This window comes from Nothoprocta perdicaria, unplaced genomic scaffold (genome assembly GCF_003342845.1).
Source record: "Nothoprocta perdicaria isolate Ctin4 unplaced genomic scaffold, notPer1 scaffold_201, whole genome shotgun sequence".
NCBI classification, from domain to species: domain Eukaryota; kingdom Metazoa; phylum Chordata; class Aves; order Tinamiformes; family Tinamidae; genus Nothoprocta; species Nothoprocta perdicaria.
Window position 1 is genome coordinate 94886 of NW_020455217.1, and position 117058 is coordinate 211943.

The 117058-nt window shown below is 48.9% G+C and overlaps 5 protein-coding genes and 5 long non-coding RNA genes across 13 annotated transcripts; 8 read left to right on the forward strand and 2 right to left on the reverse strand.

The window, feature by feature from the left end:
- The first annotated feature begins 1503 nt into the window (after window positions 1-1503).
- On the forward strand, window positions 1504-2515 carry LOC112946330. Its single transcript, XR_003249217.1, has 3 exons — window positions 1504-1612; window positions 1933-2020; window positions 2446-2515. It is a non-coding gene; the product is annotated as an uncharacterized LOC112946330 (long non-coding RNA).
- Window positions 2516-8012: 5497 nt separating this feature from the next.
- On the forward strand, window positions 8013-9053 carry LOC112946301. Its single transcript, XR_003249207.1, has 4 exons — window positions 8013-8175; window positions 8482-8605; window positions 8736-8870; window positions 8962-9053. It is a non-coding gene; the product is annotated as an uncharacterized LOC112946301 (long non-coding RNA).
- Window positions 9054-13059: 4006 nt separating this feature from the next.
- Window positions 13060-18394, forward strand: LOC112946297 (laminin subunit gamma-1-like). Its single transcript, XM_026038106.1, has 11 exons — window positions 13060-13097; window positions 13361-13477; window positions 13890-14039; window positions 14716-14931; window positions 15814-15918; window positions 16008-16152; window positions 16261-16475; window positions 16765-16983; window positions 17194-17300; window positions 17771-17924; window positions 18291-18394. The coding sequence occupies exons 3-11, from the start codon at window positions 13955-13957 to the stop codon at window positions 18392-18394; spliced, it is 1350 nt and encodes a 449-aa protein (XP_025893891.1). The 5' UTR covers window positions 13060-13097; window positions 13361-13477; window positions 13890-13954.
- A 3337-nt stretch (window positions 18395-21731) lies between these two features.
- LOC112946302 lies at window positions 21732-22407 on the forward strand. Its single transcript, XR_003249208.1, has 3 exons — window positions 21732-21774; window positions 21954-22100; window positions 22249-22407. It is a non-coding gene; the product is annotated as an uncharacterized LOC112946302 (long non-coding RNA).
- LOC112946321 lies at window positions 22405-35282 on the forward strand. Its single transcript, XM_026038124.1, has 24 exons — window positions 22405-22413; window positions 22930-23098; window positions 23245-23353; window positions 23568-23713; window positions 24093-24218; window positions 24321-24494; window positions 24683-24907; window positions 25427-25553; window positions 25903-26102; window positions 26528-26740; window positions 27657-27802; window positions 28329-28456; window positions 28882-29014; window positions 29346-29478; window positions 29974-30126; window positions 30530-30656; window positions 30834-31045; window positions 31731-31893; window positions 32254-32336; window positions 32788-32948; window positions 33202-33343; window positions 33736-33911; window positions 34251-34388; window positions 34933-35282. Exons 1-24 carry the CDS (start codon window positions 22405-22407, stop codon window positions 35101-35103), a joined length of 3564 nt encoding a protein of 1187 aa, XP_025893909.1. The 3' UTR covers window positions 35104-35282.
- Window positions 35283-35955: 673 nt separating this feature from the next.
- Window positions 35956-37786, forward strand: LOC112946300. The gene is made up of 3 exons (XR_003249206.1): window positions 35956-36028; window positions 36634-36736; window positions 37769-37786. It is a non-coding gene; the product is annotated as an uncharacterized LOC112946300 (long non-coding RNA).
- Window positions 37787-44971: 7185 nt separating this feature from the next.
- ATP12A (ATPase H+/K+ transporting non-gastric alpha2 subunit) lies at window positions 44972-60301 on the reverse strand. Its single transcript, XM_026038125.1, has 23 exons — window positions 60293-60301; window positions 58628-58819; window positions 56886-56945; window positions 56384-56587; window positions 55691-55804; window positions 55390-55524; window positions 54783-54900; window positions 54335-54603; window positions 53990-54188; window positions 53449-53558; window positions 52947-53081; window positions 52480-52672; window positions 52061-52236; window positions 51472-51608; window positions 50635-50785; window positions 48798-48966; window positions 48020-48174; window positions 47704-47827; window positions 47202-47347; window positions 46430-46563; window positions 45614-45715; window positions 45187-45278; window positions 44972-45000 (listed from the first exon to the last, which is right to left on the reverse strand). Exons 1-23 carry the CDS (start codon window positions 60299-60301, stop codon window positions 44972-44974), a joined length of 3153 nt encoding a protein of 1050 aa, XP_025893910.1.
- Window positions 60302-71498: 11197 nt separating this feature from the next.
- SCN3B (sodium voltage-gated channel beta subunit 3) lies at window positions 71499-78134 on the forward strand. 2 transcript variants are annotated; one of them, XM_026038113.1, is made up of 6 exons: window positions 71499-71521; window positions 73795-73961; window positions 74397-74622; window positions 75051-75189; window positions 75834-75930; window positions 76155-78134. In XM_026038113.1, exons 2-5 carry the CDS (start codon window positions 73860-73862, stop codon window positions 75895-75897), a joined length of 531 nt encoding a protein of 176 aa, XP_025893898.1. In that variant the 5' UTR covers window positions 71499-71521; window positions 73795-73859; the 3' UTR covers window positions 75898-75930; window positions 76155-78134. The 2 variants fall into 2 exon arrangements, with proteins under 2 accessions (XP_025893898.1, XP_025893897.1); XM_026038112.1 differs by lacking the exon at window positions 71499-71521 and adding an exon at window positions 72298-72352.
- A 605-nt stretch (window positions 78135-78739) lies between these two features.
- Window positions 78740-107560, reverse strand: GRAMD1B (GRAM domain containing 1B). Of its 3 annotated transcripts, none has more exons than XM_026038110.1 (20): window positions 107536-107560; window positions 103945-104155; window positions 99361-99381; window positions 94850-94934; window positions 93973-94076; window positions 93725-93820; window positions 93229-93309; window positions 91892-92007; window positions 91246-91402; window positions 90766-90955; window positions 90379-90522; window positions 89669-89787; window positions 89397-89539; window positions 88648-88751; window positions 88172-88375; window positions 87881-87971; window positions 87231-87242; window positions 86803-86910; window positions 85062-85179; window positions 78740-78877 (listed from the first exon to the last, which is right to left on the reverse strand). In XM_026038110.1, the coding sequence occupies exons 1-20, from the start codon at window positions 107544-107546 to the stop codon at window positions 78791-78793; spliced, it is 2202 nt and encodes a 733-aa protein (XP_025893895.1). In that variant the 5' UTR covers window positions 107547-107560; the 3' UTR covers window positions 78740-78790. The 3 variants fall into 3 exon arrangements, with proteins under 3 accessions (XP_025893895.1, XP_025893894.1, XP_025893896.1); XM_026038109.1 differs by lacking the exon at window positions 78740-78877 and adding an exon at window positions 79568-84493 and having other exon boundaries at window positions 107536-107556; XM_026038111.1 differs by lacking the exons at window positions 78740-78877; window positions 87231-87242 and adding an exon at window positions 79568-84493 and having other exon boundaries at window positions 107536-107558.
- Window positions 84429-85134, forward strand: LOC112946306. The gene is made up of 3 exons (XR_003249210.1): window positions 84429-84530; window positions 84627-84705; window positions 84872-85134. It is a non-coding gene; the product is annotated as an uncharacterized LOC112946306 (long non-coding RNA).
- Window positions 107561-117058: the final 9498 nt, after the last annotated feature.

Here is a 117058-nt window from a genome sequence, read left to right on the forward strand (position 1 = left end):
GGTGGGGTGGCCACACAGACGTGCAAGATGATGATAAACGTACCTGCAAGCTCCCTGCCCAGCGAGCACCTGCAGCAAGTCATCATCTCACGTTTGAATACCCCTGCTCATCTTTCAGCACYGGGGACTTGGCGTGGGCTGGTGTCCTGGGCTCTCCTTCCTTTCTGCAGCTTGGTGTTCATTGCACTTGGGGCTGCACTGGAAAGCAGTTACCTAGGAGGGATTTGGTTACCTTTGGCTTCAGCAAAGGCCGTGCCAGAAGCTCAAGAAACAGCTGGAGTTTTCTTTTGAATCCCATGGCTCCCATGGCTAATGCTTTGAGTTGGCTGAGTTTGTTCGGGAGCCTAAGGATCTTCCTGACAGGTCAGTGAATAACTTCCTTGCTTTATTCCTCTGTTTCTCCCTTTTTGTTGGTGCTGTTCTTGTTCACTTCGCATAACTTTAAGACTTTAAAGATGACAACTGTTTAACTCATTGTGGTCCTAAGCTGATGAGTGTAGCTGCAGTTTTTTGAACAGCACAACTTTTTGGAGTTCCCAGAACAAGACAGGCAGAGGAAGGAGTGTATGTGCCTTTCACTAGCTAGTCTGAATTTCCTGTGTTTCTGATTAAGAAAGGGAAAAAAAATCAGGTTGGTGATGTTTTCATGTAACAGTAAGAAGCTGCTGCTTTAAATGTGAGACATCAGACTTGTTCTGGAAACCAGAAGAAAAAAAACAGTTGATTTTACAATCGTTATATTAGGAAATCGTAATGATTTTGCAATTATTATTAGGCATGGTATGAAATTTTAAATTAAAAACTCCTTGAGCTCAGGTTTCAGATATCTTATTACTCATGGAGCTGTTTATCACCTTACCCTTATAAAGCTTTCTGTTGATTGACATTAGAAAAGAGGTGGGTAAAATTGCCTTTGCTTTGTAGGTTGGATAATTGATACAGAGAAAGGTGAAGTTTCCTGGTTGAGGTTACACAGCAATACCGCCCCCCCCCCCCACCCCGTTCTTCATATTTTGTCTCTTTCCATCAGATCATGCTGATTGCATTCCATTGAAAACCTTCCAGCAAAAAAAATGTGGCCTCTTGGAAAGGAGATGGAGATGCAAAAGGTTCTTCTCTGCCAGCTTAGTGGTTCATTTTTGTTTGATGAAACATGTGAAATTAGAAGAGGTATCTAAAGGTTACTGGAATTTCCCCCAGAATTTTGTGCTCAGATTATTTACCTAGAAACTTTGTTTAATTGTAACCACCGAAAGTTAAGAGAGAATGAGAGTATGGACAAGGAAATAACATGGTTGACTGATAAATTCAAGAGGTTAATTTTTAATTCTACCTATGGTATGCTCTGTGTGACCAGTTACCTAAGTCGTATTGATTTAACAATCGCAACAAGGAGTTTCCCTCAATATGGAACATAAGACTTTCTCATTCAGCTTCCTTTCTAACAAGACATATTTATGTCACCTTAGGTTTCTTTCTTTGCCTTTCTCACAGGAGTCTCTTCCTTCTCACCTGAGTGCAACATAGACTGCCAGACCCGCTGTCTCATAGACTGCAGGCAGGGACATTACTACGCAGCCGGCAACTGCTTGGAATGTCCGACTGGCTTTTAGTAAGTCTCCTGCCTCCTTTAAATGCGAGGGCATTTGAGCAGTCTAATGTTGAGAAAATTCTGAGAGCYGCCTTGTAATGCAGATGAGGAGGAGGTGCGGCACAAACTGTAGCTCTGGTCCTTGCTAGTTGCGTCTGAGCTGGTCTCAGTAAAACTGGACAGGCTCTGCCATCCTGGGTAGTGCTGAACCAGGGAGCAAAGACCATCAGCTAATCCGGGCTGCATTCTGAGCAAGCCCAACACACCAGGAAGCTGTCAGGAAATGGGATTCTGAAGAAATAGAAAAATTAAACTTTAAAACTTCGTTGTTTCGGATCCAGTTGCCCAGGAGGTCGAGCAGCTCCAAGGAAATGCCCAGTGGGAACAGCCAATGAACTTACTGCTCAAGCAAACATCACAGCCTGCCAGGTAAGCTGAGGGAGGAGGAAGAAAACAAGCAGACAGAAGTAAGACTTTCTACCTCTACTCTATGTCTTTTGAATCRTCTGATTTCAGCCTGCTGCTCAGATTTTGCAGTCTAATTTGAAATTTGTCCAGAAATTCCTCTTGTGTTTCTGGCTCTGACCTGGCTCAGAGAAAGCTGAATGTTTCTGTTCTCTGGGTCTGTCTCTAGGTCAACCCAGAAAGAAGCACGCCCCTGATTAATTATTTACACTGCTGACCATAAGAAGTGTTAGGAACTTTCAAGAACACACAGGCCAGATTTGGAAAGCATTTCAAGGTCCTTTTTTTCCCTAGCATTTGAGCTGGGGATGTGTAGAGTTTTGCTGTTTTAYAGGATTTATGCAAAGCATATGTTCTGTGGATCTCACAGAGCTGTGATCTCACTGCAGGTTTGTCCCAACGGCTACCTCAGCCTGGAGAGTGGGGCTGGGTGCTCTGCCTGTCCGGATGGCTACTCCTGCGATCCCCACCGTGGTGTGAAACAGAGCTGTAGTCCTGGGCATTATTCGCCAGAGGGAGAGTTGGAGTGTCGGGAATGTCCGGAGGGATATGTTTGCCCGGATGGACAGAACAGGCAGGTACAGCACATTATTCTGCCAGGGCCTTCTTGCTGACTGCCAGGGCCCGAATTTGAATATATTGTCAAGAGAGGAGAGCMGGATATGGGCCTTTCTCCAGCAAAAATAATGGTTCTGAGCAGTTCAGTGATAGAGTATATCTGTGAGCTCCCAAAAGTGGCTCTTGTTAGGAGAAGCAGATGTTAGTTCCGCTTCTGAGAGTGTTAGTGCTCAGAAGACCTGCCCCCATTAAAACCCTTGGTGCCTGAGGCACCGTTTTAGCTTCTTGGTATGACAAGAGTCTCTTCTTTTCCTTAGTACTGTTTGGCAGGCCAGGAGCCCAATCCAAGCCGCGCTCGGTGCGTAAGCTGTGCTCGTGGTTCATTCTCAACTGCAGACACTCCAATATGCCAGCCCTGCCCGCCAGGTGAGTGCATTTCATGAGCATCGTATTCTGCAATTAAAACCTGGAACGTAAAGACAACAACCATAGTGACGCTTTGGTCACTATGTTGCTTAATCTGCAGTACTGGAATAGAGAACTCCATATTAACCRCAGAATCTGGAAAGAGTAAGTGAAAATCTCTTGCATAGGTGATCAACAGGTTAAATATTTGCAGTATATTTCATGCTGAAATTCATTATTTCACTGTTGAAATCGGTCACTCCTGTATTCTAATGGGTAGACTGTGCTTGCCCAACATCTGTTCTGTTAGATCTGATGAAATGATCCCGCCCAATTGCAAAGATCTCAGACATTAAGAAGGTGAAATACTGCAGAAGCAGGAGAGGTCTTCAGCTGATCTTCAGATCCCATGATGTTGGAGAAAGAGAATGGGAATAGAGGGAGAGAATATTTAACTGTAATAGTGCTAACTCGAATAAATRTAGCCCTAATATTTAGTCACTTTCCAAAATATGAAAGGTTCTGGGTGTCTCTGATATGTTGCTTTTATATCGAAGTAAGTGACCGGCTGCTCTCTGCTTTTGATTATGTCTGTGTGTCTCCGCTTATATTGCAGAGGGGAGCAATTCATAGCCTTCAGAGCAGATTTGTTGGTACTCCTGAAATGAATATGCACTCGGGTGAAAGAACAGTCAATCATGTAAATGGTAGCCTTCAACAAACAAGAGCTCGCTGAAATGCCATTGAATCTCAAAGACTGTATTCATTCAGATTTAAACAAACCCAGAAAAAATGCCCAAGGTTTTCCATAGCTGCCTTTTCTTGTTTTTACAACTTGACACAGAAGCTTAACATTATCAATATTTTAAGTGTTACTGAGGTGCAAAGCTTTCTTTTCGAGTTTTAATGTGTAAGGTATCGCAGCCTAAAGCAGATGCACATACTGTCCAGTTACCCTGTGCATATTTTTGGCTGATTTCATCAGTCGTGTACCACCTTTCTCCATTACCAGCAGTTGTTCTGGGTTTAGCTGTTACTTTTCAGTACTCAAAGCTTAAATTGCCTCCGAAATGCTGTGTACTGCTCCATTACTCCTATGCCTCTCTATAAATCCTCACACTGTAACTTTTCTGTTTTAGGACACTACTGTCCTCACATTGGCACTGTYGAGCCCCTGCCTTGCCCGCCTGGTTCATGTACCAGTGCCCTGGGGCAGAGCGAGTGCCAAAGGTGCAGTGGAAGCTCTTGCTGCTCGGATGCGGTGGCTCCAATCCGCCAGGAACGTGATCCCTCTGAGTCACCAGGAGTGCCACAATGCCRGCACTGCCCTTCAGGTGAGCTGTGTGCTTTCAGTTCCGTGTATCTCTTGGAAAAGTAAGTGCTCGTCCAGAAGTCAGGTAGAGAGCTCCTACAGACCTCAGCAGACTGGAGCTGTGAAAGGTCTCCCTGGTAGCACCTTACTCTCATGTCCTTAGGTGGTAGGTTAAATGTCACTCTGAAGCAGAGCTCTTGAAATTCTCACTGCTATTCTGAGTGGGAGGGTCAGGATGCTTCCAGATGATACTTTAAGTTGACCAAAAGCTGTCTGACCACCTTGGCTTTGCCTTGAACTTGTGCCTGTAAGCTGCCTTTAATTAGACGGTGTGTTAGCTCGGACTGAGAATCATTCTGACACAATCAGTTATCTGTTTTTTAAAATGGACTTAGTTTGTGTCCAACTAGATGAAAGCTCATTCATGTCTGCCCTCAGGATGCAGTGTTAATGTACCCTGACTTGACTTAGCAAGCACACACTTGTATCCTCCCCACCCCAGCTAGCAAAAGACCCATTACCTCCTTACTCAAAATGTAGTTTGTGACCCACGTGCACTCTTCTTTCCACAGGTCACTTTTGTGCAGAAGCCCCTACAAACCCCCCGTGCCCAACAGGGAGCTTCAAGCCCAGAGAGGGCCTTCGCACACGAAGCAGCAGCTCGTCGTGCTTGCCAGGTCTGTGTGGTAATGTTTGTTTTGCACAAGTGGCGAATAGTTCTTGCTATAAGTCACACTGTGAGTTGGGTGCTTGTGCAGGGRCTTACGGTTATGGTGCTTATTTACTGTCCTGTGGCTAAGGCAATACAGGAGCTCGAGGGAGGCACCTATGGAATGTCCTATGAATCACCAGATATGTGGTGAAACATTCAGTAATTATTAAGATTTCCAGGATAATGGGTACTTGGGTTCTAATTACATGAAATTTTTGGCAAAAAGGGCAATTTTTGAAAGTTCCCATAGTTCCCTGAGATGGCAACTCCCTGCAGGAATGATTCAGCTCTTCTGTGCCTGTGCTCGAAATTGGAGAGCACTAATGCTGTAGTTTTGAGAAATCCAAGTCCTGTGATACYGAGAAGTATGAGCCTTGTATTTACCTATGCCCCGTAGAGTAAATTGTAAGGGGGAAGCAGATTTTTCAGAGAGATGAGAAGAAGTAAATGGGGATAAAACGGAGGGAGAGGAGACCCTTAAACTGGCTTTGCAGCCTAACAGACCATAATCTGCATGTACTACTTCAATCTGTGGGGGGATAAGCATAGATTTTAACAAATCCACATGATTCACRCTGAGAATGCTGCAGGGTTCCTTGCAGCCTGCAAGGGCAGCTCCACGCTGGGGTGCACTTGCAGCCAGCCCAAAAGCATCTGGGAAGCAGCTGGGGTTCAGCCTGGAACTGCTCGTGGGAGCSATACTCTAATTAGCCAGTGTTTTCCCTTCCCATCCCCAATTGCTCTGTTTGCTTTGTGCTGTTAAAAATCCTGACTCAGGAGGACAACAGCTATTCCTGTGCTATATTTGTTTCCTTTTCTCTACATGAAGCATTTGGGAAGGCTTTGAAATGAAATGCACTTTCTGAATGTGGTAACACCGGTAAGGGATTATTGTTTTATTACGTGTTGATCATGCCAGTCCTCTTTTAAATTGGAATTCAAGCATCTTTGCTTTAGCACACAGCATTTTAGAGGTGATCATGGCTGAAATGTTTGCCATTCAAGCAGTATCCATGTGTTTATACTGGATATATCTCCAGTCTGTAAAACCCATTCTTCCTTCTCTGTATTCAGAATACAAATATGGAAACAGCTTAGCTTTTGTAGAAACAACAGGCTCTCTTAAGACTGAGGCCCAGGCGTTCCGGGTATAAAATACACTGGGTTAACCTACGTCAGACTGTGTTTTCAGCCTGAAGTGTTTATTTGTTTCTAATGTATTTTATTTCTCATATTATCAGCTCAGAACACAATCCAGATGGTTTTATTGCTTCCAGGAGCCCCGCTACTGCAGTAACATTCAGCTAGTCCAATACCACCACCTTCTGGCTGGCTTTGCAGTGTATATTGCCATTGTATATGATTCTCTGTCATATATTCTTGTTGCAGATGAAGGCAAAGGGATGAGATTTCGTAGGATTTTCTGGATTTTTTAGTAGTTTTTGCTCCCTTTGAGACCTTAAATGTCTCTTTTCTCTTTAGGCATTGGGTTGTGTTTGAAGTGCCCTGCTGGGTATTTCTGCCCGGCTGGAGCGAGYTACCCAGTGCCATGTCCACCAGGAACATACAACCCTCTCCAAGGACAGGATGAAGGCGCTGACTGCAGAGCTTGCCTTGCGGGGACAGCTTGTACTCAGTCTGGCTTAGCCCAGCCCGACTCGGAGTGCATGCCAGGGTAAGCTGCAGTTGTTTTCTGCACTTCTTTTTAGGGCTGTGTATTTTGCCTCCATTGCTTTGATTTTTTGGGAGGGGGGAAGTGTCAGAGGGCACCATCTGGAGCGTCAAGATTTTATTAACAGTTTCTGGTATAACTTAAACTGTTTTGCTAGAGGAATTTTCTTAAACACAGCAGGCACCACAGCCTGCTATTACCACCGAATAGCTAGTAAGAAATATGAAGCCCTGACAAACATTCCACAATTGTGAGCAATTCAGCCTGCCTTGAAAACCCATTTTTATTTTGGTGAAAAGTGTGCAACAAAACCAGTCCATTCTGTGTTTCAATACTCCTGTATTCCGAAGGTCACTTAAGTTGCTGTCAGACCTAGGATTCAGTGCTTCAGCTTTCTGCAGCAGCAGGATTCATCCTAGTATTTTGGGAGGGCGTGGAGTTTGATTCCCCTTTGCATCAATGCGTTTGCCCGAGCCAGTCTGGTGCTTCTTTAGGTATGTGTGCCCAGTGGGGTCATCGAGCCCTCATTCTCCAAGCAATGCCTGCCCTCCAGGAACAGTGGGCAATCAGCTCAACCTCTTTGATAAGTCTCAGTGTGAAATATGCCCTGCTGGATTTGCCTGTGTGAGAGGTAGGTGTCCTTCTGATGTCCATAGCGGGTGTGCTACCTATTAGGTCATAGAGCTTCTCTTAACATTTCTCTTGGTGTTTTCAGGAACAGGAGGAAGACAGAAGCCTCCGGCTCCCTGCCCAGTTGGTCACTACTGCCCGCCGGGCACAAAGCATCCAATGCAGCACAAGTGTGGCCCGGGCACCTGGAGCAATAGGACAGGCCTGGCTTCCGAAGAGGAGTGTTTGCCATGTCCTGCAGGCTGGTTTTGTGTGGGAGGAGCTCGGGTGCCTTCGGGGAGGTGCAGCTCAGGGCATTACTGTCCCCAGGGTAGGCAACTTTTCTCAGAAATGGGGACATTTTATTTATTTCTCTTTAGAAAATTTGTGCACTCTCATGAATGCATGTTGTGACTTAATTGGTGTATGTTACACTGAAGTAATTCAGCAAGGAGGTGGGTAGCAAATGGTTGTGATTTTCTTTACTTGCAGAGGATTAAAATGCAAAATCAAGTGTCTGGTGTAAACATTTGCACTATCTTGTAAGTGGTGACCTTTTCATTATTTCACGTTCCTGCTGTAGAATGGACTAGTGTAAATATTTATTGGCAATGAAGAACAGGGGGTATTTCTCCCTTCGGTCTTTGAGGCTCTTGTTAGAATCAGGATGGTTTTCTCATCTTTTTTTTTTTTTTTTTTTTCTTGGAAGGTACATGGAGGGGCACCCAGCACCCATGCCCTGCAGGAACATACAGTACCAGGTTGGGAAATGTCAGGGTGGAAGACTGTACTGCCTGCCCTGCAGGGACTTTCTGCACCAGTGGGACCTCCAAGCCAGTTCTGTGCCCAGTGTAAGTACAGTACATGTGCTGCAGTGGTTGTTCATTTGGGGCCTGCATGAGCACAAAAGATACCGTTTCTGTGTGGCATTTCAGAGCACTTCTCATTACAAGATGCACCTTTCAGCATCAGAAGTATTTGCAAAAAAGGCTTCATTTCTGGGTGTTCCAGACAAGCTTTCTCTGAATCACTTGGCTCCAGAAATGGTGCATTTCCTCTACCCAAAAGTCTATCTGTGCAAGCCAGATACATTCTCCTGTTCTTTGTCATTTTGCTCTCCTTATTGACTCTCCCTTCTGTTCTCCTGCCACTTGCAGAGGAACCTATCGTACGGCTCGTGGTGCAAAGCTGGCTGCAGAGTGTCTGCTTTGTCCTGGAGGGTATTACTGCCCTGAGCTTGGCACTGTTTCTCCTCGAGCATGTGGTGCTGGCAACTTCTCAGTAAGTAGCAACAATTTCATTATGCAGCCGTGGGGTCTGAGAGTTGGCAAAACACGTGCAAAGTGTATTCACTTGCCCTGTAAGCAGTAATATCCGACATCTGCCACGTCTTTCTGCATTCTTTCTCTAGGGCCGTGGTCAGTCTGTTTGTAGGGACTGTCCAGAGGGAACATTCTGCAATGAGACAGGCCTTGCTGAACCCAGGGTGTGTCCCAAAGGGCATTTTTGCTTGCCTGGAAGTTCCCTGCCTCTCCCATGTCCCGTGGTAAGAATTGAATGTTTTCCATGTCCATAATTCTCAGCAGGCTTCCAGTCCCCTSGTAGAAATGATTCATTGATTCTCTGTGTTTGTGCAGGGAACTTACGCCGATGTAGCTGGGGCAGGTTCCTGCAAGCCCTGCCCAGCAGGCATGTACTGCAGCATGGCTGGGCTGACTGAGCCAGAAGGACATTGCCAGCCAGGGCATTACTGTGTTCAGGGCTCCAGCAGCTCCTCACCTGTGAGTGCTGAACATTTTGCATAGCACCAGACACTTAAGCACTGAAAGAGCATTCATAAACTCTGTTCACCATCTTTGCTTTAGGTGGGACTTCCATTTGGAGATTTTTGCCCGCCAGGGCATTACTGTCCTACTGGCACAACACAGCCAAAAGAGATGCCTTGTCCTGCTGGCACCTGGAATGAACAGAGAGGAGGCCAGGATGCCTCTTGGTGTCTGCCTTGTGCTCCTGGGTTTTTCTGTAATATGTCAGGCCAAGATGCTCCTGTTGGGCTTTGTGCACGAGGTGAGACAAAGCCGGAACTCTTTTAGACGCTCAGAAATGCAGCATTGTCTTTTTCTCCTGCTCAGGCTTTTCTCTCTCCGTACATTTCTGTAACAAATTTTGCTGAGAAAAAAAACTCAAATGTTTTCCTCTTTCAGGCTACTACTGCACAGGAAGGGCAAAGACAGCAAAGCCTGAGGATGGCGTCACCGGAGGTATCTGTCCTCGAGGACATTTCTGCCCTCCAGGCTCAGCAGCACCTTCTCCCTGCCCTACTGGAGAATACAGCAATACAACAGGTCAGAAACTAGATCATTCCAGCTTCAGTCTGAAATATCTTGGGATATTTGCACTGRAGTATGTGTACTCTGTGTGCAGAAAGCTAGGGAGCAGTTTAGCAGATTTCCTTGTTGCCAATCCTACATGCCATCTAACGGCGGGATGTGGAGGTTGGCAGGACTCCTGAGCTCCTGCAATGGAATTGAGAAGCTGAGTCAAAGGCAGCTTGCTGTTTCAACTCTTTCTGCTTTAAGTGCACAGACAGGCAGAGAGAATTTGCACAAATAGTATTTTTGTTTCCGTCCTTTTTGTTTTAATTCTTAAATTTCCTTCACAGGTCAAGACAAATGCTTTCCTTGTCCTGCTGGGTTTCACTGTCCAAACGGGCTAAGACGCCGCTGTCCTCCTGGTTTCTATTGCCCTCGGAAAACTGGAAATGATTTTCATCCTTGTCCACCTGGGACTTACAACCCTTCCCATGGACTCGGCCAGGCCGAGAGATGTCAGCAGTGCCCTGCAGGTAAGGAAGTAACTGAGAACTGTGGTGATATAGGTGAAGCAGTGGGTGAGAGGGTGATCCCTGTGCATTATCTCTTCTTTCTTATTCCACCGATGCAGGTTTTACCTCTCAGTTTGGATTGCAATGCTGGTTTATCCCAGTTGGTTTGATGTTGATAGTTAGACTCACAGTGTCTTATCTCCTAAGCAATGCATGCAGTACCTCAGCTCTCATATTTCTGCTGCCAGGAGAATGTTATTCTTTTCCTCTGTGGCCTTCCAGGAATGTTCTGTGGAGACTGGGGATTATCCTCTCCAAGTGGCCCCTGCTGGCCAGGATTCTTCTGCACAGCAGGTATTGAATGTAACATTCAGCAGGGAGAAAAAGGAGTGGAAAAAAAGATGAAGCTCTGGCCTTGAGAAGTTGTGGTGCTGTAGTGTTTTGTTTTTTAATCATGGAGTTATCAGAGGAATTTAACTTTATTTTGAAGTAAATTTCTATCCTTGTGGCTTATTGAGGAAGGTTGTCAAATGGCAGCCAACTGCAGGAACCAAAATGCAAGAGACTCATGCGCCCAGACACACAAGCACATATTTAAGTCTCTGGTTTTGACTGTTTGGATTTCGCAGTTCATCCCTCCTCGGGAGAGATTACTTTCAAGTCTKTAACAATTTCTGTGCTCCTTGGAAGGCTGTTATTGTGAATGTTTTATTGAGATCAAGTCCAAATCCAGGATCTTTGGATGCAGTCCAGTTCAAAGGAAATGCTAACAGCAAACTCCCTGTGTTGTTTACCCCTCTAAGGCGAGGATAACTCACATCAAAAACAGGAAGTCTTTTTGTTCCCAGCTTTCCATTTGCCAAGGAGCACATAAACCCAGAGACTGCTCTGAAACAGAGCACTCAGCTCTGGGCTGGTTGTTATTCAGGTCCGTGCCTCGCAGGGTGGATGGCAGCCCTTAACCTCGGGACTACTCCCAGTATTCTCACATAAGCAAAGTAGCTTCTGTATGTGYGGCCCCCTTCAACAACCAGCTGATTCCAGGTTTAGCACAGGGAATGGGTATTAGGGATCAGGATCTTTGAGTCCTTGCTAAAGGAAAAGTAAGTAAGAAAAGTAAATCCTTGCTTTAAAAGAAAAAAAAAAGATGACAAAATATCTAAATGATTCTAGTCCCCTATGGAAATTGCTCTATAGTCATGAGGTACAGATTGGTCTGTAGGAACCTGTGTCACTGAGGATTCCCTTGGTCTGTCTTTCTGATGTAGGAGCAAGTGTCCCAAATCCTAACGGAGTCACAAACATGAGCGCTGGTGGCCCCTGCCCCCCTGGACACTTTTGCCCAGCTGGCACAAGTGTGCCACAGCCGTGTCCTGCGGGCACTTACTCACACAGGTGAGCTCCTTGCTTCTGCTGTGCTAGTGCCTTAACTGCCTTTTCTTACTGTTTTCTCCCTCTCTTCCACAACTGCTTAGTACCTTCCTTCCCTGGGTGTGCAGTTCTTTAGCAAGAGGGTGCAGCTCAGTAAGGTTCACAAGGCATGTTTCTGYCTTGATCATAAAAGCCTTAGGGTTTTCACTTGGCAAGAAGGGTAGGTGTTAAGGGTCTACCTGTGGAACACAGAAAGCTGCTTTTGTTTCTCTGCAGGCTGAATGTGTGGCAGGACTCCAGCTGCACCGTGTGCCCACCTGGCTCTTACTGCAGCTCTGCTGGCCTCACGGCACCCTCTGGACCCTGCTCAGCTGGGTACTACTGCCTGTCYGGAGCAACCTCACCCTCTCCAGCCGGTGGGTTGCTTTGGGTAGACATCAATTTCTTGATATTTACACCATTTGTTGTGTCATGCATCCTCTTGATCCCTCTTCTGGTATCCCAAGAGGCCATAACCAGGAAGAGATGCTCATCAGCGTGGTCATAGCAATTCTCTTTTTTGACTCTGTTGTTTACTTTCTGTGTTTTAGGTGCATGGGAGAAAGGAGGCCCTTGCCCTGTGAGCCATTTTTGTCCAGAAGGCACCAGCTTTCCCCTACCCTGCCTTGCAGGGACGTACAACAATCTCAGCAGACAAGCTGCATGCTTCCCTTGCGCTGCAGGCTACTACTGCCCAGAAAATGCCACCAGCTACACCACAAATCCTTGCCCAGCTGGCTTCTATTGCCCCAAAGGTGAGTTGGACTCAGGGATAATTTGAGCAGGATTTATGAGAGCCAGGACGAAATGTCCGTATTTTAAAGACAGGATTTTTCTTCCTTGTGTGAAGGAAAGCTTTAAATAATGATCTGGTGCCTTGTAGAAAAGGAGCCCATTTTTTTTTTTTTTTTTAGTCTGTAGACATGGGTTTTAACCAGAGACTGGCAAGCTAAGCAGAGCTTGGCTTGCAGGGCAAGCTGTGCGCTATGGAATTCAGATAAACTGGYAGTGATAATATTAAGTGATAGTGCAGGATTAATAGCCAGGAGAGTATTTACAGTTCATGAAAGATTCTTGCTCTCTATATTTGAAAGGAACCAAGTTTGCTACTGAATTTCCCTGTCCTCGAGGCTACTATAACCCAGATCCCATGACACAGAGCTTGGATAGCTGCTTGCCCTGTCCTCCTGGGCACTACTGTGGGAAGGAGAACTTGACAGATGTGTCAGGCAAATGTGATGCAGGTGAGTTTGAATCTGCTTTGCTTCTGTATTGCACAGCACCATCCCTTCAGATTCATTCAGAATAACTCAGGTTCTGTGGTTGTCRGAGCTTTTCAGTCCTCTTTTGTCTTCTCAGGCTGGTTCTGTGTCTCAGCTGCTTGGACCTCACAGCCTTTCGATCTGGATAACTACACCAATGCTAACTGCCTCTGCCCAGCCACTGCCACTGGAGGGAAGTGCCTAGCTGGTTTCTATTGCCCCAGAGGAAGCCCAGAGCCTCTTCCCTGCCCCCCTGGGCTTTACTGCAATGCCTCAGGTTAGTACTTGCCTTTGGAGAGCAGGAGTGGTAGGGGTGATGTGTTTGAAGGGGAGTTGAAATGAAGCAATTTGGGGAACAAATACTTAACTCAAAAACACGTTAGAAGACCTTCATTCAAGTATTTACCTGCACTAGCGAGGAAGAGAGCTCAGGTGTTGCCTTGTGATGTTAGCTCAGGGTAAAATCACAAGTGGTTGATTTTCCTGCTCTTCTCYCCCTGTCTTGGTGCTTTAGGTGTCGTTAACCTCTCTGTTCTCCAGGTCTGTCTGTTCCCAGTGGGCAATGTACTGCTGGGTTTTACTGCCAAGGTGGTGCAGCTGTCCCTCAACCAATTGATGGCACAACTGGGAATATCTGCCCAGTGGGGACTTATTGCCGTGAGTATTAAGGGTCAACCAGAAGCAAAAATAGTAGTCATATAATACCTGATATATTGCTGGGTGRTTTTGGCAGTGTAGCAGCTAGCTCACTAGAGTCTGGCCAGACTAGAGTCTGGATTCCCAGATTCTTCCTTTAGTCTTCCTCTTGGCCTATTCACTGACAGTAGTAAGTGACTTTTTTCATCTCAGTGCCCAAGTTGTCTGCCTTTAAAGTGTAATTAGCTTCACTTCTCTTTTGTTTTGCAAAATGGAGTTGTTAATGTGGGTCCTCTGCAGTACAGCACCGCATGATCTGTGAATGAAAAATAAGAGTTCACCAATGCTGTTTCCATGGCATTCTCTGCTTAACCCAACTTTTGAGCAGTCTCTAGGAAGTTCATTTCTCTCTGTCTTGCTTCCGTTCTCACAGCTGCAGGATCAGCAGTACCTGAGCCCTGCCCAGCTGGCACCTTTTCTAGCGTGCCAGGGCAGAGGATGCTTTCCGAGTGCCAGCCTTGCCCCTCTGGCTTTTTCTGCAAGACACCTGGCCTCAGTGCCCCCACTGGAGAGTGTGGGGAAGGTAAGTYGTGATGAAACTGCCTGCAAGGCTGGGGGGCACACCCTCCCAGTGATACATGTGTGTGGGACAAGATGAAAGTAAATGGCTGGCTGTGAATCACTGCTGCAAAGTGGAAAAGCCAAAGAGGGGTCCATTTACCAATSGGGAGTAGTGACAGGATCAGAGAGCTTCTGAGGCACAGAAAACCGTCAGAGAGCTTCTGAGGTATAGGCGACCAGAAAATGGGAGTTATATTTTTCACAATATCCAGGGTTTATCCTGTGTGCCCTTCCTATAAGAGATGCTGCTCATGCATTTTCCTGAGGGTGAAAGCCTTGAGACTTTTGGTACCTTTGTTCCCATTGTGGGAGATTTGTGTGAAGAGGCTATGTGGAAACAGAAATGCTAAAGCATTTCTGAAAATTCTGAAAAAAATCTGAAAAAAAAAAAAAAAAGGTAAAACAGAGGCAGGTGAAAATTCTGATGTTCAGGGGTTGTTCTGGTTGTTCTGGAAAGAATCAGGGCAAATCTGAAACAAATTCTGTGTGCCTAGGGATTGTTCTTGATTCCTAATACCAGAAGGTATTCGTGTGCTTGAGGCTACCTGTTAGGAATTCTCTCTGTTAATGAGAAGTAGCTCAGTAACTAGAATCTCTCAATGACTAATTTAGCTTTTTTTCCTCTCTCTCCACTGCAGGCTATTACTGTGACAGCCAGCAAGAACCAGTCATTGATTTTACCCTTTACCCCTGCCCACAAGGTTTTTACTGCCCACCAGGGACCCACCGYAGCACTCAGTACAGCTGCCCTGCAGGAACCTTTGGACCAAGGCAGAAACTGAAAACTGTCAAGGAATGTCAAAGATGCCCAGCAGGAAAATATTGTGAGCTCTCTGGACTTGCTGCTCCAACAGGTACCTTGCTGTTTTTCTGAGAATATTTACCACACTGCTAGAGAGTAATGTTGTTCACTGATAGCTACTGCCAAGGACGGAAGTTAGGACTTCTGAGTTCTGATCTCAGTTAAGGTGAACTGACTCATTTTACTCCTCAAGAGCTTCTGCAGAAGAACAAAAATTTCTTCTAATCAGAAATGGTTGAATGGGTGGGAGTGAGACCACAGAAACATTAATCTAGGAAAGTATATCTTTGAAAACCTTTCAGATGGGGAGTTTTTCAGTGTTAAATCTGTTCAGCATCCTTTTCAGAATTAGTTTGTTGTTTCAACCTAGTTCCCGAGGAATTCATCCTTCCACATAATAGATGCATGTGTGACTAGGCTCAGCAGAGAGGGTAAATTACTCATCACCAACCGATCTCCCTCTGGTTTGGTCAGGATTGTCTTTTTTCAGTCAGTACTGATGATTTTTCATTTCTTATTGTCCTGTAGATAAAGACCCAAATTCAGCAAAGTCCTTTAAAATATGTTTATTGTTTAGCAAAGCATTTGAGCAACTTAGGACTTCACTGAAGAATATGTTAACTACATGCCTAAAGCGAAGCAGGTGCTGAAGTACTTGCCCAGTACAGAGGCAATGCTGACTCTGAGCCAGCCAAGGCACTTTCATCTCTAGGAACTGTTCTTTTGGCTTCTGCCACCCACACTCTATTCCTTATGATCAGGAGCAACTCTTCCACTGAAATATTGATGACCATTATGTTGTTGATCTGTGGACTGGCAGAGACTYTGCATAGGATTGCAAGTGATTATATTTCAGTCTGTATTCTGGAATTTGCATTTATATGCCTATTATTTTATTGTGGTTATGTATTTACTATTTCTTTTTGTTATCTAGGAGACTGTGCTGGGGGATTCTGGTGCAAAAGTGGTGCCCAAGTAAGAAACCCCCAAGATGGAGAATCGGGACTGCCGTGTCCTCCTGGTTATTACTGTCCTGAAGGTACGGTGTCTTGCTAAGTGTAATTTTTTCTTAATTCATGTCAAGCATGAGATGAGATTTGCTCACTGTGGCGCAATTGACACTGCCAGGTGCCCCACTTCCCGTACAGTGCCCTCCTGGCACTTGGTCTGGCAGTGAAGGTGGTAGGAATTTGCAGGAGTGCCAGCCTTGCCCTGGCGGGCATTTCTGCAACGGCTCTGGACTCACTGCTCCCTCAGGACACTGCAGCCCAGGGTGAGTAGAGGAGTGAAAGAAACGCTGTGCTTTATGTGGAGAGAACTGCTCGACAACAAGTAGAAATGTTGAAATAAGAATAATATGTTCCTCTACTCGCTACTGCAGGTATTACTGTGTCACTAGGGCCCACACCCCAACACCCACTGATGGCGTCTCAGGAGCTCCATGTCCCATTGGACACTTCTGCCCTCTTGGATCCAGGAGTCCAGCTCCATGTCCCCCTGGCTCCTACATGCTGCAGGACCGTGGAGAGGAGTGCCTTGCTTGCCCAGAGGGTGAATACTGTGTCCCTGGTGAGAAGCCTAAGCCATGTCCCCAGGGTGAGTTGAGGATCAGAAACACTTTGGTGCCTCACTCCTTCTAGATTTTCCRAATAATTTCTTGAAACCTCAGCATATGGGAGACCATTATGGCTTGTGAGTTCAGCAACAACTCATTCCTCTCTGAACTCCTTCAGAGTCATACTTAGTCCACACAGCTCAGGCTACTGACTGTACAGAGGCTATAAAGCTTCATGAATCCAGTCACCAAGATAATGATTGGTAATTCTTTGTCTCTGAAGCTTTTTATCCCATCATTAATGTTTTAAATACAAATTTGTTCTTTCAGGTTTCTACTGCCCTAGAGGAACAGGTTTAAACTGGCAGCCCTGCCCACCAGGTACTTACAGCCCTGAGCAAGGACAGGGAAGCAGAACCAGCTGCAGGGCTTGTGATGGAGGCAAGTTCTGCCAGTATCCCAATGCAACTGCTGTGACTGGCGAGTGCTGGGAAGGGTACTATTGTGCTCAAGGATCGTACAAGCCTAATCCGGATGCTGTGATACCAGGTGCCACTTCTCTTTTGCTAATGCAGTGTTAGTGRTTATCACTGGTGTTTCAGTGATAGCACCAGGTGTGTAAGAAGCTGTTTCTGTGAGCAATCTGTAGGGAAATCACTCACGGCATGAGTAAACAATAGCTATTAACAGCCCAGTTTAAGCAATGAATGCTTTCACTTTTTCATACTGCTTTTGATTAACTGTGATTCTCTCTTTTAGGCCAAGCGGGTCCCTGTCCTGCAGGCCATTACTGTCCCCGAGGCGCTTCTGTCCCCACACCCTGTCCTGTGGGAACTTTCAGCACAAGAAGCGGGTTGAGCTCCGAGGTGGGATGAACTTGGGCAATTCTTTGCAGTAGCTTTCTTTGGGTAGTTATGTACTCTGCAGTTGTGTGGGATGGTGTTGTCACTGCCCTAAGATGAAAGAAAAGATCGAGTCCAAAGGCAGAGTGGATGAGAGACAACYCATCCAATTATGGATGTCCAGCCAGTTTGTGTAGATGTAAGGAAGCTGCTTAGATTCTTGACAGCTTCAGAGAGCAGGTCATCATGTTCTTGAGCAAATATTGAATCTAGGTTAGCTGCATTGCCTATTACAGATGCATCTGCATTTACTGTAGAAGTTGCTTGAGATGCTTAGTTTCAACTTAAGGTATTTTGATTTTGGTTATCTTAAGCTAGGTAAGAGAAATCCGTGTCTGGTCATGACCAAGATCAGCAGAGGTACCACTGGCCTGTTAGTGGTGGAGCCAGTCCTGAAGTYGACCTCAGTTTGTTATCTCCTTGGTTTATCATAGACTGAGTGCTCCCCGTGTCTTCCTGGTCATTACTGTGATGCTGCTGGCCTTCTGGCCCCTACCGGACAGTGTGAAGAGGGATCCTATTGCACACTGGGATCCATTCTTCCCAAAATCCTGGTTGCAGACAAGACTGGAGGCCCCTGTCCCAGAGGTAGGCTATTACACACAATTASCAAATTATCCTTTGCTGTGAATGATGATTAAAACTCCCAGCAGACTTCAGGCAGCTCTGAGATATTTTGGCTTTTGAAATTTGTGAGTGCCTCGGGRAGCTGCAGTGTAGTTTATTTTAGGACGCATGGAAGTGTCAAATAAAATCGTCATCCTGCCCTGGCCCTGGAAGTACTGCTGATTCTGATCTGTTCTTTCTTTTTCAGGGCATTTCTGTCCCAGGGGCACAGCTCTTCCAGTGCCTTGTCCAGCAGGGTCATACAACCCTTCACAAAGGCAAGCCAGCTGCCTGCCCTGTGCTAAAGGGTAAGACTGAGGCCGTGAGCTTACTGTTGTGTGGGTTCAGGACTGCTGGAAGCGCTGGTTCTCTTTGCAACAGGTGGCCATAGTCCTAGYGAAGGCAAAGTGGGCCGGGTGTATCACCTGCTGCTGAGTCTGGCTTTTCCTTAGGGAGTTCATCTCCAATTACTAGCCAGAGTTGGCCTTGATTAACTTCTGTGAGTTGATGAATCACAGTGTGGATATGTTATGACTCAAGTTGAAGAAAATTATGTCTCTGTGGCTTTTGCAATTACACCATCAATTTGGCATATGAGGAAACAACTGAGAGAATGCACTAATACACAGGAGTACTTCTCATTTGTGGTCAATAGAGAACGGTGCAGTAGCACCCTTAAACTAGTTGTTCCCACCATTGAGTCATCCTTGTTCAAGTATTCATGAACAGAACATTGCTAGAAAATCTAAATTTGCTTTTATCCCTATTTTATTCTCTCTGTGGACCAGGTTCTTCTGCCCAGAAAATTCCTCTTCCTTTTTGGAAAACGAATGTCCAGCTGGCCACTACTGTCCGGCTGGTACTGCTTCTGCAACTCAGTTCCCGTGTCCTAAAGGGACTTACAACCCACAGACTAGAAGCAGCCTCATGTCTCACTGTATCCTTTGTGATCCAGGTAAGCAGCAAATAAATATATGTTAAGGTGGTGGTAGGACAAACCATGAAAACGACTTTCAAATGGTTTCGAGCTTCAGTGGTGGAGTTTGCTCTGCTGAGAAGATAGAAAGAGACTGCCCTAGAGTTCATTAAATATGTTCTCAGCAAAAAAATGTTGATTTTTTTTTTCTTTTTTTCTTCCCTGAATCATGGTAATGGATCCTTTTACACATCGCTGTCAGTGATTCACTCTTCCATTGACCTTCTGTGACAGTGCTCTCGGTGACTTTGCTTTTCTGTTTGTTTTAGGCATGTATTGCTCAGCACCAGGTCTGTCACAGCCGTCTGGATTCTGTCATTCAGGTTATCACTGCACCAACGGAGCCACCAGCCCAGCCCCCTTCAGACACAGGGTGAGTGACTGGGGGACAAGGGCTGAAACTACTATAACATCATAATTTCTGGTGTTGTTGTTCCRTGTACCTTTGCTATGCCTGGGGTTGCCTCTACCCATTCCTACAGCTCTTCACCTGCCTGATTGCTAAGGGATTCCGTGCAGGTCTGCMTTTCAGGAGTTTGCCCCAGAGCAGCTTCCAAGGGCTGGCCGTGCCGCRGCAGCTGGTGTTGCCAGTGCTCTCTTTATGCCAATTGGGGGACTTCAGTTGGTTTCAGTGGCAGCAGACATGGAGKGGTCAGCCCTTTCTGTCACCTCTCTCGTGTCTCTAGTAGTAGTTGTCAAATCTTGTTTCCATAACAATTTTTCTTTCCATTTATTTTTCTTACACAGGTGGAGTCTGCTGACCTTGGTCTGCCTGGGAATGATATTTGTCCTGCGGGGCATTTCTGCCCCACCGGTACAGGGTATCCCATCCCCTGTCCTGCTGGATCCTTCTCTGCTTCCCTGGGCCTGGAGGCAGAAGAACAGTGCCAGCCATGCCCGGCTGGGCGCTACTGCAGTGAGGCAGGGCTGTCCAGCGTGGCGCAGACATCGCCCTGCAATGCTGGGTATGGTGGGATGGGCACTCGCCCCCTCTTCCTGGGAAAATGCGGCTGCCAGGGCTTCACTGGGAGTATAGCAGAGCTGTTCAAACTCCAGAATACACTTAGCCTGAATATCTTGTGCCTTGTGTGCAAATATGTATACACAAGATAAACTGCAAAGACTTTGTTCCCACCCCTTGAGGTCAGCTGTAGAGTGTCTGCTTGCTACTGTCGATGGACAATTCAGAACCATTCCTTTGGTATCTGTATTTGCCTCACATTCTTTCCCAGTCTTATACATATATTCCTCTGTTATTTTTTGCATAGGTTTAGTTTATTATCCATTATTCAGCCTATAATCACACTTGCTGAGAGTATGACTGGGTATCTTTTTTTTCTTTCTGTGTTTTATCTCTTCTCCCACGAGGTGGTGCAAAAGCAAATGACAAGGAAGTATATCAGGCCTGCATGATGCAAACAGACAAGTGCTCTTAGCAATATTTGTCCAGCTCATGAGTCTGCCTAGCAGCAAGAGGCTACCCAAGTTCATTTTATTTCATCTGTCAAAGAGAAGCTTAGAGGTGATTTCATTGTAGTCTAAAAGGCCTTTGTGGGGAAAGATTTCTGATAGCAGATGGCTCTTGAATCTTGTAGAGAAAATCACAGTGAAATTTCAGTGCAGCTAGAAGATGAAGCTAACCCCAAAATAGAATTAAGGAGTGTATTTGGAATGCGTAAGATAATTGCCCTCTGTAATAATTTCGTAGGAATAAAAAGGATTTGTCACATGTTAGTCAAATTTTAGGCCTCCTTAGATATTGACTTAACTCTAGAAGGATGCTGTGATGTGGCCACAACAGTATTAGGTAAAGATTTCTAGCCTGAGSTATAAAGGATATTACATGATTGTAAATGACCCTTGTCTCCTAAAGTCTGTGAAGCCCTTTCCCAGCAGGGTACAACTTGTGCTTTGAGCAAACCGTCTTTCAGTGTCCCTCCCATGTAGCATCCATTCCTCTAGTCTGCTGTTCAGCCAAATAGGTCTTGCTTGCAGGGAGACAAATACTGACAGGCAACTTTGCTGTTCTTTTCTTTAATGCTACTCCTTTTGCTTCCAGTCATTTCACCCGTAAGTGTTCTGAATTATTTCTTCCTCAGAAACAGTATTTTTTGAATCCTTGTGTAGAGCATACAGTGATCATGCCTCTCATTTTCTTTTTGCTTAGCTTTTATCTACAGAGATACTAGTTTTTATGTTTCCTCATATTTGCTTACTGTGAGAGTGTTGGGAAGGCAGTAAAGAGAAGAGTCGGTGGGGATTAGGTGGCATTAAAGCAGAGCTATATAAAAGCCTGGGGATAAAGGGAGACTAAGCAAAGACAGCAAGTCTGAGAACTTGGACTCTGTGCTTTGAAGTTTAAAAATATATATATCCTTCATTTTAAAAGGCTTTTTATTCCAGAATAAGAACACTTTCCAGGCAGCTCTGGGCAGGGGGGATTGCCAAGGTTTTGAGGTGGGCAGTTGCAGAGAGAGAAGGGGGGGGGGAAAAACCCACGCACAGAACTAAAATGGCATTGTAAAAGACATGTTTCCTAATGTGCTGATCCCTGTTCTTGGGTAGTGCCTCCTGCATCTGTTCTCTTTGAGCAGGGCTGTGAGGCCATTGTTTCAGGTCTGGATTCTCTACACAGGTTTGTTTGCCTGGAAGGAAACTCTGCTCCCTGCCCCTTGGACAGAATTCATGGCTACAGATGTCCCAGTGGCTTCTACTGTCCTGCTGGCACTGGGCTAGAGCTGCCCTGTGAGCCTGGCAYGTACAGCCCCATGCCTGGGGCAAGCGCCTGCCTGCCGTGCCCAGCTGGAAACACCTGCAGCAGTGCGGCCACCGTGAAGCCCCTCCGCTGCCCCAGAGGTGAGAAACTTGTATGAGCAAAACCCCTGGCTCAGGATGGGAGGTCTCACGGGCCAGAGCCGCTGCAGTGAGTATTACAGGGAATAGCACATTTGCTCTTGGTTTGAGCAAGCTCGACATTCCTACCTCTTCCTCCTCCTGTTGTGAGCTGTGTGTGATGCACTTCTTTCAATGTACAGGCTACTATTGCCCACTTCGGACTGCTGCCCCACTACCATGCCCGGAGGGCACACTGAACACCTTGGAGGGGGCACTGTCCCCCACTGCCTGCAAGCTGTGCCCCGTGGGGAGATACTGCAGGGGAGATGCTAACTGGGAAGCTGATGGTGAGTTTGGTTAATAAGGGTCCACCCACAACAGAGGGGTTGGAGATTTCTGGACTGAAGGAGGAAGGAAGTATTAAAAATAGCAAGCAGAGATGGCAAAGGCCTCTCTGCTGTACCCTGTCGTACTCTCTCTGTTGTCACGTGGCAGGTCTGTGCTCACCTGGGTACTACTGTGAAGGAGGATCCACTGATGCYGTTCCACGTAGGACACCTGCGTTCCCACTCAGTGGGCCCTGCCCACTCGGGCACTATTGCCCYGAGGGCACTCATGGCCCCATTGCCTGCCCAGCAGGCACCCTGAACAATGCCACAGGTGAGTGACTCTCCTGTGGTTTTCTCCTGTGCTTTCCAGTGACAAGGGACTTTATTATTTCTGGTTACTGTGAGAGGATGYCCTTGCTCTCTGAAGGGAATTTATTTAGTTTTCAAACACTGTTTTCTGGTGTCCTGCCCAGGTGGTGCCTCCCCAGAGAGCTGCGTGCCATGCTATCCTGGCTCTTTCTGTGCCAGCACTGGTTTGAGTTCTCCAACAGGCCCTTGTGCTGAGGGCTTCTACTGCCCAGCAAACTTCAGCTCCTTCAGCCCCACAGCGTTCGTCTGCCCTAAGGTACAACTTAGTGACAGGCTGTGAAATAAGTACTTTTTAGCACTGGCTAGTAGGTGTTCATTTTCCACTGCTCAAAGTGTCACACAGCCTGAATCAGTTATTGATTACATCCATGTGAGATGTTGCCCCAGGCTTTGGTATTGCTGGGATTTGGCTTGCACGCAGGCTCTGAGAGTGCCAGCAGGTGCATGCAATCCCATTCCTTCTCCGTGTCATCCCTAGGGTCACTTCTGCCGTTCGGGTGCAGCCCAGCCCGTGCCCTGCCCTGCTGGGGAATACCAGCCGACAAGGGGCTCTGCGTCCTGCATTCCGTGTCGAAGAGGATTTTACTGCCAGGAAGCAGTGGCAGGAGACCCCAAGCGCTGCCCACCTCATGCCTACTGTCCTGCAGGTATTGCTGAGATTGGCAATGAGTCAACACAGCTCAGTGCTGCCTTGTTCTTTGGGATCATTTGTTACTCTCAGACATAGTTCTGAAGTCTTGTTAGATCACAGTGATCTTTCTGGGAGTTATTTTCTCTTCTATCTCCCTTTCAGGCACCCAGATTCCTCACCCTTGTCCAGAAGGCACCTTCACTCCTTCAAATATGACTGGTCTGTGGAGTGAGAGGGACTGCTTGACTTGCTTACCTGGCCACTACTGCAGGTAATGGTTCACTTCAGTCTAGCATTTTTTCTTTTGTGTTTTAAGCTCAGGTCCAATGGAAAATCCTACACAATTTTGTCTGAAGCAGTTTGCCCATGTGCACRAATTTTTACTGTCTCATTCCAAGCGATCTGTGTGTTTCTATAAGTGGAAAACATTTTATTTGACTTACCTGTGTAAGAAACGCTTGTTCCTTGCGTTGTGTGTGCTGCAGGCGCGGGCGGCTGGAGGGAACGTGTGCTGCCGGCTACTTCTGCCTCGCTGGGAGCTCTCAGGCTACTCCACAGGGCCACGTGTTTTCCTGGCGCTTCYTGTCCGAGTGCCGCTGGGGGAAGCTCTGTGCTGGGCTCTGTCCTGCAGGTCAGTGAGAATCTCGGCAATTTGTAAAGCATAGAAGAGTGAGTGGCTTTTAGGCCAGCTGGAGTGAGCAGCTGTTATCTTGCCTCGTTTGTTGTGACCCTGCTTTGAAGAAGCTGGTGTTGTTCAGGAGCTTCTTCTATTTTTATATCTACCGAAGATATGTAGCTGGTCAAAAATGCCACCTTGAATTTGTAATGCCAGACCAGGAAAGTCTTGGCTTGCCAAAAGACAGGCTTGTCTTTTGGCTGTGCACGTTCACAGCAGCCCAACAGTTGTGTAGATGTTCATCTTGTGACAAAAGRAGACTCATGCTGAGATGTTTGCCATCAGAGGGCTTTTGAGTTTTATTTTCTGTCTTTTCCTCCATATGTTTCTGTAGGTTTCTACTGCCAAGAAGGTTCTGAGTTGCCTATACCATGTCCTGCCAATACCCTTAGAAGCATCCCGGGGGCAAAGCAGAGAGAGGACTGTCTGTCCTGTCCACCAGGCCRCTGGTGCAAAGCAGGTTGGGTCGTGTGGGGTTTTGTGATTCTAAGGAAAGGTGGGCAGAGGGTATGAGAGCTGCATTCCAGCAGTACAGTGCGTGACCCTCTTTTCTGTTGGCTAGGGGAGTCAGAGGCCTATCCGTGTCCCTCAGGACACTTTTGCTCTGGAGGCAATGGTACTGACGACAGCCTGGCGCCGCAGAAGTGCCCTCCRCACACTTACCGCCAGGAGCCGGGAGCTCGGAGCGTGGCAGATTGCCAGGCGTGCCCTCCAGGCTATCACTGCCCTTTTTCAGGTAAGTGGTGGGTGAAAACCACCTCTTGCCATCAATAGAGGTGATTACAGATCTCCCCAAGATTAAATGTCAGACTGAGATGAGGAAAGGGAGAGGTAATTCATGTCCACAGAGAGCTAAGAGTCCTTCTGTATAGACTATTCTTGGTCATTGAGCCTCTATTTGATTATTGTCTTCTGTTTCTGCAGGCCTGACCAATTTTGAAGATCATCCCTGCCCCTTGGGATACTGGTGCCCTGGTAAAGGGGATGCTTTCCTTTGCCCACCTGGCACCTCCAGGATCCAGCCTGGGGCAGCATCGTTGGAAGACTGTGATCCCTGCTCGCCTGGATATTATTGCCCAGATCCAGCACAGACAGGACTGCCAAACACCCAAGGAATACCTTGTAAACCTGGCTATGAATGCCCACCAGGTAACGTGTCCATGCTGTTTTGTTTTCCTTTTTTCCACCCACTTCTGAATCTGAATGGCTGTACGGTGCAGAGGAGGCTCAGCCATAGCACTTARGCAATGACTATAGCCCCATTCTTGCAGGAGCCCTGCTAAGTAATTGTCATTGCAGGAGTGATTTCAGGAGTGGATTTAGCTCTCTGATGCCTTTTCCTGGCTTTTAAATTCCTATTTCCTTACCATGCCTTCATGTTGTAATTCAACTGARATTCTAAAGAAAGCTGTTTGGGCCTTAGGAAAGGAGCAGGAGTTTTTTTTATCATCCAAGCATGAGTATTCAGGTGTCAGTATTTCATACTGAATAACAAATTGCTTCCCAGTGGATCTGGTCTTTTTGTGGACAGTAAGAAAAATGGAATTCCTATGGACAATAGCACACACTTAAAAAAAAAAAAAAAAAAACCTTTGTTCACAGTCTGACAAACGGATGCTCTTCTGGGAATATCGCATAATCAGCCACTAATTCTGCTTTTTTCCCCAGGTTCAGTGAGTCCAATCCCATGCAGGCCTGGCTCATACTGTGCAGTTGGCACAGCCATGCCTTCGACATGCCCTGGTGGGTACTACTGTCCAGAAGGATCGTCAGCTTACAATGGCCCTGAGCAGCTGTGAGTACCTGGCATGCTTGGTGGACTGCTTAAGTTTCTGAAAAGAAGTGAAAATTGTGAAATATCTCTKCAATAAAAGCAGGGTTGCTGATCAGACCTAGTGGATCTTTGATCTAGTGGATTAATTCTGAAGTTGTACAAGGTAGTAGTTGCTTCCAGTGGTGTAGCACCAGAGCTCATTTTGAAGGGTAAACTCCCATGTACCAAACTGTAGCTTTTTTTTCCAGCTCAGTGACAGATAAATAATGATAAAAATAAATCTAACCAAAATTTTTTCACAGCCTGACAGGGGCAACCTAGCACGTTTGCAGCATTTTCTCTCTTGTCTCTGCCTTGTTTTTCCTTCCAGGTGCGTGTTTCCGTACTACTGTCCCCCAGGCAGTGCCCATCCACTGGTGTGTGAGGGAGGATACATGGCACTCAGTTTGCCTGGTCCAAGGGATTCTTTTGAGAAGTTCTGCAGGATCTGTGACGCAGGCACCTATCGCAACGACTCCCTCATTGCAGCCCCGTGTCAGCCCTGCCCAGCAGGCTTCATCTGTCCACAGGGTAAATGGGGCTGTTAGTGGAGGAGCGGGCAAGAAATAACAGCTGAAATGCGACCAAAAAGGTGTAGGATAGACAGGGATAAAGCTCTTCTAGCTCCTAGGGTAATTATCCCTGCGGTGAGTTGGCACATGAGTCTGCGGCTCRTTTCTCATGGTAGATTGCTTTGAGAGATTAGAGAAATAACGTCAAGGATCATTTGAATCTGGGCGCCCTTTCTCTCRGGGACTGATCTATGTTTATATGTAGGTATAAATAAACTAATTGGAAATTTTTTGAAGTTTAATTTTATTTGCATACACGTGTGAGTGTGTATAAGTATTTGCATTTATATGTGTAACTGGAAATCAGAAGTGAGGTCTGCCCATCGGTAGCTGCTTGCTTTGGTCGCTGGGCAGTGTCTGAGCCAGCATCATTCCTTTCTCTAGGCAGTGAGAGCTTCCAGCGGCAGCCTTGTCCTCGAGGCTACTACTGCCCTGCCCTTGTGCCTGCCCCTCTGGCCTGTCCCCCTGGCACCCACGGGAGCAGCAGCTTTGCGAAGCGTGTCGAGGAGTGCCAGGCCTGTCCTGCGGGCTCCTTCAATCACCTTCCTGCCCAGCCGGCCTGTTTCCCCTGTGGCAGCTCTTCTTCCTCTCCACCCGGTGAGTTGCTGTTTTTGACCGAAACTTTCATCTCTCTTAAGAGAAAGACTGAAGAGGGAAGCACCGAGGAATGCAATTCCCACACGCTATTTCCCAGTGAATTGCAAGCTACAGGATGCCCTGGATGCTCCTGGTGGCATGTGTGCTGCCTGTGTCTGGCTTTGCTTCCTCTGTACCACCGAGGAGGACATGGTTTCCAAAGCTGTCTTTTGTTCTTCTGTGCTGTGTTRTACAAGGGGATTTGGTCTTATTTCCTTCAAACAAAGAAGGAATAAGCAGCACTCTTTGTACTTGCTCCAGCATTGCTTTGGAAGCAGCACTTCTGCTTTCACTAAGAGTACTTTTGTCCTGAAGTGCAGAGCTTGCCATAAGCACACTTGAGGTTTCTGCCCTAAATTGGGTTCTGTAACCATGCCCAGCTGGGGCTGTTGGTGAACTAGGGAATGTCTGGAAGGAGGAAAGTTAAATGCAGAAAAAGTGCCTATTCCTTACTGTCTTCTGCAGTACTGTACTTGTCAAATCAAGTGGATCAGGGAGAGTTGGGGCGTAGAGCCACTGCAAAGAGGTGCTTGGCAGCCTTGTTTTGATTGAGTTCTGTCTTATACAGTGGCTAAGTATACCAATGTCTCAAATCCCTAGCTGGTKCTTTCTGTTTTTCTTGTTAAATGGACACTTCAGGAAATGTCTAATGATTGTGTTGACAGAGCAAAATTCAGGCTGGTTCTAGCTGGTGCTCCTGCAGTACCAGCCCTGCAGTGCTGGTGGGGCTGTGAACTGCAGGTGGGTCACTGAAGTGAGCAGTGTGATTTGCCCAGAGATCATTCAACATGAGAACAGCTCCTTTTCTGCGAGCACAGTTTCTGCAAACTGTATTCCCTATTCTGCKTTCCTCTCTAAATCCGAGCTGTTCTCTAAGGTGCTGCCAGCTGTACCTGTCACGGGCTGAACCGGGCATTCCAGCAGTCAGATGCCTCTTGTATCTGCCGAGCAGGTTATGTTTACTATGATGAGAGGGGCAAGAAAAACCCTGACAGCAACAGTGATCAGGACTGCCAGCTTCAGGTAAGCCTCAGCTTCAGAACAAAGCTTTGTGTGACARGAGGGGAGAAAGAATTGCTCACTGCTTTAGGCTCTGTCTCTGGGTGTGTGGGTAYATGCAGTCTGAGCTCAGTGCACAGGGCTGCTGTAGACTTAAGTCCTTGAGCTGCTTAGACTGAGGTCTTTCTAGAGTAATGGCAGTTCTCTGCTTTACCAGAGTGTTCTGAGGCTAAATTCACTTGGGGCTGCAGGTAAAAGATGYTTGCCTTACTAGGGTAGCAGCTAAGCATCTCAGAGAGATGACAGATACAGAAATTTAAGCCTTAACATTGTCATTATGGTGTTCTTAATTAGAACTGTSTTGAGGGAAATTTAGTGAGAGGTGAAGTTGTTGTAATCTTTCCAAGTCTTTTTGTTGCCACCTTGCATTGCTGTTGTGTTGAGTGTCACCAGCAGGAGGGGGAGCCGATTCTAGGGAACTGCAGGCATTTCTGTTGAGATGCTGGAGCTTATCTGGTTGCACACATGGGGGTAAATGCTGTTGTTGCAGGTGGATGAGCTGTGTGCTCCTGGAGAGGTCCGCCTCGCATCTACACGTCAGTGTGTTTCTCCCGAGCGATACGACTGCTCTGCTTCTTGTGGACCTGCAGGTGGAGAGATTAATGCGGAGCTCGGCATGTAAGGCTCACTCCAACCTCTGATTAAGAAACATTTCRTGATTGGGTCTGGTTGAGTTACTGCTCCCGTGAGGTCATGTCAGGACAGGGCATGGCTCCAGGGAGGTAATTCTSGGAAACTGAAATTGCTGGGAAGTTGCTGGAGTTCCTCTGTTGAGGACATCGACTGAGTCCTGTTATAGAGAATTGAGTACCACATTTTGGCCTACTGTATGGTCCTTGTGCTGACTGGGAAGCATGGGATACCAGAGGGAATGCTGCATGAGATGGTCTGTGAGTTTGGTCCCTCTCTATTCTATGAATATGGAGCAGGCCAACTCACTGTGTGGAGTATAAGGTGCTGGGGCTAACTTGGCCTTTGGTATCTTATAGCTGTTTGCTCAGGCATCCTAAGTGATCAAGACCTTCTCTCTCCCCTTATTAAAGATGTCACTGCAAGCAGTATGTGTCTGCAGAGGAGCTCTGCGACCAAGCGTGTTTGCTGAGAGCTCCACAGATCTCCTTGAGATTTGGCATCAACAGAGAGCTGCTTCTGAAGATGGGTGAAGGAGAAGAGAGGGTAAGTCATGGAGCTGGGGATTGCTGTGAGTGTGAGCCTGGAGAGAGCCCCTTCAGATTTCAGTGGGGTGAGGGAACTGCACGGGGCTGCAGTTATGAAAGGTAGCAAGTTTTGAGTAAAGAGGAAGGAGAAAAGGAGGCTCAGTACCCCTTATAGCTGAGTACAGGTTGGGCAGGAGGCTTGTGCATTACTGAGGAATAGTAGTGCATTAATGGTGGGAGAAAACCTCCTGGACCAATCTTGCACAGCTTAATTAAAGGTAGAAGCAGATCACATACAAAGGTTTGAGTCTAGTATCACTTGTATCAGTTTTCCCCTTCATTTTTAACAGGAATTGACAAACATTTTGGGTCCAGATGAACATGTGCAAAAGAGTCAGCGAGTGCATTTGGTTCTGTTTAGTCCCAGTGGAGTGCTAGGTTTCATTGTGCCCAGCACGGATGTTCTGGATGCCTTTCTCACAGGTAAGGCTTGAGAGGCCTTTAGGGATGAACCTGAGTCTCAGCCAGACTAAACTATTAATTTCCTTACAGCAGATTSGAGACTCAAAGGGAATTTATTGTCAGCCAGTACAAACTATTTACCAAGTAGGGAGGAATTTAATTTTATCTGGTAGGAACCAATGGGGGCCTGCACTTGACTGCTTGTTTAGCTCCCTGGGAACTGGTCAGACGAAAATAGGGATGATTTTGACCTTCCAGGGAACTGGGAGAAAACTCCTTTTGCAAACAAATCTGCTGGAGGATGCATGCTCAGTACTGCGCTCTCAGCAGCTGCCCTTGGATTCCATCTGTTCCTGATTTATGGTAGTCTCGGTGAGAGCAGAATTTGACTATGGTCTGTAATTGCCCACAGATGCAAAAGAAACGGCTCTGCATTGCTAAGGGTTACTGATGGGAGTTTTTCCATGCTGCAAATTTAGCAGAATCCATTCTCTTTTCTTCTCTTGCCCGTGGCAGGAGATTTTTCATCGGACACGTTCCTGAAGGAAGGCCGTGGAAGCCRGGTGGCCTCCTCCAAAGATATTCATGCCTTGCCCCTTGTCCCCAACCCTATCGTGTGTCTGGAAACGGGAGACGCCATCCTTTTCCAGCTGAGCATCAACCCCCRCGGTAAGTGGTGTTGTTTGACTCAGCGTGCACTTTGCAGATACATGTGTACCCAGACCCCTGGAGAGCAGTGACTCCCCATTTGGTAGCACTGCATGTCTGAGCACATTCTTTCGCTTCCTTGTCTCTCTCGCCTTCAGGCAATTTCTGATCTTTAGTCCAGGCTCTGCYAGTGACTCATCTGGTGTTTTTATTTTTGACTGAACTTCTATAGAATAGATAAAATGCTTCCTGTATTAGATGAGCGTAAGCCTTGGTTGGGCAGTAGCACACACCTCAGTTAAATGTCTTGACAGCACATCTCCCCGTAAAGCAAATAGAACAGCGTAGCACTTAGGAAAGCTGACACTGGTCTGGCAAACTGGAGCAGCTCGTAGTTGCTGACACCGTGCTGACCTCTTCCCAGATCGTGCAGCCAGCCACTACCCTGTTTATCAGAAGCTGCATCTTTATAACAGCAATCCTGGCTGGGACTTTGGGCCCTTCCGACGGCTGGACCACCTCATCCAAGAGACTCGCCTCAACATCTCCTGGTAACATCTGCTGTGACTAGGGGTTAGACTTGGGTGTGGGTCTTTTGGGGGTCCTTGGCATGTAAAAATGCAGAACAAAAGTTTGGTGTGCTGAAACCCTTGTATTCAGCCATCATCACTGCTGCAAGTTAATGGAGCCTTAGATCAACCACTGTCTCCCCTGCTGCTTCCATTTAGGTTTGCCCATGTTTTCCTGGATTCTGGAACATATGTTTTCCGGGACAGGACCATTCAGGAATACTTCCTGATTGTGACTGTGAATGAGGCAAACGTGGGCTGTGACCCCAGAGGTGTGTCCTTCCAGCCCTCTTCTCCTTTCCAGCTGGCCAGGCATGGGATTCTGAAGCATCAGGAACTGAATGTAGCCCCTAACTGGGCTGCTATCACAGGTATGGCCAAAACACTGTGACACCTTGAAGCTTAGGCTCCTTGTACCCATTTGGATGTTTTTAAACTAGCATCTCTTTGGAAATACTATCAAACCACTGGATGTCGGTTTTAGTCCCCTTGCCCTAAATTCACTGCTCTATAGCCAAGAAGATGCCTGTGGTAGGAGCAGAAGGAGAAAGAGGGAAGTAGCAGTTGTGTTTTTTCCCCCACCCTCCTTGAAGAATTCAGATAATTGAGGTCTTTGTTTCCCTTAGCATGAAAGCAGAAAGTGTCACTGTATTTCCGTGATAAACTAAACTGAAATAACATGCATCTCTAAAAGTTCACTAAAGGTTTAATGGAAGGGCAGCTAAGGTCTTACCCCAGGGTATACCTCTGTGCAAGCGCTGTGCACATGCCAGCCCCTTGTACCTTAGTGAGACAACAACAAAGCAACAGAAATTAAAACATGGCTTGTAAATGAGAGGTGCTGTCACCTTCAACTACCTCTACTAAACCATCTTGCCTCCTTACCCCATGCATCAGATCAGTGGGTAAAGGAGCAGAAACTAATTTAATAAAGGGGAAGGCAGATAAATGTTAGTTTCAGATGGACGAGACAGCATTCAGTGAAATTTAAATACCCATACTGATCCATAGTGTCCTGGTTTTTTCACTTCTTGCTATTCCTCTTGGCTCTTGCAGCTGTACTTTTTGTTCTGGCTTTCTTAATTGTGGTGTTGACAACCCTGGCTATCGTGCTGCATCCCGCTGCCCCCTCTGTTAGCCCCCTGAAGAGCTGGAAGCCACGATGGAGGAGCCTGGGTGAGCCACACGTCCCGCCAGAGTACATCTTCCTTAAAGACAGGCAAGCCCCTTTGCAATTACTGAACCKCCCAGTCCCTGGTGCTCGACTCCTCCTCAGTATTGCGGTAGGCTGAGTTTCCATCTGCACAGAAAGCTTCTTGGTTTTCCTCATATCGTTTCCTCATTCCTTGGTTTTCTCTGTAGTATTCCACTTCTTTTTTGATACAGTGTATCATACTTCTGTTGTGGCTTCCGCATGGAGCCATTATCTTCTTGCCACTACTTGAATTTCCTGGCCTGGGCTTCTCTTTCACCCCTTGACCTCAAAATCTAGAGAAAAAAGCTATTCTTGTACTTGACAGGCAGAGTGAGCATGTCAAATGCAGGGACATTCTTCACCTTCTCTTTCTTCCTTCCCTAGCCTTCAGTTCTATCAGACACTTGGTCCGTATTTTGCTGGAGAAGAGGCTGACTTTGGAGAGAAAAGAGCTGCACAGAATGCAGGTAAAATAGTGTGCCAATCCTTTGTGGCCTTTTGCGTTCTCTGTACACTTGAGCTATGGACCTCTCTTGGCTTTTGTGGATGACCATATCTTGGGTATTTGTAGATGTTCACAAGGCTCAGCAAGTCCAGAGCCCGGTAGATGGCACCATCTACTGATGCTGAAAACAGTTTACGAAGAAACTGCCACTCAAAGCTACAAAGCCAGCAGAAATGTAGAGTCCTGATTACAGAACAAGTTGATGGTATTGCRGTCATCCTCTTTCTTGCTAAGCAGCCAGAGTTATGACCTTCTGTCTGTTTATCCAATTTCCTTCTTCACGATGCAGAAAAAGCTGTTGCCTCTTATGGATAATTGATGCTCTTTGGGGAAATAAATTCATTTGGATTTTTTCTTTTGGGAAATAAATTCATTGGCTAGAGGCGAGGCATGATGTGTACCTTGTGTTTTAGCAGAGCATTCTACTCTGCGAGATCTGGAGGATTTCAGCGTTCGCACTGTGTATGATAAGCTAGAAGACCAGAATTTGCACCTCGCATCTCAACTGGCAAAGCAGAGGATGGATGTGTTGGTGTTTTACAAAGGAGTCAGGCAGCAGATTCAAAGTCTCATGGTCAGTATGAAGAAACATCAAAGGGAAGAGAGGCTTAGAGTTATGAAACTTGTGAGACAGATAATCCCCCATGAGGAGGGATTTTACCAGGGATTAGATATTACTTTTGGTGTTTAAAGTAAGTGCATTCTCAGTTGTAGCCCACTTGGGCATGAAATATGCTACCTTCTATTTTGGTATGTGAAGCTGAAGATGGGAGGGCTGGGTAGTGAGGCTTACAGAGCTGAATACTGCTGTTCTTTGCTGTAAACAGGACATGTTGAAAGTGCTGGACTCTGAAAGTCTGAAAAACTTCACCAGGCAAAGAGCTTGTGGATGCAGAGCTTCAGGCAGCCAGAGCACTGAAAAATGTGATGAGATCTCTAGCAAGAACTTTGAAACAGTAATGCACACAGGTGAGAACATGACTACAGAGTGGGAGAGAAAACGAGTATAAGGGACACCAGTAGGATGCTTAAAAATGGCATGGGTCGTACAGCTGAGAAGAGATCCCACAAGCTCCGTGATCATGTTATGTTATTCCATAGGATTTGACAGCCTATCCTCAATGAGTTATGCAATGAGATTGCTCTGTCATATTAGGGACTGGTAAGCACAGGGCCACTTGGAAATGTTGGAGCACCATCCTAAAAGTACAGAAAAGCTCAATTAATTTATTATTGACTGGTCATCTTAGGAGACATATTGAAGCCACCCTCTGGAATTTGCAAAGGAGGATTCGTGCCCTTGATTCAGTTGAGTTCTGGTTTTGTAAAACTACATTTGAATTGTTGGTGGGGTTCATTAGGTGCTCCGTGGCAAGAGGCAACAGAGTTGATGAAAGCGTTGACAATCCTGCTTGGGAGAGTTCAGCATAAGAACGCACCTGTGAAACAAGAGGTGGGACAGCAGGTCCCAGGACAGGATGTGGCGGCAGAGTTGATGCAGACCAGTGAAGGTGAAGGAGAAGTGGCGGATGGGCAGGTGAGTTTGGGACATCTCTCACATTTCTGATGTTATTTTTTTTCCATGTGAGACATGCAGATTCAGTGAGATATCTGTTTCTTGCTATGAATATGATCTAGCTTTTTTATCCACCCATTTCAAACAATGTCCCCTGCTAGAAGCTGCTGCCATTGCAGAACATGTTTCCTGTATTCTGGACTGACAGCCTGTCTTCATGATTAAGTTTTTCCTTCCGTTGCATCTCAGTAATGTTTTACCCAGAAGTCATGGCGAAAACATGAAAATTAATTCCTTTCATATGCTAGTAATCTTGATTATTTGTTTTGCCTATTCACGAAGATGTTGTGTGTTCTCTAGCTGGAGGCTGCAGAATTGGAGGAGATGTTGGATAAGCTAAATGAGGAGTTTTTGGAACTGACAGTACAGATCCTGAGAAGCCAGGAAGAGGGGGAATTGTTGGAGCAGGAGCTAAGAATGCACAAGGAGTCAACTGCCGTGAGTCCTGTTTCTTTTGTTCTTTTATTCATGCATAGTATCATGAAATTGTTTCTCCATTTGTTTTTAAAAAGCTGCTATGTAGCATACTGTGAAATAAAAGTTAACTAGAAATAAAACTTTGCACAAACATAGGATTTTGATTTCTTGCAAGCTCATTTGTTAGAACTTTTCTGTTCATCACAAATGGTTTCTGGGCAAAACATATATAGCCAAACTGTGTGATCTTAAGTAGTAACTTATTAGCAAGAGAATGGGAAGCCTGTTTCCTTTCACAGATACGGATTTATAGTAGTAAATAAACAAAGTGAAAATAAGCAGGATATCTTCTGAACTGAGGATTTTCTTCAAGATGGGGCTGAAAATGTTATCCATAGGCATCTATGCAGCCTGCTACATGGACTGGGGTCCCTGAGTCAGCGTGTAGTGTTGGCACTGTGGCCTGTCCCATGTTTTGCCCATTGGAGTAGGCTGCCTCAGCAGTGGCTGAGCTGTCCATATCTGTGAATTTGCACTGTGCTTTTGTTTTCAATTTCTGTAATAGACACCAAGCATCGACCGTGTGTGCAGAGCTCAGAGCTTTCCAGAGCTGCTGGATTCTTGGGCCACAAAGAGGGATGAAGCCCGGCTGCTTGAAATACAGCGGAGCTGCATTGCTCAAAGGATTGAAGAGACAGAAGCAGAACTGCTTTGTCTTGATACCTCTCAGTCTTGATTGATTGCTGTCTCTGTAATACCCGCGGGGAGCAGTGGTAGCAGACAGGTGGTAAAGCTAACTCTGCGTGCTGTGTKGTTCCAAGTTACACTTGTAAAAGGCAGAGTGGAAAGCAAGAATAAAGAAAATTTATCAAAATTGTTCCTTGTAACAGTTTCCCAGAGAAAGGAAATGTTTGTTTTAGATCAAAACAAAGGTAAGTATATACAATTTTGTTCAAACTATTCTTTTTTCCCCACAGCTTTCAATTTCTTAGCAAATACACTTCAGTCATCGAGCTGCCCAGAGTGCTAACAAAGCCATACAATGGTGCTAACAGTGTTTGTTAAGAGTGTTTGTAAAGGCTCAGTCCTTCTTGGCTTCTGTTAACGTTGGCTTGTCACGCATACAGCCCCAAAAACAGCTATGTTGTGTGATACCAGATGCTATTGCTCTTGGTTTGACTTCTTTCTGGTGAAGAAATGTTCAATGGGAATTTCATTTGGATCTCAGTTCACATGTAACACTGCTAACAACACTGATCTCCTGACTGATTCTTTGTAGATTTTCACACTCAGTGAAATTAGATTTAATTACATTTTAAGAAGATTTTCGTATTGTATTTTCCAGTTTGCACCTCTCAGTATCCTTAACTCCATGCTCAGAGACAGCAGGACCTAAAGAATTTTGACCTATATCAGAGATATCAGAAATTGGATATCTGTAATTGACACTAATTCGATTTTGATAATGGTATAATGGAAGCCAGGATTGGCCTCCCGTATTATACRGATGCCTGATGGTCAGTCACAGATATGACCTTCAGAGAAAGGTCTTTAAAAGTTTAATAATTGTGCTTTCGTCCATCACAGGTCACGTAGCGTCCTGAGAAGCTGTGTTTCCAGTGCTGTAAAGGATCACAGCGTTGTCGTTCCGGAGTTGCTTGGTAGGTAGAGTTATGGCTGTATTAAAATTATGGTTCACTGGGAACTGAATTTTGCTGCAAAGTTAGAAGGCGGGAAGGGAGAATTATGATAGTCCGAAGTGTAGATCATGAGCTAGCTGTTTTTTGGGGAAAAAGTGACATATAATGAATATGCTCACAGTACCAGGGCAGAGATCAGAGATAAAAATGGATACTCATGGTTTGGATTTACATTATGACACTTCTGAAGAAACTGGAACAAAAGATAGACSTGCTCCTTTTTTATTACATAGGGGAAATAATTTAAGATATGAATGTTGCTTGACCTATAATAAATCTAGGATCAAATGTCCCCCATCAATGATTTACCTCTCTAAACAGTTTTTCCATAGYGTATTTACCTATGCTTTGTAGGTCACCAGTAAATAAGAACGAGGAAAACTTTGTAGAATTATAAATCTTTGCTTACCTCGGCTTCTGTGCCCTCTCATAGCAAACTGCAATTTCAAAACTCTTAGCCAAGCTCTGAGAGGAAGTATTCATGCTGCAGAATTACTCCTGGAAAGGGTGGTTGTTCTGATTTTTAATTTTTTGATTCACCTGCTGGACTGGGAATAAATGTTGAGACTCTGCTGTGTATATCCTGGAGTCAAGGAGAAACTCACCTTGTGGAGGAGCCTAATCACAGTAGCAAGCAAGCTGGATCCAGCTGCAAACTGAGAACAGGAGGTTGTGCAGCCAAGCGGCTATTTCCCCTTCGAGTTACTCGTTCATAGCTCATTTGTGGTGCTAAACGTGGCAGGGAGAGGTCTGCAATTCTCCAGAACCTCAGTTAACCTGCCCTGGTGTGYCCCCCATTAAAAATGCTCAATTATAGCTGCACATTTGGAACTGGGAGGAGATTTGTTCTGTCTGATCAGGATGTAGTGATTTTTTCTTCGGAGTAGGTGGCTATTCCAGACAGAAATACAGAGCAATTCAAGTCTCATCTAGCAGAGCTGGTTGTTGGAGATTCCTGTGGAATTAAAAGCAAARTTCAGTTCTGCTGCCATGAAGAGGAGACACTCTCTGTAATAATTTGTGACAGCCAACCTTTTCCAGAAGAGACTGTCAGGGGAAAACCAAAGATTGCTTGTTTATATGTGTATTTCCTTCATGACAGTGACATGGAAGGCATTTTGTCCATGACCTAGTTCACAGAGATTCTCACGAAGTGTTTTTGGTGATTTATTGGAAAGAGAAGTGGTTAACCAAGTTTTACCAGTGGAGARCTTCCCTTGTGGTAGAAAGAAAAAGGTGTGGTTTGTCTTGCCAAGGCATCGCATCAACTTCTACAGTAATATGGTGCTTTTCCTGAAGCGTAGTGCTATGCAGTCCTGTGTCTGCTATGCATTTTCACAAACCTACTGTACCATGTGTTTTCAGGGAAGCATTAAAGCAGCTTATAGGGCTGTCAMCTGCAGTTCACTTTGCTATATATTGTTCCCAGGAATGCCACCTTTTCCCAATCTTCAGTTTTAATTAGAGAGACAACTGAGACTCCACCATCCAAGGGAAAAATGAGGTCAAACCCAGCTAGCCAGAGCTGATCACACTGAGAGCCCTGATGGGGGAACTTTTGACACATTGCTGCTATTTCTCTGATTCCATGCATGCAGCACACCATCCATCCATCCAAGAATTCATCCATCTTGSGTTTTATTACTTTATTTTTTATTACTTCTATGACTCTTCAAAGCTGTTTTTTTCCACTCTGTTTAGGATTCACCAATCAAACCTGTTCCTGATTTTCAGACCACTCAACTGCTAAGGAAGTCACTGGGAGCTATCTTGACTGAACACCTACAAAACAGGCCTAGAGACAGGACAAGGTGTGCCAGGAAGTCTGTCAGCAGTAAGTTTACTTAGATGGTAACTTGAGATACGGAAGTAACTCAATCCTCTCCTTATTTTCCTTCAGTACTATCATTTACTTTTGGTTATGTCTTCCATTTCTTCATATCCCTCTCCCCTGCCCTGTTTTTTTCCTAATTCAGCTTCTTATTGAAAATACATGAATTAAGCTCAGGCCTTTAAAGACTCCTAAAATGCATAAAACAGTACAGCAGTACAGGTCTGATGTCTGTCTAAATGGACGTGTTCTAAATTTTCATCTTCTCTTCCTAAGACTGTGATTGCAGTACTGGAGGTGGACAGCTAAATGTCACAGGCTTGATCTGAGCCATTTTGCTTTCTTTGCCTCTCTACTTATCGCATAGAGTCTTCTTGTCTGTCAGCTGTAGCTGTAAAGGCTTCTTCTATGCTGGTGGGAACCTCARCTCTTCTGACTCAGCCTGCGTGAGAAGGAGGGACCAGAGAGATGTCAGCGCCTGGGGCAGCACTGGGACATGAAGGTAAGAGAATCTGCTGGTACCTGCAGAGAGGGAAGGCACAATCTCCCTGTGCATACGGACAGTCTCCTTCCCTGCTGGTACCAGCGCATTCTCCTTACTCAGGTTCAGGCTGCTACCAGTATTTATTCCCTCCTTGCGTGCAATATACTCTATTTTCTTATGTAGTAGGGAGAGGTTACAGCAGCAGCTGTTACAACTAAGAGAGACCTGTTAGTGGGTGTCTTTTGGAAAGCTTGCCTTTGAGCTGTATCCCTGTTCAGGAAGTGGCAGGCCAGTACAAGGGGAATCTCTGTATGCTCTTAACCAGCTGAATATTACTGAAAGCAGCCAGTCTAACATTATGCAGCCTTAATTGAAGCCCCAGGGCAGATGGGAAAAGTTTTTTACAGGGCTTCAGACCTGGCAAACTGACAATATAGGACCTTCCTCTCAAGAGGCAAGTCCTTTTTCTTGTAGTTTCTCATTTGCAAGAGTAGATGMTGAAGAAGTATGGAGACTATGTAAGGCTGGAATAGTAGGACAAAGCTGAGTTGCTCTAAGACTGAAGAATTTGCAGCCTGGGAAGATAGATAAGGCGATCATCTGCAATATTTTTATTGTCAAGATAGCTTCAGATTAGGGCATTTCTTGACTGCTGAGAGTAGGTTGCAGATAAAATCCTGTTTGCTTTTCCCATTGAGACAAGAATGAGACGGAGCCTAACTTTTATTACCAGGRTTCCACTATAATGTACAGAATTTGATTTTAGAGTCTTAGCCATATTTGTGTCGCATGTAGAACTTCGAGTCCTGCTATTTTCATCATGATGAGATCACTGTCTTGCTTTCTCTTTAGAGAAGATTCGGTTATGGTGAACAGACCACGTAGAATGGCAGCATATGAGTTTGTTGACTTGCAGGGAGGAGAATCCACCTTGTTCAATAGAGACATATTTTACTATTTTTACTTTTGTTTTTATCTGCTCTGCCTGATGTACTCCTAAGAAACACATATTTCTTGTCTTGAAGCAATCTTAGAAGCTTATGGGAACACAGAAACGTGTCTGTGCTTGGTTGTAAGTACGGTCAATACGTGTACTCCAGTTCTGTGCCTSCACGCAGCTTCAGTAGGGCGCCTGCAGAATGAGACACTACATTTTGTGCTGCTGTTAGAGAGGTACTTTGCGTTCTGCTTGAAATTCTTAGGGAAACACGGCAGAAGTCTGGCAGCACCAAACCAGTTGAAGTTGACTGGAGCTGAGCTGAGCTTCCTTAATTGGCATGCTTGCCAATGTGAGCATTTAAATGGTCCCAAATGAGCTTTGACGATAGCATCTCACAGATAACAAATGCTAACTCAGGTTGCTGTAGTGATGACAGTTTATGCAGAGAGGCTGCTAGGTACCCAGTGCTGAGAGAAAAGGATCTTTGCATCTAGAATTTCTGTTAGTTTCTATGTTTTGTTACAACCTCAAATTTTGTACCTGCAAGTCAAGATCTCTTCTTTCAGCCTAGGATTGAACTTCACTTCATAATGTAAGTGGAAGGAAATTGAATTGCAGTCTGAGCAAGAAATTGAGTGTCATTATGAATGCAAACTACATTGTGCTTTCTGGTGCTGTGAGCTAGCAGTTAGATGGATTGAGTGATTATAGGGTGTGCAGTGCTGCCAGAAAATTTCTGCTCCCAGGGGGTCTTTTACTCTGATGGGTCTGGACTAGTTTTTCAGTCACTGCTTTGGAAAAAGTTTATGAGCTAGCCTGGTTAAGCAAGTGCAATAAGCCATGACTTAAGAGATGGAGCTTTTCCTACATAAAAAGCTCTAGTATTAGAAGAAAGGGTTGCAGCCAGGTTCTCAATGCTCGAGTTTTTGGTCAGGGGATGTGATYGTAACAGTTGGCCTGTGTAACACCGAAGATGTTTCTGAGACTGTCAATGCCCAACAGCTGAACCGTAAAACATTTTGAGTGATAGTGTCAGTCTGCATGTGGATAATGTGCTTTTAAATGTTACATCATAGCCCTGCACTGATCCCCTTGAGAATTTGTTATCCCTTATGGTTAGAGATCCCTGTGAACCTCTTAAATTACAAGGAATGAAGAATTTCTGTGTTTTTACCTTCCTCTTCTAGGTGTAATTGAGGTGTTGGTGGACCAGCAGTGTAGTATAGTGATGCCTTCTGGAGAAAGTTCCCTGCTCTAGAGGTGCTGTTGTCACAGAAGGTAATGGAAATAATACCCATTGTATTATTTGGGGATGGTTTGGGTTTCAAAATAGAAGCACTGCCGATGAGTTGATGCCGGAGAAGGTACTTTTCACCCTGTGAGAATGCATCTTCACTGAAATGAAATGTGTATGAGCTCACAGAGTAAAGTAAGTAAAGTAAGTGCAAGTAAGTCTGTAGCAACGCACTAACAAGAACAAAATGCAGATCTCATGACAGAGAAACCAGTGTAATTTGCCTGTCCACATAGCTTTACACCGTGTTTTGCAGAGATTCTTGCCATCCTGGAATTCTCTCTGTCTCTGTTGGGGAGCTGTGCTTTGCCTTAAGCCAGTTCTCAGTTTTCATCTTGTTGCCTCTTGACCGGGATGCAGGAATTGTCCAATAACATAGTAGGTAAAAGGTGAAAGGTATTAGGAGGTTTTTGAGGGAAGGGAAGGAAAATGGTGAGAGCTAGTTTAAACTAGAGAAAACTGCAAAGAAACCATTGTTAAAGGGAGCAAAAGGAAGTAATGGAAAGCTGTGAAGTTCAGCATAAGCACTAAGGGCTTCTGACCTGTCTAGTCTGGCTGAGGCTGGAGCAAGAAAGCACAGTTTTGAGTTAAAGAAATTTTTGCAGTTTATGAGCTTGTAACTTAACTCTCAATGTGCTTGCAGTGAAACTGTAGCCAGCAAACAGACAGGATCTTAAAGACATGTTACTTTCCACTTGAAAAAACGTTCCTGTCCTTAGTGTACATGAGATATTGCTGCTGCTTTGACTGAGGGAAAACAATCTTAGTCCTTTTGCGGCTTCAGAGCTGACTTGCAGAATTTATATGCAGAGAACTCAGTGTTGAAATTAYATTTGGTTTTAGTATTCAGCGCAGGAGGATCATGGTCTACTGCTGTGGTTTCTGCATGCTTCTGCCCCTCACATTACAACAGAAACTATGCACCTAGTATGAAGAAACCTCTCCAAAGCTGTAAGCTGCTAGTAATAGAGACTGTGCAAGATTAAATGAAGACTTGACCAAGAAAGCAAATTACTTTCCTGCCATAATACCAAGAGCATGGCAGCTTTTTACATTCTGCATATATTCTGCCCCCATGTAGAGTTGAACCAAGTGTCTAGGATGTTCTCGGTTCGAGAACCGTGTCAGTATTTGGGTTGCAGCATATGATGCTCACCTTTGGTTTGTGTAAAATAAACTGGACCTGCTACCTTGCACCTTGCTGCCCTTTTCCTTGTGAGCAGGCTCAACGTCCTTTGCTAGGTAAAGCAACCTTCCCTGAGCTTCATGCAGTGAACGAGGTCTGCGTTAAGGTGAGTTTCATGCTCACTTGTAACATCAGAGGTGTGTTGGTTTGCAGAGAAGAGTGGGTACACTGGACTTCCCACCTGCGTCCCGCACACCCCACGAGGCCGTGGTCTGGGTTGTCCAAGGCATTCGTTTCCAGATGCAGTTGTTCTAATGTGTGTGCCAATAAGTAAGTGCTCATGGCCTGTGCTCGTTTGCCTTAATGCTTTCCCCGTCTTTTGTAATACTGGAAAGTCTCTCAAATTTGGAAACAATGATTCTGTCTTCAGGCCTTCTTGGAAACGATGGTTATCTTTGGATTTCTTCATCTTGCCTTTTCGGTTTGTTGCTTTGCTTACATCTGGTTTGGACAGTCTGTTTAGACGTTGATGCAATAAATTTGCTAAAATTGCTAGGTATGTCTTATCAAAGAGAATAGTGGCATGAGGGAGTCATAAGGAGCTGAACTGTAGAAGAGCTCATAGGTTCCATACTGTTCTTAGCCTCGGAAGAGAGCTTTGAACTAAAATGCCATATTTAAAATGCAAAGGAGCATTTGCTGGTGASCCTTGTTAAAAGCAGAAATGATGTAGCCGGTATGAGAGCAGACCATTTCAGAATCATCTGCTAGATGGGAGGTTTCTGCTCTAGACAATCTGCTGCTTTATTTTGCTGTTACCCAACTTCTATATGGCCTTTTTTTTAACCTAAAGCAATTATTCATGTGGGAATTTGTGATGCCGCAATTCCTCCCTGCAAAAGAAGTGACTGCCCTGTCCTGTTCACTTGAGCACAGAGGGATATGGAGACATGCATTTACTAGGTTTCCAGATACTTTTATGACAGACTTCTTTTGCTTCTCTGTCAGTAGCATATGCTATTGCTAAAAACGGATATATCATATCCAGCATTTAGGTTTTCCTYTCAAATCTTTTTTTTTCCTTCTGCTGTTTTTCCAGCTTGTGTTGTTTGTGTTTTTCCTAATTCCTTTTTTGAGACCTCCACAAGCCAAGGACATGATATGCAGTAAGGGCACATTTTGTCAAATGAAGACTGAATGATCTGTGATATAGAAGAATGTCCCCACTAAAACAGTGAAGAAGTCAGATTAGCTTTCAGTACTAATGATGTGATTTGGCCTTGAAATCCTCGAAAAAATCTCCCTTGCGGCTCTGTGGTTTTATCAGTCCCTTCTGCTGTGTTGCAAGACTGTGATGAGCAGATAGTCTTCCCTCCAGCCCATATGTCTCAGTCTCTCACATCATATCCAGCCCATTTTGGTGGAATTACAAGCATGCTTTTCTCTCTGTTGTCACATGACCTATTTGACTTTCCTTAAGCACTTTCTGCAGCTTCAGCAAAAAGCTTCTCGTAAGAGAGCTTTCCAAATTAGCCCTACAAAGTAACCACTTTATTTTGTTGGGATCAATTTGGATGTTCTCAATCTGAAGTACTTCTAATCCATATTCCTCAAGCTCCAGGTTACTTAACCTGCAAAGTAAGSTTCTCAAAGGGAAAAAAATAGTCTTTGAAGGCATTTGTGTTCTAGAAAAGTCAGGAAAAAATAAAGAATGCAAAAAGCCAGTATCATTTCTGCCCATTTGAGAGCATGGCCCTCTCCTAAGATATGGTGGAAGTTGGCTTATGTTGTTCCCCGGTAGCTTTTCCTCATATGTTTGCCATGTTCAAGGTAGAACAGAAAACAAATTTGGTCCTGATCCCTGACAAGGGCCAAACTGTGGGGAATTGTCATCTTGGCACCTCACATGTTGGTTCTTGGTGTGTTCTGCCTTGCCAGGTGATAAGGAGCACGCGAGGGCAGGTACCTGGAACCTGGGCTCGCCCTCATATTTCACAGTTTACATACTTAGCCCTATCGCTCTTCCTTCTTTTGTAATGCCTCCTCTTCATCTCTACGTGTGCAAAACAGTGATACCCTTTGCAACTGATACTCAGGGTAATTCCCGGCTGGGTATTATAGGGAGGAGTCTTGGAGGGAGGCTTATAAAATGCAAAGTAGCTCTTAGCATTTAAGAGTGTTGACATTTGGAAGTCAGCAGGCATTAGGCTGGAAGTCATTCTCCCCTTGYCCTCCCTCGATTCTTTCCCTGATCTCTAGCACTCTGGTAATCCCTCTTTTCTTTTGCTGCAACAGGAAGTTCCGTGTCTGTCCCGATTTCTTGTCTAGACTTGTGTATAAATATGAAATATCAACACGTATTAATTACCTTGTTTTCTTTGAAATTTTCTAAAGCCATAGGCTAAACAAGCTGTGGGGTCTATCGATTCTTGCGGAACTGGGCATATTGAAGACTTGGTTGCAAAGAAAACATTATCTGTGCTGCTTTGATGTATGYAAAGGTCTTTTTTTGCCATATAGGTTGTGGGCTTTGAAAAAACAGTAGTAAGTTGAACCTCTTAAAATTTTTACATCACTTGGTTTCCAGGACGCCTTAATGTGAACRGAGCAGGATTTTGAGGTGCATTATCCTCATCTTTGAAAGCTGAGTGTGCTCTTCTTTGCTCTTTCATCCTGGCAGAGGTTAAATCCTTTTTGGTTTTGTCTTTATAAGAAAACAAAGGGAAGAACCTTTTTTTTCTGGAAAATATTTTATTATCAAATTATTCCTATACAGCCATGTTACCTTTGGTAACATACTTCAGATCTATGAATGCGCTCGTTTGTAATTCAATTGCACTAAAACAAACAAACAAAAAAAATCAACAAACACTTGTAGTGCAAGTTAATGCCTTATATTATTTGGGAGTTTGTCAGGTTTTTTTCTTCTATRTGTGTTTTCCTCCCTGGGTACACTCCAAGTTCATACTTTCAGGAGGGAATATTGTGCTTGTTACAAAAATAGGTAGTGTTTCCATTTCTGGACAAGTGTAAGTTTTACAGTACAATAGAAGGTAACTTATCAGCCTCTTAGGTCCTTATTTCTTCATGAAATTCATGACATTTCTTCAGCCTTTCATGGGGCGAGCCCAAGTGATTATTGCACAGACAGGACGTTTAAGCAGCAGAGGCTGAATGAGGATGGAGAAGCTCTCCACAAGTAAGAAGATGAGCAGTGATGAGGACTGTTTCAGTAATACATGTTCTTGTCCCACCAGCCTGCAGTGTGAGGAAGAAGGGCAAAAAAATGAGTAACTCTATTTTTTCCCTTAAAAGTGAACATAATCATCATGACCAAATGGTCCATTTCTAAGCAGTCCACCCCTCTGAGGCAGCTAAACTAGATGGACAAATTAAAGGAGAGGAAAAAAGACTCAGATTCTAAATGCAGAAAACCCTACTTACTTCCTGGGTATMTCCTGATGAGCAGTTTGCGGACTTCGTCGTACACCCATATCAAGATGGCAAATGGAACCGCCACAAACCAGTACTGAAACCTGGGAGTGAGAAAGGAGGTTCTTAGAAGCATGGAAGCACTCAGCTGTTCTTCCACTATGCTTTAGGTGTCACTGAAAGAAATGTGGCTGCCTTGGGTTTTCTTTTCTGATCAAGGAATTAGAACTAGGATGGTGGTAATCTAGTGGAAAAAAAGTGATTTTTTTTTTTTTTTTTTTTTTTTTTTTACTAATGGCCTTTTTGGTTAATTCACAATGAGTGTTCCTAAATATTTATCTCTGGCTTGAACTTTCATTTGCCTGTAGCTGGCACATTGGCACATCCAGGTGTGTTTCTGCATGAAGGGCATGGGGAATGTGCACGCGGCAGAACTCACCTCAGCGGTGTGAAGTTCAGGGCTGTAACGTGTCCGAGGCCGTAAGTAAGGATCAGGGCAATTCCGATTTGGGAAAATATACCCACCCAGATGACTTTGTTCCTGCAAGAAAACCAAAAGGAGAGGTTGCGTGTGTGTACCCATGTATGAAAAACCAGTGCTGCAGCATAGTGCAAAGGCCCTTTGGTTAGACTCCGTCACACTCTTTAGGTCACATTTGCCTGTGTCTTCCCTGCTACCATCCTGATGTAGCAGGATCAAAGCCAGGTTTAGGTAGAGCTGCAGTTTGCTTTAGCCATATCTTCAGGTTACCCTGTGAGTGTGCATGTTGTGACTCATGTGTATGGAAGAAGAATATATCCATAGGTGTAGCCCATGTGCTTGCAGATAAAGGAAAATAATTTACTTTCTTATCTCTCTGAAAGAAAATATATGCATAGGTGTAGGCACTGTGCTTGCAGATAAAGGAAAACAATTTGCTCTCTTATACTCTGACTGGATGCCAGCTTTTATTCTTGGTGTTTGTCCATCCAGCTAGGTATTTCTAACTAACAACAGATTGTAGAATTGTTTTTTCAGGGGATKCATCTATAGAGGAATTGGTACATCTTTGTTTAATGAAACCTGCTATTAGGAAAGAGGAGGAGGGAATAAAACATTTTCCTGAGATTTGCTATTGCTTGAATCCCAAGTTTTGTCTTTGCTCAGAGACTTAAATATCAGAGGTCTAAATCACTGAGCTAACCTTCTGCTAAAATTACAAATGGATTCATTTTTATCCTTCCATGTGTCAGGTAAGGAACTATCAAAACTTGCCTGAAAAGACCCTGCTGGAAAATGGAGTTTCTTCGTGTTTTCCTGATGATCAAGTCTGCCACTTGCTGAATTGTGATGCTGACAAAAAAGGCAGTATATCCAGTCCACTGTAGGTACATCCTCTGGTATTTAGTCTGTGAAGCGAAGGAGAAAGCAAACATTGGTGTTTTATCAGACACTCATATCTTCTGCAAGTGACTGCAAACCTTGGTAATATTGCGGAGTTATTGCAGATTTAGAAGTATAAAGATCAGATTTGGCCAGTTGTTCCAGTCTGCTAAGTTGCTGCGGGTGAGTCATGAAGCTGGAGTCTAAATTGGTTTGGAGAGGAATGCATACTGATTTATTAATTGRTTTATATTAGCTTTTGTGTGTAGTGATTTGTGTAGAGTGAGAGAGCAAGGGTTAAGAGGGAAAGCAGGAAGGAGAGCCTGCAAAGCAGTGCTTCAGCAGCGCTCCTCCCAAGCTGCATGGAGAGATCGTGGTGGTCGAAGCATAAAGTCCAGAGAAGAGCATGCTTTTCCAAAGACTTTGAGACAGAAGAACGGGAATTCTAGAAGAATGAACAAACTCGGTGCGAGTGGAGGAGCCAGGTGGAAGGGTGGAAAGTCTAAAGAATCTATCCCGAGGAACCATTAGATGAAAACTAACGCTATTTGTACATTTAAATCCCTGTTTCTTTCTCTCGCTAATCTTCTATTTTGTAAGAAGGTGGGATCTTTCAGAAAGTGTTGGTAAGAGAGAGCGCGAGGGTGGGTCAGTGGTTCTTTACCCATTCCTGTCCATATGAATCCTCAAAGTCATTAATAGCGTTGCTTTCCCAGTTGACTCGCACGCCAAGCAATGTGGAAGGGAGGAAGCCTTGCTCAGCATACACTGTGAAATAAGTTACAAAGGCTCCCACTGACTGCATGATACCTGCAAAATCAAAGAGGCAGGAGTGAGGAAGAAGCAAAATCTAGGAGCACTGAGGAATGTTGAGGATTTGAGTGCTGAGCTATCTCCTAAGCTGTGCAGCTTGACATGGCTTTGAATACAGTTTTTACAGCTCTCAGTGCTCGTAAGCTTCTTGACCTCTGTAGGCAGAAAATACTGTACCGTAGGTAATGAGGGACGGAGGGAAGTTGGTTTCCTTGCCTAGGCTGCTGTAGTGAACTGTGCCCAGAAGGAAAAAATGAATTTCAGATCCTCCTCTTGCTCTCAAAGCTATATGAAGCTGCCTCTGTCTTGCTATATTGATGCAATATAGTGTTGCAGAGAATAGGCTGACCTACCGATGTGCAGGTAGGAGTATACGGCAAGCTGCTCATTCACCAGCCTATCTTTCTTCTTGTTTCGGGGTCTCCTGTTCATAATATCACTTTCAGCTTTTTCATAGGCTAGTGCCACAGAGGGAATCTACAAAAGAAAGGAACCGTCAGAATCTTTTCCTCTCGTTTTTCTCCATATCCAGCAATGTTTAGTCTACTCCGTTATATGGTAAGACAACTAACTCTTCTGGTGAGCTGCACCTCTCTTTGCACCCAGCCTGTCTCATTTATCATTATATTTCAGTAAAAAGTGACCAACTTTTAGGAGACAGGAACTTACAATGTCTGTGCCCAGGTCAATGAAGAGGATGGTGATGGTGCCAATGGGCATTGGAATGCTGGCAATAATGTAGATGAGGAAAGGACAGAGCTCAGCAATATTCTTGGTCAGAGTGTAGGCAATTGTTTTCTTGAGGTTATCAAAGATCAAACGGCCTGGAGGGAGAGAAAAGAAAAAGCATTTCTATAATAGCTAGTTTCCAGTTTTGTTTTCAAAAGCAAGAATTTCAACCAGCAAAGTGAAATTATGCATAGTTTGTGTTCTACTCTTCTGAAAATTCAGGGAAAAATAGCACATCTTTTACTTACGGTCTTGAGAACAAAACATATCACATTCCCGAATAAGCTTTAGTGTTAATGGAAAGTGCAATCTCTTTGCTGCTGTGAGAGAAGAGTGTGATAGTGTCACGGATGAAGCAGGACTAAGATGATGTGTGAACAAATAACCAAATGAAAACATAAAGGGAAAAATCTTTGTGAAGCTCAGAACTGCATAGGAGCAAGTAGGATGGGAAGTGCTTGTGTCTGGAGTTTGAGCAACCAGCGATAGCAGACCCATGAATACTCTTTTTAACAAATGCGTGTGAAAATCGGGGAGAAATGGATGATTTTCTTACTCTGTGTGAATGGAATTAATTCCCAAACTTTGCAGAGTATCACAACTACAKGTCTGAATCCAGGAAGGAGATAAGGGAATGGGTGGGGAGGGTAAATCCTGTGTGGCTGTCAGTAGCTTTTAGCTAAGAAAGTGGATAGCAACATAGCAGTATTATTTTTACCTTCTTCCACTCCCGTGACAATAGAAGCAAAGTTATCATCCAGCAGGACCATATCAGCTGCATTTTTAGCTGCGTCAGAACCAGCAATACCCATAGCAATCCCAATATCTGCTTTTTTAAGAGCAGGGGAGTCATTAACTCCATCTCCAGTCACTGCAACCACTGCTCCCTGCAACACACAAAAGTATCCAGGTGTGATTTTTTTGAGGAGATTGAGCTGTCTTCCAGTAAGGAAGATCTCCTCTCATCATGTTCCATGTCTTTAAACCTCTAGGGTGGGTAAATAGTTCTTCCTCTATTCCCTTATTGCTTTGTAAAGTTCATCTGTGCAGCTGGAAGGTGCYTTGTGAACCATATGGATGTGATCTGCTGACTCTTCTTCCTACCCACAAAAAACATACCCAGCRTTGAGAAGGACCATGGGAAGGATCAGCCTAGCAGCAGCTGCCTGTGCTATTGGTGTCCGTATCTGAATTTGTTGCCTAGAGTTCATGTTTTGCAGAGAGAAATGGATAATTCAAGGATATGATTTATCTCCTCCTGAGCAGACCTCTGAAGTAGATGTGTCTAAGATCTGTTTACTTCTTCCTATATGTAGTCTAGCCCTTTGGCTATCTGGTGATCCAGGCATGTCTGTGGGAAATTCAGCTGACACAACACGTTCTGTCTTTCCCTGCGTTCTGAAGTGCCTGTAGAATGAGTCAGTTTTGGTATTAAGTGCAAATTGCATAACCGTTCAGTTAGGCTTCTCAGCCAGCRTCTTTTGGTTGCTGCCAGAGTGGGCTAGAGTTATCCTAGTAACTGAACAGATGGGAAAAAAATGAATTCCTCAAGATTCCCTCGTATTTTCCAGAGAAACATCTACTGCAGTGGAGGGCCCTGCTGTAGCTGGTATAGTGTCTCGTAACTGAACAGCAAGTCAGGGTGTTCTGAGTGGGAGAGCGCCTGGCAAACTGATCAAAACAAATTCTGAATGTCCTGTCCCTCCGGGGATTTAGTATAGAGTCATTACCTATGAATAATGCCATGTGCAGAAGGGCTTATAAGCTCCCAGGACTAAACATAGCTTGTAGACTGACTGGCTTAGGGGTTGGGAGGGGGTCATTCCGCGTTATCCTTTAAAAAGCCAAATCCACTAGGAGCGTGGGTGCTCCTAGTGCAATGCAGAACACATTTACTCTATGTCTGCCAAAGGCCGTTAGAAAAGAGGAAAAAAAAAGAAGATGAAGTTGAAGGATTTTTATCCCTTCTCCCCCCAGCCCAGAAGCACTTCAGGCTTATACCCAAAGAGCTGATAATGATAATGGGAAAGCTCAGCTCTGGTGTAATTACAAAAATGAAATAATGGCTTGAGCTGTATCTGCTTTGTTTGCAAAGTTCAGCAGGGCATTTGTATAGCTTTCAATTTACAGCATTTAGAAAACGCCGTGTCAAAGGGGAGAACCCTCTGGTGACAATGTGAACCTTTTCAGAGTGCAATGCATCCTGTTTGTCTCTGCCTCCTGTGCTGGACTTTACCTAATAATAGTGCCTGTAGATGGCACAGACTCTYTTCAAATCCTGCCTTACAGTCATAAAGTTCTGAGAGTTACTGTCCAGTCTTCAGAAGTAGTTACAAGGCTTGTGCCTAGATAAACCATGCTAGGACATTTTGTGGGATTCACACCTTAAATTCACTTCCAGATATTCCCGTGGGCAGGACGTATGTAGGTCTAGATGGCCCCCAGGAAATAAGATGAGAGTATGTGGTAACAGTAAGCAGAAAGCAACAGTAAGCAATGGTGCTGCTTGCTGTGGCTGTATCTGTGTGTAATAACCACATGCTCCTCTCACTCACCTGCCTTTGGCAGCCTTCCACTATAATCAGTTTCTGCTGGGGCGATGTCCGAGCAAAGACTATCTCTGAATGGTTACACAAGACCTCATCCAGTTGCTCCAGACTCATGTCCTTCAGCTCCATCCCATTAACTACTGCGGCTGTTGCTTGCCTGTAAGAGCCATGAAAAGCCRGGTGAATTTTCAAATCAAAGGGCTTAGTTAAAAATAGGGCACTCATGCAACATATGCAGCTCAACACTGAGGAAAGCAGCAAGCTGAGATAATTTCAGAAGCTTTAGTTGTTAATCAGCAGGTGTTGAATGAAAGGCACTGTATAAATCCAGAGTATATTACAGTTACCTAGATACAGAAGGAAATAATTGAAGCTTCCTCCTGAGCAGGCAGAAACAGCAGAAAATGCAGTGTGAAGAGAAGTTGGGATGGGGTGGAGCACTGGTGGGGAGAAACTTCTTTTCTATGAGAGGTTTTTATGTTTCATGCCCTACAAAGGTTAATATTTTTATATGTAAAAGGGGAAGGAGGAACCTGAACCATTGGTCGTTAGGTCAGTGCCTTTAATTCTTGATTTTGCTTTCTGTAAGTGCATGTTGCTTCAGGTTGCAGTGACAGCAAAGCCAGCATGCTCTGCACAGTATTATTTGCTAGGAATTGTCAAGGGCCAGTGAGGACTGAGACACACTGACCCCCGTGCATAGTTATGTGGGTGGAGATGCCAAGCTGGGTGGACACAATGGCTGGGAATGGCCCAAGCAGCTGCAGCGAAACATGAAAGCTTCGTGGAGGGAAAGGGCCTGGCCGTCAGGCAGCGAYGCCCGGCGGCTCCCTCTGCTCCTACCGTCTGTCGACCCGCTCGACTGGGAGGTTGAGGCGCTTGGCCAGATCTTCCACGGTCTCGCTGGTGGCTGAAATGATGCCTACGCTCTTGGCAATGGCCTTCGCGGTGATGGGATGATCGCCAGTGACCATGATAACCTGAGGAAGGGTGAGTGAGAAATGTCTATTCAATGGATGGAGGGAGATAAGATGCAATATCTATTGTTCTAGACCAGGAAGCACTTCAGAATCGGCGCTTGGAAAGCTGCATTGTGTACATAACAAAGACTAATCATGACTATTAATTAATTAGCTCYGTGTTGACACAAGTTCTGTCTTATTGTTGGCCTTATTTTATCAGGGCTGTAAGGGAACTGTTTATCACAAGTAGCGAGGTCAGAATAATGCAGAATAAAGAAGCTTTTATGTGTGCGTTTACGTATATTCAAAGGTGAGAGTTTGCTAGAGTGTTGCGTCATAAACTGAATCCTTGTGACTCAGGTGTCCTAACAGGTAAAACAGTTTTTCTTAATATTTCTGGAACAAGGGTTGCCAGTTGCCCTGTCTGTCTTTTTGTAGACTCACTGTGTAATTCATAGCAAAAAACGTACCTTGATTCCAGCACTGCGGCATTTTGAGACAGCATCTGGCACTGTGGAGCGCGGTGGATCGATCATAGATAAGAGCCCAACAAAGCAGAGGTTGGAAGTGGGGAAGTTCATGGAATCCGTGTCAAAGGAGTAAGTGTCTGGAAACTCATTTTCAGGCAGGTACAAATGACAGAAACCTGGGAACAAAATTAGCATGATGAAGTGAACAGGAAATGGTAGGAAAAAAGAGATTTTTTTAGCTCTATAAACTCTTGTGCATTTAATGCATAGCTTTTCACAGTAGATCTTTGTGCTGTACCCTTCACAACGAAGCTTACATAGGCTTGGCATTTAATTCAACAACGTGGATTAAGTCCTTAGAGGTTTAGAGGTTTTTCTTTTTTCTTCTTGCACTGCAGTGTAAAAGCAGCAATACTCACCCAGCACTCTCTCTCCCATGCCCCCCAGCTCCATGTATGCTGTCTGGAAAGCTTCTGCCTTCTCACTGTCCAGCGGTTCTTCCTTGCCATTGATCATGATAGTGCTGCACCTCTCGAGAATCCTCTCTGGGGCACCTTTCATCACCAGCAGAAAGCGTTTGTCGTCGGGATCTTCGGTCTCGTGAATGGAAAGCTGCATGGCACAAGCGTGAAATAAGTTGGAAGGGAATACCTGATACTCATCTCTCTCGGGTTTTGGTCACTTGGAATCAAGATAATGTCTCTTATCCTTTCTCAGAGRATATTGTTCTTTCCATGAAATGATGTGAGCTGCATTTTTATGGCTTAAATTTCCCATGTCATTACATTTCCACATTAAGACGTGCATGTTCCACATAGTTGAGTTAGACACAGTTATGGAAACAGGTTGGAAGCAGTCTGGTCTAATTTTCAAAAATAGAACACACCTGAAATTTGTTGGTAGAGTTGAAAGGAATTTCAGCCACTTTCTTGTTTCGTGCTCTGATATCCATGACATCACCCAAAACTACTTCTGCAAATTTCAGCAGGGCTGTTTCAGAGGCATCGCCTGCCACAACTCTCTATATGCAAAAAAAGAGGAACAGTTTGTAGTATGGATACTTGTGCACTTCCACCAAGAGCTTCTATACTTCTGTAGCTTTCCTTAGATGTTTTTAAGCATCAGTCAATCCACATGAATCAACAGCTGTTCTGAAAAATTATTACACTAACAATTTGGGGCCTCTGTAATAGAKTTGCTGCCAAAATGAAGCTATTGCAAGGAGATGAAATCAGTGTATGATTCTGGGAAAGTGCAAGATTTGTGATGGCTTTCAGGTTCCAGTAGGAGCTTTATAGTGAGTATGTCGCCTAGTAAGGCCAAATAAAACAGCCCCTGTGTATTCTTTCCAGAGGAAGTGAAGTATATTGATAGGGCGCAGGCAGTACCTTCATTATTGGGAGGTTCTCCTGTCCTGGTCGAAATTCTGCCCGGTTGCAGAGAGTTACAATTTTTGATAATGCTGCCCACGTCTTAGAAGTTTGATCAAATGGTTGGGCTGTGAGGAAGTAAAAAAATGTAACCTTTAATATGTTGGATGATAGCAGTGGAGGTTTAAGTTTGAAGCAAAAGGGTTTGAATTATATGCCGAAGAAAATTGCTCTTTTGATAGTTTTTGTTATAGAAAAATAATTTGACACATTCCCTTCTACGTCCCTTAACAGTTCTGGCAGTTACTCTGTCGATTTTCCTAGCAAACTTGCTGAGAGTGAGCTTATTTTCTGTGAGTGGAATTGAAATTTTGTTTCTTGAACTCTCTACAAGGCTAAGAGGGAAGGTTGCTCTTGCAGGCTGCATTTGTTATGTCAGGGAGATATCTCTACTTTAGCTGTCAGAAGACATCCCTGTTGGCATTGCTTTGACAACCAGTGGGTGTCCCACACCACATTCGATCCATTTAGTTTCCCTTCCCAGATTTGCCATATTTACTTGTCTGATCTTCACTGGTATCAGCTGAGTAGATCTGATCATCAAACCAGAGGTGAGCAACAGTCATCCTGTTTTGTGTGAGGGTTCCTGTCTTGTCAGAGCAGATGATAGAGGTAGAACCTAGTGTCTCTACAGCTTCCAAGTTCTTCACCAAACAGTTCTTCTTTGCCATCCGCTTGGCTGTCAGAGACAAACTCACCTGGCAGGGTAAAGAAGTGCAGCTCACTGTTAGTAAGGCATAGTTACAGAACAAGAAAAGGAGGTTACAAACCTGCTTTTTTCTTTCTTCATCTGTAGCAGATGAGGAAATAGAGCGGCAGCCAGTGGATTCCAGCACAGACTTACCGTTACTGTGGCTAGCAGTCCTTCTGGCACGTTGGCCACAATGATGCCAATGAGAAAGATGATGGAGTCCAAGAATTTGTATCGCATGGAAACAGAAATAATGAAGAAGAGAACGCCGATGGAAATAGCCACTCCTGCCACCAGGTAGACAAAATGCTCTATCTCAATAGCAATGGGCGTTTTCTCGTTCCCGACTCCGGATGCGAGAGAGGCAATGCGCCCGATGATGGTGCGATCCCCAGTGTTGATTACGATGCCAGTAGCAGTGCCTGTAAGGAAATAACGGGCTGTCAGCTCYGAGAGGTGATCCTGTCTTCTAGGCACAGCACTGCTTTGGCAGAAACCTTTCTCAGTCTTTATGTGACTRAAATATCACCACAGAACCACATTGCAAATCAGCTAGCAGTGTTATATAACATCATGACTTAACCCTAATTTCTGCACGCACCTTCCACGCAGGTAGTGGAGTAGAATGCAATATTCCTGGTCTCCAAGGGGTTCTCATGGGTGAAGTCACAGGAACGGGACTGCGGTTCCGATTCCCCCGTGAGTGAAGAGTTGTCCACCTTTAACAAAACAGAGACGTGCCCATAACAAAGTTATGTATAGCCCCCAAGATAAGACAGCAGCACATTTGATAATGGATACAGGGACAACATCTCAGTGCCCGTTAGAGAATGTGTTTCTGTGGGAATTCAGTCTGTGTCACGTGTCTGTCAGTGGGTTTGGGGACAGTAGCCTGAAAGAAAACATGGCAGGAAGATCTACTTGTAGGTATGTGGAGACATTTGTTGTTGGTATTTCTGCCTTTGCCCTGTCAAAGAGTATTGCCAGGATATGGCACAGTCACAACAGCTTATTTTGATGCCCAGGAAGGTGTGCAATGTTACTAAGTAGTGCATGAGCTGAGCATCACAGTAGAACTTCTGCACAGACATTGTGTCTAATTAAGGATCTGATAATTCCCATTAGGTGACTGCAAATTTGTACTTTGTAATAATTCTTACTCTCAACCATGTTTCCCCCACCTCCTCATGCCATACCAATCACTGTACCTTACACCCCTGAGTGAAGATCAGACGAATGTCTGCTGGGATCCTATCTCCACCCTTTATTTCCACAATGTCTCCCACAACCAGCTGGTCTGCCGACAGCTCCTTCTTTTCTGCGTCTCTGATGACAACAGCTTGCTGTAAGATAAAAGTACAACGTGAGTAAGCACTGCCCTGTCCCCCCAAAATTCAGCTTTGTGCATGGAATTCAGTCTGCTTATTGCTCAAGTACCACCCTTGTCATTTAATGGTGCACAAAGAGAATAAATGGTTATCTTGAATAGAATTTCTTTGCTATGCTTACCTGTGGAATCATTTTGCTGAAACTGGCCATGATGTTTGTGCTTTTAGCTTCTTGATAGTAAGCAAAGATACCAGTGAGTATAACGACTAGTGCGAGGACTACACCGAGGTAGAGCTGTTAATGAAAGAAAGGAATCCAGTTCATTTTAAAATGTGTTCGGTACTACCTATGCTGGAATAAATCATAGTTCTTTGGTATTGTCTCAGTAGACTATTTACAAGGTGAAATATGGAGTCAGTCTAAAAGTTTTTAATTGGAAAAGAGGTTTCTAGTTTTGCCATGTTAGTAATAAAGTAAGGTTCATAAATATAAAAAAGGGGGTTTAATAATGTGATTCCTGTCTCTCTAAAAGCTTGACGTGAACCCAACAAATTGTATTCCCAGCTAAATGTACCTCAAAAGGGAATCGGAGTCAAAGACTCAGGAGTCCTTTATGGACTTCAGTRTTCCCCTTATCAATACTCAAGAATTGTGATTAGAGGTAGTGGTTATAAAATCTAGGACAGGCACTCTTGGACAGAAGTGGTATGTCAGGTATTTGGGCATTTATCAGAAAAGTTCAGTAGCAGAGGGAAAGAGTCCTGAAAGAATAAAATGCCTCATTGTAGTTATTGAATAACTATGAATTAGTATTTAAACTACTTACATTGTCAAAGAGTCAAATACTCAGTTTGCAGTTATTCAAATACTTACGTTGTCAAAGGGTGATTCAGCTCCCTGGGCAAACTGAATGCCAAATGAAATCCAGGAGAAAACAGCTCCTATCCATAAGAGGATGGAAAACCCTCCCACCATCTGCTTGAGGAACTTGACRATCTCAGGGGTGGCTTTGGGAGGAGTGAGCGAATTGGGACCATCCCGAGCCAAAATCTCTGCTGCTCTTGCACTGGAGAGACCCTGCACAAGTAAAGGACACCATTAAAATGAAGTCAGAGAGCAGATATTCCCATGTTGTTTGCTCATGTTGTGGATCAGCTGCAGTAACCTGCATCTCTGATTTCAGGGTGGCTACTATTAATATCTGGTATGAAGAAATACCAGTTTCCTTATTGGAGCATTGAATTTGGGGCAGTGTTCTTCAGGAGGTTTTATTTTCTCACAGTTATCTGTCACATATATATCTACTAAAACCAAAACCACATCAAGATTTCTGTTGCTCTTGGGACAGATTCTTAATGAAACGCAATGTACTTACTTTGCTGATGCTGGTACCATACTTTTCTTCCAGTTCTTCAGCGCTGAGTTTGTGGTCATCCTGGATTGCAAAAGGAAAAAGAAAATACATGTTAGGGAGCATAAGGTGAGGCTGTTGAAACTTGTAGTTTACGGTGAACTGTCTTAATATCTGAAGCAGTGGGTTCAGTTACTGCTGTGGCATCCCACTTTTCATGAATGGATAATATGCATTTCTCATCTATTCTGTTCTCAACTCTACCATTTGCTTGAAAGACAAGTCAATTTCCCTTGATTGAACAAAAATAAAATTTCACAACAAATGTGAGCAAGAAAGCGTGAGGAGTCAATAGGCCTAACTGATAGATGCAGGAAGTTGTGGTGGTTTGAGGAGCTAGCAGAGGACACTTCGCTAGAAGGTGCTAGCTACACTTCTCTCTTGGTTTTGAGAATACTTTTGTAAATATCTGCCTCCTCCAGCAAATCTGTCACGGGGACGGGATGATGCTTGCATGCTAATAGCGCTTACCACAAATAGCTCTGCTTTTTCTCAATCAACAGTTCCTCTTTGCATTCCTACATGTTGCAAGACTCCAAAATCCAGTTCAATAGGCAATATATTGATAAAAGAAAGGGTGTAGTGCCAGAATGTGAGTGAGATCAGTGTTGGCACCTGCCTGAAGGTGTAGGCATTATTTGCTGGGTCTTGCAGGAAGAAGCAGCAGGTTCTAACCGCAGTTCAGAAGGGTGTGGAAGAGGGAAATCTGAATTTCTCCATTCCCTACAGTGACCGTTCTGTGGTCTCATTGACCTATTTATATCTCATACTGAACATAAATTTAGAAGCCAAGAAATCAAGAAATTGCGAGTTCTCATACCGTTGTTTTCCTGAAATGATTCATTGCTACTTGGCTGAGTCAATTAATTTGTGCTATGCCTGCCCAGAAGATACAGGAGGGTAAYAGTACCTCCCTTGATGGCAAAGATGAGAYTGAGAATGGTTTGGTTGGTTTGGGGATGGATCTTGGAAAGATAAGAACACATTTGGGGGTTTCCTTGTCTTTGAAATGGCCGTCTACCCCATAAATAGCCTATCCTGTCAGTTGCTCTCAAAGCAATTGAGAAAAGAGGTCAGCGTAATTATCTTCATTTTCCAGATTGGGAAACTGAAACGTATAGACAGGAAGCAATTTTTCCAAGATCAGCTAGCAGGTCAGTGGTATACAAATAAAATACAGCTTCCTTGAGCCCCAGCTTAGTGCTCTGCTTTTCCAGTACAGCATAGTTTGTTTGGGTGGGGAGGGATCCTGCTCTAAAGGCTGATACCTCTTTGTAGACTGACTGGAAATCGCCATAAGAAAAYATTTTGTGTTGGCAGTTCATTCTCTTTCGTCACTGACTGTAACTCGGTGAAGTTCTGAGAAAACACTACTTGGTTAGAGTTAATCCACCTAGGAAAACACAGAACCTGCTTTGGGAGAAGTGTTCTGTCAGTGGCTCCATTAAGCCAGAATCATTCTTTCATTGTTGGCATTAATTCTGCACAACTGCTTTGTTTTTTTTTTTTTTGTTTTTTTTTGTTTTTTTTGTTTTGTTTTTTTTCAGAATGGCAAATACAGTAGTGTAAGGAAGCTAACCCTTCCTTATTAACCTTTCCAGCACAATTTATGTTCAATTAAGAACAGCAGCAGATCTTCTCCCCTTCCCCAGGCTTCATTCAGACAGTGGCTTGATGCAGACCTGCCGGGCGAAATGTGAGCTTACCAGGTCCAGTTCCTTCTTAAGGTCTTCTGTCTTCTTCTTTTTCTTGTTGCCTTTAAGGTCTTTGTGCGTATTCTCCTCATCTACCTTCTCTATTTTTTCCAGTTCCTTTATCCCCTTGATCTCAATGGAGTAAACATCAGACTTTTTCTGTAAAAGTAAATAAGGTTTTGGCATTATCATCTCAATCTTTGACTTGAAGGAAACAATAAAAAAAAAATGACAGACGAATCAAACTCTTGATAAATTCACTTGCTCAGACAATGTACGTGTTGTTACTGCCTCTTCTCTTAGCAGTGGAGAGTGTTTGATCTGTCCTACCCTGGGGTCTCTCTAGCATGTGTTTTCTTTGCCCATTCCTGGAGCTTTCTAGGTACAGCACTTAAAGAATAACACTATTTTTCAATTAAAAGTAATATTTACACATGTATATATTTTTTTTTAAAGAGAAATATTATTGCAACTTTTTACAGKTTAGTCATAAAACTAGTGTCACTTTCTCCCATAGTGAGGGATGAGGGTAAACACCATAGTGGTAGCCATAGACAATGAAGTCTGTTTCTTTTCACACATTGCTCAGAGTTGACGGGGTGGTGGCAAAACCCTTCCCTCAATTTTGCCAGTCCCACTACAAGGTATGTAAAACTGTTAGGTAAACTAGGGAAGCTGCCACATCGGTTAGTGTTTTCCTTTCATTGATAACCTATGGGCTTTTTTTCCTACTTCCTAACTTAAAGTTAATACCACAGAGGGAAGTGAAGCCTCCTGCGTGGTTAATTCACCCCATTCTGTAACCATAATGCTCCAGACCCTCATTGTCTTGTCCACCACATGCCATTCCATTTAAGAGCTGTTTGGTTGGCCCTATTTCTCCCTTGATTCCTTAGGGATTTACTACCAGMGCTGCATCAGAGTTGTGCCTACTGGATCTTATCTGCTGGTTGCTTTAGTAGAGGGACATAGGGTGTCACTAAGTGTCTGAAACGCATCTCCTAAAGCACTTGAGTTTGTTTGGTTATACATATCCCAGATAAAGGACATCTCTGTTACAAGAACTTCTCATTCTTCTGGCTTGCCAGAGATGCACAATCTGGTCTATCTGTTGGAATTTTTTCTTCACCCACCTCTTCTTTCTCCTTCCTTAAGCATCCCACCCAAAAATCTGTTCAGCCTTTTTCAAATAACCATAAAGTAGAGACACCAGGAGAACAGAAATCTGTTGGACTTAGCAGATGGAGGAGAATAATAAAGAAAATTCTAGATGTTAAATAAAAACCTATTGATCACTCTGAAGACTGATCTACTTTCAGCATTCACAGAGGGGTTTCTGGGACTCCTCTCTAAGCACATTTTCAGAAACTGTCAGGTTTTGGCATTTGCAAAAGAAATAACGTTCATGGAACTGCTGAAGGAGAAGCGAGCCATTCTCAGAGGGGTTTCATATCCAGTCTGCTCTCTTTGCTTATTAGAATTGGGAGTGTGCACTTGTATGGACTGAAAGAATCAGTTGTTSTACTGCATGCACAACAGTATCTATCATTAGTCCCATTTTTCACATAACTCACATGCATAATATAGCTATTTATATCAAAACTTTAAAATAATACTCTTTGTTAAGAAAAAAAGCACATGTTCAGGAACAGCAGTTTGGCTCAGCAGTGTACTCACCTTTACCATCTTGGTGAGCTTCTTTCTTTCCGATGGAGGAAAGCAGAGAAGCCAAAGAGGCTGGTTGAAAACCAAAGGCCAGTCAGAGAATCAAGTGGCTCGGAGCAGTGAGGGCTCTGGAGAGAGGTTTAGTCCCCCTCRGCTGGCAAGCTTTCGTTAGCTGGATTCCTGCTCGCGCTCCGGCATCCTGCGGACAGGCCGGGTTCGCTGTGCCCAGCCTGTGGAGAAAGAGCAGGGTTTGCTAGTGCTTTATAAATCAGCATCTTGCGCCGCCACTCCACCCCTCCCCTTCTAGGTCCAGCCCATCTTCTGTTTCACCTGTAGTAGGTGGAAAAATACCACAGTAATGGGCATGTGGGTTTCAGGTCAGATAGTTTCTAATTACTCCTTTGTAGTGTTTGCTCACAACTCAGGAACAGGTGTATTATTCATCTTGCTAGAAGCCAAGAGTTTCCTCTAGAGCCTTTCCAGCAGCAGGCTCCCCTTAGGATTTCCAGCTATCGTGACAACATAGGGTGCGGTAAAGGGAATCTCATAGACATTTTGCCTTGCMTACCTATTTATGTGGCAAACCCTTTGCCTACCTGGGGCAAAAAAATTACCTTAAAAGTTAGATCTCTGTGCTATTTAGGTACTAACAGGGGCTCACAGCTTGCATGTTCTCATGTTAAGTGACTTACGATAACTGAGCACATCGGTGTTCCTTCCAGTGTCTTAACTTGGGCTTCACTCTTTTCTTCTTGCATTTCATTTGCTTCGTTCTTGACTGTCATGCTTAACTGAACAATCACTTCCCAGTCTATTTTCAGCAAGAGCAGTTATCTGAACGGCTTATTTAAATAGTTTATCTTGCACAAATTGCAAGTTTTCATACTGAAATGATAACATGATTTATGGCACTTTTAATACCTGGCGTATCTCATCAGTCAGAGGCCAAGTTAACTTTTTCTCCTCCTCTTTCTTAAAGTTTGACTGAAGAAATATCAAGTGAAATACGCTGAAAGTTTCTCTATGCTTTCATATTATGTTAGGGATTATCGTCTTCCATCTGACAGACCTGGTCTCACTGCATAGCATAGTCTTTCAGCAAAATCTTTCTTTTACGTTATATAATTCAGGATATTCAAATTATGATGAGAGATACAATGTGTTAACAGTGATAACCAATGTTGACCATTTTGAGCTATGGATATGAGTTGTTAGGCTAGGGCAGCCAACCAAGAAGCATCRTTGACCAACAGCAGCAAGAACAACTTAATATTCCAATTAGAGGCACGTTTCCAGGTACTGAAGTGTCATACCTCCTTAAATAAGTGATTATATTTAAACATGTAACTGCTTCTACTACTCACTTGGGGTTTACTGTGTTTTTTCCATGACATTCTTCGATGTTAGAATGGTTATGCAAGATGCAAACAGAAAAGTGCAGCTGGAAAGGTTTCGTGTTCACTTTCAGCTGTAAGCAGTACTGGGTTGCGTACTAGTGCTTGAAAGCAAACCTTTCCTTACGTAAATAGGCACTGGCCATTTCACAGCACGTGTCGTAGGCAACAGTAATGATAAATTCAGCGTATTCAGTTAAACTGCACTTGTCGTGTTAATACATACTGGAATTGGCCTGTACTGCCAAAAAAGGCACTAGGACTGAGAGGATCAAGAAATACAATGAGCGCGTTTGACGTCAAACTAGAGGCTGGAAATGCAGGGATACGGACAAGGAGGTATGGCCGTGGAAACAGGAAGGCGGTTGTGTTATCCGTAAGTGTTGTTCATAGGGAAGGCGTGCTGCAAAATGTGGAGAGGGACTAACGTACTCCGACCTTTCCGTTCAGAGTTTTTAATTGGTCTTATAGCCCAGCACTCAGGAATGATTAGTAGATGGAAAACAGGAATGCATATCGTTACGTGCTGCGGTTCAGAGATTTATAAAAGCAACTACCCTCAACTTCTTAGGAATAGTTCCTGATTTAGAACGTTATCTAGGTTATTTTGGCAGGGTTTGTGTTTCTCTTCTGCAAATCAGGACTACTTTTTCCTGCAGACAAACGTTAGAAATGCAAATTGGAGAAGTGTTTGGCAGGAAAGCACGCTGTAGATCCTGGTCTACAGGCAGTATTTGTACCGATGCATCTGTTTTCTTGTGGGTATGTTTTGTAGCAAGTTAATTAAACTGCAAAAGCTCCCTAGATTGTATAGTGGCTTTACAGTATTTTATATTCCCTTCATTTATTCCCAGTGTTTTCAAATCATTGAGCTGTCTTTGGCTGCTGCCAAATGATGTGTATTGAGCTGCCAAATTCCAAGTGCACGATGGATAGTTTAGATTCTCTGTGTCACGGGCTTCCTTAGTTTGTCCACAGAATGGGTCGCTGGTTTTCGGAAGCAGTGATGAGGAGCGCTGTAAGGTAGAGCARCGCACTGATGTGTATCCTGCCGTTGGGAATGGTCCTTGCTAGCGACGGTAACTTGTCACCCACCTCCCTCTGCGTTCTGTCCACCCGAGCCCTGTTGGGGAGGTGAAGGGAGTAATGGATTGTTCGGAATCCCAGATTCCTGCCTCGGAAAGCGGTGGCTCGTGGTGCGCTGCGTTCCCGGGAGGGAGGCAGCAGAGGGAGCGCCRCGGCCTCGGGCTTGCGGCTTCCTTTGCTCCGTCCCTGCTTTTGCACCTGCACAAATACAATTCCCGAGGCAGGAGCTTGCACGTGCCTTAATGTCCTGGCACAGGACAGCTAGGGAGAGGTGGCCCTTCTCCCTTTGTGACCAGCTTTAAAGCACAGCCAGAGCTTCTGGAGATAGTTTCATAGCATTAAAGTCGTCTTTGGAAGATGGAATAGAGCTACCAATCAACTAGACAAGTACTGGCAGGTGCATACAGGAATTGCATTTAACTGCTGCTCTAAGCTGGCCTCTGCCTAAGGGAACTCTGAAAAGAAGTGGAACATGCCAAGATGGGGGTGGGAATCCTATTTAGAGACAGTTTTCTTTTGGTATTTGCTGTCTCTGAGGAGGAAAACAGAAGCAACAAGCCAGACATTGTATCTAGGGCTTTTCTTATCCTTCTTGCTATTTTATCTTCCTGCTTCCTAGTGCTATTAATATGAACCATTACTCAATTCTTATTGACGTGGTATTAAACAGGATACTTCTTCCTGCCTGAAGCATCCTGGGGCTGCCCAGAGCTAGTCAGAATAGGAAGTTGGTGTGGAAACACACTAAAACTGGCTTCTTTAAATGCTGTTTTCATAGAAAAAGTGATATTTTCAACTTCTGTCCTGTAGCTTTTATATTTTATGCCAAAAGCAGGTCACTGCAGGGATGTGACGGCACAAATAATTGACAACTGATACGGCAGGACGAAGGTTGACTGGCAGCATGACTCTCATAGAAAGATTGCCGCGATGCATACAGCCAGATGTTTACCATCTGGATGACCTCTATTGGAAAGTGATTAAAAATGAGTCAGTTGCCTGTACGTGGGCTGCTCAAACACGATCCCTTTTTACCCCGCAGTGGCCGTACCCCGCTGCAGTGTCACACGGGTTCTGCTAACTGAAAAGGACAGTTCAGCGGCACAGAAGGGGTGAGTGTTTCMGCTGAGAATGCCAAGCTGCTGGCTCACAGCTTGCACCAGCTGCTAGCGCTGCACGCGGGGATCTTTAGTCACAGCTTGCAGAGCCAGAGGCTGGGACTGACGAAGCGATGGGTCATGCTTTACAGGAGCTGACAGCCAGTAACCATTGCTTTGATACGGACTCACCTCTGCACCCRCGATTTCCCTTTGCAATCTGCTAGCAGCAGTGCAGGCAGCAGTGAGGCTTCAATGAACGGTATTTGAAAAGGATGTAAAAATATGTGGGCTTCAGAGGATTCCTGGAAGAAACTTGAATTAGGTTAAGGTGTAACACAAGTGGGATGTTTGAGTTGTGATACCGAGCTGTAAACAGCCTTTTACCTGTGGAAATTGAAGCTCAGGTGAGTTTGTACCCAGCCCAGGGCAGCACAAAGTCTTCCCTGTGCAAAAGCTTCCTTGCACTTGGCCTGCTGCTGAAAATATTTTGGGTCAGGAAAAACTTGTTTCATATTTGTCCAAGCCAGGTGAAGGGGCATGGCCAAGTTTCCCAGCTGCCTTGACCCCACACCAGGGTCCGTGCCCATTTCCCAGAGGGAAACTTGCCGCAGAATTGCACAGGTTGTCTGGGAGCTTGCAGGTAGCGGATGAGCAATGGGAGAAGTACTAGGAAAAGTTCCTTTTCCCTGGAGCAGGGCCTGGGCAGGAGGCATCGGTCTAAGAACCTCATCCAGCTCTTCCTTGCCAGTGTCTGGAAGCGCTCACTTCAGTTCCGTGTGCTTGGTCCATCAGGCAGATCCGTATTTACCGTGGCGCTTCCTCAGACGTCCTGGCCTGCCCTGGGAGCACTTAGCCRGACAGCTGCGGTTGCAGCCACGGAAGCTCTTCCCGGGCCGCTCCCGGCYGGAGCTGCACGTGCTGCAGGAGGAGCGAGCCCGGCCTTTCGCCTGTTTCCCTGCGGCTTCACACCCAGCCTGCAGCCGCCACRCTCCCGTAAGAGCCTCGCGAGGGCTGTGCGGCGCCCGTCCCCGGCTTGGGTTCTACCCTGCAGCCTTTTTCCTTTCACAAATCAGCTCCCCGTGGAATCTGCTTGAGCAACGTCCCAGAACGGGGCCTTCAGCACCATGCTCAAAGGTTTACAAATACCTGTGTTTGGTGAGTGAAGACGCCTGCGTGTGTGCTGGTTTGGGCGGGCAGCACAGGCAGGCAGCGCGTTAGGGATGCCTGGAAAAGGTTCCAGAATGTGCATCGCCCCCTCTGCCAGAAACACGGCATCTCACACACACAGAATACCCGAGTTAGCAATTGCTTCCTTGGTATGGGAAGCTGCTGCCTTGGTATTCCATGTACACGTAGTAAGACTTTCTAGGACTGTTTCAGAACCCTGAAAATTTATAAGCTTCTGTCTGAGCCTGTAGGAATTCAGGTTATTGCAGGCTTTTGTGGTACGTTACTCTTTGGTATACTATATTTTAAGATCACTAATTTGAGAAAGTTTGAGAAGTGCATCGGTTCAATAAGGAAGCTCTTCAGGACAATATTTTTGGGAAAAGGGGGATTATTGCATAAAATCTGTAATGGTAGCATTAGGCAGAAAAGGAAGCTTTCGCTTATGGCTGTTGCATCATGGCTTGTGAGTGTTTCCTTTGGTTGTGTGAGCGTGTGCACGGCTGTTGCATTAGAAAGCATTTTAATGGACTCATTCGCTTATCGGCCCAAGCGCGTTTGCTGTGTGCTAGACAGCAAATTAGCTCTTTCCTTACGGAGGGAGATTATAAGGGATCTCCTAACCCAGAGGAACAGGGGAGGGCACGGCACGAAGCTGACAAGATCAGAAACAAAGTAGAAGCAGCAGATGAAACCTGAATGTAATAACCCAACATCTGCAAAGGAAAAGAAGCGATCTGCTGCAGCACCTCATTCTTCCGGGGGATTTGGCCTTGCCTGGCTCTAATCTAAATTGAATCTAGTTTAGATTCCAAGCAAGGGGTGGGAATTCTTTCCTGAACCAAAACAAGTCTTGCCGCCTCCTACCTTTTCATTACTCATTCCTTAATTTGTTTGGGTTTGTTATGTAGGGCACTCAGGAAGAATAGCTTAAAGCTGTGTGTGCCAGGGCTAAATCTGGAGCTGTAATCAGTGCTTTGCTGTACATCGTGCGGGGTTTTTGATGCTGTCAGAGCACCCTGAGCTGGCGATAGGCTGCTGCCCAGGCCCTTTGGTGTGGACCCGTTTCTGTCCTGCAAGCTGAGTTACCTGCACTGTTCTCTGCCTTAGTCTGGGGCAGTCCCCTGCAGCCTTGGGGCTCAAACCGTTTCTCTAGTTTTTAACTGAGAAAATCACTGAGCATTTGCTGGAGGAAAAAGCAAGTGAATGATTTCCCTGAAGAGGTTAGGACATGTGAAGAGTTAAACATTTACAGAGATCCAGAGCGCGTGTGATTTATATGTCTGAAGTCCTGCTTGCGGTGAGTTTTCCGCTCTGTTTATCTTCATGCTTCCCAGGATGGAGTGCCCCGTGTCATTACTGTTCATTAGTGTCTGCTTGCCAGGCTCCCTTTGGAAAGGATTATAAGCCACGGGAAATYGGTGGGTGATAAAATGCTTAGTAGCAAACAGCTGGAAATGGGAGTAAGGATTGTGGGACTACTCCTCCTTTCCCACTTCCAAGAGCTTAACCAAAACCCACGACTTTCTAACCCGCGTGCATTGTGCTCTGGACAGCTTCAGGCAAGGGCTGGGAAGCTTCTGCTCTGGTTGCAGTAGGAAATTGCTGGGAAGACGAAGACTAGGTTGGCCTTGTTAGAGCAGCGTGCTGTTTTCCAAATGTGTTTAGAAGGCTTCCGAGTCAGCGTTATGGCTCTAAGACTAAAATAACACGCAGGAAAAATCYATAGGCTGCTGGAAATGTTGCTAACCGCATTAGATTTTGCTTATCAATCTAATCCTGCATCTGGAACGGTGCCCCGGAGGCCAGGCTCGTGCTCAGCACTGCTCATGCAAACTCCTTAACGTGCCGCAAACGGGCAGCTTGACACAGACCATGGAGGTGCTGATGCTGCTCGCAGTGCACAGCAGTGGGCTCGGGTACTGCTGGCAGCGGGTGTCATTTGCTCTGGTGTGCAGGAGCAGGGAGGGAGGTGGATCCCGTGCTGTGCTGCCTCAATGTCTGCCCTGCTGCTGCTTCCGTTATCTAGGTTAAGAGGACAGTAGTGCTCTCAGGCGAGCAGAGCCCAAAGCTTCCCGTGGTTCAAAGCACTGCAGTGTTGCACCTTGGCAGAGGGCTGGCGGAGGGGACCCGTGTGTCCAGACACACGATGGAAGGGGCAAGGGGAGGAGAAGCAGCGATGACCAAGCTTTGCCTAGAAAGAGCAGCRAGGTGCGAAGGTTTTGCTGAGCAAGCCGCACACGGGAAGGGGAAGAGTCCTGAGGCCGCAGCAGCGGGTGYGCTCACGGGCCAGCGATGCAGGTATGGGGGTCAGGGCGGAGGCGGAGGCTGCCCGGCCTCCTTAGAGCAGGAAGCAGGAAGCGCAGGGCCCTCRCCTCAAGCCCACGTTTAATACGTGGCCTCCAGCCAAGCGCTCTGCCTCAATCTGCCTCTTCCCAGCCTGACTCACGGCCGCRGCGCTTGGTTGGTACCTCGCGCGGTCAGAGTGAGAGGACTGYATTAGTTTAGGGACTCTGCAGTAACCTCTGAAATCCCAGGAAGGCGCCTGGATATATTTGGGTGCTGGTTTGGTCTGCTAGTTTGTGTGGTTGTTCCAGTCCTACGCTTAGGCACTATGCAGCRGTGGACAAAAACTATGTGGAAAAGCTTGGGCTTTTCACTGCAGCTTTGCACGGGGGAGGAATGTTTTTAAGCCAGCTGAGCTTCCTGCCCTACCTCCATGCTTCCTCTGGCCCATGATCCCAACACCTGGGGATCCGGAGCRGGGGCTGCTCCCAGTTTTTCCAGGACTTAGCTGCATTCAGGGCTGAAAGGCCCTGCCCAGGTAGTTGGCACTGCCCAGGAGGCTGCTCTTCATAAGCTCGGCTTCTTGTCCTGACTGCCGTAATTCCAGCCTTCAGGAATGCTGTCTCCATGCATCAAGGTATTTCTGCCCCTCCTCTTCCAGAAAGCCCATAGACTGACGTGACAGTATGAAATGTTGTTCTGTTTTTAGAATAAACATCGCACTTCCAAAATGTTTTCATCAAGGATTACTTACATTGCAGATGAAAAATAATAACTGGCTGGTGCAGATACAGTGGAGCAGCCTAAGTGCACGAGCGATGAGGGTGTGATAGCCCGTGAACTGTTCAGCTGATGTGACCTAGTTCAGCTCACCTCGAAATGAGCAGCCTTGTGACCTTCAGCCAGGTAGGTGGTGACTCAGCTGCTTGGGCATCTACTGCAGGGGGACCTAAGGGTGCTCTTGCCAGGCCCTCCCGAAGAGCTGCTCGTGGAATTTTCTGTGACTTCCAGCTTGCCCAATCTTGCAAACAATTTTTTYTTTTATTATGCTATTTATCTTAAATACAAATGGCTGTTATCTGGCTGGCACTGCTAAGTTCTGTGCCCGATATCAGCCATAAATGATTCATTCTTCTCAGAGCATCAGGTTTTTTAATTATAGCCGGAGCCGGTGTTTTATATAGTCCGTAGCTCACCGTGACTCACTGTATTTGGTTGCTGCTTGCAATGCAGGTTATTTTTGTGTAGTGCCCTCCTGCTTGGGGTGAACCATGTGCTCTGGAGAGGAACAAGTGAGCACCCATCGGGTGGGCAGGGAGCGGGGCACAAGCAGGGCTCACAAGGAGTGCTCAGCAGCGGGGATGCGGGTACCTGTGGGTGAACAGTGCCTGCAGGCAGGCGTGGAGTGGAGCACGTTTGGTGCCGTGTTCCAGGCTCCAGTCTGCAGAGCACTGTCTGCATCCCCCTTGCTTCTGGGCTTCAGTCTGCAGAGCACTGTCTGCATGCCCCTTGCTCCTGTTGTATAGCTAATTCTGGAACCCAGTTCCGAGGCTCGGACTCAGTGTGCCCTGTGGTGACACACGCCACGTGTTACAGCCTGTGTCTGCCCTGGCACGGGCATCGCTTACATCCTGTACGGCCCAACGCTCAGAAGACGCCAGGTTCCAGCCTTGCCGGGGTTGCGTGTGGAGCTCCCTTGGAGCGCGGCGGCGGCTCCTGCATGGAGAGGAGCAGCGGAGGAGCAGGGAGCAGCGCTGCCGCCCGGGGCGCCCGCGGGGCTGAGCCGCACGCGCCGCCTGCAAGGTGCCGCTCGCCGTGCAGGAGGGAAGGCTCGCAGCGCTCCGCAGGTTTAGCCATGGAAAGAACTGTTTCCCTTTTGTGTAYTGTCTGAYGTATTGCTTATGTGCTTGTTYTTTTAGGTGGAAGAGAACCCCTGCTTTCCAGAGCCGTCACAATTAGGCTGTTAGGGAGAGGTGGAAACCCGCAGGTGGAAGCCAGAGGCCAAACGTTTCTGTTTCACAGCGGAAAACTTGATTCTGCRAGAAAGTAAGTGTATCTGGAGAAACATCTCCAGGATAAAGAAATCTCTGAATGCTTCATATTTCCATGGTTTCCATGAAAGCAAGTCTAATTTGAGGTAGTTCACAGCTATCCTCTAGGGAAATTGAAAATGAACAGATGTACATCCCTCTGTATTGACAGCTATGAAGGGATTCAGCCTAGAGTTCACCATTTAAGAGAAAATGCAACAGCCRGTGCCTCGATCTGCTCAAGGTGAGATGTAACACTTGCTGAACAAGCTTTTCTTTGGGGAAATGCAGGCATTGCATCATGCTAAAATACTTGAAGCTATTGATTCATTAGACTATTTTACTTGGAGCAAAGAAATTAAATGAGCAAATGGAATGAGTATGTGTGGCCATCTGACGCACTAATGGATTTTTATCCACTGCTCAAGTGAATGAGGTGCAAAGAGGCCTAAACGCATCTTGGTGTGAAAGTGCCACCCCCATTAGACCCAGACTAGTAAAGCAGCACTGCAGGCCTGGCACACAGAGGCCTGTCTGTGTACAAGCATATACCTTCCGTGGTTTTATTGGCAATTAGTCCCAGAAAACTACACCTAGGGCAACACCAGGGCTTGGCCTTTCCAGGACGCATACAGTAACACTTGTAAATATTGTGTGTCCTGCATTAAAGCTGGGGACGGATGTGCTTGCTTATTGCTGAGCACAGAGCGTTAGTGACGTGTAGGAATGCAGCTCAGTGCTTTCTTGAAGACAGGGAGTTTTCAGTGCAGCTCTGCAGAGCCCATGTTCTTCAGACCCTGCGCGCTCTCCGTGCGTGCCCAGGCTTTGGCTTATACAGGTGTTGTGCATCCGAGGAAGTGTTTCTCTGCAGCAGCTCAGGCTGCTTGCTGGGGCTTTCCAGGAAAGCAGGTCTGTAAGCCAGCAGCCCTGGGCATCTGCCCTCTCCCTTTCCGTGCTCTTCCGTGCAGCGTGTGGTGGGAGATGGCAGCGCTGCTCCCTGATGCCTGCGGTGAGTCGGAGGCRGCTGCGGGCGCTCGGCAGCCCCGCTGGCTCTAGCTGTGCAGTGGGAGGCTGCGCACAGTGGGGCGGGAAGCTGGCACGTGCAGGGCCGACGTGCAGCTTTGGTGGCCCCTGTCGCTCCCATCAGCGGGAGGGTTTGTGGCCATGGGGCTGCTGCGCTTGGTGTTGTCTCCTTGCCTTGGTGAGCCCGTGCAGAGAGGCCAGCCGCTCCGTTTTCCCCCTTCTTTTCCCTGTGTGTGCAGCACCAACCGGATGGGTTGCCATAGCAACCCCTGCACGATCCGTGCRGCTGCTTCCTGCAGCCCAGATCCGTCTGCCGTCTCCCGTCTCCCTCGGCACTCAGTCCCCTTCCCACAGCCAAAGGGCTGGGGYTCTGTAGGCAGAGCCCTGAGGCTCTCGTTGCTGCCCCCATCTCCCAGGGCGTCAAGGAGCAGGTGCCGTTTTCCAGGGCACACGAGCTGCGGATGGGAACGAGCTTGGAGCGTGGTGGGAACCGCACGCTGCYGTCCCGTATTTGGGTGTTCCTGAGGAGGGCTGCGCGGCGTTTGCTGCGTGCCCAGGGCAGGCACACGGGCTCGGAGCGCTTCCCAATTAAAGGCCAATCACAGCRAGAATTAAAGCATCTTATCCTCTCCTTCTGCAAAAACAGGCTGCCCGAGTAATTCCAGGCAGCTTTAAAAAAAAGAGGCCCTGGCAGTTGACTAAGCCAGACTGACAACGAGTAATTACTTGAATTCGTCCTCGGTTCTGTGCATAGTACGTGGAACGTGCTGTGGGTGAAGAATAAGCTTCTTCAGAGCAGGGGGACAGGGTGTGAACCCATTTGCTTCTCTAGCCTGGGGCATCCCAGTGCAAGCCCAGCTTCACCTCTGATTCCAGTTCCCCTCCCCAAAAAAGTCAGAACCTGTCCTTGAAGGGCTGTAACCCCCAGAGCTCAGACATTGAAGGACAGGTCATGACTTTCTTGGGGTGTTTGCAGTTAGGATGGGGTGACGGGAGGGTCAAGCAGTTACATTCTCAGAGCCTGTTTCTCTTCCCTGGCAGGACTGTCCGTAAGGGCTGTAACCAGAGCAGCGGCGGCACCAGGAGCTGATGCGGGTTCTGGCCGAGCAMTTGGCTTCCTGAGAACAGAGGTTATTTCCACCACTTCATAAACAGGTGGCTGTCAGATGAGCTGCCCAGGGACATTGTGCTGTAGTTTGTGTGTCTATAAAAAGCCCCCCTATCCACATTCACATATGATGCACAGGTTGACTTGTTCAAAAAGAGGTAGGAGCAAATCCTAGGGCTTAGTCTGCCTTTCCCCTCTTCAATTGTGTGTTTAGAGAGGGGAAGGGGAGGAGTGCTCGTGTGCCACTCTGTGCTCCAGCCGCTCAGGTCTCGTTCAGCTGATGCTGCTGTTTATTGAGCTGCTGTCAGAGCAGATGCTTTAAAAGAGGGAGCACATTTAACGAGCACTTGCCTTCTCCCTCTGTGCCCACGGTGACCTTCAGAGCCGGAGGCGGCCTTGGGCACTGTGGCTGCTGTCCAGCAGGAGAGCCCAGGCTGCTGCTGGCCCTGAAYTGCGCGGAGCCAGGCTGGAGCTGGAGAGGATTTCCCGGTGATTCCAGCTGTGCCCTTGGGAGCCCGGGGCGGCTCAGGGCTGTCCCCTCGGGCACAGGGCAGGGAGGAGGCAGGCGGGGGGCGGGAGGGAGGCGGCCGCGCATGCCCGTGCGCAGGAGCAGCCCCCTGCCCGCCCGCCCGGCCGCGCGCACAGGGCGGCTCCGCGCGCCCACACGGCGCCCGCGCAGCAAAGAGCCGCCCGCAGCCACCGCCACCACCTGCTGCTGCCGCCGCCGCCGGGCCCTGTCCGTGGTGCTGCCGCGGCCTGTTGCGCTGCACCGAGCGAGAGGAGCGGCCGAGGGAGCCTCCGGCAGGCCGAGCTGCGCCCGGCCATGGCTGCGCTGCCRCGGCTGCTGCGGGCGGCCGCGCTCGCCCTGCTGCTCTGGGGTAGGTGCCTCCCGCCCGCGGCCCCCGGCCCCRCTTGCTGGCCCTCTAAGGCTCTGCCTCCCTAGCGAGGCTCCTGCCACGCTGCCTGGAAGCCCGGCCTTAGAAATGGCTTTTAATTTTGTTTGCGAAGGGAGAAGGAAATCACATTCGTACCGAGTTAATATGAAAGTCATGGAGTTAATATGGACAGAGAAAATGCATTAGTGCTAAGTGCTCCTGTGGCAGAAAGCGTGTGCTTTAATATGCATGCAAATTCTTTAGCGATGTCAGTTCATTGTTGTTCTGAAATGTGCAATGTAATTTCACATCTGGTTGCTTCAGAGAGGCTGTGCAAACCCCTGTGCTGTGCGTATTCATGCCTGTTTTCCATGCTCCCTGCATGATCTCCCGTAGAGGAGATGATTTCAAAGAATTGTCAGTGTTCTTGGCAAACAAAGAACGGGTTTGTTAGTTCTGCTTACATGCATGCATACACCGAGCTCTGTGGGTGTAGACATGTGCATCCTTAATTTAGCTGGAGTTAAGCCTCTTCCAGGGGGTTCTGCTTTATTTTTCGCCCAGGAGGCCAGTGCCACCCATGGACTGGCAGTATGGGAGACCAGGAACCTGGTCCTTTCCAGCCTGGGTTCCAGGCTCCCGCTGTGCTTAGGGTGAGGGTTAATGGCATCTGGAGCCCTCGGCGAGGAGCGAGCAGCCAGCAAAGGCAGCATCTTCCCAGCGAGCTGAGCTCTGAGCTGCGGAGGCAGCTTTGCACAGACGTAACCCAGTCCTGTGTAGCCCAAGGGACAAGTGTCAGCGGGGATTTCATCTGAGATGCTGTGGTGAAGCACTGCGTTTCATAAGAAGTCTTTAACTTCGCAGACTGTTTTTGGTAGTGCTTGGGAGGGCCCTGTTCCATGGTGACAGTGTTAGCACTCATCTATCAGAAGCATTTTGAAGAAGGATGCAAGTAAAATCAATACCCCTCCCAGCTGCCAGGTTTGCTAGAGGCCAACTCCCTTGGTTCCTGGATACTTTTTATGAAACCAAGAAACAGGAAGGGCGGTGAACCCTAGCAGTTGGTTCTGAGCACACTGCCAGCCTAAGGCACCCCCCCGACAGGAGCCTCGGGAATCGCTGTGACGGGCGCACGCTCGCTATGTGCGCGAGGGAACGCACAGAGCCCCTAGAGCAGCACCAGTTACCGGGGAAGAAAATGCAAGCTGTGGCAAAGCAGATGCTGCAGAGGGGAATCTGCATAAGGCGATGATGGTCTGTTAATTAATATGAATTATTTTTATGTCAGAGAAGGAAGCTTGATAAGAATTGACATTTGTGACTTACCTGGTGTCAGAGGATAATAGATCAAGTGGTTTTCCATTGGGGCTGAGGGATGCATAACTGATTTCTGTTTCTGTCTTGCATTTCCTACCTTTTTTTTGTTGTCTTTTCTTTCTTCCTAGCTGGTTTTTGCTCCGCGGTGTGTGTTGAAGTTCCTTCGGAGACAGAGGCTGTCCAAGGGAACCCCATGAAGCTGCTCTGCATCTCCTGCATGAAGAGGGAAGAGGTCACGGCCAGCACYGTGGTGGAGTGGTTCTACAGGCCGCCCGAGGGCGGGAAGGATGAGCCTGTACGTATGCCTGGGAGCTGCCTTCTACTCTCAGAGGTGTCACTGGGTAACGTGGCCCAGCAAACTTTGGCAGGGGAAGCCAAAAGGTATCACCAGCGTATAGCTTGGTCTTACTACAGGGTCCTTGATGAAGACTATGGGAGAGAAGAAGAGAGCAAATATGAGCAGAAACTTTTGTCACTTTTTGATTCAGAGAGTATAGTAGTAGCAGCAGGCTGCTCTCCTGTTCAGTTTTCTAGGTTTTGTAAAGAATTATGAGTTTTTGAAGTAAGTGATGGCAGGCTGTGATACATGCTGTTTCCAAATAGACCCTAGCCCAAAATATACTTGCCAAATGCATGTAGCTAGAGGAAAAGGTWACTCCTGTGTGCCTTGTCTTCCTGTTAAGATATGAATCAGTGATTAATCAAAATATCCCTTCATATTTTCTCACAGATCTACGAGTACAGGAAGACAAATCATGAATTTCCAAGTCGCTTCAGTGGCCGCCTACAGTGGAACGGGAGTAAAGATATGCAGGACGTATCCATCACTGTGTTAAACGTGACCCTGAATGATTCGGGTATCTACACCTGCAATATCACCCGGGAGTTTGAGTTTGAGATTCACCGGCCTCTCTTCACAAGCTCCAGACTGATCCATCTCACCGTGGTGGAGGAGGGTATGAAGGATTGGCAGAAAGTGTTTTGTGTCTCAAACTGTCTGCTCTGCCTTCCCGTCCTTCCTTTCCTTCTCTGTGTTTAGATCTCTCTCAAATTACTGTTCTCCCCTAGTGCAGAACAATCAGGTAACACCAAGGAGTAAGAACTGCAAAGGAAGCAGTGTATGAAGGGAACACTAGCCAGCAGTGAGCGATCTGTGTGAATGTGTGCGTTGCAGAGAATGCAGGGCACCCACAAGCGTTTAATTCCTGTGCACGCGCTCCATGGAATCGCTGCTGGAGTGTCCTGTKGGCAGCAGGCTCTTGCCCTCTCTTTCCATCCCTCACAAAGTGGTGGCACTCGGTTCTCTGTGGAAGGTTGGTTTGGGAGGTCTGAATCCAGCTGCTGTGCTCCCAAATAATCAAAGATTGCTTCTTTTTCTTAACAGCTGGCGAAGACTTCACTTCGGTCATCTCTGAAATTATGATGTACATTCTTCTGGTTTTCCTCACCTTGTGGCTACTGATCGAAATGGTCTATTGCTACCGGAAAGTCTCTAAGGCAGAGGAGGCTGCCCAGGAAAGCGCGTAAGTGTGAAATCTCCCCGGGTGTGACCTGTTGGCAGATGTCTCAATCCAAGCTGTACTTCACAAAGACCCAGCTTTTCTATTGCACGTTTCTAGCTGCTCTTTGCCATGTCTGAGAGTATTGCAAGCTGTAGGAGCACTGAAGGAGGCCACGTGCTGACAAAGTGAGGGACTAAGTAGCAGGTAGGAAGAGTGTCCCAAGTGCGCAGTAGCTGGACAGTGGCCTGGTACAAAGGACCTGTGCAGAGGTGGTTTCCTGGAGGTTTGCTTACAGAGCTCTGACTGTACGTCTGTGGCATATGCTGCTTTTAAGATGGTGAGGAGAAGAGAGATTCCAGTTTCTATAGTGTCCTATTTTCCATCTTTCTACACACGACTTAGATAACAATGCTCTCTGCATAGAAAAAAAGGATATCTGCAAAGGATTTTATACCCAAGAAAGCCTCAGTGTTGGCTCCTGACATTTYCTACACCAAGGAGGGTTTCCTCTTCCATATTTTCACTTTCTGCAGGTGAAATTTGGTTCTGCAGGGGTACGGCTTGTAGGCATTCCATATCTTTCAAAGGCTACATGAATCTGGACTGGTTTTGCACAGTCCACAGTGCACTAGAGGTTATACTTTCTACTTTTCTTCCAACTGCAGGACAGACTACCTTGCAATTCCATCAGAAAACAAGGAAAACTGCGCTGTGCCTGTGGAGGAATAGCAAAGAGGAGACAGGGGAACAAATGGCAGCAGGGTAAGTGGTGAGCAACCAGTCAGCTGCTGCTTGTGGCCGTCAGCCCTTCAGCCTGTGGGTTCGAAGGGGTGGTAGAGAGGGATTTCTGGAGTGTCTGCTGGAAATGCTTTGTGTGCAGAAGACCAAAATCGAGATGTTTTGAGATCTTTTCATGCTAATGTCACAATTTTCACTTCATTAGGATCAAATGACTCGCACTCAGAGTGGGATTCGCTCTCTTGCAGGGACTTTGAAGACAGAAGGACCACATCATGCCAGTCAGGTTTGGGAGAACTCTGTGCTGTCGGGAGGAAGTACGGGGAAGTGTGAATTCTCTTCCATTTGCCTTGGACTCGGTACAACCTTGACTCTGGCTTCCTGACTCCATTCTGAGCTGTTGTCCCACTTGCTAAAGGACTCTTCTTTGAAGTGTGCTGAGCAAAGGGTGCAGGGGTGTGGGCAGCACAGCTCCTTCCCAAGTTTCACTCCCACCGTCACATTAATGGCTTTGTAAATATTAGTGTCATTTCTTATCTGCTGTGACTATCACCATTTGGTTTTGCAAAATATGCTCTCATTTCTCCATTGCAGAGGTAAAGGCTGTGTCACATTAACCTGCAGGACTGGAACTCGCGTCATTTTGCAGTGATGCTCCATTTTTGTTACAGCCCACGCAGCCACTATAGGTGTTAAACAGGAAAAAATTAGTTAGCTGGTTGCTGCTTGGTAAGTTGCTGTGGCCTTTAAGCTGCCAGTGCAGGTATAGAGGGTAGCATGAGGGGGTATAATGCATCAGAAATCTGGCAAATGTGTAACAAAAAGGATAAGTCCCTGTGCAAAGTCCAGATTCGCTTCTAAAGAAGCGAATTGAGAATCAAAATCCTTAATCTCAATTCTAATCTGGCAGCCTGTATAAGAATCCCTTATATTCTCCCTTTCACTTAGCAAAAGTCAAAATTTTCACTTGCTTCCATTTACCTTGTATAGCAGATTTCTCCTCAAGGACACAGAGACCCCCGTGACAGGACAAACTGGTGTTCTGGACAGCAGGCAGCGTGGTGGGACGAGCTATGCAGTGAGCTTGTGTGGGCAGAGCCCTGAAAGCAGGACAGCCTGAGGCACACAGGCAACCAAATTAAACTGCCCTCGGTGGGGAAAGGACAGAGGGCTTTGCAGGTAACAGTCTTGTAACCCTGGCAGTTTGTACCATAGAGTAGCACCACCCAGAGGCATAAGCAGGAAATTCTTATTCTTTAGTAGTGATTATTCCTTGTGGTAATCAAGTCTGTAGTTTGAATAGGCCGGTGTTCATCTGTTGCACAGGAAAATTCAGCGTTTCCTGAATGCAGCAGGTAAAGCCAAGTAAAATTTGATCTTTGGCCTCTGGAGACAACCAATATAGGTGGGTGGAGCTCAGYACTAGGATTATGTGGAGAAAGGCAGCAGCATTAGCATGGAATGGAACTGTACCTTAATACAAAATGGGAGATGATGAAATTTTTTTTTTTTCCATATAGTGCATATTGTTACCTACCTGCTGCAATGGAGCCACTCCTGCTTGCAAAACTTTGAAAACTTTGCAACACCATTTGCTTTCACATGGTTACAAATGCTTGTGAATCTAGGCATACTTCCCACCTATGGCATTTCTTTTCTTGTTCTGCTGCACTTTATGTGTTCCTAAAATTGCAGGAATTAATCCAATTTTATGTCAGGCCACATTTCAGAATTTCTTTTTGGAGTGAGCGTTAACCTTAGTAAACTACCACAATCTCAGTCTTTGCAGTAGGGTGCCTCTCAAATGCAGAGCAAAGTCTGGCAGTGTGAGCACATTTTCCAGGTGAAGCACATTTGTAATCTGGCTACTGGTTCCTTAAAACTTAATATCCAAAAGGGGAAAATTCAGTTCCTCTTCTGACTCTGCTGGGTGTCTTCACTTCTCCTGGGCCTCTGGCAGTTTGGGACATACTCCTTACTCCAGATCCATGGCAGCAGAGGAGGGAACACATGGTAACTGCAGGGATTCCATCGCTGACCTGATACCTGGGGTGGATTTTAGGTAAGGTCACGTAACCTCTCTCCTACTTGGGCTCTGCTTCCTCTCGATCCTGCTGAGGGACTGGTAAYGCTCTGATGCCGCAGCACGAGGTGCATTAACTGAAAACATTTGGAGATGCATCTCAGGAGGTAAGGAGAGTCGCCCTTGAGGCCTGCATTCCAGTCCCTTACACGCCTCTTCTCAGGATGTCTTTTTTTCGATGCCTCTTTAATTTATCCAGATGCTTTGGACAGATGTGACTGACCCACTGTCTTCTAGGTGGGGGAAAACAGTGTGTAAATTTTACTCACAGAAATTTTACTCACAGGAAAATAAAGAGCCTGTTTGAGGGCAGTGTTAAAGACAGGCTTTCTCCTGGAAGAGATGGTCTTGGTTGGTACCTGAAAAGACTCTGTCTGTCTGTCTGTCTGTCTGAAAACAATAGAAGAGACTTCAGAATAAGCAGGACAATAAAAACTACAAAGCACCCAAAGTACGAGTCACTCTGATAGTTTTTTTAATTTATACCATACTTCCATTGTACTAGCTACTTTACATTAAGTTTTGGCTGTGTAGCCTTTATGATTTCTAGGTTCTAGCAGGTAAGTTTCATTATCAGCCTTTGCGCACAGCGCAAAGTTAATAACAGTTAGACAACTCCTAAGACAGAACCGCGGTTCCTCCCGCCACCCCCCCGAAGTTCCCGTTAGCGCGACGGGCGGTCGGGAGCACTCCCCTGCCCGGCGCCGGTGCCGCGATCCGCAGGGCAGTGCGCACGGAGGGGTGATTGTGCGAGCCCTTTCCTCTCCCTGCCGGCACGAGATGATCCGTGTTCACTGGAGGTTACGCACAGTGCTGCAGGACGCAGGGCCTCGGCAGGCAGCGCAGGCTCCCGGTTTCCAGCAGCTGTATCCAGCCTGAGAGCAGGTGCTGAGGAAGAAGGACGCGGCGCCAAGATGGTCGGAAGGGTGTTCGCCGCGGGCCAGGAGCCAGGTTAGTGCTCCCATTATCTCCTGCTGCCCGGGAGGAGGCTCCCGAGGGCACAAACCAGCGCGTGAGCCCAGTCCTGCCTCCTCGCCGGGTAACGTTGCTGCTGCTCGGCGGCCGCGCTCCCCAATCGCGGCRCTGCCAGGGCCCAGCGGCTCTGGAACCGGAGCTGCCCGCCTGTTCTCATCTCTGACCAAACCAGAGTTGGGGCTGGGGAAGGCGGCCGTTTACACTAGCAATGGAATTGGCCTGAATGAGTGAGGTAACAGAAACGGCCAGAGGATGTGCCTCCCTGAGCCATGTGCAAATATAACTCCTTCCGCAGAAGGAAGTCCTTTTCTTACTGAAAAAACAGAACACATTCACTGGAGGAGCATACAGAGGGCAGCAGGGGAGGCGAGCAGGGGCAGCAGCGCGGCGGTTGTGCCCCGTCGGGGCGCGATTGTCGGGCTGAGCGGGGCGGGAAGGGCGCAGCCCTGGACRGCGCGCGGCCCTGCTGACCGTGAGGCCGTGCTCTCTGGCTCCGGGAGGGAAAAGCCTCTCCAGCCACGGTCAGTCAGGACATGAGATCGGGGGTGTTTGGCCAGTGTGCACATTCGGGGAAAAAATATATATATATGTATATGGCACAGAGAGACTTGGGCTGTGGAAACTGCAAAGCATAGAGAGATGCAGGAGGAATGGGCCAAACGGCAGCACGGTCACATCTTGAAAACTGCACAAATGTTTGAGAGCCACTTACCTCGGGTGCTTTGGTTTGGGAGTCTCTATTGGGAGTGTCACTTAAACGAGCCCTGCTGATACTTTAACCAGGGCTGAGACCTTCTGAAAAGTCTGAGCCAGAGTCCACTGCCGCACCACAGAACTTCCCAAAGGCAGCAGGCTTGGCAAAGATCCGTTTGGAACGAGCTCTCTGGATTTCAGCAGGTAACTTGCACAATCTTGCCAAGAAACTGCAGGGTGGTAGCAGCGGCCTCGGCAAACRTGACAGAATCGCTCCCCTTGGGCCAGGCCCTCCCTTCCTTAGCCAGCAGTGCTACAAGCTGCAAGCGTGTTGCTTTAAAGCATTGCTTATAGACTGTGCTTTTCACCTACAGCATGCGAGGGAATTGGAGATTTCCAGCTTTMAATTAGTAAACAGTCTGCTGCTGTCCTGGCTGGGAGGAAGAACACTGACAGACCACTCGGTCACATGGAAAATGGCCAATTCAATACGTTCCTCAGAGCAGGAGGAATCACGGAAACACTGAGGCCCTTTTACAGAGAAATTCTCCCGAGCAGGTGAGTACCTGCAGGGTGATGGCAGGGCAGGATTCAGCCTGTTTTGCACTCTGTGACAGTGCCCATGTGGGGACACGGGGCCCTTCCTAGAGCACGGCAGGAGGCTGCAGACTAGCTGCACTTGGGCAGCCGTGTTCACAGGTGGGTTGTCCAAATACTAAGTTATGTGTGTTCCCTTTGTGCTAACTGTGCCCCTATGAATAAACCCTAAGGATGAGGAGTCACAAAGGTTTTCCCATTTCATAAAAAGATCCATTAACCAGGCAGCAGTGAGTTCAGTCCCCTGAAATGTCTGCCACTAACCTCTATTTTTTGAAGCTTATTTGTCGAGAGCAGGTCTGGTCTTTGGGGTTATCTCCACCACGCTCTCCCTAGTGCTGCATGGCATGAAAGCTGCAAATTGCCCTCTCTGTCTCCTTTCTGTTCAGGAGCTTCTGGATCACTGGAAAGTGATGGAAATGCAGTTCTGAGACGGAAGAGCAGCTAGGAAGGGGAGTGCTACAGAGCGCAGAAGCTCTACGTTCACCTGAAMCTGCAGGTACAGCCTCCTTCCTGGTTAACGTTTCTGACACGCTGCAAGCCAGACAGAGGTCTGCAAGCGAGCCCTTGGCTCTGCCTTCATGTTTTGCAGCCTTTCCTGGCATCTTTCTATCTGTACAGAAATATCTGCAGGGTCTAGCCAAAAGGTCTCATCATGAGCACCTGCACCAAAAAATGTCAATTTGAAAACACCAGCCACCATCTCCTCTTGCCACCTGAGGCATCATAAGCCTTTAATCTTTGCTAGAGTTCACACATGCCCTAGAGTTACCTGCACTAGATACATTTGGTATCTATTTTATAACATGCATTAATGCCTAGCAGTTTTCTAGGTCTCAGATGCATTTTGAGCTTGTCCCAGATGACATTATCCAAAACACCTCGTCTAAGTAAGCAGTAGAAGGCAGACAGGTACTGGAAATGAGATTGTATGAAGCTGGGATTAATGAGTACATATTCCTCCTGCATAAGCAGGTAAAATATGCAAAGAACAGGCAACAACTTTTGCYTTCTCTCCTCTCCCTTTTCCCAGTAGGTAGGTTGGTATTTGGCAAGAATTAGGCTACCAACTGTTGGCATTGATCTGTATGTATTAAATTTGGCTAGAGCAAGGCTTTCTAAAACATGTATTTTGTAGTTGTTAAATTTCTGCAAATTAAAGCCTAGCTCTGCTCACCTGGCAGATGACCAGTGGCAGAAGGATTGGATGGAGGACCTGGCAGGGGAACCGTGTTTGTGGGGTGCCATGAACCAGCAGCCGCGTGGCTTTGCTGGCACAGGTAAAAGCAGCAGGGCAAGTAGGCAAGTGAAACCCTGTCAGTAAGAGCCAAGCTACTACTTGGCTGTGACCACTTAGGGAGTGCAGAAATACTCCCTCCTGCAACCTCACTCAGGTTGTTGGGCCTTGTTCCTAGAAAGCATCACKCATTCACTCAGGAAATTTAATGTGAAAGTGCAGGACAAAATTTTCTATGGATGCAAAAGGAATTATTCTGTCCAAGGGAACTGAACTGCAGTAGGAGGTATTTTATATCTYAACTCTGGAAGAAGACATCCAGACAAAAGCCTTGCTGTGGTTTTGGTTATGCCTTCACCTCTAGTGCCATTGTGGGGTTTTGCTTCCGAAAAAGAAAAGAAAAAGCTTTCTTTTAAGAGGTGATAAAGGGTTTTGACTCCCTTCCAGCTCCAAGCCTGCTGCTAAGTGGCAAAAAGCAAGCCCATCACCTAGGAGTCTGAGACAAGGTAAGCCYTGCTCAGTCTGAAGGACCCTGCGTACTGCAAGGCGCTGTTTGTTGAACAGCAGTCTTGATCCTGGTGACCTGTGTATTAGGCTACCTGTCCAACATAAACCCACTTTAGAGTAATGTGCAATGTAACGTTCCTACCTAGGATTGCTTTAGGTGCACGGCCTCCTGCAATTYGGCAGAACTTGGGAAATTCTCTCTCTAAGGCCAAGTCCTGGGAAGCTGCGTCAGTGGGAGAGTCCAGAACCTAAGGAAGACTGTGAGGTGGAAAAGTGCTGCAGAGGAACAAGATTCACACATGCTGCTGCTTTGAATTAATTTCTAGAAGAGAAGAAGGTGGGCAGGAAAAGATTTTTGTAAGCCAAGCAACTGTGGAAGGGAATAATGGGGAGCCAGGCCTCTTTCTGAGGCAGTGAGCAGGTGACAGGGGGTGGTGCTGGGACCCACCCATCCCAGCACCAGCAGCAGAATGTCCTTCCCAGGGGCTAGGAGCTCAGTCTCATATACAGTAGCCTTTGCAGCAGCCTCACTGGAGAAAGCCAGGGAGTCTTACAGTAGTCAGCAGCATTAAATTAAATAAATAGTCATAAATACAGGTTACAACTCCCTAGTTCCCCAGGCATGCTTTTTGCTAACTGTACCTGGACTTTTCCACTCCTGGTTTTCTTCTCAGCCACCTGCCTTTATTTTCATGCCTTCAAATGTGAGTCTTCTCCAGGACATTCTGCGGATAGCATTTGATCATGGCGCTTGGGCACACTGGGAGGAATAACCGAGTTAGCCCTAGCAGGCTGCGTGACTGGGGGCTCATGAGGGTTCTCCTTGCTCTGGATTGTCCCCCAGGTGTGCATGTGAGAGGCTATGATAGGGGGACACGCTTACCCTCTGTCTCCTGCTCTTTCAGCACCCGTGGGAACTCAAGACCACAAAGGAGCTAGAACTGCACCGTTTGGGAACAGGCAATGGACACCTCATTCCTTCCTGCCGTTTACAGTGTGGAAAAATCGTGGCGTTGAACAAGGTGGAGACTGTGGGCCTCACAGAGCAGCTAATCTACCTGCCTGGGTAAGATGAGAAAACAGTTATTAATTCCTTTGCCTTTTTAATGCATCTCTAGGGCCTAACCTGCTTACAGGGCAAAGCTTCAGWATCCAGCTGGCAGGAGTTGCCTCACACTGTGGGCATTTGCTCAGATCTGTCCCATACCCATGGACAGTCTTTTGTTTTTCTGCTCCCCGTAACTTTTCCTGTGCTGATGCCACGGCTGTAATTGATCCAAGTATCTACGGGGAGGAAGGCTAGGAGGCAGGGTCCTCGGGCCAGGGCCAAGGCTGCTGCGCCGAGGAGCAGCAGCAGTTCTGGGGAGCAACTCAGCTCTGGCACCTCCCAGCCCAGCAAGCAGCACATGGCTCAGCAGAAGGGAGGAGGCCTCGCATGTCAGTTCTGGTTTGGGTTCTGTTCTTAACCTGGGGCACTCCCCTATAGTGGGAAGTCACATAGGTAGCTCRCCCAGCACCCATACAGATTTTGAGCGCAGGGATGACTTAATGGCAGGGACTCAAGCACGTGGAAAACAGAGAACCACAGAGAAGGTAAAGGGGACACTGTCAAAGGGATCGTGCTGTCTGTGCTGCAGCCTCCTGCATCTGAGCACCCACCATGTGGGCAGATATCCCCCCACTTCCCCACCATCTCCCTGGCTCTTAATGGAGTATCAGTAACAGGAGGAAGCAAATTAGTGTTTGGCAAAAGCACTTCAGCTCCATTTACATTCTGTGCTTTGCTCTCTGGACCAGGCAGGCCAGCGTGGCAGCAAACTGCACTTCTGCTCCTAGGGGTGTGGGAAGTGATTGCCAGCGAGACCTGCTGTGTGCAGAGCTCGAGCTTCCTCTCCAAACGCTGACCAGTACCGGGAGGGATTGACAGCAGTTGCCTCTCTGCCCCGGACTCAGCAAGGTAAGACATTTGACAGTGTCCCCTTTACACGTGTAGGCATTATACAGCCAATTGGGGACCCTCATGCGCTGGGCGGAGGGGAGGGGCACTCACTCTGATGCTTCCCTTTGCAACAAACAACAACTAAACAGACAGACAAACAGCCAGGAATATACAGAAGAGTGGTGCAAGCCCCTGGGAACACGCTGCGTGTGCCCCTGGGTGCACCTCAGTGCTGGGGGAGCACAGCCCCCCCGCCACACACACCCACACTACCCCGGAGACGCTCCAGTTCAGCCAGTGTTGGAGCTCAATCCTTCCTTTCGATACATAGGCTTTTTTTTCTCTTAAAATCTGTATATAATATATATATTTATATTCTGTATATATATATATTTATATATATATATTTATATATCCTATATACACATATTGCACACCGTCCTCTGGCCTCCTGCATTCCTGCCTGTCAGTGGAAACGTTTCCGTTTCTCCTCTGGATCTGACCCGAAGTCCCGGGACCCGATGCCATTCTGTAGGTTTATTAGCGAGTCCTTCATCTGCAAGACAAGAAATGTCTCCAATGTGATGCATGAGGTAAGAGAACTTCGGGGTTTCCCTTCCCGACCTGTGCCTTCAGTTTGCCCCTTCCTTCTATGCAGGGCATTAAAACCATATTCATCTCTTTCCTAGCACTGGTGCCTCCTGCTGGGATGTGCAAGCATAGAAATGGGCACTGAAAAGGCAGCCAGCAAGAGACTGCTTCAGCAAGGTGAGCAGGAGGCGGCGCAGGCTGAGCTGCCGGGGAGCACCTTTCCTGCATAAACCCCGTTACCAGCAGCCCAGTGTGCACCCAGCTATTTGGCTTTGCTGCTGAAACGGGCAGCTTTGTGAGATTAAGCATTTGTGGTGCCTAATCTAAGGCTCTGACCTTGCAGATCTCCCTCCTGGACTCGCCTGGACCTAAGAGATGAAAGAGAAGCTGTGACAACCTGTGAATCTTGGACACAGTGCACACAGTGATGCCAGCAGCGGCCTGGAGGAGATGGGCCTCGCTGCAGGTACGGCTGCACGATGGCAGTGCCCCCCTGCGAGGACAGTGCTGACCATCCATAAGGGTCTTCTCACCTGGTCTAGAAGCATCACCGACGACTTGATGATCTCACGCCACTTCTGTAGCTCTGAGTCATGATACTTTTGCTGAGATTCTAGCAACTGGGCCCATTCTGTCTGGGATTGGGGTAACCTGTTGGGCACAATATGAGCAAGAGTGAATCCAGGAACACTAAGGAGAGTGGGGTACAGTCCATGGTAGGGTGGATTGTGTTGAGTTCTGCCCAGTCTTTACAGCCAYGAGGCAGTTTCCCTCCCTGAACAATTCCCTGCATTTTCCTGAGTTGCATATTGCTGTTCCTCTGTTTAAACAGCAGCAGCAGCACCAGGCAGCTCCATGGAGGCCCAAATCCCATCCCTGCAGGGCGGCCTCCYGCTGCACAACATTAGACGTAACAGAGTAAAAACCATAAGAATAAAGTAATGCATCCAGTGCTAATGGTGGAAATCCTGGTCTCTATCAAATAACACTCTTATTTGTAATAAAGATTCCTTGTCCAGATAGAGGAGTTACCTTTGCAAGGCAATGATATAATGGCAGTACATGCCCATTACAAGAAGCACACATGAACAGTATGAGCCCTATACCATATAGTATAAGAGTACACGGAGGCATAATAATAATATATATTCCATAGTATGTAGCAAGCCCTCCTTGTAAAAGAGAAATGGGTAAATCTGTAACAGGAGCCAGGTCCTATCAGAAAAAAGACCCTGCTCAATTAGCATCCTGCTAAAATGTTTAAAGACAAACCAACGAGTCAGCAAGGGAATCAGTCATGGCGGGGGGGGCAGGGTTCATACTTATTTATGTGACCACATTAAATCTCAACTAGCTACTCAGAGCAGGAGAGCAGGATTATCTACGTCCAGAAAGCACCCAAAATGCCAGGCGGCCTCGCAACACGGAGCTGCTGGCCCTCACTAGAAACCACCGAGCCACCAGTGCAAGTGCCACCTCCAGAGAGGGCTCTGGAGGGCGTCCTGGCAAAGAGCAGCTGGCAGGCCTGTCCTTGTCCCTAGACAAGATGGGAGAGTCCATAATAAAGCCCCACACCAAGAATAAGCTCAGAATAAGCTCAGGCCTTCTGCCCCAAGGCCTGCACACGTCAGGAGGCGCGCGTTCAGGGAGCCAGCGTGCACAGGATGCTCCCAAAGCCCCGGGCAAGCTTCCCTGCCACCAGTTAGGAAGAAAGGCAGTCATCTGCTCCTTGCTTTTCACTGCTTACCAGGCACACCTCCASGAAACACAGGGTTGTTCTGGAGCTCACTGTCCCCCCCTAGTGCTCGCTCTCCTCACACACACTCTTGCTCCTGCAATTTGCAGTAATTGCAATAATTAATGGCAAACAGTTAATAGGGTGTCACAAGCTCCAGTTCTCATTTGGATACACACGCTTTTCTTAAATAGTTTAGCCAGCAAAGGAGGGAGGTGACACCATTGGCCCAGGGTTGCAGAACTTCTTTGTAGATCCTGTGTCCTCAACTACACGGGGGACAGGGAAGAAGCAGAAATTGCCTTTAACKCACTTGGCTTCTGGTCTAACTGTCCCAGCATTATAAAGCTTAGCTGGAAATGCTGATGGCCTCACAACTTCAGCTCAATCCATCTGAATATCCTACCTTTCCTGTGAATACAGAATGGAAAGCATCTGCTTGAAAACGCTAGGCTCTGACAGGCTGTAAAACCCTTTAACGTCARCTGGAAGCATGACAGAGGAGCCACAGACAGAGGGCAAGGAGACATGAACATTACCTCTCCTGGAGCCGCAAGCCCTGCCACGCTGTGAGTGTCTGGGTGGTGTATTCCAACATCCAGAGTTTGTAGAACAGCATCATATTAAGAATCACCAGCAACACTAGACTGGAAATAAAAAGAAAGAGACACATCAGTTTCCTATGAATGCTTCATAACTCCAGTCCCACCTGGGAAAACACCCAGTGTTTTAACAAGGTTTCTGGGGCCCATGGTCTACTCTGTACAAAGGGAGAATTTAATCCCATTAAGGATCAGGTGATCCAAGCTCAACACTTCCAACTCCTGGGAGAGATGTGAGAACAAGGAGGACAGAGAGACAAGGATGACAGATGGCGCAGACGGAGCAGGCTGGATGGGAGGTTGTGCTTAATGCAAAGAAAGGGAAGGAAACGGGAGAATAAAGAGGTAAAAAAGAGAGACAGTACCTGAAACAGATCCTAATGGGAGCAGGGAAGAGAAAAGACGGAGCAGCTGCAGGTTAGAACCAGACTGACACAGAATGGGAAAAAGGRGGGGGGGGGGGCGGTGAGCAGAGAAAGCTCATAGCAGGTACAGAAGATATATGGGGGAGGAGGGAAGAACGCAACAGTGGGAAAGGAGGAAAGAGGGCAGGACAATATCCCTGTTTTGGCGGCCGTGGGGATAAACAGCTGGGCTGSTGGTGGCTCTAGCAGCCATGTCCCAAGGGTGCCCACATGGGGCACTGTCCCATGGGGCTGAGCCCCTCTCCAGCGCAGCTGCCGCACATGGGCACGGCCTTTCCTGCTGCCCACGGGCCATGCTCAGGCTCTGCCCCTCAGAGCCCATCTCTGAGGGACACGGCTGCTTTGCTGCAGGGATGGCCACTGTAAGCCATACTGACCACTCTGAGCCRTAAACAGAGCTGTACGCCTCCAACTGGAGATTGCTTGTAAGGCATTTGTGCCTTCCTACCAACAGCATCAGCTGCATCTCACCTGTCTAGACTCAGAAGCCAGGACCAAGCTGTCTGTATGTCCCTACCTGTCCACGGCATGGCTCACGTAAGGGCAAAGAGGCAAGAGGGCCAGTGAAGGGAGCAGCAAAGATGACTTACACGCAGCTGATAACCAGGAGCAGCTTGGAGACGCTCTGCAGGTGGAAACCGCTGGGGCTCTCCTCGGGGACGTGCCGTGTCTGAGTGGAACCTGGGGAGAGGCACGCAGGCTGTGAGGCCATGGGTGAGGAGAGCTACTCGCTGCCTCCTGCAGCTCGTTCAAACACAGGTAGCCCCTGCCCCAGGAAACCCTGAGCTCCCCCATACATCCTCCCTCCCACGAGGCTCCGGTTTGTCCCCAGAGATGCCCATTCCCCACCCCAAGCCCTGAAGAACCTGCCCATTTCTGACCTGCCACGTGCTTGATGCGATGGGCAACCTCCTCATCCGTGGGGGTGGTGACGGGACTCAGCACCTCCTCCAGGTGTGGCACCCGCAGGTGGGCATGGGCCCGTTTCCTCCGGCGCACGGTTGATTGCTTGCTCACCTTCTCTTTGGGGGATTGTCTGTGCACCTCAGCCAAGTACGTGCTCTCCGTTTTGGTCAACTCGCTCTCTGCAAAGACAGGAGCAAAGCAGAGCATTAAAGAGGGGCATCAGCCTTGCAGAGCGCCGCAGCAGAGCCCAGAGGCCGTGATGCTGCACAGCCCTTACCCCTGCAGCCCGTGCAGGCTCGCACCCCAGYGCAGGAGTGCAGGAGCTGGGCACCAGCAGCAAGTGCTCCCAGCTGCTGGGGGCACAACCCTGCCTTGGCCCAGGGAAGCTACCCTGAGCGCTGAGGCCCGCTGCCTGCTGCTTTCRGGGCCGCTGCCGCAGCACCAGTCTTACCCAAGTGACGGAAATAATCCTCTAGGCCGCTCCAGAAATTCTTCTCAATGAAGGACTTCACCAGCCCCCAAGGCTGTTTCCTGTAACGTAGCTCTGTGGAAACCCTGTGAAGCGGGGAAAGCCACTCTCAGTTTTGCTTCCAGGAGGTGATGTCAATACGCAGGCTTTGGTCCATGTAAATACACAAAATAATCTTGCACGCTGCTCCTTCTGGCATGGCCTCAGCCCTTTGTAGCCTGGGTCTGAAGCACTGCCYGAAATGTCCTTCCAAAGCAGCAGCAGGAAGGCCCCAAGGGATCCCCCACCCCCCCAACAGGACTCCCAACACCTTGGGCCAAATGGCAGGCAAGACAAATCACTTATTCAAGATAAACACAAACATCCACAGCTTTGCCTGCTACCAAACTCCTCTGCTTATCCCTCAAAAGCTTCTCAGAGATGGTCTGTGGAGATACACCCCCACTGCCTACTGCAGTTTGCTTACTGTGCATGCAACTRGCTCCACGAGCCACTTCTTCAAGTAAGGGGCAAGAAAAGTCTGTAAATCCTGTCCCTCACCCAACTGCAACACCTTGGAAGCAATTTTATTGCTGGCTCAACATCACCTCTCCAACAACAGACAACGAAATGAGGCTAAGTTCTATCCATCCCCGTCTAACAGGCCAAGCAGCAGAATTCCCACCCCAGTTGTGGCTCCCGGAGGTGACCTTTGCTTGCCAGCAGGGCTGTTTGGCCCCCAAGAACTGTACCTGAGTCGGCTTTTGTTTCTGGCGACACGAGTCAACGTGTAGCGGTTGATGGTGTAGAAATAATCGTGGTAGGGAACGTCGTGAGTTAGCACCTCTGCATCTATGACATAGCACTCGCTTTCTTGGCTGGCTTTGTACATTGTCTGCAGAAGAGGCAGCGTGCAAGGCAATTATTAATCTGCTTAAAGGAGGCTTTGGTGCATGGGCATGTTTGCTGCATGTCCAAGGCCTGTTTCTACAAAGCATTATGTCCCTGCTGTCCTTTCACATACCTGCGTCTCAGTGACGGTGGCAGTTTTAGGGGCCAGAGGGTTGGTGAGGGTGATAGTGTACAGGATCACTCTGGTCTGATTGCCGTTTTCTTCCTTCTTCCAGGGATGAAAGATGATATCTGGGAGAAAAAGGAATATATTGGTTTTTCAGTGGCTTTGCCTTGCCCTGTCAGAGTCTCCTACTTTCAGAGTCTCCTACTCAGAGGGGCAGTAGAGCAGTTGCAAGAAGAGCCTCATTGTAGCATGGCTTCAGATTTAGAAGTGCCTGAGGAATAAAGTATCTGGGAAGYACTTCCCCCCCATCAGTATGTGGGGACAGGGAGAGGCTGGAGGTGTCTCTCCTTCTGCAAACCAAGAGCGACATGGAAAAGGATGACTGCAGTATGAGAAGGAACATTTTCTTTGTAAAGTCTTCACCTGCATAGTCTGTTCCTGTGGCTGTTAAGCTGTCAGCTGAAGACAGCCTCAGGCCTTAGCTGATGTTAAGGGGAAAAAAAAAAAAAGAGCCTGACTCTTCTACAAACTTAGATCTACCTGGCTTTTAGAAAATATAATTTAGATAGCCACACAAGGCTGGTTGTCTCTGCTTCCAATTACTGTGGGCAAAGACAAAAGCGATCCCAAGATTTTCTCAGAGTATAACTCAACCCTTTTATCTTCAGGCAAACTTGCACCTCCACGAATATAGTCAGGAAGCCCCCAGAGCTCACCAGAGAATCGGCGCTGTTCCATGAAGTCCCTCTGGAACTGGGAGTCCGTGAAGAGCAAGTCGTATAGCTTGTCCACGCTGAAGTTGAACACCTCGTTCACATACTGACGGCCATTGAGATCCTCGTAAAAGGCCTGGACTTCCCCTGGGAGGAAACAGGCAAAGCCCAGCTGTGAGCCTGTGCTTTCAGAGTACCAGGACTTCAGCTGGTTTACTCTAAGCTCAGTGTAAAAGGGACCCAAGGGGGGTTCTTCTTTTCCTCCATTGGTCCCAGGCAAGTGTTACAGCATCAGCAAGGGCAAGCAGTCCAGTAACCGCTGCCCTGATGCCTCCCTGGAACGGACAGCAGAAGGCTGAACATGATGCTGGCAGAGTGGCCAGCATGTACCTTCATCATGGGTCTCCGACGAGTCACTGAGCTCAGTGGGAATGTCTTCATTGTCATTGAAGTCCAAGGAAGGGGAGTTCACGGGGGCAATGATCTCTATCTTCTCTCCCATGATATTTGCAATGGCCAGGTCTTTCTCCACAGGACTCTCCACCACTGCCTCCTCCTCTTCTGGTAGTACACCATCAAACTGCAGCAAGGATAGAGCATAATGAGGGCACAAACAGAAAATGGAACCTAAAAGCTAATGCTATGGACAAGCAGACACCCTTGCTGCTGACTATCTCAATTCACAGACTTTTTGGACAGGCACATTTTGCTCGTTTTATCTCAGGTAAATGCAGGCATTAGTGCACTGCTGTCAGCTGCAGCAACAGAGGAGCTGCAAGGCAAAATATGCAAGATACCCTGCACATATAGAGAGGGCTGGTAGGATCCCAGAGACAGGGATCACTGCTTCCACGGAGAAAGAGCACTTACTGAGGCAGGTGCTTCACTGCTTCCTGTAGATGTCAATGTGCTGGCAGTGACAGATTTCTTTGGCAGCTGGGGGCTGGCTTCCTGCTTGGCCTCCATGCTGCTTTTTGAGGAGCTGTCGTTGACTTCATTCTCTTCCACGGGGATTTCTTCACAGTAGCTGAGACCCCACAGAGAACACAAGTTTTTATGTTTACCCCTCTCAATGCAGCTACACCTAGACACATGGTGCAAGTAAGACAGTTTCTATGCAGCTGGTATTCTGCCTGGAAGCAAGAGATATCAAGCCCGAACTTCTCAGGTATGCACAAAAATCACTGACAAATATCAGCACTTTCTGACCAGGTGCCACACTGAGTGGCCTGGCGACTCTGACATTTTGCTTTTTGCCATGAACTAAGAGCACTGATCATTCAGCTCAGCTAGGAAAGAGGCTGCCATGCCAGTTCCTGCTGACATCCCTGAGGAAGGGTCAGTCTGCTTTAAGCTAGTCAGACACGGTACATCTAAGACCAAATGCTTGGCCAGAACCCAGCATCTCAGAGGGCAGAAAGCAGGAGCCTCTTCGTGGCATGTGATGCCCCAGTGCTCTTGCCCACCCTAGGCCAGTTTTTCTTATCACACCCAGATTTTCTTCCTCCTCACTTACCCCATTGTGTTGAAGTCATCGTCAGGAGGCACRTAGTCTTCATCATCGCTGGTCAGACCCAGCTCATTCCCGTAACACTGGTGGACAAAGTGCCAAAGCTCCTTTGGACACAGAGGCTAAGTGGGAGAGCAGAGAAGAACACACATTTCCACCTGAGTTCTTAGAGCTAAGGAATTGCCCCCTCACAAACCAAAACTGCTGTCACTCAGGAAGCTTATGCCACACACATTTCTTTCCCAGGATAACATTAACTCACAGGAATACAAGGTTTCTTTCTCTGAGTGTGAGATTCTGACAAARGACTTGATGGGAGGCCAAGGCCGTCCAGAAACTTCATCTCCCCCAAATTGCAATGTTGCCCTAAAATATAGCTTGGTTGTTTTTCCATGCCATAATCTCATGTTATTTAAACAGCCTTAAAAAGCCAACATGGACCCTAGATTTGGAAGAGGGCTTTTTCAGTGCTTCCTGCCCATATTGCTCCAAATCTCAGTTCCTGTTTGCTTTGACATTGAAACCAAGGGCACCGAATTCTGTTATGAACCTCACAGGGCTGATTAAATTACAGCATAGGGTAGCAAAACCAGCCACGCACCGCAAAGCGATCCTTCTGCACACTCAGTACTGCCCTCCTTTCGGGACGGGGCCTTCCAGTGCACGATTACTTAATCCTTCCAGCACGGAATGACCTGGGCTCAGCCCAGCTCCCTCCCCAAGCGCTTGCGGCCCCGCAGGGCTGGCTCTTGGGGCTCGCTCCTGCAGCGAGCCAGAAGTATTGAATGGTCTGTGTTCCTGCTGCTCAGAGGAGACATGAGACACCAGGCCCGGCGCAGCAGGTGCTCATCCCTGCCTGTTTTAGCACCTAACCTATGGCACCCTGACCCGGCGCTCCCTGCACCTGCCATTGTTCTCACATGTTTCGAGGGATGCCCCGAGCGCACGTTCTCGTGCTGTCCTATCTTGAACTCTACCCTTTGGGAGCGCAGACCTGCCAAGAGCTCTGCTCATGCAGCCAGCTACTAGCGTCACGGTTTTAACTGCTTTTTTTCTGGCATGTTTCACTGGAGCTAAGGCTCTCTCAGAACCTCCTTCCAGCGGCATATGCTTCCACGCCTCTGCTGAGGCACAGACATGTGCAAGATATGGCTCTGCATAAAGGGAACTGCAGGCAAATTGAGACAATTGCACGTGCAGTTATGTCCCCACTTTGCTTGAAAACACACTTACTGCCTCTACATCCTTTTTCACATACAAATGAGACACAAGCGTTACACTTCTGCATCAGTTCAACGCTTCCCTGTCACCCCATCCCAACACGGAGGTGCTGTTCTCTGTACCTTGTCAAGGAGGGCATTCTGCCAGAGTCTGAACATCATCATGTACGTCCTGTCTCGGGCCCCAAAGGAAGTAAAAAAGTGCTGAATGGGAAGAGGTGGAGAGAAAAATCAGTTGAGAAAAGGCCCACAAAGGGGGAGAGGAAGAGACAGGCGTGTTTGGATCACTTTGCAGCCGCCGCTCACGGAGGGAGTGAGCAAGCCAAACAGCACAGCTGCTCGGACCCAGGAAAGGGTCGAGTGTCTCTCACCTGAGGGAGCTCAGCTGGCCGGGCGCCGCTGCACAGCTCAGCTCTACCTGCCCCACRCATCTCAGATTGGTGAGGTCTGCACAAGCTCTGCACCTCCCTTTCTCCCCCTAGGGCTTCCCTCCAGCCCCCGGGCACCACGAGCAGGTGATCTAGAACCAGCCCCCAGAGGCAGCTCATCACACCTAACACTCCCCTGCCCCCGAAATCCCTAGAGAGAGGGCCCCGAGGTGGAGGATTCAAGGGAATACCTTTTCAGTGTCAGTGCAAACTTGGATGGCATTAGGAATGAGCCGTGCTGTTTTTTCCTTGGTCATCGAGCAGATATCCTTCAAGCGGACTGTCAGCTACAGTCACAGCCATGCAGAAAGGGGAAGGGAGAAAATGGAAGCAGGTAGAGAGAGACACGGATGAGAAAGGCCATGGAAAGAGTGCTTTTCAGGTTGTCAGCCACTGCTGACATAAAGCACATGCTCACGGGACWGTGCGAGAGCCTCACCAGCGTTTCCCAGCGGAAGATGTTGCTGTAAAAGCAGATCCAGTTTTCGGAGAGGTAGAGGCGGCCCTGCAGGAGAATGTCTCTCTGAAGCGCACATGAGTAATCTGTGGGGAGAGAACACGGTGATTAAGGAGAACCAGCAACCAGGCAGGACAGCCCAAGGGTGAGGATAAGCAGCAGCACCAAGAGAAGTAGCTGCTTGGCACAAGCCTGCAAGAAGCCAAAGGCAGAGCAGGAAGGTGCTGGGCCACATTTGCTGCTCTGTGCTCAGCTCTGGGATTCCTCCCAGGACACACCACAGGCGACCTGTCTTGCTCCCTATGTTGCTTCATTCGCAGGGCGTTCTGAAGCATCCTGCAAAATATGTCCAGGTTTTAACCCGTGTTTTCCCTTTCACTTTCTCRAGCCCTTGTTCATCTAGTTAAGCATCCTAAGCAGTTGGTGTTCTTCCATTCTGTGCATCTTTTAGTGGCATGTAGCATGCGATGAGATCACCGGTTACATAAAGGGCAGATGCAGCGCCCTAGGCACTCACTCGTCTGCTGCACAGCCAAATGCTCCCCGTCGGATGCGGGGAGGCCGGGAGGTGTGAGCAGGGAGCCCGGGGCACAGGCAGCGGGATGAGGAAAGGGGGAGCTCAGCAGCCCGCGCGCTGGGAYGTGCCAGCCCAGCTCGCTGAGGACAGAGCTGAAGCCGAGGGAACGAAACCCATCACGAGTGGCAAGGAGGGCGACTGAGCGTGCACAGGAAAGAGGCGCCGAGCTAGTTCCTTACATGACAGTCTCCTGAAGGAGAAAATACCTGCACGCCCCGTGCTGGCCTTGCTCCCAGAGCACAGGCTGCACACGAGCCCGCAGCACGAAGGGACTGGCCTTACCTACAATGAGACGTTCTGTGTCAGGAAGCTGTTTGAAGAGTTTCCTGAAATCTTCGTTCCGTTGTTTGTATGTTGGACTCAACACCTGTAAATAACAGAGCGCCTGTTAAAGAGAGGGGCAGGCATGGGTAGGAAAAATGGAGCGGGAGAACAGGAGTACCTTGGTAAGGAGGAAGGGGAGCGGATGCACTCACAAAGCATGAGGCCAGGAGCTCCCATCCCAGCAGACATACGGATGGGAGGCTTTGGGATTTAGTGCATTAAGTGAGAGGAAGAGGAGAACCTGCCTGGCCAGGAAAGAGCAAGAACAGGGCAGAAGGGCTTGGCCTGTGCCTGCCGGGCAGCAGTGCGGAACGGTGCGGAGCAGCAGAGAGGAGCTGCCTGCCCTGCTGCTGGCTAAACCCCRCGGGGAGCTCGTGCTGGGGTGACAGTCCTGGCTGAGGCCTCCTGCTGCTGCTGCGCAGTGCAGTGCAGCGCAGTGCAGCACAGTGCAGTGCAGCGCACRCTGCCCTGCTCCCAAGAGCCCGGGCTCCTGCGGCAGCAGAGCTCGCTCCAGCAGCGGCAGCAGGCCCGGCTCCCAGCCCACCCGCCGGACAAGCCCAGCAAGGGGGACCGGCCTGCGCGGAGCCGCCTCCTGTGCCCGCTCGGCCCTCGCTGCCACCTCCTGCAGCCGGGCCCCTCTSCCAGTGCACAAGCAGGATCTTTCCCCCGGCAGGACCTGCAAAAACGTCCTGCTCACACAGGGCGCCTTCTGTTTGACAAGAGGGGCTGGGGGGATCGCAGGGAAGGGGCGACAGGAACAGTATTTAGCATCAGCCTTACAGCATTTTCACTGTGGTCAAGTGGAAGAAGCAAACACGGACCCCCTCCCACTATCACACAAAACCCATGCCCTCCTTCTTGCTCCAGTGCAGTGAACTAGAAACGCGCCCCCCTTGAAGTCTGGCTGCACTCCATAATCCACATTTTAATAAGATTCATTAATAAATATTTTTCAATAGCTCAGCACTTCAGGTGTTTGGGCCCAAAGGAAGGAGTTTCACTTCTGAATAAAACACGCATGCCAACAGATTAAAGAAATATGTTTTTCTCAGCAAACATCTAGCCTGAACATCAAGTTAGAGACCGTGGCCAGAGATGGGCTCCAGCAAGAGCCTGAGCCCAGTATTTCCTGGGGCAGGCAGACAGGCTAGGCAAGGCAGGTGGAATAAGGATCATCAGTAGAGCTGAGCTTTGGGCTCAGTGCCTCACAGCGAACAGCCTTAGCAGAGCAGCTTCCATGGGTAGGGATGCTCTGCACCCTTCCCTGCATCAGGGATGGCCCGAGCTGTCCAAAACCTGGATCCTACCAGACCCTCCAGCTTAGCACCAGAACCTCAGTTACCAACGGCTCACTTCAAAGACACTCACAGCTGGAATTCCATCTGATCCGTGGCTGACACTTCCGTGGGACCCCTCGAGAAGCCCCTCCAGGTCCCAGAACAGGCTCGGGAGCTCCTGATGCAGCTCGAGATCCCAGAGCACCCCGCACTCCAGCAGAGAGTCCATGGCATTCCCTCTGCACTGCACAGATCCCTGCTCCACCTCTGCTTTTGCTCTTCCTGCTGTCACCGTTTCTTGCTTAGATCCGGAGCCGCAGGAGACCCAGGAGCGCGGCAGGAGCGCACGTGGTGTCCCCACCTTGCGGCTCCCGGCCGGGCCGCCCGCCCCCGCAGCCTCTGCCGCGAGCGGAGAGCAGCCTCTGCCCTGCTCTGCTCCAGCCCCACCACGTCTCGCAGGCGGGATCCGTAAGGGAGCCCCGCGCAGCTCCCGGGCCAGGCCCCGCGGCCAGCGCCGCCGCAGCAGGGAGCTCCGGTCCTAGCGGAGAGCAGGGAGCTCCGGTCCTGCCGGAGCAAAGAGCTCCGGCCCTGCTGCACAGCACGGAGCTCCGGTCCTGCCAGCCCTGTGGGACAGCGYGCTCCGTCCGCCCGCTCTTTGCTCTCTGTGGGTGTTTCTCGTGGCGGGAGCGGGGGGAGATCCCAAAATGCCTCGCACATGCTTTGAGTTACTGTAGCCGCCTCGCTCCACCGGCCAATGCCCTGCAGTAACCCGCGCTCAGCCCGGCCTCCCAGCAGATGTTTCCTGGAATGGAAAGTTGCTGGACAGGGTGCGTGTCGGGGGAGGCGCCGGGGGGGCGCTGGARTAAGAAGAGACCATCTGAGGAACAGAGCAATGATGAAATCCACCTTGCTGGAGCTCAGCGCGGTTGCCAGTGTAACAAACCCCAGCCCTGTAACAGAGCAGGCAGCCAGACAGCTCCCGTGTTTCCGTGCCCGCAGCCCCCGCTCYGGGGCCGTCCACGCAGCGGGCTCCTCGCCCGGGCTGAGCACAGAGGGCCCTTGTGACAGCAGGGGCTCCCCGCAGGTAGGGACAGTAAACATTAACTCTAGGGCAAACACAGAGAGACGGCACAGGGTGGCACTGGCGAGGGTGGAGAGCAGAGGCCAGGGGAAAGGGTGGCTCTCCCACGCAGTCTCCCTGCTCTGAGTGTCAACACAGCGCCAAGGGTTCCCGCGGGAAGTGGGGCTCGCCGGGGGCCGGCAGGACAGGAGAAGCGCGGAGGGAGGCAGAGCCCCGGGTGCCACACAAAGCAGTGGGGAGAGATGGGAGAGCAGCAGCCAGGTGCTCCCTCCGGCATCGGTGGCCCTCCCAGCCCCGCAGGAAGATCCCTGGCTCTTGCAGAGCAAACGTCTCCACGCTCGCACTCGCCTCCTTTCCCAAGGCTCCCAAGGGCGCTGTGCTCTTCCTCCAGGGAGCAAAGAAGAGAATGTGCTGGGACCGAGAAGCAAAGGTCTCTTGCCAAATTGTGTCCCAGCCTTGGTTCACTCCCTTTCTCCCATTTGTCACTCTGCTAGGGACAGCAAGCCCAAAGTGCACTGGGAGCACCAAAGGGAGAGCACACAAGGAGACAGAAGAAAWTGCAAACATCTTGAGGAAAACGCAGAGAAAAGGGAATCCTGGAAAGAGAAGGGGAAAGGTTCCAACCAGCAAAGACAGATGCAGGGCTACAGGGACAGAAAGACCAGGTAAAAGCAGCAGACTGGTGTTACCAAGCAGAAAGCTGCCCCTGAGCCCCGATGCCCTGGGRAGTCTCGCGGGCCGCGTGCTCTTTGGGCAAGGGCACACCAGCTCGGAGTGTGCAGTTCATGAAGATGAGCGAGGGGAGGCTGAAGAGCCCCAYGGCCACTCCTGGAGCGGATCTCAGCGCAGAAAGCGCTGCCGTAACCCCAGTGGTCCTCGTGCCAGAAAAATCCCACCTGGAAGGGCTGGCAAAGAGGGAAGCTGCCCCCAGCAGAGGCGCTAGTGCRGTTCTGGCAATGCCCAGAGTGCCCAGCAGCACTGACTGCCCTCCGGGAGCTTGTACCCATCCCCACTCGCACAGCGCTGCTTTTATCTGGCCAGAAGGCCTCCAGAAACTAGAATGCACTTTTTGTTTTGGTTTGGTCGGGTTTTAAGGAAAATAACTGGGGCGGGGAAAACCACAAAGAACGCAGCCAGTGCTTACTCTCCGGATGTACTGTCTCTCATGCTGAAAATACATGGAGGAAAAACAAGAGAACACAAAGATGAGATAGAGAGGACATGAACACACAGGAGACCCACAGAAGCAGAGCACAGCCAAGCACCATGCAGCAGGGTATGGATCTCAGTGAGAAGCCACTCTTGAGTGGAAGGACCTCTAGCTGTGGCCGTGGACTTCACATGTTTGCTGTGATCTGCCCACATGCCCATTCGGGCAGATGGATCTGCCCAAGCTGCCTGGTTCGACAGCTCCCCCAGTGCCGCCTCGCTACCTGTCTGCTCCGCTGTGGTTTATGCTGCTATTCGGGCTGCCCCTGCTCCACGTGTCTGACCGCAGCCTCATCCCCCACAGTGCCTCTTCCCCAGCCCCAAAAGGGGATGCACTGAGGCCCCCACGCAGGGCCGGGGCAGCTGCCCGCCCCGAAGGGCTGTGACAGCTTCAGCAAAGCCCCCACGTGCTGCTCCCTGCTGGGAAGCCCTRGGGAGGCGCAGGGCGAGCGGGCTGCGGCCACGGGCACCAGCAGCTCTGTGTCCGCAGTGCCGCCGCGCGTGCCCATAGGGCCTGCAGAAGATCCATACAGAAGCACAGGACGGTCTGTGTTTCTGGGAGGCCACAGAGCAGAACTCCTCTCTCCCCCAAACCACCCTGAGAGATGCAAAGGGTTTGCATGGTGGCAGCTCTGGCACCACAGCAAGACACAGACTCTGCTGGGAACCCGAGGAGGCCGGGATCGGAGCCCATCAGAAGTGTGACAGAAAAGCCAGAGCTTTCGCTCCCTCTCTGGCATCCTTCCCATTCAGTCCTCCTTTGCCGGTTCCGAGCCATTTCCAACACCTCTCTTTGGAAATGGTCGGTCCACCCCGTGCCACTGCAAGGCCCCTTTGCACCTTCCCCCTCCCAAGCCCCCAACCCGCATTCGCCAAGGGACAAGAGAAACGGGAGTACTTACATTATACCAACTCTGGCTTTTCTGTAAGGACAAAATAAGAGAGAAGCATTAGTCAGCACAGAGATCTTAGAATCAAAAAGAAAGACGGACAGAGAAACTAAGTCCAATCTGGTTTGTACAATTAGTTGAAAGGGAGATTAAACAGAAGATTTGAGCGGGGTTCACAGCGTGGCCTAACACGGTTATTTCCAGTTACAGGAGCAGAGAAGACAGGCAGAAGCGCGAGTCACTGATGGGGCCCAGCCGAGGCCACAGTGGGCACGGCCCCACGGCGGGCATGGCCCCACGGCGGGCACGGCCCCACGGCGGGCATGGCCCCACGGCGGGCACGGCCCCACGCGCACACGAGCCCAGAGCTGCTGCTCTCCCTCCACAGCACCTGCCAGCGGCTGAGAGGCTCACGGGGCGGCAGCACTCTCTGTTTCCCACATTTCCGCTGGCTCCCTTGTACAAATCACGCCCCAGGACCTCGTGCGAATACAAAAGCCTGCCGGGACTCCGGGGGGGCAGGGACAGGCTTTTCCTCACAGCAGCCGGGGGGTAAAGCTTTCCACAGCAAGGACACACGAGGCGTGGAGGAAGCTGCACCGCGGCCAGTGCTGCCCAGCCCCTGCCCTGCTCCCCAGCACGCAGCCCCGGGGAGGGCGGCTGCCCCGTGCCCAGCACGGAGCGATCCGCAGGGAGCCCCTTCCGCAGGGCAGCACGGAGCCCGCTAGCTCCCATGCCACGGCACCCGCGAGGCTCCGGGAGGCGGCTCTTCCCTGCAAGCGGGGCACACAAAAAGGCCTTATGCAACCCAGGCTATGCTAAAAAAAAAAAGAAAAAGCCATCAGGGGAATTAAGCTTAATCCATGGATGCACCACCTTGTGCTCAGGAGCACCAGCTCTAAGATGCAGTGATTTTCCTGCAGATTTGCTTTGCCAGCTGTCTGTCTGGATGAGCAAAAGGCATTACTCAAAATTCCGGGGGAAAAAATCCAGAAGCAGCTAAAAGTGGCAGAGAGAAAACAGTACCGGTGCTGGGACTCCTAAAGCAGGTTGTGGTGTCTGTCGTTCCCCTCTGCTACACCAGTTACAGCACCTAGCCCCCGATTTGCCCAAATCTGGCTCTTCTGGGGCATTTTCTCCCTCTTCCCCACAAGTCTCCTGAGAGCCTCCCTGATTTGGGTACACGCTCCTGCTCTTTTGCCACCAGAGGTTTCCTTTGCCCTTCTCCATCCAACTTTTTCCTTATATCTTCAAATTGCTTCTTACAGATTTGGTTGGTTGTTTTAACTCACTCCAAGSCAGGGTGTATGGGGAGGGGAACAGTGAGAAATCAAGAGAGTACAATGGAGGGGAAGAAAGAAAGGAAAAGGAAAAACATGTTCTTACTTTGAGCAGGTTAAGTCTGTCATACTGGAAAAAGAAACCATAAGCATTAGAACTGAAAYGAGAAAAATAAGTAGGTAACAGAGGGAGGGAGTCATACAGAGGAGCGGAAAAGCTGTCACTGATCTGCAAAGACGATGCTACGGGGGCAGAGAACACAATTCATAGTTACCTGGTGGCTGCAACTGGGAAAAACTCCTCTTGGGGCACCCTGAGGAAGGAGAGCACGGGGGTGTTCAGGAGGCCTTGGCTGACACGCGGCTGCCTCTGGCTGCCCACAGCCCCGGCGCCAGCAGGGCATCACACTGCACGTGAAATGCAGCCTGCCAGCCAGCCTGGTGCCCGCRGGAGTTCTGCTTTCCAGCACCCCTGGGAATGCTAGGCTTCCAGGGGCACGGATACCTCGTGCCGAGGGAAGCACATGTGCTGCGGGCCCAGTCCAAGTACCTCTATGATCTAAGCTACTCATCTGGCTYCTGAACTGCCCTTGGCCAACAAAAATCACATATATTCATGGAAATGGATCCAAAGTAACTAGAATTTCATCATCTACTYAACGAATGGCATTATCACACGACAGGAAGGATAAAAGGAAGGAGAGGGCCAAACTCTCTTCTCAACTGCACAGCGAAAGGAGGAGATGCAACAGCCATAGGCTGCAGGAAGGGAAGCTCTATCGGGTGGAAGGATAAACTCTGTTGGCAGCAGGGGCGGTCAAGCACGGGAGCAGGGGCTGCCAAGGGAACGGGCAGCCCTGGGGACGCTCCCGAGGTGCCTGCGAAGCCCTGGGGCAGCGGCTGCTGCAAGGGCAGCAGGGCGGGCTGGGCAGCGCCTGGGTGGCACCGCGAGCACCACAGTGCCTGCACGCGGCGCCTGCCTCCCCTGGGCAGCTGCGCCCTCCCACGGCAGCACCGCAGCACGGCAGCGGCACGRCACACAGACACACAGAGGGCGAGGGACGGCAAGCACCACCGCAGCAGCTCCCCACACACACCACAATCACGGGCTCCCAGCCGCTTTCCGAGCCTCGCGGAAGGGGCGAGGAGGCAGGCAAAGGAGGGCAGCACGTTTCACTCACGTGCACGGCGCGCCCCTCCGCCTCCTCCACGCACGAGGCTGCCACCGCAGCCCGTCCTGCCCGCACAGCTCCGCTCGCCGGCAGCCCTCTGCTCCCCCAGAGCCGCATTTCCCACCTCGCCGGAGACATGAGCCCCACRATCCTCATTTGTAGCTACGGTGCCCATGCACAAGACAGCCTGTCTGCAGACAGCAGCGAGGAGCTTCCAGCAGACCCCAGGCACCCAGCAAGGCAGAACCGGCTCCGAGGAGGCAGAGGAAGGYGGCACCGTGAGCATCCTGCCCTCGGCAGCTTCCCAGGGCCCGGCCCCAGGCGCCCACCGGRGAAAGGCCACGGGCTGCTCTAGTGCCAGGATGCTGTGCAAGCCATTCTGCTGCAAGGCCTCCTCGGGCACACGGGCACGAGGGAGCAGCCTCGCACCATGCCCAGGCAGCAGCCCCGGCATTCCCGCCTGTCCGCGCTGCTCGCGGACCGCAGCTCAAATCCCACGCGAGCCCATCTCCAGCCCAGGGATTTTCCACTCGGAACCTTTCAGAGCGAGCCCATGAATTCTCACAATTCATTAGGGACAGCTCTGCTCTAATGGGTTTAAGCTGGGTTCATTTATAATCACTGATCTCTAATATTTACATCACACAGGGAGATATGTAGGGGCAGGAAACAGAGCAGTGGCCACAAATACAAAATAACCAGGCAGGAAGGGACGGTGACGGACTCCCAGCTCCCAAAGGCAGAAAGCGAGCACAGGGGACAGAGAAGGGATTACGGTGCTGTACAGCCTACCAAAGCAGGATCCTGATCTGCAAAGACAGTGCTCTGTCTGAGGAGAGGAACAGCACCTCTTAAAATGAAGCCTGAAATTACTTGGGGGCAGTTGAAGGAGCGTGGGGAGGAGGCCAGCGCCCCGGGCCCGTGAGCAAATATTGAGATGCCAGTGACACAAGTGAAAGCAGCTTGGCGGCTAGAGGTGGCGGGAGCGCCGGCATTCCCAGCGGCGCCGCGGGAATGCCGCACGCCGCGGCTCGGCCACGGGACACGGCTCCACACGGGGCACACAACACAAGAAAGAAGGCTTACTTTGGAGAGGCGCTTGTGTGACTTAATCGGAGAGAAAGCATGCAGGAATGAAAAGAGAGAAATTAAGGAGAAAGAAATCGCCTCACAAACCAAGAGAAGGAAAACGCCCAACCCCACCGAAAGCACTCCATCCCCTTCCTCCTCGTGGAAAGCTCCAAGAATTAACGTCCAGCTTCAGCAGTCACTGAAGCCTTGAACCACAGCGCTGTATGGGCACGGTAATGCCGGCCATCCCGGTGCTACCTACCCCTCCTCGAGGAGCCCATTCCCCTGGCCAAACGTTTCCCCAGGCAGCTGCAGCTGCAAGGTGCTCTGCAGCCTGGCTGCCCCCCAGCTCCCCTGGGGACACGGTGACAGCAACGAAGCTGGCAGCTCTGGGCCACGGCACGGCCGCTGCCTGTAGATCCCTGTGCGCGCACGAGGCACATCTGGCCTCCAGGGCAACCCCAGAGCTGAGAGGTCTGCAGTAACCACGGAGAAACACTCTGTGTCTCTGGAGCACGCGCACGCACACTGCCATCAGAGGTGACCGTGAACTCAGCCTCTGGCCCCATCAACCCCAGTCCTCTGCTGCCATAGGCAACAAACAGGAAGAGGACAGCGACTTCTGGGTGCACGACACTATCCAACAAGAAATGGGCAGAGGAGCCACCAACTCACTTCACACCAGCCATAAAAGTAAGGCTGTGCAATCACCTATGATTTTGTTGTGAATCACCTTTGATTCACAGCAGTGAATTTGTTTAGACTGAAACATTTTGCTAGGCAAAGCTGGAAAGCCACAAATGTCAAAGTCACAGAGCTTCCTAAGGGAAGAGGGCCTCAACTTCCCAACATTTCGCCTACCAAACCCAATAGAGAGCTGCAGCACAAGGCACGAGCAGCTCAGGAGGTGACTGAGCCTGCCCTATTCAAACGGCTCCTGGTTAGGAGGCGTGCCCGCAGTGTGATGGGAAGCGGGAGGACAGAGAGAGCAGCATGGGCACGGGACAAGGGCCGGGCACAACCTGAACCTGCCACCGTGCGCACGCTGGCATCAAGCCGCTCGCTTCGCTCACCTTGGAGTTCTTGGCCCCGCTGCGGCCCGACTGAGAGGAGCAGCTCCGCTGGACACCCTGCTCGGGCGTCGAGGGGGATTTGTCCGACGAGTGGTCCGAGCCCTTCTCCACCATGGCGTCGCCCTGGCAGTCCTGAGGCGTTGGGGAGCGGGAGCGTTTGCGCAGGATCGGGGAGCAGGCCGGCGTGCTGCGGTTGGAGTTACTGGCAGTGCTGCAGAAAGAAGAGCAGAGACTGCAACCCCCAGCTCGGACAGGGAGGAAGCGCAGGTGCGGGCTGGGGCGCGGCGCTGCCCCTGGCCTCTGCCCAGCCCTCTGGCCTCATCGGCCTCCCTCGAGCCTTGCACCCGCTGCCGCACGTGGCAGCACCAGCCGCATGTGCTGCGCGCAGAGATGACTTCAGCTGCGTGTCACTGCCTTTCTCCACCCACTCCTCAATGGATCTGCCCATGGAGAAACCCAAGAGAGAAGGAGCTGCAGGGGCTCTGAGAGGCTGAAAGGATGAGGTGAGCTCAGGAGAGCCCAGTGCGGGCTCAGGAAGGGGGTTCGCAGGTGTCCCGAGCTCCGCGCGCACGCACAGCTGCACCGCGCCGTGTGCGAGGCTCCTTCCCCAGCGTCACATTCGAAACAAAGGAAAGACGGCACAAAAGAGCTGGGCAGCAGCACGGTTTGCAGGAGATGAGGCATGGCATGAAGTGAAATTCAGTGAAATTACCAGGGGGGTTTGGCTATTGAAATATGCAGAACTACCAGGTTTCTTCACAGTTTCAAATGATGCCATTAATGTGGGCATTTCACTTTTTTCTCCTCCCTGCTGCATTTCCTGGTTAAGTTCCAGATGCTCAAACCTTTCTAACTACCCAGCCCAGTGCCTCTGATGGCCTGAGCTGCAGATAGGAGCACCAAGCCCAACCAGCCACGACGCACACAAGTGCTGGGGAACAGTGCTGGAACTGTAGCTTTACCCAAAACGCCTCCAGAGCTCACAAGGCCCCAGGAGAGCCGCTCCTGCAGCTATCGAGCCGCGTTGCTCCCATCCATGCCGGGACATGGGATCTCCTACAGCTCGTGGCGCGCGCTTGGTTCCGCACCACGGCGCCACGGAGCGAGGCGGGCGCTGGAGGCCGGTGCTGCGGGGAGCGCGGCGCCTTTGGCCAGGGTCCGTGCCCGGGACGGGCAGCCGGGCGCTGCCCAACGCTCTCCGCAGTTGCCATGGTGAGCAGGGCCTGCCGGGAAGCACGGCCCGAGCAGCCTGACCCACTTTGAAATCAAAATAATAGTAATAAACAGGGCTGCGCAGGGCCCGGCGCTGAGGGCCCCGCTGCCAGGAGGGTCCCGCACAGACAAGGCCACCTCCGCCGAGGCCCCTCGCAGGACCTGGCAGGGGTAAAGCCAGCAGCCTGCTCCTGAGCGCTTGGAAAGAGCGGCAGAAAGGGCCACGGCCAGGAAGGCACCTCGAGGCCGCCGGCAGTGCGGAAGGAGTTAATTCTCCTCAGCAGCAGCGAGCAAGGGGCTGATCGGACGCCCACAAAGCTACCTCTCTGTGATACAGTCTGACATCACCGGGAGACGAGAGCTTCGCACACTCATTATGCAGCCCAGCAAGCAGCAAGCAGATGGGGCCGGCTCCTGCTCATCACAACCCACACTCGCCTCCAAGCCAGCGTGCACGAGGGAAGGTCTCCCCGTAGCACAGCCACCGCAGCAGGCGAGCCCCACAGTCCTCCCCCAGCAAAGGGGAAAAAAGAAAGCATTGCATTTAAGAGCAGTAAGAAATGCAGGGGCTGTCGGGCATTATTTCATGCCAGTGGCCTGAAAGATGTTCCAGAGAATAGTAACCTTTCTGCACRTTCCTCCAAACAGCCGCTCAGCTTTTAGCTCGCAAAGAACTGCTCTGATTATCTGGAGGTTTCACAGAACGGTGCCCCTCTTCTATGAAATTCAATAGCACATTTACATATTCATGAGATGAAATTAATAAAATTACCGTGCTTCAGAGGATTAGCAAAACACTGCACGTGTTAGGGAGGCATTGGCCTTCTGCTCACACAGGGCTCCGCACGGTTGGTCAGATGTATTACTGACAGTGCCCCTGTCCTCTCCCAACCATCTGACACTTGTCCCCACTAGAGAGAACAGTGGCCCCGAGGGACAGAAGGGGTGAGGTGTCACAGCAAGGCCTGCGCTGTGCTGGGAACAGCTCTGCAGCTTGCCATACAGGAACGTTAAAGCCTCCTTTCTTTGTGCCCACCCTCAGCGGCACTGAGGGCGTCCCAGGACTGAATGGGTAGGCCAGGTAGTGTCCTCACATGCAGCTTGTGGCAGGGCTTTTGTAACCTGCAGATTAAATGCCTTATGAAGGCACACAGCATGCCTGGCYGGTGACAAGGCGGGGGTGGAGGGGATATAGGATATCTCGGACCTGGAAGATGGAGCTAGAGCTTTACATCTTCCCCCTCGCTCCCTGCTTRCCGCTCGTCCGCAGCAGCTTCCACAGGTTAATGCAAGGTGTCATCCCCAGAGCCGCGCTCACACCAGTTGCTCTTGCTCATCCCTTTATGCTCCACCACATTACCGTTCAGAGAACAGGGCACCTTATTCTCCCTTTTTTATCCAGCTCCCTGGATTCTGGGGACAAGAGCAGCTGGGAGCCTCCCTTGGCAAAAGCCTGGGCATCCTAAGGCAGGTCACTGATGGAAGGGCCTGTCCCTGATGGAAAATTTGTTCCTGAGGTTTGGCGTGAAGCTTCCTTGCACCCCTCCGAGCCCAAATCACCAGCTCTATTGTAACAGAGCACCTTCCAAAGGAGCGTTACTGTATATGCATTTGACTCACAAAGCAGAGACACGAACACGCTGCCTTTAGGCAACGCAGTGATTTCCACGATAGGCAGGGCTGTGCTCACCACCAGCCATCTAAGACAGACACTGTTTTTTTAGGGAATGGGGGCTCATCAGATCCCCACTGCAGGAAAACAGGCACAATGCAGCGAGCTTCCCAAACCGCCTGCACCGCTCGGCAGCCTGCGAGTCCCCCAGCGCAGCGACCACCCCARTGCAGACAGGCATGCAAAGGAGGGTACCGGCACGCGCCCCTCAGCCAGGCACAGGGCAAACAGCTCCGGCAGCAGTTCCCGCGGCCCTGGCTGCCCCTCCGCCTGCTCCCACCTCCCCACAGGTGGGGGGGAAACAACTGGCCGGTGACCCCTTCAGCGCAGGGGTAGGGAACGGGAACGGGAAGGGGGGGCCGCGAGCCGCCAACACGAGGCGCGTCGGCCCAGCTGTTGCTGGCGGCAGTCGCGGGGCCGCAGCGCAGGCAGGGCGCGTGCCGGCAGAACAAGGGGACGGCAGCGGCTGGGGGAGGGAGCGCGAGCATCCCCGAGGGAGCGCCGAGCCCCGAGCGGCAGCAGCAGCCAACATGGACTCCGCGTTTAATCTGCCTGCGAGCGCCCGGCTCGGAGGGCAGCGYGTGCCGGGCAAGCGGGTGCAAAGCGCGGCGAGAGGCGGCCTCCCGGGGCTCCATCTTGCAGGCGCTCCCACGCGGCGCGCGCACGCTCCGCGGCACGGGCACAAGGGAGGGCAGAGCAGCACTAACCTGGTAGCCATTAGGGCCGCTGGCGCCGCGGAGCCGCTAGGAACTCATTCATTCATGCACTGAGCGGCGGCGGGGAAGGGCGAGGTGGGAGGGTACTCACCTCCCGCACCATGCCGGAGCCCCTCCTGGCGCCGAGGGGCGGGCGAGGCGCCGGGGGGCGTCACAGGCCRCGAGCCCCCGGCCCGGCCGCCCCGCGGCCCCGCTCGGCCCGGCCCCGCTCGCGCGCGCACCCTTTACATAACGCGAGCGCGGCGCCCGCCCGCCCCCCACGCAGGAGAGAGTCTGCGAGCGAGCGCTGCTCGGGAAAATGACGCCTAATTAGCTGCCAAAGTGGATTACCTAAACCGCATTCAGCACCGGGAAGACTCATTCAGAATTAAGGTGACCTCAACGCCATTTCGCCTGCTCCCCCRGCAGGCTAATTTGGTTTGATTTTCACGACTGCCCACGTGTAAACAGGCCTCAGGTTTTTAAGCCACTTACCAAAGGAAAGTTTAGAGCCTGGCTGGTGCTCTGCCGATCGCTTCTGTGTTGCCTCTTACCCGCTCCTCGCAACGCGTACAGCGTCCATCCTTTCCCCCTCTCTTTAGGCTGGGGTGCAACGCTCCGCACTCATGCCCCAGGTGCCCATCTCTCCCAAGGCTGGGCATCCATCCCCCAGCARTAACACAGAGCGAGGGGAGCAGCCTCAGCCCTGCACAGTGCAAAGCTCTGCAGCTTGGCACAGAGAGCATCTCTCAGCTCCCGCTCACCTGCACCAGGCCACGCTAGCAGCAACACCATCTCTCCCACCGTGCTGGGAGAACACAGTCACCTGCAAACGGGCCCACTATATCCATAAATGCATTGCATCCAGAGATCCCGCCGCCTGGCTACAATTTTGTGACACCCTTCTCAGGATGACGCCTCTTACTACGCGTGCTCCATTTACAGCCCCGCCAWCCGCAAACATCCAGAACACAAGTCATCAGTCAGGCCAGGCATCAGCTTGCCTCACAAAATCTAATTTCAGACAAGCAAGCCTGAGTTTGCTCCTCTAAACTCACCACACGTTCACAGAGGTGGTGTTGTCAAGATATTCCCTGAAATCATGGGAGAAAGGGAAGCTTCTCAAACATTCACATGTCTACAAGCGATGTTGGGCTTGAACGATGCACGTCCCCACAAGGACAGAGCTTTTTACCTGTGGGGAATCCCATCCTTTAGCAGCATGAGATGCAAAGCTAAGTTACAAAAGACATTAGGGCCAAATCCTGCATCGTTTACCTACACATATATGGACATTTCACACRTACAGAAGCCTGTGCTCATTTTGCAGTGCCTTCTTCTCAAGATTAAATGTTTGGTTCCCTGAATGACATTTCTCCACTTTGCAGCTGGAGAAACCAACTAGCAGCAGCACTGAGTCCTCACCAAAGCTACAGCAGCATTTCTGCAACACAAACTTAAGCACTAACAATAATACAGCAAAATCTCCTCCAGTCAGAAAAAAACTAAGCAATCAGCAGCRCCATTAAAGCTTGCAACTTGAATTTTGATTTGTATCTGTGACTATCACAAGTTTCAAGTGTTTATGACAGTTTATGATGCAATGGCACCTCTGTATCCAAAGGACGGGGCACTTCTCCCTGAAACGCTACGTCTAGGACTATCTCAATGCACCAACAACGCAGATAAACTGCACTGGGGTCAGGGAAGAGCAAATGAATGACAAAAGACAAAGTGCTCAGTCTGGCCAACTTAAACAGGAGGTCAAGGAACAACAAACTCGAAATATTTACTCAGAAGGCAAGTTTGGCAATGCTGGGTAACAGCTGAAAGGGAATAGCACCGAGAGCTGCGAGGCCAGGCGAGCAAATTCACGCTGCGAGGGCCACATCTTTTTAAAGCAAACCAAACTAAGCACTGGAACTACTTCAAGGCTACACTATCCATCTCTGGAAAATAATAATAAGTGAGATTTTGTACTTTTCTAAATCTTGTGCGGTACCTCAAGTAGAAACAGAAGTCTATTCAAGAAAACCTTGCACTTTCCAGCTAACCAGAGACCAGCAGAGCTGATCTTCTGCTTTTACAGTCTTGGAATCTTCTCTTTTTCTTCTGACAGATAAAGGAGAGCAGCTGAAGTGCGATTCTCTGCCTCTAAAACCCTTGCTAAGCTGTGTCTGAGTGACTGCTAAGGCTTCCCAGAGGTTCCCTTTTTCAGGAAGCCGGCAGAGCCACTCGGCACGAGCCACTCGGCGCATCCCACAGGTGACGGGAAACGATGCGTTCCTCGAGGAACTGAAGCTGGCAGTGGACACCCTGGCAGGAGATGGGCAGCACCTGGGCACCCCGAGCTGCACAGCTACAGCTGGGCTTGAGATAAGGTACATCCTCCTAAGGCAACCCTGCTCTCCRCACAAGCCACGCCAGCGACATGGAAACAGGGAGCACACGGTAAAATCTGTCTGCAAAACATCTGGGAGCGATGAGCCCCTGGGTTTGAAAACAGATGAGGTTTCTCATTCCCCTTCCCCAATAATTGGTCATCTAATTGTAATAAGACCCTCTCTRAGAAGCGAAGGGCCTGGCACAGACTCCCTACACCTCTGTGTYGCAGCTGAGAGACAAGTTGAGAGCAGAGCAGAAGAAAATCAATATTTCCACAGCAATTCTGACCTTGTCTTCAAGCACGGCAGGCATGTGCGGAGAGCCTGTCCTGGGGAGCTGCTCGGGTACCCTCGGGGCCTGCAGGCARCAGCAGCAGTGGGGCACAGCCTGCATGGCCATCAGTATTTGGCGCACAGTCCCGCCTTGCTCTTCCCTTTGTCACCAGCTCCTGCTCGCCCCCGAGCATCCTCCTCCGGGCCGGGCTCCCAAGCGTTCCCGCTCAGAGGAGCAACACAGAGCAAGCACAACCGCTCGCCTCTCCCTTTGCCCCTCCCTGGCAGCGACAGGTTCCAGACCCGGCCGGACCTCCCGCCTGGCCGTGGAGCAGCAGTGGCACTCGGGGATGCAGCGGCACTCGGGGCGCYGTGGCGGGGAGGAGGCACCATCATGTGCTCCGTGCGTCCGGGGAGGAAGAGGGGGAGGAGGAGCACAAGGAGAGAGAGAACAAAGTGTCAACATCTTAACTGGGACACACAAAGAGCCCCTTCTTGGTAAGAACTTAATCCAGGATTAACGAGAGGTCAGCTACCTCCACAAGGAGCCTGCACTCAAAGGAGCTAATTAGCTCTCCATAATTGCCCACGAGGAACCACACGGAACTGGAGACGTCCACGGCAGCAGATCCCACCTCACCTGGGAGACACAGTCCTACCCACGGTCCTCACCACCATGCTCCAGGAATCGACATGGGGCATCCAGAAGTGGGAAGGGTGAATGATGTCAGGAAGAGGAATACGGAGAGCTGAGCTCAGCCTCAGGAACAGGCCCAACGAGAGCTGCAGTGTGCATCAGGTAGCACAAACATCTGCGGTGTGGCCAGACAGACCCTTCATCCACCGCCTGTCTTTGCATCTGCAGTTGCCCAAGGTCCCCACCTAAGTACAGAACAGCTCCCACGGTCAGCAGCATCCATGCGGATATGTAATGCAGTTCCCATCCTCTTTAATTGAGATACCTGGAAGCAAGGAGGAAGGACGGCGCAAGGTAAACCAGTCCAATCGGCTTCCCAGTCCCAGCTCTGCCCTGCYTGCCAGAAGCCTCTCCAAGACGAGGAGGACAGGGAAGGGACAGGCCCTGCGCACGTCTGCATGAAGCCTCAATAGCTGCCATTGGAGGCGGCAAACTGCACACCAGCCCCGGCTGCCCCAGCCTCCTGGCGCAGACCGGCCCTGCTCCTTCAGCCCCTGCCCCACGCCAACCTGCACTGCCACAGCTCCGACCCACGCGCTGGGTCCTGGCGAGCAGGAGGGCAGGAAGGGGCCCTGCAGACTYCAGCCTCCCTCTTCAGTGCTGCCCTGACACACTGTGCAGCCCACAGCGACACCAGCCTCCGCTCCACTCCACTGACTTACCCAGACAGAACAGACCCCCACAGCCCTTCCCAAAGCACTTCCCAACCCCAACTTCCCGATGCCCACATGCGCTGGACTCCTCCCCACTCCCACTGATTGCCTTCCTCAGCCTTGCCTGCCCCCTTCTTGCAGGATGTTCCCGTAAGGCTGTGCAGGGCTCGCTGCCGAGCTGGCCGGGCCTGGCACGAGGGCAAGCGCCACTGCCCAGCGCTGCCGGCCCTCGCAGCCCAGGGCTCCTCGCTCGAACCCTCCACATCTGCATCCCGGCCCGTGCCAGGGCAGCCTCTCCCCGAGGGCCTGCGGCCGCAGGAGGAGCCTTTGGCCTCAGCAAAGCTGCAAGACGAGGGCTGCAGGAGGGAGGGTGGCTGCACCGCCCCACTGCTCTTCTGCCCTTTCGCAACCACCACCTAGACTGTGGGCGCCAGCCACGGGGCAGGGATCAGCAARCCAGGCAAGCACCTCGCTGCTCCGATGCATTTTTTGTTCTCAACAGCGGCTGCCCAAAAGATTCCCCTCTCTGATAAAGGGTTCGCGTGGCTGGAACAAAGGCTTCTTTGCCACTTGCTGCCCAGCTCTGGCAGCTGAACTGGYTGCTGTCCACCCGGAGCAATGCACTGGCTGTGCCTTTAAGGAAGCCCTCGCTGCCACAGCCCGGCCTGCCTTAACCCTGGCTGCTCCTCATGCCATCCGCTTGAGACAGCCCTGCAATTCTCAGCCATGCTCAGCTGTGCCGCAGCTCGGCGCTCACCTTGCCGCGGCGCTGGAGACGCTGCTCCGTGTGCCGGGGGGCTCCTGTGTGCAACTGCCGCCCGGGCGAAGCCCCGAGGTGCGGGCAGGGCGAGCTGCCCATCCTCAGCACCCCTGAATGCGCCCTCCTGGCCACGGAGCCCTGCGCTTTGGGCACAACGCCAGCCGTCCCGCAGTGCGYACGGACGCACAAGCAGCAGGTCGTGGCCCACAACTAGCGGAGCTACGAGAGCCGCAGAGGGGCACAGCGCAGACGGCGGCAGGGCAAGCGCGCACAGAAGAGCACACGTGTTCCCRTAACGCGATACAGGGCAGGAAAGGCTAACGGGATGCAGAGCCACACACGCTCATCAGCCACGTCGCACACGAGCTGATAACATGTTGGCTCTGTGTGATCAGCTAATCTCCACCAGGAACTTCGTTACAGGCGCTATATACTCCGAAAGAGATTCATATAGAGCAACGAGTTCAAAAGAAAGCAAAACAAAAACAGGAATCTCAATATTCATGAGTCTCACCAAAAGAAACTTGAAGGGTAAACAAAGCAAAGCAGTCAACAAATATTTGAAGAATGCAAATACCACAGAGGGAAAGAGAAGCCATTTACTATTAAAAGATTCTAATAACAAAGAACAATGAGATGTAATTAAATCGAGAAAAAAAACAGGCTCAACGTTAGTCAAATCTTTGCAGCCATGAGAAACAGAGACCTGGTATAAGCCCTTCACTCATCATGTTTATAGAAAGCACTGGATGTTCATTAATAAAGGCCTAGCAGGGAGCTGGGATTAACAACTTGTTTCCACCGAGTCTTCCTCTGCCTGCAGATCCCAGCCCTGTCCCAGCAGGATGCAGCCCAGCCCAACAGCTTGCTGGTTACTGCCCTGTCCTAGTGACACGAGAGCCTGTTTGCACTGGGTTAGGTAAGTGCCAGAGCTGTCCCAGTATCATGATTCACAGAGCCAAGTCCTAATTTTGACTTCTCGTATTTTTGTTTCCAAACCTCCAAGTGAAACATACTCACTTGATCTTGACTTTCAGGAGGGGAATGTTGCAAAGCTCCATCTAAAACCATCTGAACTTCTGAAGACTGTGAATCTAGGCTGTGATCCTTGACAGAATCAAAGCCCTTAAGACAAGTATGATGTTTCCAAACATGAGCAAGACACGGGTGGCTTTGGGCAATCACCTACATTCAGCTCGTAGCTTTGGCCAGGTCACTGCAAGAAGAGCAGGGATCCAGCAGGCCTCTTCCCTTGGGAGAGCCTCTTTGAAGAACTGTTTGGCACAGAAACAATGTTTTCTCAAACAAAACTCAACCAAACAGGCAGAGCATCTCCCCCAGCTCACACAGCCACATGTAATATTTTGTCTGGGGGAAATGGCTGTGAAGAGGAAACCACTGGAAAACTTGAAGCCCAAATCCCAGCCCAGAAGGCAGCCAAATACAAAAGCTGACTAAAGCAGAAGCCTAAAGAACTTTCCACCATCTTATACTGAGTCGCCCCTGCGAGAATAGAAATAAGTTATGGATGGAAATCAAATTTATACCTCCTGAAAGAGAAAGGATAGAAACTGCATTTTATAGACAAAATTCCTTTCAATTTTCAGGCCTTTCCAGCTAGCTGCAGAGATGGCTGCTGTATTAGCACCGTTCTCTCCTCCCACCGCGTTGTCAGCAAACTGGAACATTTTGATGCGCAAGATCCGACTGCAGAATCTATGAGGAAGGAAAGCCTCTCGCTTCCCAAACGCCGGAGCCAAGTTTCTAAGTTTTATGTATGTGGGTCATCTTTGACAGGGTTTACTGGAGGATTATCAGTATCTATTTCTTCCTTCTGAATAAAAAGCACAGAGAAGAATGATGCAAAGGCAGAAGAATGGATGAATACAGAGGAAAAAATAATATTAGGACATTTTAACCTTACTGTGAAGGTCAAACAACAAAACCCATTATGTAACTTCAACTAAACTACCTTGCTAGACCTCTCCAAAAGATCGACAAGGATTGATTTGAAAATTAATCTTTTATTGACAACACAGGAGAACGTAGTTCATTTTCGCTGCACGGGGCAGCTCTTTAAGTCTCCACAGAATCAATGCGAAGCGGAAAATTACATAAACGGCGTCACTGCTTCMCCAGGCATTTAAGGAGGCAAATGGCAGGGATCCCAGCGAGCCCTAATGCCACGGCAGTGGCTTCCGCGTGCAGCACAAACCCGCACGACCGCTGCAGCCGCGCTGCCCTCCCGCACCTCCGCCGTGCCAGCCTGCCAAGGAGCTACAGGGCCAAGGGCCCGGGCAAGCTCACGCACCCCATCCACCCTCCCTTTGTTCCTTCCTTCCTTCCTTGCTCTCCTGCGCACACGCAGCACCCAGGCATGGACAGAATGGGTCACGAGGGCCGGTGGCTCCAGCGTGGGCTGGGTGCAAAGCAATGCGTAAGCCACAGCCTTGCAGCCCGTTAGCTGAGGCTGCTGCTCATCCGCGCTGCTCCCTAGCATCAAACACCATCTAATTTTAGCCCCGCTGTTCCATAACCCTACCTAGTTCCTATCCCACCCCCACAACTGCATAATAGATGCTTCCTTCAGCTAAGTAGGGTGTTGGAACATTCAGAGGTTCTTTCTCACCCACAGGCGCTAGCGGAAAATGAACTACGGATTTATTTTTAGGTCAAACCTTTTGCCCTTGTTTTCTCTAGAGGTTCCACGTAAAAAAGGTTTGGTAGCTCGGAAATACTCTGATCTCTAGAGCAGCATGCAATGCAAAAGGAAGCAGCAAAGGAGGAAAACGTTACATGGGGCCATGAAGACGCCCTGCCGAGCCCTACGCGAGGCCCTGCTGAAACGCGCGTGCCCCGCGATGCAGCGGCAGTGCGTGGGGTCCTGCAGGGCTCACTGTGCCCAGCGGGATGCTGCGCCGGGCCGCGTGCTCCTGCAGCCTCACGGTGCCAAAGGGGGAGGCTCCTGCTCGCAGGGCTCGGCGCCGCTGCAGCCCGGCACGCCGCGCTGCCAGATGGCCAGGCGCTCGCTGGGGACACAACGAGGCACTGCGCGGCCTGGGCAGCAGCAGCACGCACTGCGTGGCCGCTRCCTCGCACGGAGGCACTGCAGGGGCCCAGCAAGGTGCACCGGGCAGCGGGGCAGCGTGACGGTGCCCTGCCATGAACGGGCACCAAGGGCACGGCCGGCCCCGTGCTCCGTCCTGTGCTGCTGCCCTTCCTGCCGCAGCGAGGAGCACGCGGCTTCCCGCAAACTGCTCCGTAGGAAGCAGCGGGTAAGGAAACACGGGTTAACCCCAGCAGCACCAGCCAGAGCTCACTAGCCCGCTTCTAAACAGAAGGACGTAACTGTGCGCTGCGTGCCTGGCGTGCTTTTCCTTTAAACGAACGCTAACTCCTTGCCGTGGAGCCCTTGCAGCCCAGGGCTGCGCCTGTGCGACGGACAGCGGGCCCCTGCACACRCTCTGCTCAAGGCCACGTCCCCTCGGCAGCGCCGCTGCACGTGACGCAGCGGAACAGGCCTTGCGGTGCCGGCCTTGATTCACCCTCCCGTGCCCTGATGCGGCAGCAGAGCAGAGCAAGCAGCCGAGCGGAGGAGAGAGCGGCGGCTACAGAGCCCCCCGCGCTGCCACCTTCAGCAGCGGACTCTTTAGCTGCAGGAACGCGGCGCCCGCTCATCAGAGCCCCGAGCAAGGGGAAGGAGGGCAGCTCCGCAGCGCGGCGGGGGAAAGAGCAGAGGGGAAGGCGGCGCACGGCCTGGCCAGGGCAGCAGCTCCCGCGGCTGCGTGCCCCGCGTCACACACATTCTCACATGCAGGGAAACTGCAAAGGCTGCAGCCGTAAGTAAATAAAGCACAAAATCCCAGAAATGAGAGGGGAAGGTGACCTATTGAGTCATCTCTGGCTCCAGTCCGTCCCTCGGGGCCCGGCACAAGATGCTTCCTAGTACGGTGCAGTAGTGCTTTCTAAGGGGGGGGGGGGTTACACAGCAAAAAAATGAAAAATACTGACAATATCAAAAAAATACTGCACATGAAAAATACCTCCTAATTCCTCACATTTTCCAGGTGAGGTTCTCAGAGCACAAAACACATGCTGATGCTCCTACATCCTTGGGGAGGACAGTGCTTGTTTTAGCATTATTTCTTTTCCCCCATTTGCAGATAAGGGATTAAAAAAAAATAAACAGGCCTTCCCTTTGCTCCTGTCATCCTGCTGACAATTTTAATCCAAATTACAAAGTCACATTGCACTACTGAGGATGGAACCGCTCCCATCTGATAAAGTTGTAATTAAACAGATTGCATGGGAGCATTGCAGAGATATTTGATTACAACTGAACAGTTTTGATACGTGGGAGATCTGGAAAGTTTTGATATACTAGAAAGTTTATATTCATCACTATTAGCAGGCTTCTGCAATATGCTACAGATACACAAAATTTTGCAAAAACATATAGCTATACATGCATTTGCAGCTACCTTTAAAGCTAAAACACCACTGTAAACAGCACCAAAGCAATTACCTAGGCGCATTGTGCAGGTAGCAGGGTGCTGCTGGAGAAGCGCCCCTTGCGCAGCACAGTCCTCAGCGGCGCAGGGCTGCAGGAGCGCGCTGGGTTTCCCACGGCTCGCTGCGGAACGGGGCCGCCAGGCGCATCCCCGCGGCGCGGTGCAGTGCGGTGCGGTGCCGCAGCCCTTCTCCGCGCGCAAAGCCGCACGCGCTCGCGCCCCGGCGCGCGGCTCCCTGCCCCGGCGCGCGGCTCCCC